The following is a 144179-nucleotide window of genomic DNA, read 5'->3' as shown; positions in this document are numbered from 1 at the left end:
GGAAAGCACCATTTTCCTCCCTCCATTTACGCAGAAATAGCCTCAGTCTGGGGGATGCTGGAATGCTCCTCATACTGGCTATTTTGTTCTGCTCCAGTATATCCTATGTTAATGGCAGCCTCTCTGTTCTATTTTCATACCTCTTTTATGTATCTGTTATTATTGAGTCAGCTTTTTACCAGAAGATAATTTGAACTGAGGCTGAGAATATTCCCAGCAATGAAGTAGGAAGCAGGCCCTCCTCAATTTACCTGAAGAACATGTAATGAATACAGTTAGGTTACAAGATGAAATAATGCAGTCAAGGTCATGCTGCCCAATTCCTCTTTCCTTCACCTGTAACTCTTTCTTAGGAGATTGATTTGGAAGAGAGAGTCCACTGTAGCTGGAGCCATTCTGTCACCCGCCCCCTGCCCTGGGCAACCCTGTGCTGACTGGATGTGCTTGATTTTTATTTTATTTTATTATTTTATTTCATTTCATTATTTTATTTTATTTTATTTTATTTTATTTTATTTTATTTTTATTTTATTTTATTTATGTTGAGACAGAGTCTCGCTCTGTCGCCCAGGCTGGAGTGCAGTGGCTCAATCTTGGCTCACTGCAAGCTCTGCCTCCCAGGTTCACGCCATTCTGCCTCAGCCTCCCAAGTAGCTGGGACTACAGGCGCCTGCCATCACGCCTGGCTAATTTTTTGTATTTTTAGTAGAGACGGGGTTTCACCGTGTTAGCCAGGATGGTCTCGATCTCCTGACCTCATGATCCGCCCACTTTGGCCTCCCAAAGTGCTGGAATTACAGGCGTGAGCCACCGCGCCCGGCCTGGATGTGCTTGATTCTACTCCCAGACCTGAGCCTCTTGTTTAAACTCATCCAGTTTCTTTTCCCTCTTTCCTCTGGTCTATCCCTATGTTTGATATTTGAAGCTTCATATATAAAACTCAAGAATCCACCTTATGGTTTTATGTAGTATTATATGGTATGTATTGTAACTGAATCACAAATTTTAACTCACGCTGCAACTCAGATGTGTAAAGAAAATGAGTTTCTTTCTTTTTTTAATAGGGAGTCTGATTTTTTCCCAAATCTCTTTGTCACTAGTTGGGATGTGGGTCTGTGTAAAATGAATCAAATGTTCAATGTGGTTCAACTTGGTCCCATTAAATCACGTTCACTCTGTCCTGGTTTAAAGGGCTGTCCTCTCAGTCATCTTGCTTCTTCTTGTGCCCTTTTTTTTTTTTTGAGACAGGGTCTCACTCTATCATCCAGGCTGTAGTGCAGTGGCACGATCTCAGCTCACTGCAACCTCTGCCTCCTAGGTTCAAGCAATTCTCTTGCCTCAGCCTCCTGAGTAGCTGGAATTACAGGCACCTGCCACCATGTCTGGCTAACTTTTGTAATTTTTGTGGAGATGGGGTTTCACCATGTTGGCCAGGCTGGTCTCAAACTCCTGACCTCGGGTGATCCGCCTGCCTTAGCATCCCAAAGTGTTAGGATTACAGGTGTGAGCCACTGCTTCCAGCCTACTTAAGATGTTCCTGTTGTAGCTGAGTGCAGTGGCTCACACCTGTAGTCCCAGCTACTAGGGGATGCTGAGTGGGAAGATCACTTGAGCCCAGGAGTTTGAGACTACAGTGAGCTATGATGGTGTCACTGCACTCCAGCCTGGGTGATAGAGCAAGACCATCTCTAAAAAAAGAACCCAGATGTAGGAGGTTGAAGAGTCCTGGCATCCATGTAGACTCAGTATGGTGTCCCTGGATTAGGCAGACCAGAGATGGGAAGAGTCCAAATAGAGGAACAAAGAGTGCTGAAGAGGTCCCTCTCTTAATGGCTACCTGATCATACCATGTTACCAAATTTGCTTTGGTATAGGAGACTCTTTGGGATGACCTCCTCTCAGATGAGGCCTCAAAAGGGAAGCATGACAAGGCTGGGGCAGAGCAGGAGAATCCCCTCCTGCCTTCAACACTATCCTCATTTATCTAATGCACCTTCTTTCACCAGAGTAAAGATCACAGAGATGAAAAACTAACGTTTCACTCAAGTCTTTCCTCTTTATTTCTATTTACCACTATCCTTATGGGACAGAAAGGGGAAGGTTACCACCCTCACTCTATAAAATCTATAATTTATGGACTAGCCCTAATCTTTCATATTCTTAAGGGAGAGATATAGGTCTGACTTGCAGGCATATTGCCTTATTCCATAATCCTATTTTGAATGTTAGAAATTGAATATTTAGGCTGGACACGGTGGCTCACGCCTGTAATCCGAGCACTTTGGAAGGTCAAGGCAGGCGAATCACTTGAGTCGGGAGTTTGAGACTAGCCTGGCCAACGTGGTGAAACCACGTCTCTACTAAATTACAAAAATTAGCTGGGTGTGGTGCTGCATGCCTGTAATCCCAGCCACTGCGGAGGCTGAGGCATGAGAATCACTTGAACCCAGGAGGCGGAGGCTGCAGTGAGCTGAGATTGCGCCACTGCAGTCCAGCCTGGGGGACAAAGCAAGACTCCATCTCAACAAAAAAAAAAAAAAAGAAAAAGAAAAATCGAATATTACATTGGTCTATCTCTTTGCATTCCTTCTGCAACAAACACTAATTATTTGGCCCTGCAAAATAAATGTATTAGTCTTATGTCAGCCTGTGGTAAATTAAAGACAATATTTTTTTTTTATTATACTTTAGGGTTTTAGGGTACATGTGCACAATGTGCAGGTTTGTTACATATGTATCCATGTGCCATGTTGATTTCCTGCACCCATTAACTCCTCATTTAGCATTAGGTGTATCTCCTAATGCTGTCCCTCCCCCCTCCCCCCACCCCACAACAGTCCCCGGAGTGTGATGTTCCCCTTCCTGGGTCCATGAGTTCTCATTGTTCAATTCCCACCTATGAGTGAGAACATGCGGTGTTTGGTTTTTTGTCCTTGTGATAGTTTACTGAGAATGATGTTTTCCAGTTTCATCCATGTCCCTACAAAGGACACGAACTCATCATTTTTTATGGCTGCATAGTATTCCATGGTGTATATGTGCCACATTTTCTTAATCCAGTCTATTGTTGTTGGACATTTGGGTTGGTTCCAACTCTTTGCTATTGTGAATAGTGCCGCAATAAACATACGTGTGCATGTGTCTTTATAGCAGCATGATTTATAGTCCTTTGGGTATATACCCAGTAATGGGATGGTTGGGTCAAATGGTATTTCTAGTTCTAGATCCCTGAGGAATCGCCACACTGACTTCCACAATGGTTGAACTAGTTTACAGTCCCACCAACAGTGTAAAAGTGTTCCTATTTCTTCACATCCTCTCCAGCACCTGTTGTTTCCCGATTTTTTAATGATGGCCATTCTAACTGGTGTGAGATGGTATCTCATTGTGGTTTTGATTTGCATTTCTCTGATGGCCAGTGATGATGAGCATTTCTTCATGTGTTTTTTGGCTGCATAAATGTCTTCTTTTAAGAAGTGTCTGTTCATGTCCTTTGCCCACTTTTTGATGGGGTTGTTTGTTTTTTTCTTGTAAATTTGTTTGAGTTCATTGTAGATTCTGGATATTAGCCCTTTGTCAGATGAGTAGGTTGCAAAAATTTTCTCCCATTCTGTAGGTTGTCTGTTCACTCTGATGGTAGTTTCTTTTGCTGTGCAGAAGCTCTTTAGTTTAATGAGATCCCATTTGTCAATTTTGCCTTTTGTTGCTATTGCTTTTGGTGTTTTAGACATGAAGTCCTTGCCCACGCCTATGTCCTGAATGGTATTGCCTAGGTTTTCTTGTAGGATTTTAATGGTTTTAGGTCTAACATATAAGTCTTTAATCCATCTTGAATTAATTTTTGTATAAGGTGTAAGGAAGGGATCCAGTTGCAGCTTTCTACATATGGCTAGCCAGTTTTCCCAGCACCATTTATTAAATAGGGAATCCTTTCCCCATTTCTTGTTTTTGTCAGGTTTGTCAAAGATCAGATAGTTGTAGCTATGCGGCATCATTTCTGAGGGCTCTGTTCTGTTCCATTGATCTATGTCTCTGTTGTGGTACCAGTACCATGCTGTTTTGGTTACTGTAGCCTTGTAGTATAGTTTGAAGTCAGGTAGCGTGATGCCTCCAGCTTTGTTCTTTTGGCTTAGGATTGACTTGGCGATGCAGGCTCTTTTTTGGTTCCATATGAACTTTAAAGTAGTTTTTTCCAATTCTGTGAAGAAAGTCATTGGTAGCTTGATGGGGATGGCATTGAATCTATAAATTACTTTGGGCAGTATGGCCATTTTCACGATATTGATTCTTCCAACCCATGAGCATGGAATGTTCTTCCATTTGTTTGTATCCTCTTTTATTTCATTGAGCAGTGGTTTGTAGTTCTCCTTGAAGAGGTCCTTCACATCCCTTGTAAGTTGGATTCCTAGGTATTTTATTCTCTTTGAAGCAATTGTGAATGGGAGTTCACTCATGATTTGGCTCTCTGTTTGTCTGTTATTGGTGTACAAGAATGCTTGTGATTTTTGTACATTAATTTTGTATCCTGAGACTTTGCTGAAGTTGCTAATCAGCTTAAGGAGGTTTTGGGCTGAGACAATGGGGTTTTCTAGATATACAATCATGTCATCTGCAAACAGGGACAATTTGACTTCCTCTTTTCCTAATTGAATACCCTTTATTTCCTTCTCCTGCCTGATTGCTCTGGCCAGAACTTCCAGCACTATGTTGAATAGGAGCGGTGAGAGAGGGTATCCCAGTCTTGTGCCAGTTTTCAGAGGGAATGCTTCCAGTTTTTGCCCACTCAGTATGATATTGGCTGTGGGTTTGTCATAGATAGCTCTTATTATTTTGAGATACGTCCCATCAATACCTAATTTATTGAGAGTTTTTAGCATGAAGGGTTGTTGAATTTTGTCAAAGGCCTTTTCTGCATCTATTGAGATAATCATGTGGTTTTTGTCTTTGGTTCTGTTTATGTGCTGGATTACATTTATTGATTTGCGTATGTTGAACCAGCCTTGCATCCCAGGGATGAAGCCCACTTGATCATGGTGTATAAGCTTTTTGATGTGCTGCTGGATTCCGTTTGCCAGTATTTTACTGAGGATTTTTGCATCAATGTTCATCAAGGATATTGGTCTGAAATTCTCTTTTTTGGTTATGTCTCTGCCAGGTTTTGGTATCAGGACGATGCTGGCTTCGTAAAATGTGTTAGGGAGGATTCCCTCTTTTTCTACTGATTGGAATAGTTTCAGAAGGAATGGTACCAGTTCCTCCTTGTACCTCTGGTAGAATTCAGCTGTGAATCCATCAGGTCCTGGACTCTTTTTGGTTGGTAAGCTATTGATTGTTGCCACAATTTCAGAACTTGTTATTGGTCTATTCAGAGATTCAACTTCTTCCTGGTTTAGTCTTGGGAGGATGTATTTGTCAAGGAATTTATCCATTTCTTCTAGATTTTCTAGTTTATTTGCATAGAGGTGTTTGTAGTATTCTCTGATGGTAGATTGTATTTCTGTGGGATCGGTGGTGATATCCCCTTTTTCGTTTTTTATTGCATCTATTTGATTCTTCTCTCTTTTCTTCTTTATTAGTCTTGCTAGCGGTCCATCAATTTTGTTGATCTTTTCAAAAAACCAGCTCCGGGATTCATTAATTTTTTGAAGGGTTTTTTGTGTCTCTATTTCCTTCAGTTCTGCTCTGATTTTAGTTATTTCTAGCCTTCTGCTAGCTTTTGAATGTGTTTGCTCTTGCTTTTCTAGTTCTTTTAATTGTGATGTTAGGGTGTCAATTTTGGATCTTTCCTGCTTTCTCTTGTGGGCATTTAGTGCTATAAATTTCCCTCTACACACTGCTTTGAACGTGTCCCAGAGATTCTGGTATGTTGTGTCTTTGTTCTCATTAGTTTCAAAGAACATCTTTATTTCTACCTTCATTTCATTATGTACCCAATAGTCATTCAGGAGCAGGTTGTTCAGTTTCCATGTAGTTGAGCGGTTTTGAGAGAGTTTCTTAATCCTGAGTTCTAGTTTGATTGCACTGTGGTCTGAAAGACAGTTTGTTATAATTTCTGTTCTTTTACATTTGCTGAGGAGAGCTTTACTTCCAACTATGTGGTCAATTTTGGAATAGGTGTGGTGTGGTGCTGAAAAAAATGTATATTCTGTTGACCTGGGGTGGAGAGTTCTGTAGATGTCTATTAGGTCCACTTTATGTAGAGCTGAGTTCAATTCCTGGATATCCTTGTTAACTTTCTGTCTTGTTGATCTGTCTAATGTTGACAGTGGGGTGTTAAAATCTCCCATTATTATTGTGTGGGAGTTTAAGTCCCTTTGTAGGTCACTGAGGACTTGCTTTATGAATCTGGGTGCTCCTGTGTTGGGTGCATATATATTTAGGATAGTTAGCTCTTCTTGTTGAATTGATCCCTTTACCATTATGTAATGGCCTTCTTTGTCTCTTTTGATCTTTGTTGGTTTAAAGTCTATTTTATCAGAGACTAGGATTGCAACCCCTGCCTTTTTTTGTTTTCCAGTTGCTTGATAGATCTTCCTCCATCCCTTTATTTTGAGTCTATGTGTGTCTCTGCACGTGAGATGAGTTTCCTGAATACAGCACACTGATGGGTCCTGACTCCTTATCCAGTTTGCCAGTCTGTGTCTTTCGATTGGAGCATTTAGCCCATTTACATTAAACGTTAATATTGTTATGTGTGAATCTGAGCCTGTCATTATGATGTTAGTTGGTTATTTTGCTCGTTAGTTGCTATAGTTTCTTCCTAGCCTCGATGGTCTTTACAATTTGGCGTGTTTTTGCAGTGGCTGGTACCGGTTGTTCCTTTCCATGTTTAGTGCTTCCTTCAGGAGCTCTCTTAGGGCAGGCCTGGTGGTGACAAAATCACTCAGCATTTGCTTGTCTGTAAAGTATTTTATTTCTCCTTCACTTATGAAGCTTAGTTTGGCGGGATAGGAAATTCTGGGTTGAAAATTCTTTTCTTTAAGAATGGTGAATATCGGCCCCCACTCTCTTCTGGCTTGTAGAGTTTCTGCTGAGAGATCAGCTGTTAGTCTGATGGGCTTCCCTTTGTGGGTAACCCGACCTTTCTCTCTGGCTGCCCTTAACATTTTTTCCTTCATTTCAACTTTGGTGAATCTGACAATTATGTGTCTTGGAGTTGCTCTTCTCGAGGAGTATCTTTGTGGCGTTCTCTGTATTTCCTGAATCTGAATGCTGGCCTGCTTTGCTAGATTGGGGAAGTTCTCCTGGATAATATCTTGCAGAGTGTTTTCCAACTTGGTTCCATTCTCCCCATCATTTTCAGGTACACCAATCCGACATAGGTTTGGTCTTTTCATATAGTCCCAAATTTCTTGGAGGCTTTGTTCATTTCTTTTTATTCTTTTTTCTCTAAACTTCCCTTCTCTCTTCATTTCATTCATTTCATCTTCCATCAGCGATACCCTTTCTTCCAGTTGATCGCATCTGCTACTGAGGCTTCTGCAGTCTTCGCGTAGTTCTCGAAACTTGGCTTTCAGCTCCATCAGCTCCTTTAAGCCCTTCTCTCCATTGGTTATTCTAGTTATCCATTCTTCTAATTTTTTTTCAAAGTTTTTAACTTCTTTGCTATTGTTTTGAATTTCCTCCCGTAGCTCAGAGTAGTTTGATCGTCTGAAGCCTTCTTCTCTCAACTCGTCAAAGTCATCCTCCATCCAGCTTTGTTCCGTTGCTGGTGAGGAACTGCGTTCCTTTGGAGGAGGAGAGGTGCTCTGTTTTTTAGAGTTTCCAGTTTTTGTGTTCTGTTTTTTCGCCATCTTTGTGGTTTTATCTACTTTTTGTCTTTGATGACGGTGATGTACAGATGGGTTTTTGGTGTGGATGTCCTTTCTGTTTGTTAGTTTTCCTTCTACCAGACAGGACCCTCAGCTGCAGGTCTGTTGGAGTTTACTAGAGGTCCACTCCAAACCCTGTTTGGCTGGGTGTCAGCAGCGGTGGCTGCAGAACAGCGGATTTTCGTGAGACCACAAATTCAGCTGTCTGATAGTTCCTCTGAAAGTTTTGTCTCAGAGGAGTACCCGGCTGAATTAGGTGTCAGTCTGTCCCTACTGGGGCGGTGCCTCCCAGTTAGGCTGCTCAGGGGTGAGGGACCCACTTTAGGAGGCAGTCTGTCCGTTCTCAGATCTCCAGCTGCGTGCTGGGAGAACCACTACTCTCTTCAAAGCTGTCAGTCAGACAGGGACATTTAAGTCTGTGGAGTTTCTTGCTGAGTTTTTGTTTGTCTGTGCCCTGCCCCCAGAGGTGGAGCCTACAGAGGCAGGCAGGCCTCCTTGAGCTGTGGTGGGCTCCACCCAGTTCGAGCTTCCTGGCTGCTTTGTTTACCTAAGCAAGCCTGGGCAATGGCGGGCGCCCCTCCCCCAGCCTCGCTGCCGCCTTGCAGCTTGATCTCAGACTGCTGTGCTAGCAATCAGCAAGACTCCGTGGGCATAGGACCCTCCGAGCCAGGTGCGGGACACAATCTCCTAGTGTGCCATTTTCCAGGCCCGTTGGAAAAGCGCAGTATTAGGATGGGACTGACCCGATATTCCAGGTGCCGTCTGTTTCCCCTTTCTTTGACTAGGAAAGGGAACTCCCTGACCCCTTGCGCTTCCCAAGTGAGGCAATGCCTCACCCTGCTTTGGCTCTCGCACAGTGCGCTTCACCGACTGACCTGTACCCACTCTTAGTCACTCCCTAGTGAGATGATACCGGTACCTCAAGCAGAAATGCAGAAATCATCCGTCTTCTGTGTCGCTGGAGCTGGGAGCTGGAGACCGGAGCTGTTCCTATTCGGCCATCTTGGCAGGAAATCTTCAATTAAAGACAATATTAGCCAAATTCTTTGCTACTTCTTCCATTGAGAAGTGGAGTTTATTTTCTCTTCCTTTGGATCTGGGCTGCCAATAGTGACTTTCTTACGATCCTTCTATCAAATACTTGTTTTGCAAATATTTTATCTCAGTGCACAGTTTGCTTTTATATATATATATGAATTTATTTGGAATAATTAAGTAACATGATTACAAGGCGAAGTCCCACCATAGGCCACCTGCAAACTGGGGAAAGAGAGAAGCCAGTAGTATCTCAGTCCAAGTCTGAAAGCCTCAAAACCAGGGAAGCTGGCAGTGCAGCTCTCAATCTGAGGCCAAAGGCCCAAGAGCCCATGGGGGGCTGCTGGTGCAAGTCCCAGAGTCCGAAGGCTGAAGAACTGGGAGCTTGATGTCCAAAGAGGACAAGAGGAAAAGCTGAGCTTCCAGCACCACACAGGAAGAGAGAGAGAGAGAAATCTGACTCAGAAAGCACGCTGCTTATCCCCCTTCTTCCACCTGCTTTGTTCTAGCTGCCCTGGCAGCTGATTGGATGGTGCCCACCTGCACTGAGGGTGGGTCTTCCTCTCCTAGTCTACTGACTCAAATATCCATCTCTTCTGGCAACACCCTCACATACCCACCCAGAAACAATTCTTCATCAGCCATCTAGGCATCCCTCAATCCAGTCAAGTTGATGCCTAATATTAATCATCACAGCATGGAAGTAAGAGTTCATAATTCATTACTCTAGTGTTTGCTACAAGGAGAGTACACCTTAATATTAAACCTTATTTGTATCCCAGGTACAGAATCCCAAAAGGTGGAGCATATCGTTTTTCATTAAGTAACGCTTGATGGCCACCATTGGCTCTCTAAGTTTCAGGACTTGGTAAGCATCTTCCAGACCGAGCCATCAGGCTTTTAACTCTGTTCTTCTGAAGCAAGTAGTATTGTCCTTTTGATTGACGGAAATGTAACCACACCACACAGATCTCTGGTTTCTGAAAATTTTTTCTATTGGCCCAGATTTACTTGATGTTTGAATATATTAGCTTGATTTCCTAAGAAGCTCTCTACTACTACTGTAAATGGTTCCCTCTCCCCAGTGCTGCACCCGTTTATTTTTTTTTAATTATACTTTAAGTTCTGGGGTACAAGTGCAGAACGTGCAGGTTTGTTACATAGTTATACATGTGCTGTGGTGGTTTGCTGCACCCATCAACCCACCATCTACATTAGGTATTTCTCCAAATGCTATCCCTCCCCCAGCCCCCAGCCCCTGACAGGCCCTGGTGTGGGATGCCCCCCGACCTGTGTTCGTGTGTTTTCATTGTTCAACTCCCATTTACGAGTGAGAACATGCGGTGTTTGGTTTTCTGTTCCTATGTTAGTTTGCTGAGAATGATGGTTTTCAGCTTCATCCATGTCCCTGCAAAGAACATGAACTCATCCCTTTTTATGGCTACATAGTATTCCATTGTGTATATGTGCCACATTTTCTTTATCCAGTCTATCATTGGTGGGCATTTGAGTTGGTTCCAAGTCTTTGATATTGTAAACAGTGCTGCAATAAACATACATGTGCGTGTGTCTTTATAGTAGAATGATTTATAATCCTTTGGGTATATACCCAGTAATGGAATTGCTGGTCAAATGACATTTCTAGTTCTTGGTCCTGGAGGAATTACCACACTGTCTTCCACAATGGTTGAACTAATTTACATTCCCACCAACAGTGTAAAAGTGTTCCTATTTCTCCACATTCTCTCCAGCATCTGTTGTTTCCTTTTTAATGTTAGCCATTCTAACTGGCATGAGATGCTATCTCATTGTGATTTTGATTTGCATTTCTCTAATGACCAGTGATGATGAGCTTCTTTTCATATGTTTGTTGGCCATGTAAATGTTTTCTTTCGAGAAGTGTCTATTCATATCTTTTGCCCACTTTTTGATGGAGTTGTTTGTTTTTTTTCTTGTACATTTGTTTATGTTCTTTGTAGATTCTGGATATTAGCCCTTTGTCAGATGTATAGATTGCAAAAATTTTCTCCCATTCTGTAGGTTGCCTGTTCACTCTGATGATAGTTTCTTTTGCTGTGCAGCTCTTTAGTTTCATTAGATCCCATTTGTCTATTTTGGCTTTTGTTGCTGTTGCTTTTGGTGTTTTAGTCACAAAATCTTTGCCCATGCCTATGTCCTGAATGGTATCACCTAGGTTTTCTTCTAGGGTTTTTATAGTTTTAGATCTTATGTTTAAGTCTTTAATCCATCTTAAGTTTATTTTTTGTATAAAGTGTAAGGAAGGGATCCAGTTTCAGCTTTCTGAATATGGCTAACCAGTTTTCCCAACACCATTTATTAAATAGGGAATCCTTTCTTATTGCTTCTTTTTGTCAGATTTGTCAAAGATCAGATGGTTGTAGATGTGTGGTGTTATTTCTGAGGCCTCTGTTCTGTTCCATTGGTCTATTTATCTGTTTTGGTACCAGTACCATGCTGTTTTGGTTACTGTAGCCTTGTAGTATAGTTTGAAGTCAGGTAACGTGATGCCTCCAGCTTTGTTCTATTTGCTTAGGATTGTCTTGGCTGTGCGGGCTCTTTTTGGGTTCCATATGAAATTTAAAGTAGTTTCTTCCAATTCTGTGAAGAAAGTCATTGGTAGCTTGATGGGGATGGCATTGAATCTATAAAATACTTTGGGCAGTATGGCCATTTTCATGATATTGATTCTTCCTATCCATGAACATGGAATGTTTTTCCATTTGTTTGTGTCCTGTCATTTCCTTGAGCAATGGTTTGTAGTTCTCCTTGAAGAGGTCCTTCACATCCCTTGTAAGTTGAATTCCTAGGTATTTTATTCTCTTTGTAGTAATTGTGAATGGGAGTTCACTCATGATTTGGCTCTCGGTTTGTCTGTTATTGGTGTATAGGAATGCTTGTGATTTTTGCACATTGATTTTTATCCTGAAACTTTGCTGAAGTTGCTCATCAGCTTAAGGAGATTTGGGGATGAGATGATGGGGTTTTCTAAATATACAATCATGTCATCTGCAAACAGGGACAATTTGACTTCCTCTTTTCTAATTGAATTCCCTTTATTTCTTTCTCTTGCCTGATTGCCCTGGCCAGAACTTCCAATACTATGTTGAATAGGAGTGGTGAGAGAGGGCATCCTTGTCTTGTGCTGGTTTTCAAAGGGAATGCTTCCAGTTTTTGCCCATTCAGTATAATATTGGCTGTGGGTTTGTCATATATAGTTCTTATTATTTTGAGATAACGTTTCATCAATACCTAGTTTATTGAGAATTTTTAGCATGAAGGGCTGTTGAATTTTGTCAAAGGCCTTTCTGCATCTATTGAGATAATCGTGTGGTTTTTGTCATTGGTTGTGTTTATGGGATGGATTAGGTTTATTGATTTGTGTATGTTGAACCAGCCTTGCATCCCAGGGATGAAGCCGACTTGATCATGGTGGATAAGCTTTTTGATGTGCTTCTGGATTTCATTTGCCAGTATTTTGTTGCCAACTTTTGCATCTATGTTCAACAGGGATATTGGCCTGAAATTTTCTTTTTTTTGTTGTGTCTCTGCCAGGTTTTGGTATCAGGATGATGCTGGCCTCGTAAAATGAGTTAGGGTGGATTCCTTCTTTTTCTATTGTTTGGAGTAGTTTCAGAAGGAATGGTACCAGCTCCTGTTTGTGCCTATGGTAGAATTTGGCTATGAATCCATCTGGTCCTGGACTGTTTTTATTTGGTAGGCTATTAATTACTGCCTCTATTTCAGAACTTGTTATTGGTCTACTCAGGAATTTGACTTCTTCCTCGTTTAGTCTTGGGAATGTGTGTGTTTGCAGGAATTTATCCATTTCTTCAAGATTTTCTAGTTTATATGTGTAGAGGTGTTTATAGTAGTCTGATGGTAGTTTGTATTTCTGTGGGATTGGTGGTGATATCCCCTTTTTTTTATTGCATCTATTTGATTCTTCTCTCTTTTCTTCTGTATTAGTCTGGCTAGCGGTCTATCTATTTTGTTGATCTTTTCAAAAAGCAGCTCCTGGATTCATTGATTTTTTGAAGGGTTTTTCGTGTCTCTATGTCCTTCAGTTCTGCTCTGATCTTAGTTATTTCTTGTCTTCTGCTAGCTTTTGAATTTGTTTGCTCTTGTTTCTCTAGTTCTTTTAATTGTGATGTTAGGGTGTCAATTTTAGATCTTTCCTGCTTTCTCTTGTGGGCATTTAGTGCTATAAATTTCCCTCTACACACTGCTTTGAATGTGTCCCAGAGATTCTGGTACATTGTATCTTTGTTCTCATTGGTTTCAAAGAACATCTTTATTTCTGCCTTAATTTCGTTATTTACCCAGTAGTAATTCAGGAGCAGGTTGTTCAGTTTCCATGTAGTAGTGCAGTTTTGAATGAGTTTCTTTTTTTTTTTTTTGAGACGGAGTTTCACTCTTTTTGCCCAGGCTGGAGTGCAATGGCACCATCTTGGCTGACTGCAATCTCCACCTCCCAGGTTCAAGTGATTCTCCTGCCTCAGCCTCCCGAGTAGCTTGGATTACAGGCATGCACCACCACCCTGGCTAGTTTTGTATTTTTAGTAGAGATGGGGTTTCTCCATGTTGGTGAGGCTGGTCTTGAACTCCCAACCTTAGGTGATCCTCCCGCCTCGGCCTCCCAAAGTGCTGGGATTACAGGCATGAGCCACTGTGCCCGGCCTTGAATGAGTTTCTTAATCCTGAGTTCTAATATGATTGCACTGTGATCTGAGAGACTGTTTGTTATGATTTCCATTCTTTTGCATTTGCTTAAACTCCCACACAATAATAGTGGGAGACTTTAACACCCCATTGTCAATATTAGACAGATCAATGTGACAAAAAATTAACAAGGATATTTAGGACTTGAACTCAGCTCTGGACCAAGGAGGCTAGTAGACATCTACAGCACTCCTCACCCCAAATCAACAGCATATACATTCTTCTCAGCACATCGCACTTATTCTAAAATTGACCACATAATTGGAAGCTTTTTAATTTTTTATAGTGCCTCTTGAAAAGCAGAAGGACCAGATAGTACAAGCAGGCTGATGACCAACAGGATGTGACATAAATTATGCTATATGTTTTGCCAGGCTAGGTCATAAGAATCCTTGCAGTTTTTTCTCAGGCTCTTAGACTACTCACTCTAGAGGAAAACCAGCACCATGTAAAAAGTATGATTGCCATACAACTGCCATGTTTTAAAGAAGCCAGTGCTAGCCACATAGGGAGGCCATGTAGAGAAAGGGACAAAGCTTTGCAGGAGCCGCCCTGGGCAGAGCTGGACTTAGATCTTTGGTGGCCTCATGTAAACCTGGCAGCCAGCCTCTTCTAGAATCCTAGCCCAGGGACTGGAGCAGGAAATGGACCTTCAAAGTGAAGACTGCCTTGTTCCGCCCCTCCTTCTGGCTTAGATTGAAAAATGGGCTTCCTAATGGGTTAAATCCTTTAAAACAAGGAGCGGGGGTGGGGGGGGGGGAAGAGTGTCGTGTACTCCTAGAGAAAGGTACACAGTTGTCCAGCTGGGAACGTGCTTGGCCCAACCCTGCGGGCATCTGACTGGTCTTCCAGCTCAGGAAAAAGAATTTGAAAGAGGCTTAGCATGAAGGGGAATCAAAGAGGAGGTTGTGATTTGGCCAAAGGTGCCTGGTTTAGTGCTGTAATTGTCTTATTATTTTTATATATATATATATATATTTCTTGGAGTAAACATTTTAAATAAATGACATCATTGTCTAAAAAAAAAAAAAAAAGCAATGGTCTGAAACTCCTGGCCTCAAGTAATCCTCCTGCCTTGGCCTCCCAAAGTGCTAGGGTTACAGGCATGAGCCACGGTGTGAGGAGTGACCATTGCTTTTGATCATCAATGAAAATATCAACATGGGGTAAAGATAAAACAAAACAAAATTACAAAAAATAGTTTTTGCCTTGCTAACCACACTTTGAGAACCACTAAACCCTACTGAGACAAAGAAATTAGTCAAGTCATAGATAACTATTGATAACAACCAAAAATAAAGGATTGTGTTTTTATATAGCAACTTACAACGTAATTTCTCATGCATTATCTTACTTGATGCTCATAACACTCTTGATATGGTAGGTAAAGCTGGTATTATTTTTCACACATATAAGAAACATCCTTTGGGCTAACTGAAGTAACTTGTTCATTGTCTTAGCTGATAGGTGACGGAGCTGGCCTTCTAAACCAGACTTGGTGACTCTAGCTGCAGAATTTTCCTCACAATACCACATTTCCTCTCTGCCCTGCCAATGTAGCTGGGATTACAGGTGCATGCCACCACGCCCAGCCAATATTTGTATTTTTAGTAGAGTTGCAGTTTTACCATGTTGATCAGGCTGGTCTTGAACTCCTGACCTCATGATCCACCCACCTCAGCCTCCCAAAGTGCTGGAATTACAGGCATGAGCCACCATGCTCGGCCTTTCCCCCCATTTTAATAAATTTAATTTTTAAATTATCAGCCCATGAATTTTTATTTGATTAATGACTTGTTATATAATACGTTCTTTTTTAATGTTTACATTGAACTTTTGAGATAATTATAGGTTCACATGCAGTTGTAGGAAATAATACAGAGTGATCCCTTGGACCCTTTACTTAGTTTCCAACAATAGTAACATCATAACTAAGATATTGATACAGTCTAGATACAGAGCATTTCCACCACTAATAAGGATCCCTCTTGTTGTCCTTTTATAGCCATACTCCTCTCCCATACCTCTCCCTCACTCTGGCACCTACTAATTTGTTCTCCATTTTGTCATTTTGAGAATGTTATTTAAATGGAATCATATAGGCCAGGTGTGGTGGCTCACATCTGTAATCCCAGCACTTTGGGAGGCTGAGGCGGGTGGATCATGATGTCAGGAGTTCAAGACCAGTCTGACCAACATGGTGAAACCAAGTCTCTACTAAAAATACAAAAATTAGCCAGGCATGGTGGCGTGTGCTTGTAATCTCAGCTACTCAGGAGGCTGAGGTAGGAGAATCGCTTGAAGCTGGGAGGCAGAGGTTGCGATGAGCCGAGATCGCGCCGTGGCATTGCAGCCTGGTCGACAGAGGGAGACTCCATCTACAAAAAAAAAAAAAAAATGGAATCATATTATGTGTAACCTTTTGGGATTGGCTTTTTTTTTTTCTTCTGAGACTAAATCTCACTGTCGCCCAGGCTGGAGTGCAATGGCCGGATCTTGGCTCACTGCAACCTTTGTCTCCACAGTTCAAGCAATTCTCCTACCTCAGCCTCCCTAGTAGCTGGGACTACAGACATGTGCCACTATGCCTGGCTTATTTTTGTATTTTTATGGAGACGTGGTTTCACCATGTTGACCAGGCTGGTCTTGAACTCCTTCCTGACCTCAAATGCTCTGCCCGACTTGGCCTCCCAAAGTCCTGGGATTACAGGCGTAAGTCACCATGCCCAGCTGGGATTGGCTTTTTAAACTCAGTAGAATTCTGAATGTATTAATCGTTTGTTCCTTTTTATTTCTTAATATTCTATGGTATGAATTTATCACAATTTGTTTAGCTATTCATTAATCAGAGGAATTGTTTCTAATTTTTGGCTACTATAATAATGCTGCTGTAAACATTAGTGTACAGGTTTTTGTGTGAACACAAGTCTTCCTTTCACTGGGATAAATGCCCAGGAGTGCACTTCCTGGGTTGTATGGTAGTTGCATGTTTAGTTTTTTAAAGAAACTGACAAACTGTTTCCCATTTTACATTCCCACCAGCAATGTATGAATGATTCATGCCCATGTCAACATTTTTATTGCACTATTTTTTATTTTAGCTAATCTGACAGGTGTGTAGTAATATCACATTGCTGTTTTAATTTTTATTTCCCCCAATGTCTAAAGATGTTGAACATCTTTTCATGTGCTTATTTTCTATTTATATGTCCTCCTTGGGAAAATATATGTTCATGTTTTTTGCCTATTTTATAATTGGATTATTTGCTTTTATATGTTGTGTTTGAAAGTAATTCATATATTCTATGTATTAGCTTTGTTGGATGTGGTTTGCAAATATTTTTCCTCTCTGTGTAGCTTGACTTTTTATCCTTTTTTTTTTTTTTTTTTCTGAGATGGAGTCTCTCCCAGGCTGGAGTGCAGTGGCACGTTCTTGGCTCACTGCAACCTCTACCTCCCAAGTTCAAGCAATTCTCCTCCCTCAGCCTCCCAAGTAGCTGGGACTACAGGTCTGCACCAACACACCCAGCTAATTTTTATATTTTTTTATTAGAGATGAGGTTTCGCCACACTGGCCAGGCTGGTCTTGAACTCCTGACCTCAGGTGATCCACCCCGCCCCCGCCTCAGCCTCCCAAAGTGCTGGGATTACAGGTGTGAGCCACCACACCTGACTGACTTTTTACTTTAACATGGCCTTTTGCAAAGCCAAAGCTTTTATATTGATGGGGCACAATTTATCAATTTTTGTTTTATGGATCATGCTTTTGGTGTTGTCTAAGAATTCTTTACCTAGTTTTAGATCTTGAAATTTTCTCCTTTTTTTTCTAAATGTCTTATAGTTTTGTGTTTTACAGTTAAGGTAATTTTGAGTTAAGTTTTGTATAATATAGGAGATTTTGGTCAGGGCTCTTTTTGATTGTTTGCTTGCCTATGGATGTCCAATTCCTCCAGCACCATTTGTTTAAAAGACCATATTTCCTCTGTTGAATTACTTTTGCACCTTTGTCAAAAATCAGTTGGGCATATTTGTGTGAGCCTATTTTTAGGTTTCTTATTAAGTTTCATCAATCTATGTGTCTCTCTCTCTCCAGCAATACCACACAGTCTTGATTATTGTAGCTATTATAGTAAATGTTGAACTCAGACTGTTTCTTCCCAGTTTGTTCTTTTCAAAATTGTTTTAGCTATTCTAGTTTTTCTTTGTCTTTTCACATAAAGTTTATAATACTACATCTGTATGTATAAAAAGTTTTGCTTGAATTTTGATAGAAATACATTAAACATATATGTCAATTTGGGGAAGAACTGACACATTTACTGTGTTGGGTCTTCCAATCCATTAACATGGTACATCTCTCCACCTAATGATCTTCTTTGATTTATGTCATCAGTATTGTGTAGTTTTCAGCAGATAAGTCCTGTTCATGTTTTATTAGATTTACATGCATTTCATTTTTAAAAAGAATTTTAGGTGGTGTTGTATTTTCGATTTGGGTCCATATGTTTATTGCTTGTACCTAGAAATACAATTGATTTTTGTATATTTTTCTTGTTTCCTGAGATCTTGCAGGGCTCACTTATCAATTCAAATACTTTTTTTTTTTTTTTTTTGGTAAAATGTTTGGGATTTTATACATAGACAATCATATTATTCTTGTCAGGCCTCTGAGCCCAAGCCTGCAGGTATTCATCCAGGTGGCCTGAAGTAACTGAAGATTCACAAAATAAGTGAAAATGGCCTGTTCCTGCCTTAACTGATGACATTCTACAATTGTGATTTGTTTCTGCCCCACCTTAACTGAATAATTAACCTTGTGAAATTCCTTCGCCTGGCTCAGAACCTCCCCCACTGAGCACCTTGTGAACCCTGCCCCTGCCCGCCAGAGAACACCCCCTTTAACTAATTTTCCTTTACCTACCCAAATCCTATAAAATGGCCCCACCCCTATCTCCCTTCGCTGACTCTCTTTCTGGACTCAGCCCGCCTGCACCCAGGTGATTAAAAAGCTTTATTGCTCACAAAAAGCGTGTTTGGTGGTCTCTTCACACGGATGCGCATGAAAATTCTGTTTGTGTTGCTGTAAAGGAATACCTGAGAGTTGGTAATTTATAAAGAAAAAAAGGTTTATTTGGCTCATGGTTCTGCAGGCTAAACAAGAAGCCTAGAGGCAGCATCTGCTTCTGGTGAGGGACTCAGGAAACTTCTCCAAATGGCAGAGGGTGAATGGGAGCTGGCATGTGCAGAGATCACACCGGAAGAGAGCAGAAGTGAGAGAGAGAAAGAGGGAAGGTGCTAGGCTGTTTTTAACAATGAGATCTTGGGAGAACTCTCACAGGAGCTATACAGTGATAACTTTCTCATTACCCAGATGACAGCACCAAGCCCTTCATGAAGGATCGGCCTCCATGACCCAAACACCTTCCACCAGACCTCACCTCTAACACTGGAAAATCAGATTTCACTATGAGGTTTGGATGGTCAAATATCCAAACTATAGCAACAGTCATGTTATCTGTAAATAGAGTTTTCTTTCTTTTCACTCCATATGCTTGTAATTGCTTTTCTTGTCTATTGCACTGACAAGAACTTCCAGCACTATATTGAATAAAAGTGGTGAGAGCAAACACCCTTGCCTTGCTCCCAATCTTATGAGAAGAGCATTCAGTCTTCTCACACCATTAAGTATAATATTAGCTGTAGGTTTTTTGTAATCTGGTTTATCAAGATAAGGAAGTTCCCCTCTATTCCTGTTTATCTGAGAGTTTTTAATCATGAATGAATGTTGGAATTTGTAAGATGCTTTTTCTGTTTTTTTCTTTTTTTTTTTTGAGATGGAGTTTCACTCCTGTTGCCCAGGCGGAGTGCAATGGCACCATCTCGGCTCACTGCAACCTCTGCCTCCCAGGTTCAAGGATTCTCCTGCCTCAGCCTCCTGAATAGCTGGAATTACAGGCACATGCCACCACATCCAGCTAATTGTGTATTTTTAGTAGAGACGGGGTTTCTCCGTGTTGGTCAGGCTAGTCTCAAACTTCTGACCTCAGGTGATCTGCCTGCCTCGGCCTCGCAAAGTGCTGGGATTACAGGTGTGAGCTACCACGCCTGGCCTGTTTTTTTTTTTTGTAATGGGGTCTCATTATGTCACCCAGACTGGAGTGCAGTGGCATGATGACAGCTCACTGCAGCCTTGACCTCCTGGGCTCAAGTGATTCCCCCCCATCTCAGTCTCTGGAGTAGCTAGGACCACAGGTGTGCTCCACCATGACTGGCTAATTTTAAAATTATTTATAGAAATGAAGTCTTGCTGAGAGGTGACAGTGTGCTGGCAGTCCTCACAGCCCTCGCTTGCTCTTGGTGCCTCCTCTGCCTGGGCTCCCACTTTGGTGGCACTTTAGGAGCCCTTCAGCCCACCACTGCACTGTGGGAGCCCCTTTCTGGGCTGGCCAAGACCGGAGCCGGCTCCCTCAGCTTGCAGGGAGGTGTGGAGGGAGAGACACGAGCGGGAAATGGGGCTGCACATGGTGCTTGTGGGCCAGCTGGAGTTCCGGGTGGGCGTGGGCTTGGCGGCCCCACACTCAGAGCAGCCAGCCGGCCCTGCAGGTCCCGGGCAATGAGGGGCTTAGCACCCAGGCCAGCAGCTGCGGAGGGTGTACTGGGTCCCCCAGCAGTGCCAGCCCACCCGCGCTGCACTCAATTTCTCGCCAGGCCTTAGCTGCCTTCCTGGGGGGCAGGGCTCGGGACCTGCAGCCTGCCATGCCTGAGCCTCCCACCCCCTCCGTGGGCTCCTGTGCCGCTAAGCCTCACCGATGAGTGCCGCCCCCTGCTCCACGGCACCCAGTCCCATCGACCACCCAAGGGCTGAGGAGTGCAGGTGCATGGCGCGGGACTGGCAGGCAGCTCCACCTGCAGCCCCCGTGTGGGATCCACTGGGTGAAGCCGGCTGGGCTCCTGAGTCTGGTGGGGACGTGGAGAACGTTTATGTCTAGCTCAGGGATTGTAAATACACCAGTCAGCACTCTGTATCTAGCTCAAGGTTTGTAAACACACCAATCAGCACCCTGTGTTTAGCTCAGGGTTTGTGACTGCACCAGTGGACACTCTGTATCTAGTTACTCTGGTGGGGCCTTGGAGAAGCTTTATGTCTAGCTCAGGGATTGTAAATACACCAATCGGCACTCTGTATCTAGCTCAAGGTTTGTAAACATGCCAATCAGCACCCTGTGTCTAGCTCAGGGTTTGTGAATGCACCAATCGACACTCTGTATCTAGCTACTCTGGTGGGGCCTTGGAAAACCTTTGTGTGGACACTCTGTATCTAGCTACTCTGGTGGGGACATGGAGAACCTTTGTGTTTAGCTCAGGGATTGTAAACGCACCAATCAGCACCCTGTCAAAACAGACCACTCGGCTCTACCAATCAGCAGGATATGGGTGGGGCCAGATAACAGAATAAAAGCTGGCTGCCCGAGCCAGCAGTGGCAACCTGCTCAGGTCCCCTTCCACACTGTGGAAGCTTTGTTCTTTTGTTCTTTGCAATTAATCTTGCTACTGCTCACTGTTTGGGTCCACACTGCTTTTATGAGCTGTAACACTCACCGCGAGGGTCCAGGGCTTCATTCTTGAAGTCAGTGAGACCAAGAACCCACCAATTCCAGACACATTGCTATGTGGCCCAACCAGTTTAGTCTCGAACTCCTGGGCTCAAGCAGTCCTCCCACCTCGGCCTCCCAAAGTGTTTCTATTACAGGCATGAACCATTGTGCCCAGCTACTTTTTTTGTTTTAATTGAAATTATCGTGATTTTTCTAACTTATTCTGTTAATATAGTGCATTACACATATTTTCAAATATTAAAACAAACTTACATCTCTGGAATAAATCCCACTTGGTCACATTGTACAATTCTTTTTATATATTTCTGAATTATATTTGCTAATATTTTGCTATGGATTTTTCCATCAATATTCATGAGAAATGTCGGTATTTTTCTTTTTGTACGGTCTTTTCCTGGTTTTGGTAGTGGGGTAATTCTAACTTCATACAATACATTGGGAACTGTTCCTTCCTCTTCTAGAAGAGGTTGTATGTAATTGGTGTTAATTCTTGTGTAAACATTTGATAGAATTCATCAGTGAAAGCTTTTGGGCCTGGAGATCGCAGGTTTTTTTTTTTTTTGAGTTTAAAAATTACAATTACAATTTTCTCTAGTTAGAGGACTATTTTCTCTAGTTAGAGGGCTATTTAAATTATCCTTTTCATATTAGGTTATTTGTAGTAATTTGTGCCTTCTGAGGAATTCGCTCATTTTGTCAAAGTTGTCAAATTTATGTTGTGTGGTGTTATTTATGGCATTCCTTTTTGGTGTCTGAAGGTTCTGTAATTATAACCCCTGGTACGTCCCTCACATTGGCAATTTGTGTCTTCTCTTTTTCTGTTTTCTTTGCAGTCTTGCTGCAGGTTTGTTAAATTTATTAATCTTTTCAAAACCCAGATCCTTGGTTGGGTGTGGTCACCCACACCTGTCATCCCAGCACTTTGGGAGGCTGAGGCAGGAGGATCGCTTGAACCCACGAGTTGCAGACCAGCCTGGGCAACATAGAGAGATTCTGTCCCTAAAGAAATAAAAAAGTCAACCAAGCCTGGTGGCACACATCTGTGGTCCCAAACTACTTGAGAGGCTGAGGTGGGAGGATCCCTTAAGCATGGGAGGTTGAGGCTGCACTGAGCCGTGATGGCGTCACTGCACTCCAGCCTGGGTGACAGACAAAGACCCCGTCAATCAGTCAATCAATAGGTTCCCTGAAGACTCCAGCCTGCCGCCAGCTTTGGTAACTAGTGGCCGACTGTCAGGCCTCTGAGCCCAAGCCTGCACGTGTACATCCGGATGGCCTGAAGCAAGTGAAGAATCACAAAAGAAGTGAAATTGGCCAGTTCCCGCCTTAACTGATGACATTCCACCATTGTGATTTGTTCCTGCCCCACCTTAACTGAGCGATTAACCTTGTGAAATTCCTTCTCCTGGCTCAGAACCTCCCCCACTGAGCACCTTGTGACCCCCGCCCCTGCCCATAAGAGAAAAACCCCCTTTGACTGTAATTTTCCACTACCCATCCAAATCCTATAAAACAGCCCCACCCCTATCTCCCTTTGCTGACTCTCTTTTCAGACTCAGCCCGCCTGCACCCAGTTAAAATAAACAGCCTTATTGCTCACACAAAGCCTGTTTGGTGGTCTCTTCACACGAATGTGCGTGACACCGATCATCTCTTTGAGCATCACAAGCGCGTGACACCGACCATCTTCTCTTTGGGCATTACAAGTGGTTTTATTCATTGCTGTAGCCCAAGGGCTTAAGGCTGTTTAGCATGAAGTAGACACTGGGTAATCATTTCTTGAATGAAACCCATTTTACAGATGAGGCAACTGAGGCTGAGAGAAGTTAAGATCACACAAGTGGCGGCGCTGGCCACCTTTACATTGCAATTCACTAGGAAGTGTTCAGGTTGCTTTCTGACCGCAGGGCAGATATTGGGGCTGCGGTGCCCAGTTGCAAAGGTCAAAGCTTGCTCCGCGCCCGCCAGGGAGCTGGTCTAGCAGCTGCAGTGTTAACCCGAGGCCCCGCCCCCAAAGGGTGGGGCGAAGCGGGGCGTAGGTGAACGCTGCAGAGAGGCTGCGCCTTGGGCGGCCTATCGCCTGTGCGCCTGCGCGCGGCGCCCAGGGGACGGGGTCCGACTCAGAAATGGCGGCTTCCATATTCTACGGCCGGCTGGTGGCCGTCGCCACCCTTCGGAACCACCGGCCTCGGACAGCCCAGCGGGCCGCTGCTCAGGTAATGCCTTCCAGCCCGCTGTCATCTCGAGGGTCGGCAGGAGAAAGGGTGAGGTGTGAGGGGTCCCGTGGCCTGACTCGGGGTCACTTCGCCGGCAGTGACATTTTCTGGGTGCCCTGCAAGGCCCTCGGGCGACTTGCCCGGGAGTGCTGCTCGCCAGGACTACGAGCGAGCCCATGTTTGCGCCGCTCTGCCTCAGCCCTTAGTCCGTGAGGATCCCCGGCGGCCCGGCCGTGGCTGCTCCTGCAGTTTCTGAGGGATGGGCGGGAGCAGGTGGGCTCTGAGTGGAGGTGAGGGGGTCAGGACAGTTTCTGCTGCCATTCCGGTGTCTGGCACGGTGGGCTGAGACTTGCGCGGCCCCTCTTTGGGCAGGGGGGAATGCCCTTCAAATATACTTTTGTGTTTCTTGAGAGCTGTCATAGGTGGGAATGTCAGAGGACCAGCGGTGCTTGCTGACTTGCCTTTTGTGGGGCAAGGTAGGGAAGTTTCCCCTCTCCTCCAAGTAGTTGTATGCTCTTCTACTTGTTAATAGCAGTAATAAGATTATGTTTTCTACCTAACCAGTTGGAGAGGTAAGAAAATAATCTTTTGTATAGCCTTATTTCTGGATAGGCTATAGCGTAATAGTTACTGGCTTTGTTTTGAATATTTGATGTGTGCCAGGTAATGTGCTAAGCGCTTTACGTGTAGTCTCTCAGGTTTTTCAGCAACTGTGAGGAAGTCATTCAATACCTGCATCATTGTTGAACATATTATGATTAAGAGAAGAAGTAATTTGGACTAGGTCATATAGAAGGTAAGATCAAAGCTCAGATTTAATCCCAGAGCTGTCTGGTTCTAAAGCCGTGTACTTGAGTAGGCTCCACAACTTCGAAAACGAACATCTTCCTTCCAACTTTGACAACAAAAAACTGTGGAAGGGCATTATTGATGTCCTAAGTCAATTCCAGAGTTTTGGGTTTTTATCTGAAGTAACTCTTCATACATGTCATAGTATGAATTGATTAGGCCCTCCCGCCCCTTCCTTTTTTTTTTTTTTTTTTTTAATTTTAATTGAAGTTGGTCATACTTTCAGCCTATGGGTAGTGAGTTCTGTGAGTTTGCTTCCCAATAGAAGAAATGACTTTTTGGCCTTGAACTTCCTTCTTATGAATCTTACAAGAGTGCTGTTTAGTTTTTAGAAAATGGGGAATTTAGTGACAAATACGTTTTCATTCTAGTCAAAATCTTTATCTTTTTGGAAGTTCATTTAAAAGCTTTCATTTCTCCATATGGAAATTTCCAATATTATTTTCTTTATAACAGTTGCTCTCTTCTACCCTGGTATTAAGAAATGCAGCTCTAGAGTTTGGAAGAACCTTAGTCTAACCCTTTGCTTTTGTAGATGAGGACATAGAAGTACGGAGTCTTAAGAAACTTGTTCAAGGTCACACATTTAATTTAGCAATTTGTTTTCCGCATTTTTTTTTTTTTCCTTGAGACGGAGTCTTGCTCTGTCGCCCAGGCTGGGGTGCAGTGGCGTGATCTTGGCTCACTGCAAGCTCCGCCTCCCGGGTTCATGCCATTCTCCTGCCTCAGCCTCCCTAGTAGCTGGGACTACAGGCGCCTGCCAGCACGTCTGGCTAATTTTTTGTATTTTTAGTAAAGACAGGGTTTCACCGTGTTAGCCAGGACGGTCTCGATCTCCTGACCTCGTGATCCGCCCGCCTCGGCCTCCCAAAGTGCTGGGATTACAAGCTTAAGCCATCGCGCCTGGCCTGTTTTAAACATTTTTTTAAGTTCTCTGACCCTCCTCCAATTTCTTGGTATCTTTAGCCTAGTGTATCTTCGTTGAAAATAGATATTTCAGCATATGTCTTTAAGAATAAGGACATTCTTCCAAATAACAATGATCATACTTAGAAATTCAACATTGCTGTAACATGAGTATATATAGTTTAGATTCAGATTTTTCTAGTTGTCCCCAAAGTGTTCTTTATAGACATTAGATTTTTTTAAAATTTAAACTGGGATCAGACCTTAATGACATTTTCTCTAATCCAACTAACCAATTAGGTGCCACCTAGTGACATATGCTAGTGACCTAGTGCTCTTATATGTATTGCAGTTGTTTATTTACATGCCTGTGAATTCTGTGGCTGGGACCCAGGTGTCTTTATTCTTTTAGCGTCCCTAGCCCACTGTCTAGTTCATAGTCATCAAAAAGAATATTTGAGTGTATGACTATTTTTGCCAGGCTAATGCTAGTTACTCCCCTACCCACTTATTTTTATTATTATTTTGAGGTACAATTTATGTACAGTAAGATGTACAGCTTAAGTGGATAGCTAGATTAATTTTTATGTATGTATTCACCTGTGTAACCATTGTCTGCATCAAGATATACAATGTTTCCAGCTCTCAGAAGGCTCTCGTGTCTTCTGTCTTATCAATACTCCCTGACAGAAGGTACAACCAATTATGACTTCTGTCACCATAGGCTAATTTTGACTGGTTTTGAACGCTATAAAAATAAATCATGTAAGTATATATTCTTGTTTCTGGCTTCTTTCCCTCTACATTATGTTTGTGAGATTAATCCATTGATGTGTGAACCATAGCACTTTTTTTCTTTTTATTTCTCTGTAGTATACTATTATATACATATACCACAGTTTATCCATTCTCCTGTTGATGGGCAATCAGCTAATTTCTGTTTTCTGTCTGTTATAAATAAGCCTGCTCTAGACACTCTAGACATTTTTATGTGTGCCTTTTGATAGATGTAAGGACTAATTTCTATTGATATATACCCAGGAATGGGATTTCTGAGTCAGAAGGTGGAGGTATACTAAACAGTAGTTTGAGAGGTTGCTGGCCTTTTTTCTTTTCTTCCTTTTTTTTTTTTTTTTAAACTTATTTGTTTTTTTAGACAGGGTCTTGCTCTATTGACCAAGCTGGAGCACAATGGTGAAATCACGGCTCACTGCAGTCTCAAACTCCTGAGCTGAAGCGATCCTCCTGCCTCAGTCTCAGGAGTAGCTGGGATTATAGGTGTGAGCCACTGTGCCTAGCTTGGTTGCTGACTTTTAATATTGAAGTGACACTAAATCAAGGAATTGAGCTACCTAGATCAAATGTTACCAAGGATTTTAGCTTGCTAAATGGATCAGAAATAAGTTGCTATTATATATGATTGATTTGTAAGACTAGTAGTTCTCGTAACTGTAGGGTTCTTAACAATCAACTGAGTGACTTGTTATGAATGCAGATTTCCTTGGGCCCAGTCCAGAGATTCTAATTTCGCAGTTGAGAATGGGTCTCAGGAATCTGCAGATTACAAGCAACCCAGTTAATTTTGAGGCAAAAGCTCATGAATCTACTTTAAGAAACAGATTGTTTATATGACCTCTTTAAATTTAATTCTTATGACATTGTGTGTTTCATATGAACCATGTTTCAGTATACTGCATTCTGTATTGAGATTATGGAAATGTGTGGATAACACTTAAATGTATGATTCCATTGACCAGTCATTGGGTACAGGCTGCCAGTGGGAAGGAGGTGTGACTTTGGGCAAGTAGGCTCCAGTGAGAGGACTTGGCTGAGAGCCGTCAGCAACCAGCACTCCCAGCAGCAGCAGCTGGGGCTATGAATGCCTTGGTCCTGAATGGGGAGTGCCGGGGGGATCTGGGAGCATACTACAACATCCACTACAGATGAAGCCATGGTTTTGAGTATCGAGTGTATGAAAGAGTAATGGTATCAAATCATTTTATTATTACATATCTAGTGCCAGGTGACTTGTTAGGTGCTGGAGGAATGGTAGAGAGAAGAAAATTGGGAAGGATTTTTGGTTTGGTGGAAAAGATAAGATTGGTTTTAGATCCGCTGAATTTGGCATTGAGGTAGAACTGCCCTGTAGATCATTGGAGATATGGTAGTAAAGCCGAAATCTAAAATAAGGAATAGAGACGATGAGGAAATAATGAAAATGACAGTGGTAACAGTGATATTTAGCTGATAGGCTAGCTTTTAGTTTTATGCTGTAATTCAGGTACTCTGAATATTGTACTTTGCTAATGTAATATAACAGTTTTGTTATAGTTATGAAGAACCAAGTAGTTAACAAGACTGACTGCCAAATCACTGTCATATATAAATATGTCCCCAATCTTTCTAGGTTCTGGGAAGTTCTGGATTGTTTAATAACCATGGACTCCAAGTACAGCAGCAACAGCAAAGGAATCTCTCACTACATGAATACATGAGTATGGAATTATTGCAAGAAGCTGGTGTCTCCGTTCCCAAAGGATATGTGGCAAAGTCACCAGATGAAGCTTATGCAATTGCCAAAAAATTAGGTACTAAATTAAGAAAAACTTTTGCCACCTTGACATGAGAGCTCTGAGAAGATTTGAAGTTTATTTTTGGTTTGATAACAACTTTTAGCTTTTTTTTTTTTAATACATCTTCTTTTCTTAAAATAGAAGGTAGAACTTTATTATTATTGAAATTCTAAAATTATTATTATTATTATGAGCTCCCATAGTGCCAGTGACGTGGGAGTCACTTACATTGGCATTAGGAAGCTGAAGTCCTGTTTTTAGTTGGAATATAATTATGGGAAAGGGAATTCTACTACTACTACTCTAACTACTCTGGAGCTTAAAGGATGGCAGTTGTGATGATTCTACAGGGAAATGGTGAAGGAAAATCTTAGCTGTTTATGTGCTTATAAGGAGAGGTCCGTGCTTCCCCCTCCATTTTTTTGTCATGAAAAATATGGAACCAAAGGGGAACAAAAAGTAGATTGCTAGAATGTAAACTCCACGAGAGCAGAGTTTCTTTTTCTTTTTCTTTTCTTTTTTTTTTTTTTTTTTTTTGAGAAGGAGTTTCATTCTTATCGCCCAGGTTGGAGTACAATGGTGCAATCCTGGCTCACTGCAATCTCCGCTTCCCGGGTTCAAGGGATTCTCCTGCCTCAGCCTCCCGAGTACCTGGTATTACAGGCACCCACCACCATGTCTGGGTAATTTTTTTGAATTTTTAGTAGAGACGGGTTTTCACTATGTTGGCCAGGCTGGTCTCGAACTCCTGACCTTGTGATCTGCCCACTTCAGCCTCCCAAAGTGCTGGGATTACAGGTGTGAGCCGCCACGCCCAATCCGAGTTTCTTTTTCTTATTTGTTCACTGATATATCCCAAAATCTTAGAAGAATGCCTGACACTTAGGTAATCAATAAATACTAAATTAATAAATATTAAATGAATTTAATAGTTGCCCATGTTTATTAGCAGATTCCTTTATTGATAACAGAAGCCTTAATAGCTTTTGTCAATTTGAATTAATCTCTTAATCAAAAAATAATTTTTGATTTCAGAAAATAAGCTTACATTTTTAAAGATTTAGCATGAAAACATAATGAGCTGATGTACTAGCTATACACTGCAGTTTCTTTTTGGCAGTATTTTAAATCCCACCAATTTTACGTAGATTAGCATAAATAATCTCTCTTCTATGTACATTTAATTAATATGGCTTTAAATATGATTTGGTGAATACTTTTATATTTTTTAAGAAAGATAAGGAACATTTTCGAAGTGTTTGAAATTTTAAAAGTATTCATCTTGGGTAGTACTTATTTGTCTCTAGAATGGATTTTTCTTTCAAAATTAAGGATATATACAAGTTCAGAAAACTGTCATATAAGCTATGTTTTTGAATGAGATGGCCATGATTTCCTTGACTTGGAAGCATGATTTTTCATTTATAGTTTTGTTGTTTTTATTGTTGTTAATCAGAAAAAATTATTTTAAATCATATTACAAGCAAACTTTTTATTAAGCAAAAGCTTTGTGTAAGTTCATACTAATTGTGGTGAAATTTTTGTTAATTAATGGTGACCTATAATTGGAACTTCTGCATGGTTAATGTTAATGGGCCCTGATATATATATAATTACATCAGTAAAACTGGTTTTCCCCTTGTTTCCAGATTTCAAAATTCCAAAAAAAAATTTTTTTAGAGATAGAGTCACTGTGTTGCCCAGGCTAGTCTGAAACTCTTGGGCTCAAGTGATCCTCCTACTTAGGCCTCTGAGTAGCTGGAACTACAGGCACATGCCACTGTATCTGTCTATTTTTGATTATTATAATTGGTTTCTTTAACTAGTTTTCCATATATTTTCTCATTAGTGAAATTCCATTGTTTTGTCAGAAAAAATAATTTGCATAGAAACCTTTTCATAAAATGAATAGGATTAATTCAGATGCCAATCTGTTTTGATTATGCCTTATAAAAACTTAATGGTTCTTAGGTACAGAAGAAAGAAATAATATGTGCAGGATAAACTGTAACTATGAGTATTTCTGGCAAGTTCTCTGGGACCAGAACTCACAAGTAATAAGAAGCAGGTAGGCAGCTCTGATTTTGAGCCCCTTGGAACAGATACCTTGTTCATTTAGAAAGTGTGTTTTTTGTCAAAGAATATTGCAAATGATGATGATAGTGTGGGAGGGAGACTAATAATTAACAAGGAAATTTAAATCTAGAGGAGCAGAAATGCTAGTTTTTAAAAGATAAATTTAGAAATTTCTATGAAAATATGGAGGACAATTTTGTGGGTTTTTTTTTTTGAGACGGAGTCTTGCTCTGTCGCCCAGGCTGGAGCGCAGTGGCGCAATCTCAGCTCACTGCAACCTCCTTCTCCCGGGTTCAAGCAATTCTCCTGCCTCAGCCTCCTGAGTAGCTGGGATTACAGGTGCCCGCCACCATGCCCAGCTAATTTTTGTATTTTTAGTAGAGACGGGGTTTCACCATGTTGGTCAGGCTAGTCTCGAACCCCTGACCTTGTGATCCACCCGCCTCGGTCTCCCAAAGTGCTGGGATTACAGGCGTGAGCCACCACGCCCGGCCTAATTTTGTGTTTTTAGTGAGTCATTGATAACAAAAGATAACGATCATGGGATCTAGTTGCACAAGGTGTAGAATGAGGGGCCTTAGAAATACACCTGGTTTTGTTCATCTAGCTAGCAATTCCCAGTGCTGATTTTTCATTACTTCAGGGTGATTTTTGCTTTTTGAATTTCTGTAAAATTCATAAAATGCTAATTTTCATTTCATAAAAACTCTTTTTTTTTTCGAGATGGAGTTTCGCTCTTGTTGCCCAGGCTGGAGTGCAATGGCGCCATCTCGGCTCAACGCAACTTCCGCCTTCTGAGTTCAAGTAACCTCCGCCTCCTGGGTTCAAGCGATTCTCCTGCCTCAGCCTCCCGAGTAGCTTGGATTATAGGCATGTGCCACCACCCCGGCTAATTTTGTATTTTTAGTAGAGACAGGGTTTCTCCATGTTGGTCAGGCTGGTCTTGAACTCCCGACCTCAGGTGATCCACCTGCCTCAGCCTCCCAAAGTGCTGGGATGACAGATGTGAGCCACCATGCCCGGCCTTCATAAAGACTCTTAACTCAGCTCTTTACTCAACAAGTAATATAATAGAGCATAAATGCTTTACAGGTGTGCCAAACTATTGTTTCTTCCCAGTCCTGTGGTGGCAGGAGAAGTTGAGTTAGCATGGGGTTTGGGGCCACTGAGCCTCTTTACCCAGTATTTCCTACCATGTCCATGATTTTCTGTTTGTGTGATGATGTGAAAAAAGTTGTGAGGCACTGTCCTGGAGGCAAGTTTTGCCTGTTGTGAATAATTGAGGTTAGGAATGGAGGAATGGTTAGAAAGAAATCTAATTTTAATATTTTAAAAGACTATATGAGTCCCCAAAATGAAGGTTGGTGAGCTTGAAGATCATGAAGTTTCTGGAATAGATTATCAAAGGGATGGTTGTTAGCACAGATAAATGTAGTAGATATTATTTGGGGTCAGTTCTGAGAGCAAATTATCTCTAACAGTTCATAGTTCAAGGAAATATGATTTTAGTAAGGATTTGGCAGAATGTTTGTTGTTTTGTTTCTGAGACAGTGTCTTGTTCTGTCACCTAGGCTGGAGTGCAGTGGTGTGATCATGACTCATTGCAGCTTCGACCTCCTAGGCTCAAGTGACTTCTCCCATCTCAGCCTGCTGAGTAGCTGGGACTATAGGTGTGCTCCACCATGCCTGGCTAATTTTTATAGTTTTTCTTGAGATGGGGTTTCACCATGTTGCCCAGGCAGGTCTCAAACTCTGGGGCTCAAGCCATCCACCCACCCTTGGCTTCCCAAAGTGCTGGGACTACAGGCGTGAGCTACTGCGCCTGGGCACAGATTTGGCAGAATTTTTATAATTTCCCTATTGACTATAGAAAGATAGTTTGGCTTCTAGTATATTTAAGGTGGAATCCCTATCTGGTTGAATAGATACACGTAAAGGGTGCTGATTAATGAATGTCAGCCTGGAGGGAGATTTCTAATGGCATATAATAGGACTTTACCTTCTTTCTTTCTTTTAAATATTTATTAGTTGGATACCTGTATACAAGGAATGCTTAAAATGTTTGTGAGTGACTAAAGGTAGGTGGGATAGTGATTGTGTTTTAGAGAGACAGTCTTGGGATCCAAAAAAGATCTTGTCTGACTAGAGCAAAGTGCCAAATGTAGTAAGACTGCAGGCTCTATGAGGGCAGGAGAGGTCTCACTCACTGTTGTATCTACAATGCTAGCACAGTGTCTGGTATGTAGATGAACCTGTTGAGTGAATTAATGGAATTGAATAAAATGTTTGTTTCGACCAGTTGTCCTCAGACTTCTCTTCTTATCCTTCTTCCGTTCTTGATAGTTGATGAGACTTTATTTCATGAATTTTTTTTTTTTTTTGCTTTCGTTGTGAAGGGCTTTTTTTTTTAGAAGGAACTTTTGAAGAATCATCTTTTGCCCTTAAAGACTTTATATTCCTAAAGAAAGGAAATTGACACTTTGCGGGGAAGAGAAGAACCTTCTGTCTTGCAAAGTGTTTTTGAAAAAATAGAGCTTCATTACTCTTACTTAATAGGTCAGTGTGTTAAGTTCCCAGTTTAATGAATAGGAATGATTGAATTTAGCTCAGTAAAGCACAGTGTACTATGACCATTTTTTATATTACATTTGCACGGTTTGCATTGTAGTTCTCTTCTTTGGATATAAACAAATATTTTTTCTTTGGATATAAACAAATATTTAAAGTGCTAGAAAACCAGGAATTGACAGGTAAACAGAAACAGGTGGAATAAATAGTGGCTGCTCCCTTCCGTTTGGGCACAAACTCTCTAATTTGCCACGGTTCAGAGACTACCTGTAGTATTCTCAATAAGAACGTTATTGTTGGTTTTAAGGAAATTTCTAAGTTGTTTCTATTCGTTACCTAATAGTAGTTGTGATACACTTGTGAGTAGTAGAGACAGGCTAATTGAAAAGGGTTTGTCTTATCTAAACAAGATACTTTTTCTAATCATCTCTAGTTGTAGTACTGTGCACCCAGTTTTTCCTGTTCAGAGTTTTTGTAAGAGCAGTGAAAAGTCTAGATTTATAAGAATTCTGTTCACATTTTTAAATGTTCCTTTTTTTCAACATTCAGCAAAATATTATGTGCTAGGAACTCTCCCAGACGTTTGTTAACATCTATGAATACAACAAAAATACTCTGCCCTCCTGGGCCTCTTTTCTGGTGGGGAAGCAAAACAACAAATGATATATGTAAGAGAATTACGTATGTACGAAGATGATGAATTCTATGGCGGAAAGAAGTAGTGGGTAAGGGGGACTGGTCACAGGTGGGCAGGTTAGTGGGGTAAGCTTCATGGGCAACATGAGATTTAAAGAGAAACTTGAAGGATCGGGGGCTTTTCCCACATGGATACCTGGAAGTATTCTAGGCAGAGGGTGCGTTAGAGCCAAGTCCTGAAGGCAGGAACATGCCCAGGAATGGTGAGGGGATTAGTGCAGTTGGAACAGAGTAAGCAACAAGGAGGGCCTAGGAGATGAAAAGGGTAGAGAGTATTATAGGGTATAGAGGGTATTATAGGGTCTTCTAGGCCATTGTAAGCACTTTGGCATTTAACTGAGACTGGCATTCAGTGCGAGGTTTTAAGTAGAGGAATGGTGTGCCTGCTTTGGCTGCTGCCTTGAGAATATTCTGTGGGGGACAAAGGTCATATAGTTAAGAGATAGTGATGGTTGGGATCAGAGTCTAAACTGCAGGTGATGAGGAATGGTGAAGATTCTGGATAAATTTGAAGATGGAACCAGTGTGATTTCCTGGCTGAATGGAAGTGGGGTTTGAGAAAGACAAGTTTTTTAAACACTGTCTTGGCTGACTATGCATAGGGTCATCATCTGGTTTAAATAGCATGCATTTCTGATGAAGGCTTACATCAGTAATTTTCTAAATGTTCTTTTAAAATAATTGTTAATGTGTAAACTCTAGGTTATTTTTGTTTGGTTTCAAACTCCATTTCTTACCTCATTGATTTGGTTGGTTCATCTGATTAGGTGGGAGCTTCCTGTCATTCTGCTTGATAAATGCATCGTGGAGTGACATCCTAGTTGTAGAGGACCCTACTTCAGTCTGTTCAAATCCATGTTTATGGAGTAGTTGTTATATCTCAGAGACTGCCTTGTGCCTTTAGCCCTGATCTCAAAGGTTAATTATTTTGCCATAATATATAGTTGGTGCCACCCTGCCAGTATGGGCAAAATGCTATGAGAGGCAAAATGAGGAGGCTCTGAAATTCTGCCTGTCTGGTACACAGAGAATGCCTTTCTAAGAGGTATTACTCTTATTTTTTAACTGATACATAACATTTTTGGGGTACATGTTATGTTTTGTTACATGCATAGAGTGTGTAGTGATCAATTCAGGGCATTTAGGATACCCATCACCCAGAGCATTTACTCTTTTGAGACAGCCTTGCTCTGTCCTCCAGGCTGGAGTGCAATGGCACAATCTTGGCCCACTGCAACCTCCGCCTCCCGGGTTCAGATGATTCTTGTGCCTCAGCCTCCCAAGTAGCTGGTTTTACAGATGTGTACCACCATGCCTGGCTAATTTTTGTATTTTTAATAGAGATGAGATTTCGCCATGTTGGCTAGTCTGGTCTCGAACTCCTGGCCTCATGTGACCTGCCTGCTTCAGCCTCTCAAAGTGCTGGGATTACAGGAGTGAGTCACCGCACCCGGCCCATTTACTCTTGATCATGAATGATGAGTACTATCTAGGCTAAACAGCTAGTTTGCTGGTTTTCCACAGCAAATTAGAAAGCAAAGGAAAAGGGATAAATAGTAATCAGTCTACCTGATAAAGAAGAAAAATTCAGTCCATTTATTTAAAAATATGCATAAGCTTTGCAAGCATAGAATTCTGAAATCTTTTGATACAGATACCTTAATAACTCCTGATAGTACAACTCATGCAGTACTGCTCAATAATGTATTTTAATAGAACTTTCTGTTAGTGGGACAGTATAAATCAGTATCAATACTGGTAATGGTGATATCCCCCAAATCATGACATATTCCTGCTATAGCATATATAACTCAAATGTTCTCAGGACAGCAAGTTTACTTGTGAATAGAGAGGGAGGGAAGGGTTAGGAAGACATGAAATTCAATTTTGTACTTTTGATATTTTCCAAAGTTCTAGATGACACTTTCCAAAGTGTCAAGGAATGGTTAAATTATTTTCAGTTTACTTTAAGAAATGGTTTAATGTGGCCAGGCACGGTGGCTCACACCTGTAATCCCAGCACTTGCTCACACCTGTAATCCTAGCACTTTGGGAGGCCGAGGCAGGCAGATCACGAGGTCAGGAGATCAAGAACATCTTAGCTAACATGGTGAAACCCCGTCTCTACTAAAAATACAAAAAAATTAGCTGGGCATGGTGGCGGGTGCCTGTAGTCCCAGCTACTTGGGAGGCTGAGGCAGGAGAATGGCATGAACCTGGGAGGCGGAGCTTACAGTGAGCCGAGATCACGCCACTGCACTCCAGCCTGGGCAACAGAGTGAGACTCTGTTTCAAAAAAAAAAAAAAAAATGGTTTAATGTAAGTGACTAATTTTGAAAACTGTGGGTCTTTTAGACAGTGATTATTTTAGTGTTCTAATCTAGAAAATCTACATAAATAGAATGCCTCATTTTTGGACATTGTGAATAAATTAGGCTTGATTTAATAACACCTGTCAATATGTATGTTAAATAACAAAATACTGTGTCTGGCATGCTGCTCCATGCTTCATATTTAATAGAAGTGTTTTTCTTCTAGGTTCAAAAGATGTTGTGATAAAGGCACAGGTTTTAGCTGGTGGTAGAGGAAAAGGAACATTTGAAAGTGGCCTCAAAGGAGGAGTGAAGATAGTTTTCTCGTAAGTCGTATTTTTTAAGGAAAAATCATCCTTGTTAAAGATTAAAGATTACTTATTGAATTGATGAAAATACTGAAATTTAAATATTAGATGAGATAACATTTTGGCTATTATGTGGATTTGCTTTTTCTCAACTGTAGGAAAGAAAAATTTGAGTTCTTTTTCTTATTTTAGTCCAGAAGAAGCAAAAGCTGTTTCTTCACAAATGATTGGGAAAAAATTGTTTACCAAGCAAACGGGAGAAAAGGGCAGAATATGCAATCAAGTATTGGTCTGTGAGCGAAAATATCCCAGGAGAGAATACTACTTTGCAATAGCAATGGAAAGGTCATTTCAAGTGAGTAATTGTAGACATGATACATACAGGATAAATTTATGACATTTAATTTCAAAAGTTCATTATTGTTTCTATTTATGTGGGAAAGATTTTAAAAGTGCAAACTATGTTTGTATGTCATGAGCATGATATTTATGTCATTTAAAAAACAGCTTCGTTAATGCCATAAAATTTGATACATAATATCATGATCTTAAAATTATAGGAAAAATTCTGCTGTAATAAATTTCATGGGATTCTCAAATTGTTAATTCACTGAAAGCAGCTTAAATCATCTCTGGATCATCTCCAGATTGAGAAAATAATATCTAGCATAGTAAAATATTCTAATGAAAGAGAAAGTTGCTGAACCCACTAGAAGAATGTGTATCCGTTGCCTCATCTTCTGTTTTCTCAACTTCTTGGGTTTTTTGTTTTTTTTTAATAGTTTCTGGTTTGTTTCACTATATGATTCAATATTTGGTAAATTGAGGGATGACATTAAGTAGCAAACAATATGGTTTTAAGGAGTATTACATTAGCACAGCTCTCCTCTCTTTATGGAACCTAAAATGTTGAACATAAAGCTTCTGGTGAAGAGAAAATGCCTTTATAGACCTGGGTGCTTGGAAGAGAGCATTGATAATCATTTTATACTAGAATTATCTGTTTTTCGAGGGTATTAGGTTTTACAAGCTGAATCCGTGTGTTAACTAGCTTGTTTTTTGAAGCAACTGTGTATATTTGAAAGTCCCAGTATAGATTTGATGTAGAACATTAATTGTGTAGAATTTAGAGTAACAAAAATTTTAAGAGTCATGAAAATAATTTTCTTATGTAGAACAACTTTTTAAAAAACAGCAACTTTCTGTATTGTGATTTTTCTTACTTACAAGTAAATCTATTAATATTTGAATGATATAAGATGTCTTTTGCAACTTTTAATTTTTATAAGGAAGTATTTCTAAAGATATAACACTAGATGGTAGTAAAAATCCACTCAGAATATAAAATTAAGAAGCATTGTTTTATTCTTAAGTGATAGTCTATGTGATAGAATTTAGTTTGTAAGTTATTTTAAAAATCCCATGACAGTAACCTCATATGTTACCCAAAATTTACATAAATTATATTTTTACACATTCACTTATTTTCACTACATTTTATTTTTCTTTTCCTTGACATTACATATCAGCATCTGTCATTTTGTTAGTTATGTTTTTACTTTTTGTTATAGTAGCCAGAAACAAGGTATAAATATCTGGACGAATTGAGATAGGAGTTCTATCCATAGTAATTCATCTTTATTGTAGTAAAGGTAGGATACTGAATATGTATTATTAAAGATATGTTAAGGCATTTGGGAAAAGGATCAAATTTGAGTTCATCTTAAGAACTTGAATTTCCTGACAACTATTTAAGTCTTGTTGAGGATAAAATGTTTTTATTTTAATACATGATTAATAATAATACATGGTTATAATTCAGGTTAAAAATACCGTAGTACCAGTAAAACTATTTGACCGAAGACATTATAAATTATTTGATATTATCACATTAGACCAATGTGGAGTTGGTTGGTGTTACTTTTTGGGGTATAGCCATGTTTTTGGGAATCCCTGTGGACAGATAAAATTAGTCAGCTATTTAAACTACAGAGAGCACCTGTGATTGAGTTAATGTCCCATGCATGGGAATTAACTAATCATTAGAAATTGCTTTTGTTAAAATGGGGAAAGGATTTCCTATTTAATAAATGGTGCTGGGAGAACAGGCTAGCCATGCAGAAAATTGAAACTGAACCCCTTCCTGACACCATATACAAAAGTTAACTCAAGGTGGATTAAAGACTTAAATGTAAAACTCAAAACTATAAAAACTCTAGAAGGAAATCTAGGTAATACCATTCATTCAGGACATAGGTGCGGGCAAAGATTTCATGATGAAAACGCCAAAAGCAATTGCAGCAAAAGCAAAAATTGACAAATGGGATCTAATTAAGCTAAAGAGCTTCTGCACAGCAAAGGAAACTATCATCATAGTGAACACACAACCTGCAGAATGGGAGTAGATTTTTGCAATCTGTCCTTCTGACAAAGGTCTAATATCCAAAGTTTATGAGAAACTTAAAACAAATTTTCAAGAAAAAAAGCAAACAACCCCATTAAAAAGAGGGCAAAGTACATGAACAGACACTTCTCAAAAGAAGACACAGGCTGGGTATGGTGGCTCACGCCTGTAATCCCAGCACTTTGGGAGGCCAAAGTGGACGAATTACCTGAGGTGAGGAGTTTGAGACCAGCATGGCCAACATGGTGAAACCCTGTCTGTACTAAAAATAAAAAAATTAGTTGGGCATGGTGGTGGGTGCCTGTAATCCCAGCTACTTGGGAGGCTGAGGCAGGAGAATGGCTTGAATCTGGGAGGTGGAGGTTGCAGTGAGCCGAGGTTGTGCTACTGCACTCCAGTCTGGGTGACAGAGCAAGAATCTGTTTCAAAAAAAAAAAAAAAACCATACATATGGCCAACACACATATGATTAAAAAGCTCTTCACTGATCTTTAGAGAAAAGCAAATCAAAACCACAATGAGATACCATCTCGTGCCACTCAGGTGGCTATCATTAAAAAGTCAAAAAACAGATGCTGGTGAGGTTTTGCAGAAAAAGGAATACCTTTACAGTGTTGACGGGAGTGTAAATTAGTTCAACCATTGTGGAAGACAGTGTGGCAATTCCTCAAAGACCTAGAGGCAGAAATACTATTTGACCCCGCAATCCCACTATTGGGTATATACCCAAAAGAATATAAATCATTCTATTATAAAGATACATGCATCAGTATGTTCACTGCAGCACTGTTCACAATAGCAAAGACATGGAATCAACCTAAACATCCATTGATGATAGACTGGATACAGAAAACGTGGTACATATACACCATGGAATACTCTGCAGCCATAAAAAAGGAACGAGATTATGTCCTTTGCAGGGATATGGATGGAGTTGGAAGCCATTATCCTCAGCAAACTAATGCAGGAGCAGAAAACCAAACACTGTGTGTTTTCACTTATAAGTGGGAACTGAATGATGAGAACACATGGACACAGGGTGGGGATCAACACACACTGGGGCCTGTTGGGGTGGGGGTGGAGGGAGGGAGAGCATCAGAAAGAATAGCTAGTGAATGTTGGGCTTAATACCTGGGTGATGGGATGATCTGTACAGCACACCACTATGGCACATGTTTACCGATGTAACAAACCTACACATCCTGGACATGTACCCCTGAACTTAAAAGTTGAAGAAAAAAAAAAAAGAATAAGCAAAGCAAAACTAAAACAAAATAGAAAGCAATTACTTTTATTACTGACTTGCTTTTAGGAGATGTATCATAGGTTCTACTGGTCTTTAGTACCTTTCACATCCTGATTCCGGGAGGTATCTTCTATGGGGTTGGCGTGCCAGAAAATGAATTCAAGTACGTACTCTCTGTGTAATACCTTTGTTAAATTAGATTTCTTAACATTTGCCTAGTGCCTGTTGGGTACTTTTGGTCTGAGTCAGTTCTATTTAATAAATCACATTTACTACTTTATTTTTCTGGTAAAACAACTGCAGTCTGCTGCAAATGAGTGGGACATTTTCCTGTGTCAATTTTTGACTTTACCTGAAATAGTTACAAAATGTGCTTAAGAATTCTAATTTTACTTTGTTTGATTTTTTTTTAAATACACATCTTTATTTTTAATTTTAATTTTTAATTTTTTTGAGAGTCTTGCTCTGTCACCCAGGCTGGAGTGCAGTGGCACCATCTCTGCTCACTGCAACCTCCACCTCCCAAGTTCAAGTGATTCCCCTGCCTCAGCCTCCCGAGTAGCTGGGATTACAGGTGCACGCCACGATGCCCCACTACAGATCTTTATTATATCATATGGCTGCTTTGTCATTTAAGCCTTTTACATTTAAGCCTATTTTAAGGCAAATTTTAAAAAATACCAACAAGAGAAGAAGAATTTAGGTTAAGAAAGTGAAAAGTAGGGCTGGGCACGGTGGCTGACACCTGTAATCCCAGCACTTTGGGAGGCTGAGGCGGGCGGATCATGATGTCAGGAGATCGAGACCATCCTGGCTAACACGGTGAAACACCATCTCTACTAAAAATAGAAAAAAACAAAAAATTAGCCGGGCGTGGTGGGGGGGCCGCCTGTAGTCCCAGCTACTCGGGAGGCTGAGGCAGGAGAATGGCGTGAACTCAGGAGGCATAGCTTGCAGTGAGCCGAGATTGCACCACTGCACTCCAGCCTGTGCGACAGAGTGAGGCTGTCAAAATGAAAAAAAAAAAAAAAAAAGAAAGTGAAAAGTGGAATTATTAATATATTTGAAATTTCAGCTACTTGCTTGAAATGAAATTGTTTTGAAAGTTTATTACTAAGATTTAAAAGTGAAGCCGAGTCATTTGAACATGAAATAGCTATTCATTCTGCAGTGTTGACTAAATGTGGAACTATAGTCATTGTTTAACGTTTACCCATGCAAGTTGGTTCCTTTCTAATTGGTTGTGGAATTAAGACAGAGACTCCACTTTCTTCTGTGTATTATTATTTCCTTTTTTTTTTCTAACTTATAACCAATTGTTGACTTAATTTTTACTTTAGTGAGAATTTAATATTAACTTTTCTCCTCAACTAGTGTTGCCTTCTCTGTGGCTTTTCATTTCTTTTACCAGTTGGTATAAAAAGAGAGTAAAACTAAAATGAAAAGAGGCTGGGTGTGGTTGCTCACATGTGTAATCCCAGCACTTTGGGAGGCCGAGGCGGGCAGATCATAAGGTCAGGAGATCGAGACCATCCTGGCCAACACGGTGAAACCCTGTCTCTACTAAAAATACAAAAAATTAGCCGGGTATGGCGGCAGGCGCCTGTAGTCCCATCTCCTCCGGAGGCTGAGGCAGGAGAATGGTGTGAATCCAGGAGGCGGAGCTTGCAGTGAGCCCAGATCGCACCACTGCACTCCAGCCTGGGTGACAGAGCGAGACTCTGTCTCAAAAAAAAAAAAAAGGAAAAAAAAACTAAACTAAAATGTTAGAATATTTTAAAGATTTGTTGGTCTGTACCTCTCCTGTTGAATAAAATTGTATTTTATGGTTATCTATAGATTTAATTTGTCTATATTCTATTTCAGTGTCATGACTAAAACTGAACCGCCTCTTCTTCAATCAGAATTTTTTCCTGCTCTTTAGGTCTTTGTAAAAGCTAATAATTATGAACTGCCTTGCTAGAGAGAAAACGAAGAATACCCTTTCATTTGAAATTTATAGAGGAAGTGAAAATTAGACCATCATTTCAAACATTTCTCTTTACTTAGACTTGCTAATGTTCTCTTCTTTAGCCTCAGAAGGCTCTGAATTCTTTTATTTAAAAAAAATTTTTTTTATATTGAAAGGAATTCTAATACTAAGTGCCCATAGTTTAGCCAAACTTCAGAGGCTAAGAGCATAGTCCTGCACATGATTGCCCTTACTTTAGACACCAGCCTCAATTTTGGTGGTCCCCAGGTTACCCTCATTTCTGACTAGCTAGCTACAAATTTGAGGGTTAATTCCTTAGAACGACTCACAAAGCTCAGGAAAATGTTAAACTTAGGATTACAGTTTTATTATAGCCAAAGGATATAAAAATCATAACCAGCCAACAAGGTCTGGGAGGGTTCCCAAACACGAAGTTTCCACTGTTCTCAGGAATGTTTTGTCTTGCTAGTATCTTAATGTGTGGCAGCATGCAGAGTATTGCCAACCCAAAGCTCCCCAAGCTTTTGGTGTTCAGAGTTTTTTTTTTTTGATTGTCAAAAATATAACAAAAAATTTACCTTACCCATTTTGAGTATGCAGTATAATAGTGCATTCTCAGAAAGAAAGAAGGAAGGAGGGAGGGAGGAAGGAAGGAGAATGTTAATTTCCCTTTTGGTAAAAGGAACAGAGTAAAACAGTTTGTGCACATTTTGTGCAACTTCTCCAGAACAGATCTCCAAATCTTTTTTCTTTTCTTTAATTTTTCCAGAACTTTTTTGTCTTGCAAAATTAAAACTATTCATTGAACAACTCCCTTTTCCTTCTCCCCCGTCCCTCCAGCCCCTGGTAATCACCATTCCACTTTGTGTTTCTAGAAGTTTGAGTATTTTAGATACCTGAAGTAGTTGTCTTTTTGTGACTGGTTTATCTCAGCATAATGTCCTCAAGGTTTATTCATGATGTAGCGTACGACAAAGTTTCCTTATTTATGGCTGAGTACTATTCCATTTTATGTATATACTGCATTTTCTTTATCCATTCATCTTTTTTTTTTTTTTGAGACGGAGTCTCGCTTTTTCACCCAGGCTGGAGTGCAGTGGCTCAATCTCGGCTCACTACAAGCTCCGCCTCCCGGGTTCATGCCATTCTCCTGCCTCAGCCTCTCCGAGTAGCTGGGACTACAGGTGCCCGCCACCATGCCCGACTAATTTTTTGTATTTTTAGTAGAGATGGGGTTTCACCGTGATCTCGATCTCCTGACCTCGTGATCCGCCCGCCTCGGCCTCCCAAAGTGCTGGGATTACAAGCGTGAGCCACCGTGCCCGGCCTATCCATTCATCTTTTGATGGACATTCAGATTGCTTTCATCTCTTGGCTATTGTCAGTAATGCTACAGTGAACATGGATGTTCAAATATTTCTTTGAGATCCTGTTTTCATTTCTTTTGGATGTATACCTGGAAATGGGATTACTGGATCATATGGTAATTCTATTTTTAATTTTTTTGAGAAGCTTCTATAGTGTATTCCATAGCAGCTGTACCATTTTATTTAATTAATTAATTTATTTTTTTGAGACAGAGTCTCGCTGTCTCCCAGGCTGGAGTGCAGTAGTGCAGTCTCAGCTCACTGCAACCCCAGTCTCCCAGGATCAAGTGATTCACCTCCCTCAGCCTCCTGAGTAGCTGGAATTACAGGCACCCACCACCACACCCTGCTAATTTTTTTATTTTTGTATTTTTTTGAGACGGAGTCTTGTTCTGTTGCCCAGGCTGGAGTGCAGTGGTGTGATCTTGGCTCACCACAACCTCCGCCTCCCGGGTTCAAGTGATTCTTCTGCCTCAGCCTTCCGAGTAGCTGGGACTACAGGCGTGCACCACCATGCCTGGCTAGTTTTTGTATTTTTAATAGAGAGAGGGTTTCACCATGTTGGCCAGCTGGTCTTGAACTCCTGACTTCAGGTGTTCTGCCTGCTTTGGCCTCCCAAAGTGCTGGGAATATAGGCATGAGCCACCACGCCTAGCTGAGCTGTACCATTTTATATTCCAACTAATAGCAGACAAAGCTTCCAATTTTTCTGCATCCTCGCCAACATTCATTTTCTGTTTTTTTGGTAGTGGCCATCCTAAAGGGTGTGAGATTATATTTCACTGTGGTTTTTATTTGCATTTTCCCAGTGACTAGTGATATTGAGTATCTTTTCACATGCTTATAGGCCATTTGCAGATCTGCTTTGGAGAAATGTCTATTTAAGTCCTTTGCCCATCTTTAAATTTTTTTGTTTGGGTTTTTTATTTTTTATTTTTTTGGTTATTGAGTTGTAGCAGATCTTACATATTCTGAATTTCGGCTGTTAACCAGATATATGGATTGCAAATATTTTCTCTCATTTTGTAGACTGCCTTTTTACTTTGTTGATTATTTCCTTTGCTGTGAAGTTTTTAAGTTTGATATAGTTCCTTCCATTTGTCAATTTTTGCTTTTTTTCTGCCTGTGCCTTTGGTATCATATTTAAGAAATCATTGCTAAATCGAATGTCATAAACTTTTTTCTCTCTGTTTTCTTCTATGAGTTTTATAGTTTCAGGTTTTATGTTTAGGTCTTTAATCTATTTTGAGTAAATTTTTGCATATAGTAGTATATGGTAAGGGTTTAACTTCATTCTTTTGGATATCCAGTTTTTCCAGCACCGTTTGTTGAAGAGACTGTTCTTTTTGCCCTCTTGTGTAGCTTTCACACCATTGTTGAAGATCATTTAATCATATACTTGAGGGATTATTTCTGGGTTTTCTGTTCTATTCCATTGGTCTATATGTCTGTTTTTTTATGCATTATCATGCTGTTTTGATAACTGTAACCTTGTAATATATTTTAAAAGAAGTGTGAGGCCTCTAGTTTCTTTTTTTTTCTCTCAAGATTGTTTTGACTGTTCGGGGTCCTTTGAGATTCAGTATACATTTTAGTGTATTTTTCTATTTTTATAAAAAAAAACCATTGGGATTTTGATAGAGATTACATTGAATCTGTAGATTGCTTAGGGTAGTATGCACATTTTAACAATATTAAGTCTTCCGATCTGTGATCACAAGATGTCTTTCCATTTGTTTGTGTCTTTTTATTTTTTTATTTATTTTTTATTGTTTTTGAGATGGAGTCTCGCTCTGTCGCCCAGGCTGGAGTGCAGTGGCATGATCTCAGCTCACTGCAACCTCCACCTCCAGGGTTCACACCATTCTCCTGCCTCAGACTCCCGAGTAGCTGGAACTACAGGCGCCCACGACCACACCCAGCTAACTTTTGTATTTTTAGTGGAGACAGGGCTTCACCGTGTTAGCCAGGATGGTCTTGATCTCCTGACCTCATGATCCGCCCGCCTCAGCCTCCCAAAGTGCTGGGATTACAGGCGTGAGCCACCGTGCCCAGCCTGTTTGTGTCTTCTTTAATTCCCTTCAGCAGTGTTTTGTAGTTTTTGGTCCATAAGTCTTATGCCTCCTCGATTAGGCTATCCTTAAGTATTTTATTCTTTTTGATTTTAACTGGAATTATTTCCATAATTTCCTTTTCACATTGTTCACTGTTATTGTATTAAAATGCAACTTATTTTTGTTTGTTGATTTGTATTCTGCAACTTTGCTGAACTGATTTATTCTAAAATGTTTTTTTTTGTGTGTGTGTGCAGAATCTTTAGGGATTTCTACATATGACAACATCTCATCTGCAAACATAGAATTTTACCTTTCCTTTTCTCTTTGGATGCTTTTTATTTTTACCTGATTTCTCTGTCTAGGACATCTAGTGCTATGTTGAATAGAAGTGGCCAGAGTGGGCATCCTTGCTTTTTTTCTGATGTTAGAGGAAAAAAAAGCTTTCAGCTTCTCATTTTTGTGTATGATGTTGGCTGTAAGTTTTCTTTTTTATTTTTATTATTATTATACTCCTAAGTTCTGGGATACATGTGCAGAATGTGCAGGTTTGTTACATAGGTATACATGTGCCATGGTGGTTTGCTGCACCCATCAACCTGTCATCTACATTAGGTATTTCTCCTAATGCTATCTCTGCCCTAGCCCCCCACCCCCCGACAGGCCCCAGTGTGTGATGTTCCCCTCCCTGTGTCCATGCGTTCTCATTGTTCAACTCCCACTTAATGATGAGGACATGCGGTGTTTGGTTTTCTGTTCCTATGTTAGCTTGCTGAGAATGATGGTTTCCAGCTTCATCCGTATCCCTGCAAAGGACATGAACTCATCCTTTTTATGGCTGCATAGTATTCCATGGTGTGTATGTGCCACATTTTCTTTATCCAGTCTATCATTGATGGGCATTTGGGTTGATTCCAAGTCTTTGCTATTGTGAATCATGCCACAGTAAACATACATGTGCATGTGTCTTTATAGTAGAATGATTTATAATCTTTGGGTATATACTCAGTAATGGGATTGCTGGATCAAATGGTATTTCTGGTTCTAGATCCTTGAGGAATCACCACACTGTCCTCCACAATGGTGGAACTAATTTACACTCCCACCAAAAGTGTGAAAGTATTCCTTTTTCTCCACATTCTCTCCAGCATCTGTTGTTTCCTGACTTTTTAATGATCACCATTCTAACTGGCATGAGATGCTATCACACTGTGCTTTTGATTTGCATTTCTCTAATGACCAGTGATGATAAGCTTTTTTTCATATGTTTTTTGGCCGCATAAATGTCTTCTTTTGAAAAGTGTCTGTTTTTCATATGTTTTTTGGCTACATAAATGTCTTCTTTTGAAAAGTGCCCGTTCATATCCTTCTCCCACTTTTTGATGGGGTTGTTTGTTTTTTTCTTGTAAATTTGTTTAAGTTCCTTGTAGATTCTGGATTATTAGCCCTTTGTCAGATGTATAGATTGCAAAAATTTTCTCCCATTCTGTAGGTTGCCTGTTCACTCTGATGATAGTTTCTTTTGCTGTCCAGAAGCTCTTTAGTTTAATTAGATCCCATTTGTCAATTTTGTCTTTTGTTGCCATTGCTTTTGGTGTTTTAGTCATGAAGTCTTTGCCCATGCCTATGTCCTGAATGGTATTGCCTAGGTTTTCTTCTAGGGTTTTTATGGTTTTGGGTCTTACATTTAAGTCTTTAATCCATCTTGAGTTAATTTTTGTATAAAGTGTTAGGAAGGGATCCAGTTTCAGTTTTCTGCATATGGCTAGCCAGTTTTCCCAACACCATTTATTAAATAGGGAATCCTTTCTTATTGCTTGTTTTTGTCAGGTTTGTCAAAGATCAGATGGTTGTAGATGTGTGGCGTTATTTCTAAGGTCTCTGTTCTGTTCCATTGATCTATATATCTGTTTTGGTACCAGTGCCATCCTGTTTTGTTTACTGTAGCCTTGTAGTATAGTTTGAAGTCAGGTAGTGTGATGCCTCCAGCTTTGTTCTGTTTGCTTAGGAGTGTCTTGGCTTTATGGGCCCTTTTTTGGTACCGTATGAAATTTAAAGTAGTTTTTCTAATTCTGTGAAGAAAGTCAGTGGTAGCTTGATGGGGATAGCATTGAATCTATAAATTACTTTGGGCAGTACGGCCATTTTCATGATATTGATTCTTCCTATCTATGAGCATGGAATGTTTTTCCCTTTGTGTCCTTTCTTATTTTCTTGAGCGTGGTTTGTAGTTCTCTTTGAAGAGGTCCTTCACATCTCTTGTAAGTTGTATTTCTAGGTATTTTATCCTCTTTGTAGCAATTGTGAATGGGAGTTCACTCATGATTTGGCTCTTGTTTGTCTATTCGTGTATAGGAATGCTTGTGATTTTTGCACATCGATTTTCAGTTTCTCATTATTGTGTATGACATTGGCTATGAGTTTTCTTATATGGCCTTTATTATATTGAGGTTGTTTCCTTCAGTCTTTGTTGAATATTTTTATCGTGAAAGGGTATTCAATTTTGTTAAATGCCTTTTATGTATCAATTGAGATTATTGTGGTTTTTGTCCTTCATTCTGTTAATAGGATGTATTACACTGAATTTCTGTATGTTGAACCATCCTTGTATTCTAGGAGTTAAGTCCCACTTGATCATGATGTAAAGTCCCTTTAATGTGTTGTTGAATTCAGTTTGCTAGTATTTGGTTGAGTTTTTTTCATCATTATTAATCAGAGCTATTAGCTTGTAGTTTTCTTTTAATACCTTCTGATTTTGGTATCATGGTGACGCTGGCTTCGTAGAGTGAGTATGGAAATTTTCTGTCCTTTTCAATTTTTTAAAAAGAGCTTGGGAAAGATTGTTTCAGTTCTTTAAATGTTTGGTAGAATTTTCCAGTGAAGCCATTTGGTCCGGGGCTTTCTGTTGCTTGGAAGTTTTTGATTGCTGATTCAGTATCATTACTAGTTATAGAGCTGTTCATATTTTTTATTTCTTTATGATTTTGAAGATTTTTTCTAGCAAGTTATCAATGTCTTCTAGGTTATTCAATTTGTTGATACATAATTTTTCATAGCAGTCTCAGACTCTTTCTGTGACAGTTGTAATGTCTCCTTTCACTTCTGATTTTTGTTATTTCAGTCTTTTTTTTTTATGGTTAAAGGGTTGTCAATTTTATTCACTTTTTCAATGAGCCAATTTGCAGTTTTGTTGATTTTTTTTCTATTCCTTGTTTCTTTTATTTCTGCTCTAATCTTTATGATTTTCTTCCTTTTGCCAACTTTGAGTTTATTCTTTTTCTAGTTTCTTGTGGTATAAATATAGGTTGAGCATCCCAAATCTGAAATTCTGAAATCCAAAATGCTATAAAATCCTAAGCTTTTTGAGCACTGACATGACACTTAAAGGAAATGCTCATTGGAGCATTTTGGAATTCAGATTTTTAGATTTGGGATGTGCAAATGGTAAGTATAATGCAAATATTTCAAAATTCAAAGAAATTCAAAATCTTCTGGTCCTAAGCATTTCAGATGAGGAATACTCAACCTGTAAAAAAAATCAGGAGCTGGGTGTGTTTTCTCAGTTCTGGCAAGCTGTGTCAACTTCTCTCTGGGATGTTACTCCGCATTTTCTGGTACTGCCATGAGCCTGTGCACTCTCCTTTGTTCTCGGTGCCTCACAGGCATCCATAGTGTACTGGTTCCCCATCAGCACCCATGTCAGTTGAGACTGGAAACAGTCCCTTGGACAGCCCTCCAAGAAGCTGGAATGTTGAACATGTGTTCTACACTTCTCTTTCTCTCCCAATGGAGAAGCTTCTTAATCCCAAACTATGTTAGTTTGGAGTGGTAGGGGGAAGGATGCTGATGTGGATGAAATGAAATGGCTTTTCTTACCAATTTCAATGCAGATGTTCTTGGCTTTGAGCTTACCTGGGGTACTGTGACTTCCTAATTGTCATTGTCATAAAAGCTTTTTGGATCATATATTGTTGCTAAAGTCAGTGTTTTTGTTAGGGAGCAAGGTCTTGGGCTTCCTATTTTGTCATCTTGCTGACCTTGGTGTCCAGAGTTTTCATTGGGGTTCTATGGTGTAGGCATTAAACAAAATTTTTTTTTTAATTTTAAATTTTTGTAGAGGCAAGTTCTCACTATGTTGCCCAGGCTGGTCTCGAACTCCCGGACTCAAGCAGTCCTCCTGCCTTGGCTTCCCAAAGTGCTAGGATTACAGATGTGAGCCATCACACCCAGCCTGGGTATCATTGATTGAATCATTGTCTGTGCAGTTGACTTAGCCCATTTCTTCTATGCAGAGTGGGTTGATATAATTTGGCTGAAAGCCCCAAACCTCTAATCACATTATCAATCTTTCTGGCATGGCTATTGCCCACCTGAGTCATCTCCTTAGTGTAAACTGTCTAGGGGCCCACCATGAGGCTGCTTGGTAGCATCAACTATCGGATGTGGTTGGAGGGTTTAGAAGTTACTTCCAAGACCCTGGGGACAAAAGTCATCCAAATTCCTTGTTACAAATGTATACAGAAATCGAATACATGGTACAAAATCATTTTTTCCTAAATAAAAGTTTAACACTCTTAAAAAAGTGATAGATTTTTCTTTTTAATTTTTGTTATTGCCCTATTTTAAGTATTTGAAGGACTGTTTCATTCTCTAAACAGTAATGAATGCAATACTATTCCTTTAATTTATACCTTAAATGAGTATGTTACTAAAACACTAAATGCTAGGATAGAAAAGTGGAATTAGGCTGGGCGCAGTGGGTCACGCCTATAATCCCAGCACTTTGGGAGGTGAATCACCTGAGGTCAGGAGTTCGAGACCAGCTTGGCCAAGATGGTGAAACCCTGTCTCTACTAAAAATACAAAAATTAGCTGGGCATGGTGGCACATGCCTGTAATCCCAACTACTTGGGAGGCTGAGACAGGAGAATCCCTTGAACCTTGGGAGTGGAGGTTGCAGTGAGCTGAGATCGCACCATTTCACTCCAGCCTGGGTGACAGAAAGACACTCCATATAAAAAAAGAAAAAAGAAAAGTGGAATTAGTCTTTTGATTAAAAAAAAAAGTTGTCATGCCTGTTTTGTTTTCTGGATGTAAGAGTAGTATGTTCATGGTAAAAAAAATTTTATTTGGAAAATAGTTGCATTTAAAATAGCAAAAGTCTTTTAATGTTTTATTTCCCACTCTTTTATTGTTTCTGTCAATATGGAGCACATTGAAACGCACTTTATGTTAAAAAAATAATACAATTGAGAAAACGACCTAGGGCTTTGTATCATTTTTTTCATACATAACACTACATGTAAACATACACTACATTACCCACTACAGATCAGTATTTTCCTGTCAGTAAATAATCTTTAAATACAGTTTTACTGTTTCTCTTTTTTTCATGTTAACATTATTTCTAGTTTAATGCATAAATTAATAGATCTATTAGATAATTTATGATTTTTTCTTGATTGATGTTCAAGGACTTAAAGGTTAATAATTATTAGTATTGATACCTTACCTTCTCATATTGTTCATGATAATAGCCAGAGCGATTCTTTCAAACTAGTTAGCTTTCTCTTTTATTTATTTTATTTTACTTTTTTTTTGAGACACGGTCTTGCTCTGTCCCCATGCTGGAGTGTCATGGTGTGATCACAGCTCACTGTAGCCTTGATCTCCCAGTCTCAAGCCATCGTCCCATTTCAGCCTGCCGTGTAGCTGGGACTAAAGGGGCATGCCACCATGCCTGGCTAATTTCTTTGTATTTTTTGTAGAAATGGAGTCTTACAATGTTGCCCAGGCTGGTCTTGACTCCTGAACTCAAGCAGTCCTCCTGCCTTGGCCTCCCAAAGTGCTGTGATTACAGGTGTGAGCCACTGTGCCTGGCCAGCTTTCTTTTTTATTGTCTTGCAGGAGGGCTAGAGCTTAGACTTTCTCTTTTCTTAGGCTTTTTCTTTCAAATATCTGTTTTCAGGATTTTCTAGTGTTTATGCTTTAAGCAATACTTTTAATGTCCCCTCAGTTTTTATGAAAAATGTGTAGGTTATATTTCACATACATATGTTTACATATTTGGTGTTAAGTTTTTTTTTCTTTTCTTTTTTTTTTTTTTTTTAATTATACTTTAAGTTCTGGGATACACGTGCAGAAAGTGCTGGTTTGTTACATAGGTGTACATGTGCCATGGTGGTTTGCTCCACCCATCAACCTGTCATCTACATTAGGTATTTCTCCTAATGCTATCCCTCCCCTTGCCCCAACCCCCTGACAGGCCCTGGTATGTGATGTTCCCCTCCCTGTGTCCATGTGTTCTCATTTTTCAGTTCCCACTTATGAGTGAGAACATGTGGTGTTTGGTTTTCTGTTCCTGTGTTAGTTTGTCGAGAATGATAGTTTCCAGCTTCATCCATGTCCCTGCAAAGGACATTAACACATTCTTTTTTTATGGCTGCATAGTATTCCATGGTATATGTGCCACATTTTCTTTATCCAGTGTATCATTGGTGGGCATTTGGGTTGGTTCCAAGTTGTTGCTATTGTGGTGTAAGTTTTTGTGTATATTTTAAGTATATTTTTCTTGCAGGCAAGCCATTATTTTCTTCTTTTTTAACTTTTTTTTTCCATTGCTTTAATTGAATATTTATAAGAGGGCAGTATGCTGGAGATGTGAGGATAAATTCTCAAGAAAATTTTAAAATGTGGGTAGAGAGTAATAGATGCTTACATCTGATATTATGCACAGGTAGGTTTTAAAGTTTCATTGATGAGTCTAAAATAAATCTAGAGTTTTGGTTGTTTCCTTCCCTTGCCAGGGTCCTGTATTAATAGGAAGTTCACATGGTGGTGTCAACATTGAAGATGTTGCTGCGGAGACTCCTGAAGCAATAATTAAAGAACCTATTGATATTGAAGAAGGCATCAAAAAGGAACAAGCTCTCCAGGTATGTTGTATTCCTGAAAAATTTCTAGCTTATGATTAGAGAATTATGATACTTAAAGATAACTGTACAACTGAAGTAATTGTCAAAATTATTTAAACATTTTGAGTGTCAGGCAAGTTAATAGCTTGTTTGAAATAGCTCATTTGGAATTATTTACAATTTTTTCATATCTCTATAAATATTTCAATGTGGATTCTTTTAAAAGAGTCACTGGCCAGGCACGGTGGCTCACGCCTGTAATCCCAGCACTTTGGGAGGCCAAGGTGGGCGGATCACAAGGTCAGGAGTTTGATACCAGCCTGGCCAATATGGTGAAACCCCCATCTCTACTAAAAATACAAAAAAAAATTAATCGGGCATGGTGGTTCGTGCCTGTAGTCCTAGCTACTTGGGAGGCTCAGGTGAGAATCGCTTGAACCCAGGAGGCGGAGGTTGCAGTGAGCCGAGATTGTGCCACTGCACTCCAGCCTGGGCAACAGAGTGAGACTCCGTCTCAAAAAAAAAAAAAAAAAGTCACTATACCATTACCCCATCTAGTAAAATTAACAATAATTTCTTTTCTTTTCTTTTTTTCTCTTCTTTTTTATTTTTTTTAAGACGGAGTCTTGCTCTGCCGCCCAAGCTGGAGTGTAGTGGTGCCATCTTGGCTCACCACAACCTCCACCTCCCAGGATCAAGCAATTCTCCTGTTTCAGCCTCCCAAGTAGCTGGGACTACAGGCACCTGCCACCACACCCAGCTAATTTTTTTGTTTTTAGTAGAGATGGGGTTTCACCCTGTTGGTCTTGTTGGTCTCGAACTGCTGACCTCAGGTTATCCACCCGCCTTGGCCTCCCAAAGTGCTAGGATTATAGGCATGAGCCAGCGTGCCCAGCCAACAATAATTTCTTAGTATCATCACTTAGTCATCCAAATTTCTCTAGTTGTTTCAAATCAATTTTTCATCTACAATTTGTTTGACTCAGGATCCAAATAAGGTCCTTCATTGTTATTTTATTTATTTTCTTTGAGATGGAGTCTTGCTCTGTTACCTAGGCTGGAGTGCAGTGTCGCCACCTTGGCTCACCACAACCTCTGTCTTCTGAGTTCAAGCTATTCTCCTGCCTCAGCTTACCGACTAGCTGGGACTGCAGGCATGCGTCACCATGCCCAGCTAATTTTTGTATTTTGTTTTAGTAGAGATGGGGTTTTGCTGTGTTGGCCATGCTGGTCTTGAACTCCTGACATCAGGTGATCCACCCTCACTGGCCTCCCAAAGTGCTAGGATTACAGGTGTGAGCCACCGCGTCCGGTCCCTTCATTGTTGTTGACTGATAAGTCTCACAGGTCTTTTATAACTTGCAGGTTTCTCTTTTTTGCTGTCATCTTTTTTCTTTCAGTTTAGTTGAAGAAACTGAGGTGATTATCATTCATTGTTTTTCGTAGTCTGGATTTTATATCTCCATGGTTTAAGTGGTTAAACATTTAAAATATTCCTGTGTCCCCTTTATTTTCTATAAATTGTATAGAATGGATGGGACACTGTCTTATATATCTCCATAATAGAGCTGTGGTTTATGAATGATTTTAAGAATTCGATGAATGCTGTGGTCCTTCTTTCAATTCTTTCAATTTGTATATGTTCACAATAAAATTTTGCCTACAGTTTTACTGGTTTGCTCTATTGTCCTTGTGTGCTGCTTCCCCTCCATTCTTCCCCCCACTAAAAAAAAGCCCCCATTGAGTTTAGTATTAAGGCCTGTGGGAGTTGCTTGGTAATATTTGTAATGCTGCTATTGAATTAAATTGTTTGCTTTGGATATAAAAATAAGTGACTCATCTTTTCGTTCATTTGTTTGTTTTTGAGATGGAGATTCTTGCTCTGTTGCCCAGGGTGGAGTGTGCAGTGGCGCAATCTTGGCTCACTGCAACCTCCGCCTCCTGGGTTCAAGCAATCCTCCCACCTCAGTCTCCTGAGTAGCTAGGATTACAGGCATGCACCACCATGCCCAGCTAACTTTTTTTTGTATTTTTAGTGGAGACAGGGTTTCACCATATTGGCAGGCTGCTCCAGAACTCCTGACCTCAAGTGATCTGCCTGCCTGGGCCTCGCGAAGTGCTGGGATTACAGGTGTGAGCCGCCGCGCCTGGCCTAATGACTCATCTTAAAAGAAGAATTCCTATATTGGACTTTGAAGTTAAACATTTCTTTTTTTTATTATTTACTTTTATTTATTTATTGATTTATTTATTTTGAGATGGAGTCTCGCTCTGTCGCCCAGGCTGGAGTGCAGTGGTGCAATCCTGGCTCACTGCAAGCTCTGCCTCCCGGTTTCACACCATTCTCCTTAAACATTTCTTAATGAGAAAACTATGTCAGAATAAGTTTATGGTATTGAAGTACAGCAACTGCAAGAATTTTTTTTTTTTTGAGACGGAGTCTTGCTCTGTTGCCCAGACTGGAGTGCAGTGGCATGATCTTGGCTCACTGAAACCTCTGCCTCCCGGGTTCAAGCGATTCCCCTGCCTCAGCTTCCCAGGTAGCTGGGATTACAGGCGCCTGCCACCATGCCTAGCTAATTTTTGTATTTTTAATAGAGATGGGGTTTCACCATGTTGGCCAGGCTGGTCTTGAACTCCTAACTTCATGATCCGCCCACCTCGGCCTTCCAAAGTGCTGGGATTACAGGCGTGAGTCACTGTGCCCAGCCAAGTGCAAGAATTTTGACCGGTGCAAAGTTTTAAGGAGATAGATAAATGTTTCTGATGGAGAGTAAAGCAAATTAATTTTGGCAAATGAATGATATAAATGTTTAAAAGGCACGGATTTGATTTATTAGGTAGTTACGTGAAGATGATGACTGGAGAGTGAAATTTAGATGAGGAAGAAAATACTTGATTTACAAGAATACATGGAGGAATAATCTAAGATTATAGCATTTTGCATGATGGTGATGAGTGGAAATAGAGCCTAGCATTAGAAAATTGATGTCATAATGGATTGATCAGAATTACTTTGTAGTTTTCAAATGTTTAAGCCTAAACATTTGGTTTTAGTTTTTGTTTTTTTAGGTGAGTTGTGACATAGTGAAAAACTTTCATAATAAAATGGTACTTTCATATTATTATTATTATTATATATATATATATATATATATTTTTTTTTTGAGACAGAGTCTTGCCTGTTGCCCAGGCTGGAGGGCAGTGGCACGAGCTTGGCTCACTGCAACCTTCGACTCCTGGGTTCAAGCAATTCTCCTGTCTCAGCCTCCCGAGTAGCTGGGATTACAGACATGAGCCACCACACCTGGCTAATTTTTTGTATTTTTAGTAGAGATGGAGTTTCACCATGTTGGTCAAGCTGGTCTCGAACTCCTAACCGCAGGTGATCCACACACCTCAGCCTCCCAAAGTGCTGGGATTACAGGCGTGAGCCACCGCGCCTGGCCTCATATTATTCTTTATTTGAAATAGGTCAAAACAAAAGATTACATTCCGTAGTGCTTTTTTTTTTTTTTTTTTGGGAGACAGAGTTTCCACTCTGTCGCCCAGGCAGGAGTGCAGTGGTGTGATCTTGGCTCATTGCAACCTCCATCTCCTGAGTTCAAGCAATTTTTGTGTCTCAGCCTCTCGAGTAGCTGGGATTACAGGCGTGTGCCACCACACCTGGCTAATTTTTGTATGTTTAGTAGAGACAGTGTTTCACCATGTTGCCCAGGCTGGTCTCAAACTCCTGGCTTCAAGTGATCCGCCCTCTTTGTCCTCCCAAAGTGCTGGTATTACAGACATGAGCCACTGCGCCCAGCCTACATTGTTTAGCTTGATCATTCACTTTATTTATTGCATTTGACTCTTTGCAAATATCTTCATCTTCAAAGAATTTAAGATTTTTTGTTATTGAAAATCAAAAGAATGTGTTACAACCTTAGATAGCAACTGAAAAAGAGGAAAGAATTCTCTATAGTGTTCCTGAGCAGTGGCAGCACTGTTAGAATAAACATATAGACATGTATCCTCTGTACCAGTGGTTCAGAATTCCTCATGGAACTTGAAACATGATAGATGCTTGATCCAGTATAGAACTTGTCAACCAGAACTTCTGAGTTGGGACCTTGATATTGTATTGTTTAAAAGCTCTATGGGTATCTCTATTTGGGAATCCCTCAAGACTGTAAACTCTTTTATTAAATTATAAAGTTAAACATCTTTATCTTTTGGGCCTAGCACAGTGCCTGGAATGTATTAGGTGCTTGGTAGATTTTTGAATGAATGGGATAACACTCATTTGACTGTATGACATATATTCTTATTGCTTGGTAGACACTCTTTATAAATTACACGAAAGGTAAAATAGGGCCTTCTAATATTTTGGCTTTTCTTTGGACCATAAGGGTTGTCAGTCCACATTTTATATTTTTAGTAGAGACGGGGTTTCACTGTGATGGCCAGGCTAGTCCCTAACTCCTGGCATCAAGTGATCCGGTCCCCTCAGCCTTTCAAATTGCAGGCATTACAGGCGTGAGCCACTGTGCCTGGTTCACATTTTATATGTAGTTTTAATGAAATATAAACCTCTTCTTTCAGCTTACGTTGGCAATAAAGCTTAGGCAGTATGGAAACTATGGAACTGGAATCTAGGCCAATGAATGGCAAGTTACTTGATCTCTCTGAACCTCTTTCTTATCTATAGAATGGGAAGAATATCTACCTTTTGAAGATTTTGAATAAAGTTTTGTTTAACCATTTAGTAATGGTAGCTGCTATTTCAGTAATTAATGTTTGACTATAAATGACTCATGTTTATCATTTAAGTGATAAACTACAAGGCTTTTTATTTACAGTAATGTTGATTAGACATATGCAAACTACCTATAATAAAAAGACATATTGATTTCAGCTTGCACAGAAGATGGGATTTCCACCTAATATTGTGGAATCAGCAGCAGAAAACATGGTCAAGCTTTACAGCCTTTTTCTGAAATATGATGCAACCATGATAGAAATAAATCCAATGGTGGAAGATTCAGATGGAGCTGGTAAAGTATCTTCTTTTGTCTAACATGATTATGCATTTATTTCTCTAATATGCGTCCCTAAGGAAGTTAAACTCATAGAAGTTTAAGAAGTTAAACTTCTACCTATGTAGAAGCTTTTTTTTTTTTTTGAGATGGAGTCTCGCTCTTTCACCCAGGCTGGAGTGCAGTGGTGCAATCTTGGCTCACTGCAGGCTCCGCCCCCCGGGGTTCACGCCATTCACCTGCCTCAGCCTCCTGTGTAGCTGGGACTACAGGCGCCCGCCACCTCGCCCGGCTAATTTTTTGTATTTTTTAAAATAGAGATGGGGTTTCACCGTGTTAGCCAGGATGGTCTTGATCTCCTGACCTCGTGATCCGCCTGCCTTGGCCTCCCAAAGTGCTGGGATTACAGGCGTGAACCACTGCGCCCGGCCCTGTAGAAGCTTTTTTAAAAAAATAACAAACAGAATGAATATGAACAAATATTAAACCCATTAAAACAAAACACGCTATTAAACCCATTAAAACAAACAAAAATAAAACAAACACCTTATAGAGACGTGCACAGAGGGGTAGGAACTGCACTGTCCAATACAGTGACTATCAGCCACACGTAGTTATTAAAATTAATTAAAGTTACATAAGATTTAAAAATTCATTTACTTAGTTGCACTAGTCATGGTTCAAATACTCAATAGCCAAATGTGGTTACCATATTAAGAGAGCACACACACAAAACATTCTCATCATTGCAGAAGGTTTTATTGAGCAATGCTGGGATAGTGTATGCAGTGTGGTGGTGATTGAGCTGTAATTTTATGGAATTAGCTATCTGGATATATAGATTGCATACTATATACATTTTGCATCTTTCTTTATTCACTTAATAACATATCCTGGGGAACTCTATGTATATGGGGTCTTTATATATTAGGGATGTCAATCTTTTTTCTGACATTTGGCGTGAATCTTTTTCTGAGATTGTCCTTTATTGTTTGATGTTATTTGATTTTTGGGGAAATATTTTTGTTTTTGCATGTACTCAAATCTCATTACATTTTTTTTTTTTTTTTTTTTTGATACTGAGTCTTGCTTTGCTTTGTCGCCCACACTGGAGTACAATGGGCGTGATCTGGGTACACGGCCATCTCCACCTCTTGGGTTCAAGTAATTCTTCTGCCTCAGCCTCCCAAGTAGCTTGGACTACAGGCATGCACCACCGCGCCTGGATAATTTTTTTGTGTTTTTAGTAGAGATGAGGTTTCACCATGTTGGCCACGCTGATCTTGACCTCCTGACCTTAGGTAATCTGCCTGCCTCTGCCTCCCAAAGTGCTGGGATTACAGGCGTGAGTCACTGCGCCCAGCTGAGTTCCATTACTTTCAGGCTGAGAGATTTTTTTATTCTCCATCTTAAGATCAGTAAATGTTCATCCTCAGTGTGTTCTGTTTTTTCTTTTGGGTCAGGTTAGTCAGAGATGTTCTATTTTTTAAATTGTTTCATTTTTTACTTTTAAGTCTTTAATCAATTAATATTTTACTTCAGCTTTACTTTTGGTTTTTTAGAGTATCTTATTCTACTTTTAGTAATGCTAAAGTAAAGGTTCTGCAGTGAGAACTTTATTTTCTTTTTTTCAGCTTTCTAGTAAAGCTAAAGTTAGATTAAATTGCCTTCACTAGGTGTTCCTTATGCCCCCTGCCCCCTGCTTTTTTTTAATTTACTGGGCTACCCAACATTTAGAAAAACACTTTTTTAATCCAAATACTGATTAAAAAAACCTTAATACTGAGTCACAAATTAAAAACTTTCAGCAGATATCCAAGAATTCATAACACAGATAATGATCTGTAACACAAAGCAATAACATTGGAAATTAATATAAAATATATTTTTAAATTTTTTGAGACACAGTCTTGCTTTGTTGCCCAGGCTGGAGTACACTGACACAATCACAGCTGACTGTAGCCTTAAACTTCTGGGCTCAAGCGATCCTCCCTCTTCAGCCTCTTGAGTAGCTGGGACTACAGGCCCATGCCACCACCATGCCTGGCTAATTCTTTTTAAAATTTTTTGTAGAGACGGGCCGTCAATATGTTGCCTAGGCTCATCCAACTCGTGTGCTCGAGCCATCCTCTTACCTCAGCCTCCTGAAGTGCTGGAATTAAAGGTGTGAGCCATCACACCCAGCTTATTTTTTTTTATTTAAAGAAAATACTTTAAAATAATTTATGAATTAATGAAGAAATAATAATGGAAATGAGAAAATATTTCAAACTGAGCAACAGCAAGGAATGTAGGAATTGTGAGGAATACTCATTATCAAAGGGGTCAGTTTCTTAATATTTAGGTTGGTGCAAAAGTAATTGCAGTTTTTGCCATTTTTTTTTTTTTTTTTAAAAAAACGGCAATTACTTTTGCACCAGCCTATATAACTTAAATTATCTAAGGATAAACTAAAAACTGTCCAAGAACCATCCAAGAGTGGATCCTTATGCAATTTATATGGAAAGTAAAAGGATAAGAATTGCCAATTTTTTTCCTGTTCAACAGCAGTAATTTAATTTAATGGGTGATGTTTTGCTGAACTAAATCATTCCTTACTATGAATATGGTACCCTGTGTGCTTTTTACTTTTAAATTTTGATACAGAAATAAATAGTATAAGGAACTCCCAAATACACTTTACTCAGCATTGCCAGTTGTTTACATTTCACCGTGTTTTATTCTCTTTCTGCTGTCTGCGTACACATGCATTTGTGTGTATAAAAATATAAATATATTTGGAACCATTAAGAGTAAGTTGGAGACATTGTTCTTCTAGTGTCTAAAAACAAGAATATTCTTTTCTTTTTTGAGACAGAGTCTTGCTCTGTCGCCCAGGCTGGAGTGCAGTGGTGCAATCTCGCCTGACTGCAAGCTCCGCCTCCTGGGTTCTCACCATTCTTCTGCCTCAGCCTCCCGAGTAGCTGGGACTACATGTGCTCGCCACCGTGTCCAGCTAATTGTTTGTATTTTTAGTAGAGATGGGGTTTCACCATGTTAGCCAGGATGGTCTTGATCTCCTGACTTCGTGATCTGCCTGCCTTGGCCTCTGAAAGTCCTGGGATTACAGGCATAAGCCAAGAACATTCTCTTATATAACCTGACTACATTTATTAAAACCAAGAAATTTAATACTGAAAAAATATTATCTAATTCATAATACATATTCAGATGTAGCCAGCTGTCCTAGTGATGTCCTTTATACTATTTTCCCCCAGGACCAGGATCACACATTGAACTGAGTTGTCACATCTATTTGACCTGGAACAGATCTGGAAGTTTGATTTATTTCTTGACCTTATTTTTTGTTGTTCCTGTTTTTTTGTTTGTTTGTTTTTTAAAGAAGGGGTCATTTATTTCATAGAATGCCCTTCAGTTTGTGTTTCTCTGTTTGATGTTCCCTCATGGTGTTTTTTTGCTTCATAGTGCACGATGTCAGGAGGTACATTATGTTGGTTTTTTTCCAGTATTGATAATGTTAACTTGGCTCACTTGTTTAAGATAGTTTCCAGAAGGTTTTTTCATTATAGAATCATTTTTTTTTCCCATTGTAATTACTATGAAATTTGTGGGAAAATATTATATTCGTTGTCAAACTTTTACCCATTAGTTTTGGCATCTGCTGATGATTTTCTAACTACATCATTCCCTCTATATTTACTAGTTGGCTTTGTATTATACAGAAGAGCTTTCTCTTCTGCCCCATTCGTTTGTATCAGGATGGGCTCATCCATTCTTTAATCAATGAGTTATCCATTTTAATCCTTATTTTGTTACGCAGACTGTCCTAGATTTGGCCAGCAAAGGCCACTTTCAGGCTTGCTCCTGTGGCCTCTTTTTTTTTTTTAAATAAATGAAAAATTATAAATAAAATTATAATTTAACTTACAATATTGAAACAAATACAGACTTTCAGGAAGTTGTTAAAATAATAGTCTTGCATGCCTTTCACCCAATGATGACATCTTATTTAGCTGTATATACCCAAACAGTTAGTTGACATTGGTTCATTGCTGTTAGCTAGACTAAATATTTTACTTAGTTTTCACCATTTTTTTAACATTTTAAACCTGCAGTTGTTTGTGTGTATATGTATAATTTTATTTAATTTATTCCATGCATAGATTTGAGTAGCCACTACCACAATCAAGATACAGACTGTTCCGTCAGCACAGGAGACCTCTTTGCATTCACATCCTCTACCAGTTCTTTACTACCCCGTCCCTGTGCCCTGGAAATCACTAGTCTATTCTTCATCCTGTATAGTTTTTTTTAATTTTGAGAATGTTATATAAGTGCAGTCATATAATATATAACCTTTTGAGGTTGACCTTTTTACTATACATAATGCCTTTGAGGTCTGTCCAGGTTGTTGCATCTACCAATAGTTTCTTTTTCATTGCTGAGTAGCATTCCACTGTATAGAAGTACCTGATTTCATTCAACCATTTACACTTTGAAGGATATTTGGGTTATTTGCAGTAGTTTGCTATTACCAACAAGCTGCTACAAACATTTGCAAGGTTTGTGTGACTATAAGTCCTCCCTTTGTCCTTTTGATATGCCCATATTATTATTTGAGCAAGCCTTTACATTTTGTGGAACAAGATATTCCAGGATTATCTTCTGTTTTCCTTGTCACAGTTCGGCAATCCACCTTTTCTCCAAAGGACCCTGGCTTCTTTTTGTGGAAAACGATATTTATTAATAGGTACCAAGATAGACATACTACTTAATACATATTGCTAATATTGTGTCATTGCTTCTAGGCCTTTTCAGCAGACAGAGCCAAGAAGTATGTGTGCGTGTATGTGTATGTATATGTTTGTACACATACATAAAAACACACCTATGTTTATGTCTGTTTTTTTTGTTTGTTTTATTGTTTTGGGACGGAGTCTCATTCTGTTGCCCAGGCTGGAGTGCAGTGGCGTGATCTCAGCTCACTGCAACCTCCGCCTCCCGGGTTCAGGTGATTCTTGTCTCAGCCCCCCGAGTAGCTGGGATTACAGGCACGTGCCACCATGCCTGGCAACTTTTTTGTATTTTTAGTAGAGATGGAGTTTCTCCATGTTAGCCAGGCTGGTCTCAAACTCGTGACCTCAGGTGATCCACCCTCTTCAGCCTCCTGAAGTGCTGGGATTACAGGCGAGAGCCACCGTGCCCAGCCTTCTATCTGTATTTTTAAAAATCTCCAAATTTATTCTGATGACTCTAATTCCACTTGAGTTCTTCAAGGTTCATTATTTTCTTATTCAACATTTACATAAATGGCTTTTATTAGCTTCAGTATAGTTATTCATTTTGTTACCAAAACACCAGGGGTTTGGTCTAGGTCCTGCTGCACAGAAAGCCAATCACTGAGAAGTATTGCCAAAGAAGAGGGGTTTAATTGGGTGCTGCAGCTGAGGAGATAGGATCTCAGTCTCAAATCTATCTCCCTGACTGACTAAAACCAGGAGTTTATGTAGCAGGGAAGAAATGTAACAATGTGTAAGACAACAAGAACTAGGGAGGGGCAAGGAAGCAGTCATCATGAATAAGTGGTAAGAGTCTCATTGTCTGGATGTGGTGATCTGATGAGTTTCAGTTCTCTGATACATTTTTTTGAGAGGTCCTAAGGTCCCTTCCTGAGGAAAAACTCGTAAGTTTTAAGCTTTAAGACCAGAAAGGTCAATTTCCGTGTTTATCCAGAAGAACAGTCTATGGGACTGTTGTGTCAGTTTCAGTCTTCCCTTTCTATTTATCAGTTCCTCAATCATGAGGAATCCAGTCATTGGTCTTTCTGGCTGCTTCATGCTGAGGAAGGGTGTCATAGGCAGCTCCATACCGTAGGTGACCATGTAGCCACCCAGGAATCAAAGGTTCATCTAATAGAGAGTTTCTTCTGACACATAATATTTCTCTCTCTGGCGTACCACATCCACCAAAGACAAATCACAGCAGGATCTACCTGCAAAATAAGCTTCTACCAGTCTACCTGCAAAATAAGCTTCAGTCCCATATACTTGGCCTGATTACCCACACACAGTGCGACAAGAATCATTGCCCATAGATTCTTCCAAATTGGCTTTGCAGGAACATCTCACAAGGTCATTTCAGTCAAAGTCCTAGGAAAATAGCCAGTTCCTCCAGCTGTGTCCCATTACAAAAGAAAACAGGTTTTTTGTTGTTTTTTTTTTTAATTTTTTTTTTAATTATACTTTAGGTTTTAGGGTACATGTGCACAATGTGCAGGTTTGTTACATATGTATCCATGTGCCATGTTGATTTCCTGCACCCATTAACTCGTCATTTAGCATTAGGTATATCTCCTAATGCTGTCCCTCCCCCCTCCCCCCACCCCACAACAGTCCCTGGAATGTGATGTTCCCCTTCCTGTGTCCATGAGTTCTCATTGTTCAATTACCACCTATGAGTGAGAACATGCGGTGTTTGGTTTTTTGTCCTTGCGATAGTTTACTGAGAATGATGTAGAAAACAGGTTTTTATTAAATGTATGCAAACAAACACATTTTCCATGAATTAAGAATATTCACAGATAGTTTCCAAATTCTGGAGAAATTAGGCAGAGAGAGAAATATGCCTCAAATTCTACTTACAAAAGTATTTTCTACTCAGTACACTTAAAGTATATATCAAGGCTATATATAGCTCAAAAGGAACATATTTTCCAGACTCTGAAAAACAAAAAACAGACAAAAGAATCATCAATATTTCAAACAAAGCCATAAAAATTACTTCAGTCTTCATTATTTCAGTCCATGCAATGAACTCCTGCTCTGCTTCATATTGGGTTAGCAATCTTTATAAACATATCAGCTCTTTAATTAGAGTCCTGGAAGGTGTCTCTAATCCAGGGGCACAAACTCCAAAGTTTTTAGAAACCTGCATTAAAGAGTCCTTTTCATGAACTCCTCCAAAGAAGCAAGCCCTGGACCATAGGTGATTATAAGTCACTTTTTGAGGAGATTCAAAGCAATATATCAATTGTGGATGTCAAAAGTCATAAGACAGTCATAAAGACACAGTTGATAAGGAAATTTGGTTACTTGTGTGGCATACAACAATTTAACATAATCTTAATTACTACTGACAACATATATTAAGACACATCAGAATTTCAGGAATGTCATACAATCCTTGAACGCATATTAACAACATATCTATATAAATATAACCCAAAGACACTTAAATACTACCTCACATTTGATAATGCTTCCTGTATAATTCTAACATAACAAGCCTAATAAGCCTAATATATCTCCTTTGGATGTCAGGGAACCTAATACACAAAAAAAATAGTTTGAAGTCAAAAAGACTGAATTTAGATCTTGAAATTTTGCTTATAAAAAGTTTGCCAAATGTCAAAGTTTTAAGACACTTGTTATCACAAAATAGAATCACAAAGTCACGGTAAAATGTCATTCATTTAGCCAAAATTATACAAAAACTTTTACTCTTTGATAGAGAGGAGACTCATTTTCCTAAGCAATAAGATGTAATAAAGATAGCATGCCAGCTAAACTTGTCTGGCCCCCCCTCCATTTTCTCCCTGCAACTTACTCAGAAGGTAAACAAAATCTTTTATCTCTTAATATTACACAAACATTTTGTTCAAAAGCAAAAACCAAAATTTTCCTTTATATGATATATTATTGTTAAAGTTAATAAAACTGTATAAACAAATCTATCCAATTTTAATCAATTTGACCATAAGGTAAGATTTCCATAAACTTTTAATAACTGGTCCCAATTTTCTTTTTAAAGAGTGTATCAGTGCTCTAAGAAAACCATATTCTTCTAACACATAGACCCAGATGCTGGCCTTGCATCAGTGTGCTTTTGGTATTAATGTTTAATTTATAGAAAAACTCTGATCTTATCCCTCAAAATCGGCCTTTACAATCTTACACGGCTGCCTCTTCCGCTGTGATCCCTGGGCCTAGAGGGATTGAATAGTTTTAACTTCTGGCCCTGTGTCTCATAAAAGCAGTTCATTATGAGTGTTAATCTTCAAACCAGTGTAACACCTGCACATATTCTGTTTACAAGTACACATGAAAGCACATCATTGATAAACATCTTGGGATCAAAAGTCACTAGAAAGTCTCTTTTTTTTTTTTAACTACTTAATTCAAATGAATGTCACTTAATTTTAATAATGGTCAACACAACTAAATTAGTTTGAGGAGAAATCCTAATCAATATAATTTTCTTAATGACAGGGCCAGTCTTTTCTGAACATTAAAACTTTGTACCCACATCACAGTTTTTCTTCATTAAATTATTGATTGAATTGAATTATTTGGATATAAACATTTAAACATTTTTATTCTCACCTACTTTTTCCAAATAACAGAATATATAATGTACTGTTCAGAATTTGTCTTTTATTATTATTTTTGTGTGTGTGCCAGAAACCTTAAAACTCTTGTAGTTCTTTAGATCATTAGAGGTAAGCAAAACCCACCAAATTTTAAATGGCTGGTGTCCTCTATCAGTTTTTAAAGGCTTGACCAAAGTAGCTTAGGAACTTTAGATAAATAGGGCAAATTGTAGAACCAAATAAAAGCTTTCCATTACAGACTTAAAAAGTTTATGGTTTTATATATATGCATACACAAGCAAAACCCACAGGAGAACAACAGCAAACAAATGAAAATCAGAAGCAAAAACAAACAGGAAACCCAGCCCTCAATCTTTCCCCTATTCAGTCTACCCTGGAGGCTACAGTGTTACCCAGAACCTCCCAAAAAACCACATGATGAATATTTTATTCCTGGTACACAATTCAATAACCTTAAGTCCACCAATATCACCATACATCTTGTGCAATCAAGAAACTCACTCTAGGCACATGACCAGTACATACTCCAGTGCCAGCAGTATCCATGCAAAACAACTAACATAGTGTGAAGCAATGCAAGCATGTATGTGAAATATGGGTCCATACTAGATCTGGCTTCATGCTTAACTATTAAGAATTGCTAAATTGCCAATGCATTTCTTTACAATATTTCTTATTTTACCTTCATCAAGACTAAACTATGAAATGTTAATTAGCCAAATTTCTCTCGTTCTCAGGTTTTAAAGAATCTATTATCTAAACTCTTCTGTGTTCTGTTTTCTCTTTATGTGCATGAAGATAGACACACCGGAAAACCAGAAAAGCTACATATGACTTACACAGACCACCCATGACATGCCTGGGCTTTCCAATCAGTCCCAGATTTTTTTCCTCTTCCTCCTCCTCCTCCTTCTCCTGGGCTTTCCGATCAGTCCCAGATTTTCCTCCTCCTCCTCCCCCCCTCCCGCCTCCCCCGCTCCTCCCCCCCCTCCGCCCTTCCTCCTCCTCCCCCTCCTCCTCCTTCTCCCTCTCCCTTCTTCTTTCTTTTTTCTTTAAATAACGTTGTTTTACTCCAGGACAGCAATTTACCATACAAGATCCTTTCACATACAAAATTATTATCTTTATAACCTTCCTTACCAAAAATACGTGATCTTCATATACATAATTTTTTTCACACCTTTCTCCCCCACTTGTTTCCTTACTACCTTGTTTCATAAAAAACTTTTTCAAGCCCATAATTTGAATTAACTTTTAGATAACTTCTGAATTAAACAAAATTATTATTTTTCTTAGAACACATTTTTTGGGGCACATTTTTTAAACAGAATTATATATTATTTCTTGTCCTTAGTAACCTTAAATGTTAGTGAAACCCTAGGAAGCAATCCTGAACTATATTAGCATTTTATAGATGAGAACAGTTCCACAATTTTTAGAAACGTATTTCCTATATCACAACCCTTTCTTGACTGGAAATGACCCAGATATCCAATGAGCATCAAAAATAATTTCAAAATTTTAAATTACACAAGAAGTTCACCTAAAACATTTATCCCAATTACATGTATTCAGTTCTTTCATTTTAAAGTTTATCTAGATTACTTCTGAAAACATATATTAGATGCCATCATTTAAAGTTACTTCCTTATTAACCATTTTATAATCTATGAATATCAGTCATTCACTGAAATAAGAACTCTAAAGTTAACTACATAGGCATTTTCACCAATAACTATTTTCATTAAACCAATAACTTAATTAGTCTTATCAAAAAATTTGCACAAAGATCATTTTGTTTTGGCTGGGTTTATAGTTTTATAACCTTCTATGCCAAACCCTGACACCTCAAAATATCTACCAGAGACAAATATAAAATGCAGGCAAAAATGTATGCTGACAATTCTGAAGACATCGCTATTTTCATTTTACTAACAATTTTAAAGCTAGCTTGTTTAGTAAAGATTTACTTAACTCACATGAACTTAAAAATTGCTTGGACTTAATTTATGAGCGCTCTTTTACTTATAAGCCAGTTTGGTAGACACAACATATAACAAGTGTACATACAAATAAACACATCTAGACATGTATGTACGTGAAAGAGTGACTCTACAGACTCAGGCTAAGACCACGCTACACTGGTTACGGTCAAGAGATCTTTATTGGAGGTGTCAGGTAGGGAGCCGAAGAGGAAGCAGAGAGAGAGGGCTTCGGGGCTTTGGCTTTTTATACTCTGAGACGTTACGTGGAGGTCAATGGTTGGCTGGGGGGCTGGGCTCAGACCAAGGCGGGAAGGCATCTCTTTCTGATTGGTTTTTCTTTGGCGGGTCTGTATCAAGGAGGAAGAAGAACCCGGAACCAGTGCCATTAAGGTACACCTGTTACCTAACAGTATGCACACATACAAATGAAAATCCAGTAATGTTTACCTTGGAACTCTAGCCATGAGATAGCAATACAAACTCACTGATTTTACATGGTTACACTTTGTTTACTCCAATAGGTAATCCACTGAAAGCTGTGAACCAAAACTTTGGGTAAAGCAGTTTTCATGGCAGTTTGATTTTTTAAAGGCCAAACCTCCCCAGACTCCAAAGAACACTGGGGCCAAACATCAGCAAAGGAGAACATCACATAGTAATCAGGCTCAACCCTGCTTAGGATAGCAGCACAAAAGTCTGGGTAACACACAACTCCATCCCACTTTTTCATTCAGCAGCAAACTCCAGATTCCAAACAACACTGGGACCAAACAGTATTGCAAAAGTGTATCATTTTACCAAATTCTAATTTCTCATGACTATATAAAACACACACAATCACCCAAACACAATCCAACTGCTACAGCAACAAACAAGCCCCAAGAGTGTCCAAACTGAAACACTTGAGGTGCTTCCTCTCTCTATTAGTTGGGCTTGGTCAACTGCAAACAAAAATTCCTTAGGAATTACCCAAATTGAGAGGAGCTGATCCAACTGTCCAGTACCCACAAAGGACACTCACCTGCCTGGACACAACACACAATTACAGAAAAAACTCCAAGAATGTTCTTACTGAAACAGGGTGCTTCTCTCTCTCAGTCATTTGGGCTTGTTCAACCTACAAATGAAAATTCTTTTAAAGATTTCCCAAATTGAGAAGAGCAAATCCTTATGTCTAGGCCCATGAAGGACACTTACCTATATCTATGCAATGTCAAGTTTCAAAGGCAGTTCTAATGAGGCAATCAGGAACGTGGTTGGGGCTGGCCGTGGTGGGGCCAGAGAGAGACTGACACTCACCTTCAGCCAAAATTGGGTGGGCAGCTGCTTAGGATGGCTTCTGAGACTCCCCGTCCACATAAGCTGAGTCACAAGCAACATGTTCCCTGTCAACTAACCAAAATCTGTTACGGAATCACTAGGGGTTTGTTCTAGGTCCTGCTGCTCGCCACACAGAAAGCCAATTACTGAGACAAGTATTGCCAAGGAAGAAGGCTTTAATCGGGTGTTGCAGCTGAGGAGATCGGAGCTCAGTCTCAAATCCATCTCCCTGACTGGCTAAAACTAGGGTTTATATAGCAGGGAAAAAAATGTAACAATGTGTAAGAAAATAGGAACTAGGGAGGGTCAAGGAAGCAATCATGATGAATGAGGGGTCCAGAGTCTAGTCTCATTGTCTGGATGTGGTGATCTGGTGAGTTTCAGTTCTTTGATACATTTTTTTGAGAGCCCTGAAGGTCCCTTCCTGAGGAAGGAACTCAGATAAAACAAATGTAAGCTTCAAGCTTTAAGACCAGAAAGATCAATTTCACTGTTTATCCAAAAGAACAGTCTGTGGGACTATTGGGTTGGTTTCAATTTGCTCATATATTTTTGTTGTTCTTTCCTACCCATAGATGAAGATTTACCAACATTGGCACTATTGACATTTTAGGGTAGGTTGATTTTTTTGTTGTTGTTATGGGAGGCTGTCCTGTGCTTGGTCGGGTGTTTAACAGGATGTTTATCCAGTAGCATTCAGGTGCCAGTAGCAGCCTCCATTTGTGACAAACAAAAATGCCCCCAGACATTTCCTGATGTCCCCTGTGGGACAAAACTGCCCCTTCTTGACATTTACTACTTTAGATTCAGATTTCCACGTTACATCCCTTGAGCCTGAAGAACTTTCTGTAGCATTTCTCTTAGCACAGGTCTGCTAGTGATGAATATTGTTGCCGTTATTCTATAAATGTCTTTATTCTGTCCTTCTTTTGAAGTATATTTTCACTGGTTATAGAATCTTGGCTTGATATATTTTTCTTTCATCACTTTTTTCCTGTCCCATTCTCCTCTCAGTTTCACATTAGACTTCTTGATATTGTCCAAGAGGTCACTGAGGTGCAGTTTCTTTTTTTCTTTTTTTTCTTCTGCAGATTGGATAGTTTCTCTTTGTCTTCAGGTTCACTGACCCATCACCAGTCTGCTGTTAAGTTCATCCAGTGAATTTTTTATTTCAGATATTATACTTTTTAGTTCTAGATTTTCCATTTTGTTCTCTTGTTTTATTCTCTGCTTAGATTACCTGTGTGTTCATTTATTATGACCATATTTTCTCTTAAATCCTTAAACATGTTTTAAAAAGTTTATAATAGTCTTCTGATTAGTCTAAATTTGGGTTACTGTGGGTTTGGTTTCAGTTGACTGTTTTTTCTCTTTACTAGTGGTCACATTTCCCTGTTTCATTATGGATCTAGTAAGTTTGACTCATATACTATACATTTTGGGAGCTATGGTGTAAAGACCGAATTCTATTATCTTCCTCTGAAAGAATATTGACTTTTGGTATTAATGGTACTTACTGGGCTCCAAACTTTTTCTCCTGTGTTGGGCAGCAGCTGAAATTGCTCACTTCTTTCAACCCTGTATCTTTTCAGGAGCTGCAAGGAGAATGTTATGGTTAGATTGGAGTGAGGAAGGGGTAGAGTACTTAAAGGTGAAGTCAGAGAGGTGACCTTTGTTAAGAGCCATTTTGGTAGAGTGCTGGAAGTAAAAGCCTGATTAGAGTGGGTGTAAGAGAGAATGGCAGGAAAAAAATTTGGTACAAGGAGTTTAAGCACAGGGCTTGGCAGTTAATAAGTATTTTAGGCTTTATGGATCACATACAGTTTTCGGTGCTGCTGTTTTGCTTCTTCTTCTCTTTCTTTTCTCCTTTTGTCTTCATAATCCTTTAAAAGTGTAAAATCCATTCTTAGCTTACAGGCCATTTGAAAACAGGCACAGGTTGGGCTCAGTTGCTCACACTTTTAATCTCAGCATTTTGAGAAGCTGAGGCGGGTGGATTACTTGAGGTCAGCAGTTCAAGACCAGCCTGGCCAACATGGCAAAACCCTATCTCTACTAAAACTACAAAAATTAGCTGGGTGTTGTGGTGCATACCTGTATTCCCAGCTACTCGGAAGGCTGAGGCATGAGAATTGCTTGAACCTGGGAGGTGGAGGTTGAAGTGAGCTGAGATCATGCCACTGCACTTTAGTCTGGGTGTGAGAACAAGACCCTGTCTCAAAAAAATAAAAATAAAAACAGGCACAGGCCAAATCTGGCCATAGTTTGCTCACCCTTCTATTTCTTTTTTTTCCCCAGAAACCCTTGTTCTGAGACCTCTCTTTTAATTAGACAAATCTTCAAGGAGTTGCTGTGTAGTAAAGACTAAGGGGGAGATAGGAGTTAAAAGATGTTTTTTTCTTTTTATTAAGGTGAGGAAATAAAACTGTTTTAGTAAGTCGGCAAGATTTAGCCAATAGAAAGGTAAGGGGAGGAGAGGCAGATTTATAATGTAGGGGAGACAGAATTGCTGGAACATTATTTTTGAGTAGATGAGAGGGGATGGGATATGGGGCCCATGTGATGGGGCTAGCCAGGAACAAGGATAGTTAATTTTTGACAATTTTTAAATAATTTAAAATATTTTTGAGGTTTTCTTTTTCTTTATGTAGTGCATAGCATGGATGTAGAACCAATAACTTTGATGGGGCATTTTTAATTCCCAAATACTCTGTTTTAAAGAACAGTTTGAATTCATGGTGAACATAAATTGAAATGTTTTCATTAAATAACAAAATTAAAATGTGTCTTTTCCCTAAATGAAAGACCATTTGATTATTTGATACTTTATTGTATCTGTCTTGAAATTAAGGTCACTTTTCTCTTTTTCCCTTCAAAGTATTGTGTATGGATGCAAAGATCAATTTTGACTCTAATTCAGCCTATCGCCAAAAGAAAATCTTTGATCTACAGGACTGGACCCAGGAAGATGAAAGGGACAAAGATGCTGCTAAGGCAAATCTCAACTACATTGGCCTCGATGGAAATATAGGCTGCCTAGGTACCATGTGTTTTTATGTTAGAATTGGATTCACTAAGTTTAATTTGGATTTACTAAGTTTAATTTATTTTCTCTATGTTTGTTGCTTATACAAATCATTTTCCCCTATGTAGTAAATGGTGCTGGTTTGGCTATGGCCACAATGGATATAATAAAACTTCATGGAGGGACTCCAGCCAACTTCCTTGATGTTGGTGGTGGTGCTACAGTCCATCAAGTAACAGAAGCGTTTAAGCTTATCACTTCAGATAAAAAGGTAAGGGCAGGGCTTGATACATTTTTATATCATGTAAATACATAAAATAAACACATATAAAAATGTATATTTTTATATTTTAGAATTCATATATGTGTCTTTTAATATATATTTTGAGTCTTTTTTTGCTATCATATCTTGAAGATTTTTGCAATTCACCAAGAGACTCTTCTGAAACACTCATTTTAATGTTTGTGTAATCTGTCATGATAGATGTGCCATAATTTAGAATTATGTGTTTATTAATGATTATCAAAGTATAAGGGATGTGAAGTATCATAATTCAAAAGACATATATATTATTAATCACTAGGTATTTGTTAAGGAGTGTATCTATTGTGTGGCCAATGTAGATTTTGTAAGGCTTACAGAAAAGATAATAATCTCTGTGGAACTATTCTAACTGGATTTAGACTGAGAATTCTTCATTGATAGGGATCATATTTTACTAATTGTTGCTTCTCCTAGTGTCTGGTATAATGCCCAGTACATACGTAGCTCATTAATCAATATTTATTATTGATGATGCTGCTGACAATGTATATTTTTATTTGTGGTGTTAGACTGTAGAATTGTTTAAAATATAAATTTATTTCAATGCCTTTTTCTTTGAGCCTACAGCCTTATTTTCCATATTTATTAATTTTGCAAAGAGGATTAAACTAAAATGAGATGTAAAATGTGCGTTATTTCCCTTGTTTAGTAATTACTAAAACAAGTAAACATTTTATTGGAATTATATTTCTATAGCTTCTTTTGACTTAAACTCGAGAAGCAGGGTATTAAAGACAATCTGATTATCTAACTGCCAAGTACTTACTACTAGAATTGAGTTGAGTACTTACAACTAGAATTAGAATTCTAGTTGTTTATTTTTCTAAGCATGGCTTTTAGGGCCCAGGTGCAAGAATGGAGAAAAGTATATGAAGAGTTACAGTGTAGGGGACTGACATGATGGGCATCAGAGTTGGAAACAGAACGGGAACCCAGGGTGTCAATGTGGATAGCATTGAAGGGCCATATATTTTATGATGGTCACTATGCTTGGACTTGAAAATACATGGGCCCTTCTCTTAAGTTACTTACAGTTTTACTGGGGTGATTGACAGAAAGTAGTGCTGTGGAAGAACATAAGACAGAGGCAAAAACTGGGAGAATCAGGGTGGCCTTCACTGAATGGATGATACCTTGAGCTGTCTTGAAGATTAAATGAGGGAAGATGAAGACAATGTACAAAGACATAGAATCTAGAGAGGGCCATTATGTTCATGGGGTGGTAAGATGCTTATGTGTAAGAATATGGCATTATTGGGATAAATGATAAGAGATAATGTTGGCAAATTGTGACCACATTGTGAATATCCCTATTACCTGTAGTTAAGGAGTTTGGATTTTAACTCCCTACCTCAGCACATACACAAATGCATATATCTATCCCCTGCCTTTTTGTTTTTTATTTTAAAGAAAATTTTAAAAGAAGATTAGTAGAGAGTGAAATGAAGAGTAGGGAGACACTGACTGACAGGAGAGATCAATTTCAAAGAGAATTCATTCATTATGAATTCTCTTGTCATGGAAGAGATCCCTGACAAAGGCAATATCAGCAATATCAGTAAGAATAAATTAGAGGCATTTCTGAGATAGGGTCATTAAATTCATTTTTTTTTCTTCTTTTGTGGGAGCCTCGTGGAAGGGTTGGTTAAGTTAACATTAGGACTTTGGGCTGGGGAGAATCATTGGGTGGTGATGCCTTTCATGCTGTCAGAGGCAAAGTCGAGGAATACGTATTTCAGAATGAGTGTCAAGTTTGGACTGTGGTGACTATATCTAGTAGACAGTTGGTTGAAAAGATACTGTACTTCCTATAGTGGAGAAAAGTTGAAGTCTTAGGAGTTGGTGAGGTGATCCGTACAAGTGAGATGAGGAACCAAGAATGGAACCTGGCCCCTCTATTTTTGTTGAAGAGTTGAATAGAGAAGGAAAACCCAAATGAAAAACAGAGAACAAATGACAGAGATAGGAACAGATTGGGAGAGAGTGGTGACATCGAAGGACCAAGGTGAAGAGTTTTGAGAAGTAAGGCATTAGGAAACAATGTCAAATGTTGTAGGACTATTCAGAGTAAGAACTGAAAAAGGTGAGTGGGAACCTTAGTAAGAATAGTAGAAGAGATGGGGGCATAGGCCAGATTGTAATGGATTGATTTGACGAGGAATTGAGGGAATAGAGATATCCAGGAGAGATTACTCTTCCAGGACTTTTTTTTTTTTTTTTTTTTTTTTTAACAAAGGCATGGAAGGGATGCAGTGCTCTCAGTCAAAGGCAGTAGGACTGAGGAGAGTTTTGTGGTGTATGTTTTCTTGCTTGTTTAGAAGATCAAGAAGATGAGCTGTTTCTAGTTGGAGGAAGAGAAGAGATTTGAAAATAAAGAGAGTGAATGTAGCTAGAGGGGTGAAGACCTGGAGGAAATACAATATAGTAAATAGATGGAGATAATTATCTGGCCAGGTTAGCTTTGGAAAGGTGGTTACTCCTTTCCTGAGGTGCTACTAGAGAAAGGAAGGTTGTATGCTAAAAGTTAGAGAGCTTGCATGGGATAGAAGGCTTATGAAGAGAGTTAAAGATATGAGGCAGACTACTAAGTTGAGGATTGCTGATGAGTCATTATCTAATTGCTCTTCAGGTTATGCTAGTGTTTCCAGTTTTGTTTTCAGTTTTTACTTTTTTACTTTTCCCTGAATAAGCTATGGCTGGAATCATCCAAAGATGCATTGTTTGAAGTAGGATGGCAGAGGAATAGGTATGACAGAATTGAGCATGCAGGTGGCAGTGACACTGAATTGCTTAGCCATATGTCCCACGTTCTATAGTGAAGAAAGTCAGATCCATTGAGAGCTAATAGAGTAGAAGATTAGAGAGGGACTGAGGGACTATAGGCTTTTTTGGGGGGTGGGAGGGGGACTAGAGGCTTTTAAGAGGAAAATATTGTGTTTGGTAGAGCTAGAGGAAAAAGGCGTTAAAGTGAAAGGGGAAGGAAGTTGAGCAGAGAATGAGATTTATACATTTCATATTCTAGAGACACTCATTCTGGCCTATTCCAGGATTTATCCATGGTATTAATTCGTTTAAATTGACTACAGGTGAAAGTGGCTTGGTAGAGTAAAGATCCAAGGACTTTAAGGCTGGAATGTTAGATGGTGCCTGGTGGTGAATATGGAAACTATCCAGAATGAGGTGAGAGGGAGAGAGATGAGAGATGCCAAAGGCTACTATGAGTTCTAGTCTATTATGAATTCCAAAGCTTCATTTCTTAAAGGTCTGGGAAAAATAGTGGTAAGGTAAAGAATGTATAGTATAGCTCAGTGTGTCTCACCCCTTTTCATGTCCTGGCATTCACAGAAGATATTTCAATGGGGCCTTGGAGGTAGATGGAGAAGATTGCTTGTAGTCAGAGTCCACTGGCCCTGAGGCTCCTGCTGCCCCAGAACATTCCTAGCTCCCCCAAGAATTGAGGGGAACGATATATTGGTGTATCTACAACCCATTTTTAATCTCACTGTTTGAGAAACCCTGGTGTAGCTGAGTGAACTAAACCTCTTTTTTTTAAAAAAGAGTGATTATTTGGAAAGGATAGGAGAACACTGATTCAGAACTATCATTGTGATGCTGAAAGAATGCTGACCCAAACAGGTTCTGAGATTTGGATGTGAAATGTAGCCAAGAGAGGGCCATACAGGAGAAGTTGGGTGATTCTTAGGGCCTAGTTTGTGTAAAAAGTTGATTACAGTGATGGGGATTATTTTGCAGTGAGCAGGTCTATGCACATGTACCCCCAGAGGCCAAGGGATCTGAGAGGCCAAAGAAAGAGGCTGGCAAATCCAGTTCTCAGAAAGAAACTAAATTTATATAGGGACTTACAAACAGAAGCTGTGGCTTGGGTGGCTGCAGGATGGTGGATCCCCACACTCGCCCTCCAGAAATTATCCTTTATATAGTGAGCTTTTTTCCTTGGTAACACTTGTGCAGCTAGTCACGTCTCAGACCCTCTTGTCAAACTTGTGACCATTGAGGAAGTTAGGTAAACATCTTTATGAGTTGTCATTTATGCTACAGGCATTGTTTCTTTATAAGGGTTATCTATGTTACAGGCAGTGTTTCTTGACCTTGCTGCAGAAGGCCTTGCTCTGCAGGAGTCAGACATTGGTCATTATGACAGTTTTGCTTCAAGATGGTGTTACTCTTGCCACACAACATGCCCTTTTCCTACAGGGATAGATGAGGAAATGATAGGTGACAAACACTAAATTGGAGATCTTGCACATGAGACTATCTTACAGTATGATCTGTGGGTAGTCATGTTGGTGAATGGCCAAGTTTAACAGGAGAAAGTAAATGGAATTAGATGGTCTTGTTCATATGGGATATAGTAGAGAAGGAAATGTGAACCAGGTGTTGAAATTACCCAAGGAGATGGAAGTAAGTTCTGGTGGGCAGTGGACTACATAGACTTCAATAAAGAGAGCTAGAGGAGGGTATGGTGGTTTGGTCTGAAAATCTTTCTATCAAATTAATGTTTGTCATGAAGCACATATACTAGTATTTTTTGGGGAAAAGAACTTAAATTTCTTTTAAATTTTAATCTATCAGAACACTTTATTCATAGGTACTGGCTATTCTGGTCAACATTTTTGGAGGAATCATGCGCTGTGATGTTATTGCACAAGGTATAGTCATGGCAGTAAAAGACTTGGAAATTAAAATACCTGTTGTGGTACGGTTACAAGGTGAGTGTAAAAGGTATCTTGCAATTGTTTTTAATTCTTTAAAAGTTCACATTTCCATGGAGTTCAGTTCATTAGAACATAGTTTTTAAATAGCTGTGTCTTTGAAAGCATTATACAATATGAAATTAAAACTATAGTTTTTAAAAAATTTTAACATTGGGGCAAAATGTTTATACTTTTGCTTGGTATAATTTGATACACTTTTTATTTGTTGTGATTTGTCTTGAATTCTGACTTGCCTGAATTACTAAGCAAGTCAGAATTATTTAAGGCAAAATATTTTGTAAGATAACCTGGGCTTTTACAGTGTTTTCCTTGGTTTAGAAGCGTTTATACTAAATGATGGAAGTCTCCTCTGTTGAGGTTTCATTCTCGTACTGTGTTTTGGCAAACATTTTAAAATGCTTTTGCATGTGTATTTAAAACATTTATATTTGCATAAATCATTTACAGGTACACGAGTCGATGATGCTAAGGCACTGATAGCGGACAGTGGACTTAAAATACTTGCTTGTGATGACTTGGATGAAGCTGCTAGAATGGTAAATTGGCCATGTTAATCTAAGGAGGATTTATAAACACAGATCCTAAAATGAACCTAATTATTAATACAGCTAATAATTTGTGTTTCAGCTAAATATTATGAGTGTAATGAATGGTTAGAGAAAACGATTATTCATGACTCTTGCTGAAAGATGTTAAGGCAGACTTTATTCAGAGGGACTGTTGGAATAAGCATAGAGACTACTGCAGTGGAATTTTGCAGTAGGGGAGAAAGATTGGGCCCAACTCCAAATACAGCAAGGAAAAGTGGGAATTTATAACCAAGGAAGAGGGTGGGGGCAGTGGATGAAAAATTACTAAAAGGATACATTATGGGTAAGGGAGGATCCTGGCTAAACTGACTTAAGCAAGATTCTTGCTAAAATTGGACTATGCAGGGACAAATACAGAAGTCCAAAAGTTAGAGCCAAGTTGAGAAGAGAGTTCAGAGTAGCCTTTGGGAGGCTGAGGCAGGAGGATTGCTTCAGTCCAGGAGTTTGAGACTAGCCTGGGCAACATAGGGAGACCCTATCTTCACACACACACACGCATATATATATATGTATGTGTGTGTGTGTATCTATCTATCTATATATTCGATAAATATATATTGAAAAAACAAAAGAGAGTTTGGTCAAGGAGAGAATCTTTGTCAGAACATCTTATACCTGTGATCATCTTAAACAACGGTCAGCTCCTGCCCAATCTTGTTTCTTGTTTTATCTGTATTCTTACTTCCTCCCACAAGTGTGATTATTTTCAAGCAAATCCCAGACATTATATCATTTCATACATTTCATCATGCATCTGTAAAAGAGAAAGGTATTGATAATGGTATAAAAGAATTACTGTTACTTGTTTTAGGTGGGGTAATGGTATTATGGTTATGTTTTATAAAAAATAATATAGTCATTGTTGAAATTTCTGAGTCTCTCATATCTTTTGTTTAAGTTCTTTGTTAGGATCAGAATAAGTCTCTGCATTGTAGTTGGTTAATATGTTATTAATTTTCTTAATCTGTTGGTTTCCCCTTTTAAAAAGAAAAGTACTTTCTGTGATTTATTTGTTGAAAAATCCAGGTTGATGGTCCTGTTAAGTTTCTCATAGTCTGGATTTTAATGGTTGCATCTTTAGGGTGTCGTTCATTTACTGTGTTCTCTGCCGTCTCTATGTTCTCTGCCCTGTGTATTTCCTGTAAACTGGGAGTTCAATCTATAGGCTTGACCATGTTCATATTTGATTTTGGGGAGCAAGGAACAAGAATATTTCATAGTAGGTGTTGTTTAATTTCATCAAAACATATACGATGTTAATCTTTTTGTGGTATTACTAGCCATTGACGTCATAGCTTAGATCCAGTATTTTGTTTGTGTTGCAAAGTGGTGCTATTGTAATTTTGTCACTTTTCACTTATTATATGTAATGCTTCTAAAAAGTAAAACTTCCACGTGTCAACCATTTGTTACCACGGAGTACATTTTGCATAGGAAAAGTAGGATAATTACCTGATTGTTTGCCTTTATTGACCAATTTTCAAAATAATGTTTGTTCTATTATGTCCAATAAAGGTGACCTAGGCTTTTTTTTTTTTTTTTTTGTATTTTGTTTACTTTTTGTTTTCAGGGGTGTGTGTGGTGTGGTGTGTGTGTGTGTGTGTGTATGCATACACATGTATACATGTGTGTTCCACTGGCGTACTGTTTTGAACTTATGACTTAAACATTTGATGTAGTTTAGTTCATATAAGTTGTGATTGAAATTGTCCAACCTTTGGTCTTTCGGAACCTCTCTTCAGGTTAACTGTTGCATCCTTCTGAGAAGCCCTCTATCTGGTATGATAAAATGTTTCAGGCTCATCTTTACGTTTCTTGAATCAGAACTTGAATGGGCCAAATGGTATTTAGAGAGCACAATTTGGGCCTTATGAGTATTCATAGATAGTGGGTTGATTATTGTTTCTGAGCTTTTTAAGTTGCAAGTCTGAGAAAACATGTATTTTTTAAAGAGGTAATACTTGAGTTCATACTGATATTTTCAATGCAAGTCCAGGAGTATAGACTTTTTTTCTTATCTGACATCTGTTTGTGCCTTCGTTCATGCCATACTATCATAATTATTCATTTGCTTTGTCCCTTAGTACAGATAAGACAATTTTATAATAAGAATACCAACAGTCTGATTACTGAAAGCAATTATATCTGCATTTCTTTCTGTCCTTTAGGGTATGTCCCACAACTTAGTGGATTTTAAAATTCATGTGAAATAATTCTCTGTGTGTTTTGTCTGAGCTTAATATAGTTGCATTGTTTTTAAAGGGATTGCTTTTAAAAAAAAAAACAAAAACGCAACCTTTTGTTTTTTATTTTATATTTACATGATTCCAAAGTGGAAAGTATAGAACAAGGTATTATCAGGGAATCTAGCTTGTATATATTTCCCTCTTTCCTTCTTCCCCAACAGGCAACCTTTTTACTTTTTTTTTGTTTTTTAAGAAAGTTTTGATTTATCTTTCCACTTCTTAAAAACATAAGCTAATTGTATGTATATAACTATATGTATGTGTACAGTAGTCCCCCCTTATCTGCAGGGAATGTGTTGCAAGACCCCCAGTGGGTGCCTGAATCACAGATAGTTCCAAACCTGTATATACTATGCTTCTTCCTATACATATATACCTTTGATAAAGTTTATGTATTAGACATAGTAACAGATTAACAACATCTAATAATAAAGTAGAACAATTATAACAATATACCATGATAAATGTGAATGTGGTCTCTCAAAATATCTTATTGTTGTATACTCACTTTTGGTGGTGATAATGAGATGGTAAAATGCTTACTTGGTGAGATGAAGTGAGGTGAATGATGAAGGCATTGTGACATAGTGTTAGGCTACTACTGATCTAATGATGTAACAGAAGGAGAATCATCTGCTTTGGTTCATCCTGGATCATTGAGCCATGATGTTGATGGTTGGATGTCAAGAGCAGATAATGTTGATGACTAATGGAAGAGTAGTTTATACAGTGTGGATACGCTGGGCAAAGAGATGGTTCACGTTCCACTTGGAGCAGGATGGTGCAAGATTTCATCACACTTCTCAGAACAACACACAGTTTAAAACTTAACGACTTTTTTATTTCTGGAATTTCTCATTTAAAATTTTTGGACCACAGTTGACTGCAGGTAACTGAAACTGTAGAAAGTGAAATTGGATAAGGGGGGGACCGTGTGTGTGTGTGTGTGTGTGTGTGTGTGTGTGTGTGTGTGTGTGTCTGTCTCCCTTTTCCCACTTTAGATTAATGGTAATCTATACTTTGTTTCTTTTACTTAACAATAATGTGTATCAGAGAACACTTCATAGTAGATACAGAGAGATGAGAATTTTTTGTCTTCCCTTCCATTATGTTTATAGACATTTCATTGAACACTTGAACACTCTTTGGGCTCTATAGCTTAATCAATAGTAGACTCTTGATTTTTTTTTTTTTTTTTTTTTTTTTTTTTTTTTTTTTTTGAGACTGAGTTGCTCTGTCACCTAGGCTGGAGTACAGTGGCGTGATCTCAGCTCACTGTAACCTTTGCCTCCTGGGTTTAAGCAGTTCTTGTGTCTCAGCCTCCTGAGTAGCTGAGACTGTTACAGGTGTGTACCACCACGCCCAGCTAATTTTTTTTTTTTTTAGACAGAGTTTTGGTCTTGTTGCCCTGGCTGGAGTGCAGTGGTGTGATCTCGGCTCACTGCAACCTCTATCTCCCAGGTTCAAGCGATTCTCCTGCCTCAGCCTCCCAAGTAGCTGGGATTACAGGCATGTACCACCATGCCTGGCTAATTATGTATTTTTAGTAGAGATGTGGTTTCACCATGTTGGTCAGGCTGGTCTTGAACTCCTGATTTTGTGATCCACCTGCCTTGGCCTCCCAAAGTGCTGGGATTCAGGTGTGAGCCACTGCACCCGGCCTTGTATTTTTAGTAGAGATGGGGTTTTGCCATGTTGACCAGGCTGGTCTTGAACTCCTGACCTCATATGATCTGCCCACCTCGGCCTTCCAAAGTGCTGGGATTACAAGCATGAGCCCCCACACTTGGCCAGACTCTTGAATTTGCTGAGTTAATGTGATGTCATTTCACAAAAATAATAACAGTCTTATGTCCTCCTTGGGGAAGTACTTACTAATAAATAAAATTTAACTCTAGTTTAGAGACAGAAGAATTTAAACTTAAACCTGAGTTAAAATTAAAGATTTTGAGCAAGGGAATAGTAGGAGAAAGTATTTCAGAAAGCCTGTTTTGACTTTGAGATGTGGGATATATTGAAGGGAAAAGAGGAGAGATAGTAGGAGTCCATCTAGTGCAATACTTAGATATGAGAAAAGGTGAAGGTAATAAATAGCTTATAACTTGTCTCTGAAAGTGCACTTTTTTGGAATGAAAGCTTGAATTAAGAAAAGCTTGGAGGACACGAAAAGAAGAAGAACCAGTAGGACCTTGATCACATAGATCATGAGAGGTAAAAGTGAACAGTTGATTTAAGTTGTGACTACAGTGTTTTTATTGACTGGGAGATTATAGAAGTCATAACAATAATAATATTCAATGAGATGATGATATTAGCAGTTACTGCCGTTTATTGAGTATTTACTGTGCATGCAATGCTAGGCTGTTTTCTTCAAGGATTATCTCATTTAATATGAGTTTGGTGATAAAATTTCCATTTTTATAGATGAAGAAACAGGCTAGATAAGTTAACTTATTCAAGATTATATGTCATAAGCATCAGAGGGGAGATTTGAATCCAAGATATCTAACTTCAAAGCCTTTTCTTAACTAATTTACTGAGGAAGAGAGAAGCTGAGTTTGTTTTTTTGGTCTTAGACATGTCTAAATTTGTATGATGTTTTGTATGGTAGCAGGTGGATATTTTTAGACAGATTGTAGAGGGAATTGGAACTCAGATTAGCAATTGTTAACTTACTGACAAAAAGTAAAATACTAACTACTAGACCCAAACTTCTATCCCAATATTTTAAGTCAAGATTGCATACTTATTTCAAAACAAATTTTTATTTAGATGTGCTTTGAGTTGCAGAGTATCCAACAAAGACACTCACTGTTTCTGTCTTTAAGATAAAATTTAGAATATTTTATATATATATATATATATATATATATATATATATACACACACACACATTTTATACACACATATATAATCTTATATAATATGTATAATCCTAGCAGGTGGTATACCAACATCTTAATCAGAAAGTATTTAATTGAAGTTTGGGCTATGAAGAGTGTCAGACTTGATTACCCTTTGAGAGTGCCATTTGCTTATAAGAACGTAGTGTGATTTATAGCGATGTCAGAATAGCCCAGATGTTTTAAATGGAAAAAATTGAGTGTACATTAATTTTGCACTGACCTGTAGTTCTGAATTTACCTTTTTGTGAAAATTCTTCGTTCTTTCCTTTTAGGTTGTAAAGCTGTCTGAAATAGTGACCTTAGCGAAGCAAGCACATGTGGATGTGAAATTTCAGTTGCCAATATGATCTGAAAACCCAGTGGATGGCTGAAGGTGTTAAATGTGCTATAATCATTAAGAATACTGTGTTCTGTGTTATTGTTCTTTTTCTTTTTAGTGTGTACAGATTGTAATTGCCATCTAGGCACACAAACATTTAAAAGGATTTGGTCTGCATTTAATTGTACCATTCAGAATGGACTGTTTGTACGAAGCATGTATAATGCAGTTATCTTCTTTCTTTTGTTGCAGCCAGTCTTTTTTGCTTCTCCTACAAAACGTAACTTGCAATTTGCCAGTTTATTGTTGTTGGATACAAGGTTCTTCATTGATAAGAGTCCTATAAATAAGATAAATATGAAGATAAAGCTTTATTCTTTAGTGTTAAAATACAGTATATCTAATAACTATCCTCATTAGTAGAGCAGTATATTAAAACAATGTTTTATGTAAAAAGTGTTTATCTACAGCACCAAATACAAAATAAATGTATCAATCACTATTTATAAACAGAGCTTTCAAACACTCCTCAGAATATTCTTCTAAGTATTTTGATGAAGTAACTTTGTAATTATTTGAACATTGTTTTAATCATTAGGAAACACTGATTAACTGCAAGTCTTCATGATTCTGTCATATTAAGAAGCACCTGTAGGCTTGTTTCAAATAAAGGCATATTTACCAAGGACTTGTAGACAAAATTAAGAATGTCAATTTAAGTTAATAAAAATCTCCCAATATGATTTGGGTTCATGGCTTTTGTTTGCTTGTTTTGAAGTAAACACAGTAGAAGTTGATATGTTCATTATTGCAGTATAGAGGTCTAAGCACCAATTCGTAGATCATATACTTGCCATGACAGTGGTTTGTTTGTTTTTGTTTTTCAGTCAGCGTCTCACTCTGTCACCCAAGCTGGAGTGCAGTGGTATGATCATGCTCACTGCAGCCTCTGCCTCTTGGGCTCAAGTGATCCTCACACCTGAGCCTCCTAAGTAGCAGGGACTACAGGCACGCACCACCATACGTGTTTTTTTTTGTTTTGTTTTGTTTTGGTAGAGACGGTATCACTATGTTGCTTAGGCTGGTTTCTTACTCCTGGGCTCAAGCAGTCCTCTTGCCTTTGCCTCCCAAAATGTTGAGATTACATGTATGAACTACTGCACCCAGCCAACCATACATATTATACAGCTACTTATAGATAGATAGTTCACTGGAAGTCTGCTATTTATGTGTATGCCATCTAGTATATTCTCTAAAGGAAACAGAGGGGAGAATTGAATCCAAGATGCCTAACTTCAAAGCCTTTTCTTAACTATTTTACTGGGGAAGACAGAAGCTGATTTATTTTTTGGTCTTGGACATGTCTAAATTTGTATGATGTTTTTGTTTTTGTTTTGAGACGGAGTCTCACTGTGTTGCCCAGGCTGGAGTGCCGTTGCATGATCTCAGCTTACTGCAAGCTCCGCCTCCCGGGTTCACACCATTCTCCTGCCTCAGCCTCCCGAGTAGCTGGGACTACAGGTGCCTGCCACCACGCCTGGCTCATTTTTTGTCGTTTTAGTAGAGGTGGGGTTTCACCTAGTTAGCTAGGATGGTCTCGATCTCCTGACCTCGTGATCTGCCCACCTTGGCCTCCCAAAGTCTGTATGATGTTTTATATAGTAACAGGTGGATATTTTTAGACAGATTGTAGTCACATTATTCTTTTTGTCCATATATGTATATATATGTGTGTGTATGTATATATACATATTGACCTTTTGCTCACTGCATAAAACTGTGGGAGGAAATATTGATCAAGCAGTAGACTATTTAACCATACTGATGGATTTGAGAACTTCTACCTATTGTGATGTTCTTAAAGTGTGATCAGATGTATATACTATGAGAGGCAGCATAACGTAGTGATGATGAACACAGACTTTGAAAGTAGACTGTCTGCTTTGAATCTGGATCCACTACTTACTAGCTATATGAGGGCTTCTTTTGTTTTTTGTTTTTTTGAGACAGGATCTCTGTCAACCAGGCTGGAGTGCAGTGGCACAATCGTGACTCACTGCAGCTTCAATCTCCTGGGTTCAAGTGATCGTCCTGCCTCAGCCTCCTTTTGTAGCTGGGACTACATGTGCCTGCCAACATGCCCAGCTAATTTATTTTTTATAGAGATGGGGTCCTGCTACATTGCCCAGGCTGGCATCAAGCAGTCTTTCTGCCTTAGAATAAGTTTTAATGGTAGTGTCCCTCAGTTTACTTATTTCTTTTCTTATCAGTGAAGTTTAGTAAGGGAAGAGAACAAAAATATGTGAGAGACTATATGTAGAAAACACAATATGTATTTTTAGCCAAATATATATTTGGTAGTTTACATATATATGACACACAGTATCAGAGCCATAAACCATTTAAAATTGTAGCCGGGCACGGTGGCTCACATCTGTAATCCCGGCACCTTGGGAGGCTGAGGTGGGTGGATCACCTGAAGTCAGGAGTTGAGACCAGCCTGGCCAACATGGTTAAACCCCGTCTCTACTAAAAATACAAAAATTAGCCAGACCTGGTGGTGGGCGCCTGTAATCCCAGCTACTCGGGAGGCTGAGAGAGGAGAATCGCTTGAACCTGGGAGGCAGGCAGAGGTTGAAGTGAGCCGAGATCATGCCACTGCACTCCAGCCTGGGCAACAAAGAGCGAAACTCCATCTTAAAAAAAAAAAACAACAAAAAACTGTGATAATTAAAAGTCCAGTCATTTAGTTTTTACTTTTTAAAGATTCATTCCAAAGAATACCAGCCAGTGATTAACTAAGATTGGCATTACTTGTATTATTCAAGGTCTACTTAGGAGTTTAAAACAATGCTTGGTATATCAGAGAGGATATAATACAGATTATTGGTAATACTAGTGTTTTAGTTATCTATTCTTGCATAACAGATTACCCCAAACACTTAGTGAGTTTCAAACAACATTTACTATCTCATTTATATCTCATATCTGTGGGTTTGGGATCAGTTTAGCTGGGATTAGTTCTGGTGCTGCAGTTATTCAAAGGTGTTTCTGAGCCTGGACGACCTACTTCCAAGGTGGCTAACTTGTATGGCTGTTGGCCAGAGGCCTCAGTTTCTTACCATGTGGACCTATCCACAGGGCTACTTGTGTCCTTGTGGCATGGCAGCTGGCTCTTTGCTGCCCGCCCCCCAAGCCACAGTGCCTTTGTGTTCTAGTCTCATTGTCACTTCTGCTGCACTGTTTATTAGAAAATCCAGCCCGCAAAGGGGAGGGAAATTAAGCTCCACTTTTTGAAGGGAGAAGCATCAAAGATTTTGTTAACATTTTTCAAAACCATCACAATTCATGCTTGGAGACTGAAAGAACAAACAGTGGATGTTGAGTTAACTCAGAGTTCAGTAGCTGCTAGGACAGAGGTGGTACTTCGAATCTGCTAGGAGTTTGGAAGACTTCTGATGCTTGGAATGCAAAAAGAAGAGTGCATGGCTTCAAAGTGTTTCTTAAGTGGCTGAAGGGGAAAACTAACAAAGTATTAGGGAAGGCAAGGGAAAAATATTTCAAGGACAGAGTCATCAATGGTGTCTAATGCAGCTCAGAAGTCAAGTATAGTAAGGACTAAAAAGTAACCAGTGGAATTGAAACTGTAACTAGTCTTCACAAGAATGATTATGTAGAATGATTGTGGAGAATGGAGACTTGAAACAACCAGCTGGTAGCTACTTATACACCTTCACACCTCATTTCCTAAAACACATACAACCTTGAGTATTCTTTATGCAGTGCTGATACTTGCTTCCTTGTGGCCTTACTGGCTTCATATGAAAAAAACCTATTTTAACATTTGGGTTCTTTAAGGTATAGTTGAGTAGATACTAGACTACTATGGTTTGTAGCAAGAGTATAACCAGTTTTGACTATTAACCTTGCAGTTGCAAAGCCTAGACTAAGCCAGCTTGATTCTGGCACTTGGTAGCAGATGCCCATGAAGGGGGAAAATAAGCAGGTAAAAACCAAAAAACAGAAACCAACTCTCAAAACTCCAGCAGAGGGCAATGAAGCTGTTAATATTTTGGTGAGTTGTTTCCATCTGGCAAAGAATTCTATTTAAAGAGGTTGCAAGGCCAGGCGCGGTGGCTCACGCTTGTAATCCCAACATTTTGGGAAGCCGGGGTGGGCAGATCATGAGGTCAGGAGATCGAGACCATCCTGGCCTAACACGGTGAAACCCGTGTTAAGTTTCTAAAAATACAAAAGATTAGCCAAGCATGGTGGCGGGCACCTGTAGTCCCAGCTACTTGTGAGGCTGAGGCAGGAGATGGCATGAACCCAGAAGGTGGAGGTTGCAGTGAGCCGAGATCGTGCCACTGTACTCCAGCCTGGGCGACAGAACAAGACTCTTGTCTCAAAAAAATAAAGAAGTTGCAAAATGGTGGATGTAAATGTTGGATGGTGGGTCAAGGGTAGAGGTCTGTAGTTAGTCATGCTCTTTTGTCCTGTCAAAATATAAAGGGTGAGGAAAGTCCTGTGGGTTTTAGATTTCTATAATTTAACGTGTAGTGGTAAAAAAGATTTAGAGGTTTGCAGTATAAAATGAGGAAAAAAGTAGGCTGGGTGCAGTGGAGCACACCTGTAATCCCAGCACTTTGGGAGGCTGAGGCGGGTGGATCACCTGAGGTCAGGAGTTCAAGACCAGCCTGGCCAACATGGTGAAACCCCATCTCTACTAAAAATACAAAAACCCAGGCGTGGTGGCGTAAAATAGGGGAGATTATGCTGGATTTCCCTGCAGGCCCAATCTAATCACATGAACCCTTAAAAGCAAAGAATAATCCACAGCTGGAGGCAACAATTCAATGCCCCATTGCTGCCTCTGAGATGTAGGGTTTGTGTGCAAGGACTGGAGAGAGACCTTTAGCTCAGTGTGGCTGTTAGCTGACAGCGAGCAAGGATGTGGGGGTCTCAGTCCTACAAGTGCAAGGAGCTGGATTTTGCTAGCCATCTGAATGCATTCTGAGGTAGGTTCTTCTCAGCCTCCTGATGAGAGCACAGCTCACTGACTTCATGATTTTGGGTTTGTGAAATTAAGCAGAGAAACCAGCCAAATCCATCCAGATGCTTGACCTACAGAACTGTGAGATAATACGTTTGTGTTTTAGGCTGTGAAATTGCTGCTAATTTTTGATGACAGAGATAGGAAATTTAATACACTATCATATTTATGCTTCTGTGCATAAGTTATAATAAGCCAGCTCTTAAACTGAAAGATGAGTTTTTAAAAATAAGGGCCATTTTTTTAAAATTGGAAATTAAAATTCTGTAATGGACTGATTCTTTTATAAAAAACAATTACTAGAAAAGTGAAATTTTCAAAAAGCACAGAAAAGCCTCAATTCTTTTATTCATTTATTTTTGATTCTACAGGATAAAATTGCTCTTTCAAACTTCTATAAAAGTTTCTAAATATTTTAAAATATCTGTTTATCGCTTGCAGATTTGTGATCTGTTTGTGGACTGGCGTCAGTCCACAGATAATATTTTGAGTAGGACTGAAAAAAGCTCCATCACATCCAATTTGTGAAGATATAAACACAAATTGGAAGTAGGCTATAAACAAATGTCTAGGGATAAGAGACTCAGCATTGAGTAGTTGTGGTTAACATTATGGTACTCATAGCTATGTAAATCTGCGAAAACAATTGCCATTAACTAAAGAAGTCATGACTGCTGGGTGCCCTAGAGTCTAGTCAGCACTAATACAGTAACACAGAAATCACTAAGTTTAGCAAGTTGGGAGAGGTATTGAAAGGGCCAGGAGTGGCCTAAGCTTCCTGGTTCATTTGTTGCTAATTGTATTAGTCCATTTTCACACTGCTAATAAAGACATACCTGAGACTGGGTAATTTATAAAGGAAAGAGTTTTAATGGACTCACGGTTCCACATGGCTGGGGAGACCTCACAATCATGGTGGAAGGCAAGAAGGAGCAAGTCATGTCTTACCTGGATGGCAGCAAGCAAAGCGAGAGCTTGTGCAGGGAAACTCCCCCTTATAAAACCAGTGGCTCATGAGCTGTAATCCTAGCACTTTGGGAGGCTGATGTGGGCAGATCACCTGATGTCAGGAGCTCAAGACCAGCCTGGCCAACATGGTGAAACCCTGTTTCTACTGAAAAAAAAAATACAAAAATTAGCCAGGCATGGTGGTGTGTGCCTGTAATCCCAGCTACTCAGGAAGCTGAGGTAGGAGAATTGCTTGAACCCGGGAGGTGGAAGTTGCGCTGAGCCGAGATTGTGCCATTGCACTCCAGCCTGGTGACAGAGCAAGACTGCATCTCAAAAAAAAAAAAAAAAAAAAAACCCAAAAACCAAAAAACCATCAGCTCTCACAAGACTTATTCACTGTCACGAGAACAGCACAGGGAAGACCCACCTCTGTGATTCAATTACCTCCCACCAGGCTCCTCCCACAACACATGGGAATTGTGGGAACTATAATTCAAGATGAGATTTGGGTGGGAACACAGTCAAACCATATCACCAACAAAACACTAACATCTATTAATGTCTTCAGTAGGAGTTGATTGACCACCAGTTGAGACCCTGCAGTTCATCAGCTGAGAGTGACAATTCCAGTGACCAGCTGAGCATGTAATAAGAAGGAAACTGGAGAAAAGCCTCAACTACTTTATGATTATTCCTATGATTTGTTCTTAAAGCAGAGAAGCATCTTTTTATTTGTTTTTGATATCCTTGTTTGATGAAACTAGCATCGTTTTAGAAAAAAGATCTTTGTTTTAGTAAAAATGACACATACTCATTGAAAAAATAAACCCCTTCAAAACTGGAAATGATACAAGAAAGTGCAGACAAGTAAAAATCACCTGCAGTGCCAGAACCCAGAAATAACTAATGTTAACAGTTTTGTAAACAATCTTCTGGTCGTCTCTACATATGAGCATATGTGGATAGATATGAATACACTTTTATATAAATAGGATCATATACATAATGTTCTATAGTCTGCATTTCTTCAGCCAAATAAGGATCTTTCCATGGCATCAAATATAGGACTACATAATTTTTAATAGCTGCACATACAAGAGAATATATATATCATGGCTTATTTAACCTAGTCTTGCATTTATTGACATTTGGTTTATATGTCTTTAACATTATAAATAACAGGTGAACACTCTGGTGCATATGTCTTTCAGCACATGGGTAATTTCTTCTTAGGGTAAAAACCTGTAAGTGGAATAGCTGTGTAAAAGCATGAACCGCTTTCCAGAAAGTCTCTTTTGGTTACTCTTCCATTCATAATGCACAATAATATTTCCATACTTGATAACACTGTATTGCTAATTCCAATGGGCAAAAACCATGTCCTGTTTAATGTTGATTGAGCTTTCATCTGTTGACTGGGCATTTGTGGAAGTGTATGTGTGTGTCAGTGTGTGACTTCCTTTTCATGGTTTTTTTTTTTTTTTGAGACGGAGTCTCACTCTGTCACCCAGGCTGGAGTGCAGCGGCGTGATCTTGGCTCACTGCAAGCTCCGCCTCCCGGGTTCACACCATTCTCCTGCCTCAGCCTCCCGAGTAGCTGGGACTACAGGCGCCCACCACTATGCCCGGCTACTTGTTTGTATTTTTAGTAGAGACAGGGTTTCACCGTGTTAGCCAGGATGGTCTCGATCTCCTGACCTCATGATCCGCCCGCCTCAGCCTCCCAAAGTGCTGGGATTACAGGTGTGAGCCACCACGCCCGGCCCTTTTCATGTTCTTTGACTGTTTTTCTATTGAGTGTTCATTCTTCCTAGTATTAATAACTTTTTGTATATTTGAGATTAACCATTTTTACCTATTATGTATTTTATATATATGTCATATGTCATTTTAAATATAATGAAATGTACTAGTCTTTGTGGTTTCCAGTTTTCATGATATGTTTTGGAAGGCTTAATTGTTTTGTTATAAAGTCTGAACTTGAGTTATGAATGCAAATTTCCCCTCTCAAATGGCTAATCTGTTTCCCAAACACCAGTTACTTATCCCTTAAGGGATTTACTTTTCCCTATTTGATCTATTTCCCATCAATTTTAAAATGTCATCTTTATCATATACTAACTTCCTGTATGTTCTTGCATGTATATGAAACTGGCACGTACAGGGAGACTCTTTATTTAACTTTTACTTAAAGTAGGAGGTAGGAAAGAGATCCGTTGAAACCATGACAGAGAGTGCTGCAGATAAAGCATTGTCTTCTCCTTCAGTCATTCACCGGTCAAAGTTATCCTTGCTTATTTGTAGAAAAATTGAACTTTCCATTTTCCTAACTCTCAACTTCCAATTGAATGACTCTGATTCTACTAGGAAAAAAATAAAAGCTATACTATTTGATGCCAGATGTATGACTGTGGGCTGATGAGGAAGAACTGGGAACAAATGACAGTGATTCACTGCTTTGTGTCTGGTGTGCCATGACTCTCTTGAAGGGTGGCGGTGTTGATCTGAACCTTTTTGTCTAATGCTTTTTCTTCCTCTGGGAGGGATGCTGAAGAGGGGCAGCTGAAGGAGTAGTCTTAAGCAAATTGGTCATGGCTTTCTTAAATATTGTGAATCGATTGATATGGACCATTTTTTCAGTCTGTGAGAGACTTTTCATTATGGGCTAACTCATAAAAAACCATAGACTTCATTTGCCCAGGCTGTTGGTTCTCTTGTATTTGGTATCGTAAGTCAGTGTGAAACCTTTGGCCTTTGTGGAAGCCTTGTGGAGACCACTGAACAGACTTGGAGCCATATCTGACTCGCCTGCCAGCATTCCTGATGTTCAGTGCCTGTTATTGCCCCTCTCCATGGCATTCTCCTCTGTGGTTATGTGAAAGGAAAATAAATCACTAAGCCAAGGGAAAAGTCGAACTGGGAGCTATGTCAGGCAAACCTGACTCCCATTTTATTCCTAAATAACATAGCTACATACCCTCCCTCACAATTTGCCACAGATCCTCGTCCACAAGGAAATTCCCTGTGGACAAAGGACAGACAGAACTCAAAGTCATCCCTCTGAGACTCACCTGAGAGAAATGCATATCTGATTGCCTCCTTTGCCCTATTGTTTATGTAAAAATGCAGATTCACTGAGTCAGACTAAGTTGTGTGTTGAGTGGAAGGCTGATCAGGACTCAAAAGAATGCACCCTTATGTCTTTTATCTACTTCTAACCTGGAAGCCCCCACGTTGAGTTGTCCCGCCTTATCAGACTGAACCAATGTACATCTTACACATGTTGATTAATGTCTCATGTCTCCCTAACATGTATAAAAGCAAGCTGTACCCCAGCCACCTTGGGCACATGTTGTCAGGGCCTCCTGAGGCTGTGTCATGGGTGCCTCCTTAATCTTGGCAAAAAAAAAAAACAACTTTCTAAATTGACTGAGACCTGTCTCAGATACTTTGGGTTAACAGTTAGGTTCTACCCTTTGATGCCTGTTCTGGTGTACTTGACTGTGTACTGAGACCAGTTGCTTCACTGAGCATTAATACCACAACAGGCAATGAACGATTTTGTTTTGTGGTAGGGTACTTGGCCTAGTGCCCATTTTGTAGATGTGTCATTGCTGAGAAGGCAGAACAGTAAGGGGATTTAAAAAATTTATACACTGTTACACATTGTCACTGAAATGCCAAATGATCTAGCTTTTGTTATTGTCACTCAGCCTGCTTACTTGAGCAAGGTTTGGCAAGCCAGTAATTTAGGGGACTTGTGAGTGAAATACCATGCGAATAAAGTCCATTGTTTGCTTAGTTAGAAAAAGGCTAATTGGCTTACAGGCTGTTTCTGAGGTGAGGAAGTTCCATTAACAAAGCCAAACCAAGCCAAAGAATCCAGTGTTTCTGAATTTAACCTAGTCAAATATCTGATATCTCTTTGAGAAATGGATACCCAGTGTCAATAATCCTATGAGGTTAATGGTAGTTAAACAATGGTTTGCTTAAACAGTAACTGGCAAATGCTATAGGGCAAAGCCTATTTATGGTGTAGGGGGTGCTTTCATCGGTTGATTGGCTATGCTGTATTCATGTACTTTCTGAAATATATGTGGCAGGGACAAAAAAGTTCCTATTTGGTGCTCACTTTGGACTTTTAGTTTTGTTTCCTTTACAGTTGCAAAGATCTTTTCTGTAGCCTCAGCTGATCTAATCCAGTGGTTCCCAGATTTCAGTGCACATAAATCTTTTGGATGCCTGTTAAGCATACAGATTCCTAGGCCCATACCCAGCTATTCTAATTCAGCTGGCCTGGCAACAGGCATGTTTAATAAATTTCTTAGGTGATTCTAATGCATGTGTTCCTTTGAAAAAAAAAAATTGGATTGGGTCAGGATGTAGGAGAAAAGGAATTGATACCGTTTTATGCATGTGTTATGTACTAGATCTGGTTATGGCAGGATGCCTCATTTCAGTGATTCCCTTCTAAACCCCAAATACCATGTCCACCTGTTCGAGACATAATATCCCTATGTTTGTGAGAACCTGTGCTTAGGGAATGATTCCTTCGGTTTGAAGCTTCTTATTGTCCTTTAAAATGCAGATACCCAGGAGGAGATATCTTTTTATGGCTTAGCACAATGCTGCTCAAAGCGCCAGTCTCTGAAGCTATTTGTTCCTGACTTGCAACCAGGTAAGGATCTTTTGCCAGGATTTAAGTCAATTATGTCATGAAGCACACTATTTAGTTCATCCGAAATATATTTTTATCTTGGTAGCAAGGTAGCAAGACTTTTCCAATGCAGGAAGCTTCAGTGCTTTCATTTATATTCTGATGTAAGTTATCTTATTGCAGACTGGTAACAAACACTGTCTTCACAGACATTTGAGCCTTATGTATGAATGGAGCAGCTTTGGGTGGAGGGATATCTCCATGACTGGGTGGAAAAAGGTCCAGAAAGACAACATTGGAGTCACCAAATACTAACTGTTCACTACCCAGTTATATAGCCCGAAGAAGAGGATTAAGTTAGTTATCTGCAGCCTCTGGATTGACTATGAAGTCTGTTTGAAAATGGGGGTGTTGGCCAGTAAAATATTTCCCTAAAAAACTTGAAGCTGAGGCCGGGCACGGTGGCTCACGCCTGTAATCCCAGCACTTTGGGAGGCGGAAGCGGGTGGGTCACGAGGTCAGGAGATCGAGACCATCCTGGCTAACACGGTGAAACCCCGTCCCTACTAAAAATACAAAAAATTAGCCGAGCGTGGTGGCAGGCGCCTGTAGTTCCAGATACTCGGGAGGCTGAGGCAGGAGAATGGCGTGAACCCGGGAGGTGGAGCTTGCAGTGAGCCAAGATCGCGCCACTGCACTCCAGCCTGGGTGATAGAGCGAGACTCCGTGTCAAAAAAAAAGAAAAAAAAAAAAAAAACTTGAAGCTGAGTCTTTCTGGGGACTTTCATGAGCATTTTTGACCATCAATTTAGAAGAAATATTCTGATAATACTATTGCATTACCATTACTTTATCTAGATTAAATTGCTTCATTTCTTAAATGGTTCAGTCTAAATGGGAAGACTTGATAATAAACAAATAATAACTAAAAGGATTAGAAAGATTCTATGATTCTAGAATTCTTTCAAGTACACAGTTATTTTAGAGATCCGCTTCCAGTATTTATTCACTTCATTCAACAAATATTAAGTGCACACCTCCTATGTGCCACATAATGTACCAGGGCTACATGGTATACAATGATCAATAGGAGACATGGTCCCTTATGGTGTTTGTAATGTAGTGGGGGAGATATAAGCAATTAAATCCAAGTCAATGTATGAATAAATATGTAACAATGAATTGTGAACCTCATACGAAATGAAAAGGCAAATAGTTAATAATTGTCAGACATAAATTTCAGTTCAATTGAATTTAGCAAAGCGTTTTTGAGCATCTATTTTGTGCCAAGCACTGTGCTCAGTATTAGGGATACAGAGATGCATAGGAGAACATTCTTGTCCTCAGATCCACTTGGCACTATACCTGAGTAACACCTACCCCTCTCCTCAACTCCCATTTGATTTTGTTGGTTGATTTGTGTAGGTTTGGCTATTTCACTTGCTGTTCATTCCACAATCTTAGTGTGTAACAGTGAGGTAGGGCTGTCTGGTACCTGTTTGTCTGCAAATGTAGAATCAACTCTTGTGTTTGTGAATTTGACTCAGAGAAAATATTTAAATGGTTTCGCCTTTGAGATGCCCAGCTGAGCTGCTGAGCTGACACAGACTCAGCAGAACTAAGAATTGTTGAAAATCTATCATAAAATTATAGTCTTAGATTCAAAGTGATCACAGGATATGCTCATTTCTTCCTTTCTGTTCCCCTCCCTCCCTCCCTCCCTTCCTTTCTTCCTTCCTTCCTTCCTTCCTTCCTTCCTTCCTTCCTTCCTTCCTTCCCTTTCTTCCTTCCCTCTTTTCTCTTTTTCTCTCTCTCTTTCCTTTTCTTTTTTTTTTGCTTTGCTTTGCTTTCTTCTTTCTCAGGGTCTCCCTATGTTGCCCAGGCTAGACTCAAACCTCTGGGCTCAAGCAATGCCCCTGTCTCAGCCTCTTAAGTAGCTGGGACTACAGGCATGCACCACCATGCCCAGTTTGCTCATTTATTTATCGTATCTGGGTGTCTTCCACATGCTGGGCACTGTTCTAGGCACAGGGTGATAGCAGTGAACAAAACAGACACACCACCCCTGCCCTCATGCAACTTGCACCTCACCCAACGTTTAACATATCCTGACAGTCGGTCATTCCTTTCAACTTAAACATCTTCACTATCAGGGAGCTCATTTCCTTATGGGAAGTTGTCTCATTTTTAAACAGTTTGAAATATTGGAAAGCTCTTTATTATACTGATCCCAAATCCTTTTCCCTGTAGCATTTACCTGCCAGTCTGACTAAGGTTCTGTATTTGAACCAGTTTGGAAATAGCTAATCCTTCTTTCTGAGAACCCTTCAAATAATTGAAAAAAATACTTGTGTTTCTTTTAAGGCTCCCCATTTTGTTAGCTGATATAGAGAAATACCTGTAGATACACGAGTACTTGGATATCATCTAATAAAGCAATTGCACCTCAAATTTTGCTTGTTGGGTATATTTGTCCTTTAGTTCTCAGAATCTGTGAAGTGCAGGCATGTTAACCATCTCTCCATCACGGTTGAAACAGAAACTTACCCTTTCATGTGCAGTCATTTGATGCTCACAACAATCCTGTATGCCAGGTGTTATTATCACCATTTAACAGATAAGGACGCTGAGATGAAAAGGTTAAGAAGTGGCTTACCCTGTGTGTCATAGCCTATGACCTGAACCAGGCCTTCTGCCTTCAAATTTTATGTTTTTCGTTTCTTTCTTTTTTTTTTTTTTTTGTATTTTTTTGTAGAGATAGGATCTTGCTATATTGCCCAGGCTGGTCTAGAACTCCTGAGTTCAAGCCGTCCTCCTGTCTCAGCATCCCAAAGTGCTGGGATTACAGGTGTGAGCCACAGTGCCCAGCCTCATGTTCTTCACACTCTATTACTACCCAGCTCTTCCACACCTTGCTGGTCTTAAAGTGGAAGTGATGTTAGGCTTTAGAATTTCTGTCATCTGATAGTTGTCGCTGGAAGAATAGTGAACTCAATCTACAAAGGATCCTTTTCTGCATGTTAGGAGAACTAGATCAGAGGGCAGTTCTGGTGGCGCCCACTGTGCCTTACCACTCCTGGGATTCGTTTCACTTATTTCTCTTCCCTGCTTCCCTTCATTTCCCTGCCTTTCTTTTCTATTCTTTGTTTTTCTTTTTGCTTTTCTGCTGATACATAGGTTTTACTCTCATGGTCTGAGCTCTGACTTCAGAGCTAAAGCATTCTTTGTCATTGGCATGAGCAGTGGCCAGACTCCAAGTACCTCTGAGTCTGCAGAGGAGGTGCAATAAGCATAGCCGTTAAGCCACCAAACTGAAAAGTATTTGGAGGAAATTGCTCCAGCAATAGATTCTATGCTCCATGTTAGGGGGCAGTGAGAAAATCCCACACAAAGTATAATATACAACTTAGTAAACTACAGCAAAGCCAGAGGGAGCTTTGGTTAAGGACATAGATACCAAATGTATAATGGGATGGTGCTGCTATAGCTTGGATATCTGACCCTCTAAACCTCAAGTTGAAATTTGATCTTCAGGGTTGGAGGTGGGGCCTAGTGGGAAGTATTTGGGTCTTGGAGGAATCTCTCATGAATGACTTGGTACTATCCTTGAGGTAATAAATGAGTTCCCACTCTATTAGTTCCTGTGAGAGCGTGAGAGTTTGTTGTTAAAAAATGTCTGGCACCTCCCTTCTCTCTTTTGGCTTCATTCTTGCCATGTGCTTTCTGCATATGCAGCCCCTATTCACCTTCCAGCATGAGTGGAAGCAGCCTGAGGACCTCACCAAAAGCAGATGCTGGCTCCATGCTTCTTGTATAGCCTGCAAAACCATGAGCCAGATAAACCTCTTTTCTTTATAAATCACCCAGTCTCAGGTATTCCTTTATAGCGACACAAATGGACTAAGATAGTGCTGTTATAACCATATCCCAGAAAAGCTGTTAATGTTGCATGGGAGTAGAAAGAATACCAGACCTTATGAGAAGGAATGAGACATGAACTTCCTAGAGGCAGCATAGTGTAAGGAACATCTTGCCCCTTAATTTTCAAGGATTAAAAAATCTCTTCTGTCTCTGGCTAAAAATAACTCCAGTAGTTCACTGATGCTGTACCTTTAATCAGCAAAGAATACATATCTGCATAGTAAATAACTTATGCAGAGTAAGATTTGTGCTTACAGTTTGCTTTCATTTTACTATAAGCTGTCACCTTGGGTCAGCATTGCCCAGGATACTGCTTTTGCCGTTTTTAGACATGATAGTGCTATCATTAAGTGCCCAGGAATTAGCTGTTTTTTCTCATACGGAAATCTCTATCACCCTGAAAGACAGCATTACAGATATTTATTTTCCTCAACTTAAACCAAATAGTTCTTTATGAGTTAAAGATTCTTTCCTTATTTTCTATGGTGACACACCTAAGATCCAGCAAAAGGGCGTTTGCAGGAGGGATCGTTTCTTGAGAGGTAGAGCTACTGCTTTCCTCTGTAACTCACTCTATTTCATATTTCAGTTTTATTTATATTCTTCTTTCAACAAAAGGACTTTTGGTGGCTACAGCAAAATACTTGCAGTTCCATTTGGTTAAACAAAGTAGACACTTAGTTGGAAATGGGGAGTGCAAAGATGACTGAGGCATGATCTCTGCCCTTTAAGGAGCTTCGAGGGAAATACAGGAAAAACATGCTGCCCTTTTACTAGACTGTAGCTTTCACAATGGTATGTTCATGGTGCTGAGGGAGAAGAGATGGTGTGGAGAGAGGGAAGGCTTTCAAAGCCAGATCTTGAAGCAGGAGTGGGAATCTACCAGGTGGGGACAGGTAGGCTGGAGGGACTGAGCACACGTGGAGAGGTGAGATACTGTGGCTTGTGAGCAGGTACCATGTGCCCAGGGACACTAGCCTAGAAATGGAACATTAGGATAGAAGCAGGGAGGAGGACTAGGTGATGAAATATGAAGGTAATGGTGTTCCTCCATTCATTTCTGAGCTTCCAGGCAGCCAGTAGGGCCCAGGGCTCAAAGGATCTTTATGAGTAGTTATTCTTGAATGACAGCATGATAGAGAAAGGACACTTACTTCTACACTTCACACCTGTAAGGTGAATTTAAATTTGTTTTGTAACTACTTGTTGTGGGACTTGGAGTCTTAATCATTTCTTCTGAGCTTCAGCCTTGTGTTTCAAAGGTACTTTAGATTTTCTACATCTAATGGTGGCAAATAAATCCACTAGCTGCCAAATACATGGGAAATGACCTATGAAAACCACAAGTGGCCCAACAAACTGTACGTTTTCAATTTGACAGCACAATGGAATTATTGGTTAGTATTTCATTGGTTGAATCTTTTGTTTAATCTGGCCTGGAATATTAGTATTAAAAGACTTAAAAATTTATTTGGAAATAATTCCAAACTTACTAGAAGTTGCTAAAGTAAAAATAGTACAAGGAATAGTCATGTATCCTTTACCCAAATTTGCCTATTCTTAACATTTCACTCCATTTGCTTAATCTTTTGCTCTCTCTTTTTCTTTCTTCGTGATGTTTTTTGAACCAATTGAGAGTAAGCTACATATATCATGGCTCTTTCTCCCTAAATGCTTTAAGTATTTCTTAAGGATAAGAATATTCTCTTCTGTTGTTTTGTCCACAGAACAGAAGCTGAAAAAGCATACTGCTTGCATTTCAGGTGGATAATTTATGATTTATTCTTCAGCTTTAAATTAAACTGATTAATTCACCTCAAGGCCTTAAATTATCTTCAATGTCTTCTCTCCTTCATATAATACCTTAATTTTTTAATTGTATTTTGTCTTTTTGACCAAGCTATCAGGATTGCATTAGCTCTATAATGTGGTAATATTGATGAGATATTAGGTTTTAAAAGGCTCTTCCATTATTTTGAGAAAAGAAAAATGAATTTTATAGGGTTCGTCCTATGCTACCTCAAAGCTTAAAATTAGATTATCTTTAAAAGCACTTGTATTGGAGATTACCAGTCATGTCTCCAGTCTTAGTCTGTAAATATAGGAGAATCTCCTTACCCTTACAGTCAGTTATGGCAATATACTGCTTCAATTCTAGTGTATTTTTCATTTCAGGGGGCAAATGTACAATGAGTTGGCCCAAATTTTTAGTAAAATTTGTGATGCTTGTATGTTAGCTGTCCAACAAACTGTGGGTTTATCCAAGTTTACAATATTGAGAACTGAGGTTAGGATTTCACGAAGGAAGCATGTACTGTATGGAAGTAATTTTTTTTTTTTTAAATGTATGGTCACCTACATTTACATGAAGAATTCTGTACATGTTAAAAGTAAGGATGGCCAAATGTAAATAACGTGAATTTCATGACTGGGCCAATTAAGAAAGAGATATATATGTATATATATGCACGTTTAATGTGTAACTTTTGTGTGCTGAGTGGTACACACATTTTTTTATTTGCTTTTGAGGAAATTAATAAGGTATAATTAATTGTGTCTTTACTTTTGAAAAACTCTTTTAAGACAGATGGAGGCAACAGGGATGTTTGGGATAATAGATAAGAAAGATATCCTTGATTATAGCTAAACTGGTTTGGATTGCAGATATTCATTATTGAACTTACTCCTGTTTTATCATACTTTGGAAAAGACACCTGAACAATAAATGAATCCTGCATAGCCTACTCTCCTTCAAACAATGAACAACTGATATTATTTGCCTGTAGGAGATGCATACTAAAGGAGAGAACTCTTGGGCCTTGTCAGGCCACGCGTTGAAGCTTACCCTGACCCCACTGCCTTGCTTTCTCCTTTGTGTTTCAGTTACTGTACTCACATTGTGGATGATACTGAAATTCTGCATAATGTGAATAGAACAAACTATTTATAAACTGCTCAAATAATAGAATATTCATTTATATAACATTAGTACTGTTGTCAGTGTGATACATACACATTGATAGAATTCTTTACCATCTATATTCCAATTTTGTCAGTTGACCTCATAATGTCTTTTGTGGCATTTCCCCCTCCAGTGCAGGATTCAGTTTAGGATTAGATATTGCATGTAGTTGTCATGTCTCAGCCTTTTTTTAACCTGAAACATTTCCACAGCCTTTAACAAAATTTAATATTTTAAATTTTGTATTGATCAAGTTTTTTCTTATGATTAGATGCAGATTCTGCATTCTTGGCTTGAAAGAACACTGTGTCATTGATTTTGTGCTCTCAGTGTATTGACAAGTGCATGGTGTCCGTCTGGCCCTCACTGGTGATCATTTCAATTACTTTGTCAGAGTTTTCCTCCGTTTCTCTACTGTAATACTTTTACACTTACAATTACACATTACAATTACCACTCTTCTTTTTTCCTTGTAATTAATATGCATTCTGCAGGGAGACACTTTTAAGACCAGCCAAATATTGTGCTCTTCATTAAAAATTCCCCCTTGGTTTTGCATCCATTGATGTTTCTTGCTTTATCCAGACATCACAGTGATAGCTCCCAAATGATGATTTTTTCCAATTTGTGCTGCATTGACTAGTCACCCCTCAGCATTCTATTAGGTTGGTGCAAAAGTAATTGCCATTGAAAGTAATGGTAAAAACCACAATTACTATTTTTTTTTTTTTTTTTTTTTTTGAGATGGAGTCTCTCTCCATCGCCCAGGCTGGAGTGCAGTGGCACAATCTGGGCTCACTGCTGGCTCCACCTCCCGGGTTCACGCCATTCTCCTGCCTCAGCCTCCTGAGTAGCTGGGACTACAGGCACCTGCCACCGAGAGGTGACAGCGTGCTGGCAGTCCTCACAGCCCTCGCTTGCTCTCGGCGCCTCCTCTGCCTGGGCTCCCACTTTGGCGGCACTTGAGGAGCCCTTCAGCCCACCGCTGCACTGTGGGAGCCCCTTTCGGGGCTGGCCAAGGCCGGAGCCCACTCCCTCAGCTTGCAGGGAGCTGTGGAGGGAGAGGTGCGAGCAGGAACCGGGGCTGTGTGCTGCGCTTGCGGGCCGGCTGGAGTTCCGAGTGGGGGTGGGCTTGGCGGCCCCACACTTGGAGCAGCCGGCTGGCCCTGTCGGTCCCGGGCAATGAGGGAGTTAGCACCCGGGCCAGCGGCTGCAGAGGGTGTACTGGGTCCCCCAGCAGTGCCAGCCCACGGGCGCTGCGCTTGATTTCCCACCCGGCCTTAGCTGCCTTCCCACGGAGCAGGCCTCGGGACTGCAGCCCGCCATGCCTGAGCCTTCCCCTGCCTCGGTGGGCTCCTGTGCAGCCCGAGCCTCCCCGACGAGCGCCAGCCCCTGCTCCATGGCGCCCAGTTCCATCGATCACCCAAGGGCTGAGGAGTGCCAGCGCATGGCGTGGGACTGGCAGGTAGCTCCACCTGCAGCCAGTGCGGGATCCACTGGGCGAAGCCAGCTGGGCTCCTGTGTCTGGTGGAGATGTGGAGAGCTTTTATGTCTAGCTCAGGGATTGTAAATACACCAATTGGCACTCTGTATCTAGCTCAAGGTTTGTAAACACACCAATCAGCACCGTGTGTCTAGCTCAGGGTTTGTGAGTGCACCAAGGGACACTCTGTATCTAGCTACTCTGGTGGGGACTTGGAGAACCTTTTTGTCTAGCTCAGGGATTGTAAATACACCAATCGGCACTCTGTATCTAGCTCAAGGTTTGTAAACACACCAATCAGCACCCTGTGTCTAGCTCAGGGTTTGTGAATGTGCCAATCAACACTCTGTATCTAGTTGCTCTGGTGGGGCCTTGGAGAACCTTTGTGTCCATACTCTGTATCTAACTTATCTGATGGGGACGTGGAGAACCTTTATGTCTAGCTCAGGGATTGTAAACGCACTAATCAGCACCCTGTCAAAACAGACCACTCGGCTCTACCAATCAGCAGGACATGGGTGGGGCCAGATAAGAGAATAAAAGCAGGCTGCCCCGAGCCAGCAGTGGCAACCTGCTAGGATCCCCTTCCACACTGTGGAAGCTTTGTTCTTTTGCTCTTTGCAATAAATCTTGCTACTGCTCACTCTTTGGGTCCACACTGCTTTTATGAGCTGTAACACTCACCGCGAAGGTCTGCAGCTTCACTCCTGAAGCCAGCGAGACCACAAGCCCACCTGGAGGAACGAACAACTCTAGACGCACTGCCTTAAGAGCTGTAACACTCACCGCGAAGGTTGGCAGCTTTACTCCTGAAGCCAGCGAGACCACGAGCCCACCAGAAGGAAGAAACTCCGAACACATCTGAACATCAAAAGGAACAAACTCCAGACGTGCCACCTTAAGAGCTGTAACCTCGCCGTGAGGGTCCGCGGCTTCATTCTTGAAGTCAGTGAGACCAAGAACCCACCAATTCCGGACACACCACCATGCCCAGCTAATTTTTTGTATTTTTAGTAGAGACGGGGTTTCACCATGTTAGCCAGGATGATCTCGATCTCCTGACCTCATGATCTGCCCGCCTCAGCCTCCCAGAGTGCTGGGATTACAGGCGTGAACCACCACGCCTGGCCAACTGCAATTAGTTTTGCATCTATCTAATACTACAAGCAGGAGCCATCTCTTGCTTGGACTCATGAATTCCTGTTTTTCAGTGGTTTACAATTCACTACTATTTTATTTTTTACTTTTTTTGTTTTTTCCCATCTGTCTCAAATTTTTTTTTTAATTTTAATGTTTTTTTTTTTTGGTTGGGGGAACAGGTGGTGTTTGGTTACATGGGTAAGTTCTTTAGTGGTGATTTCTGAGATTTTGGTGCACCCATAACCCAAGCAGTGTACACTGTAGCCAATATGTAGTCCTTTATCCCTCACTCCCCTCGCAACCATTCCGTGTCCCCAAAGTCCATTGGATCTATCCCTCGCTCCCCTCCCAACCTTTCCGCCAAGTCCCCAAAGTCCATTGGATCTATCCCTCGCTCCCCTCCCAACCTTTCCGCCAAGTCCCCAAAGTCCATTGTATCATTCTTAGGTCTTTGTGTCCTCATAGCTTAGCTCCCACATATGAGTCAGAACATACGATGTTTCGGTTCCCATTCCTGAGTTACTTCACTTAGAATAACAGTCTCCAATTCCATCCAGGTTACTGCGAATGCCATTATTTCATTCCTTTATGGCTGAGTAGTGTTCCGTGGTATATTTGTACCACACTTTCTTTATCTACTCATTGATTGATGGGCATTTGGGCTGGTTCTGTGTTTTTGCAAGTGCAAATTGTGAGTGTAAAACATGGGTGTGCAAGTATCTTTTTCATATAACGATTTCTTTTCCTCTGGGTAGGCACCCGGGAGTGGGACTGCTGCATCAAATGGTAGATCTACTTTTAGTTCTTTAAGGAATCTCCAAACTGTTTTCCACAGTGGTTGTACTAGTTTACATTCCCACCAACAATGTAAAAGTATTCCCCTTTCACCAGATCCACCCCACCATCTATTATTTTTGGATTTTTAAATTAAGGCCTTTCTTGCAGGAGTAAGGTGGTATCACATTGTGGTTTTGATTTGAATTTCCCTGATTATTAGTGATGTTAGCATTTTTTCATATGTTTGTTGGCCATTTGTATATCCTCTGTTGAGAATTGTCTGCTCATGTCCTTAGCCCAGTTTTTGATGGAACTGTTCTTTTTTCTTGCTGATTTGAGTTCCTTGTAGATTCTGGATATGATTCTTTGTTTTTTTGAGTCTCACTCTGTCACCCAGGCTGGAGTGCAGTGGTGTGATCTTGGCTCACTGCAACCTCCGCCTCCTGAGTTCAGGTGATTCTCCTGCTTCAGCGTCCCCAGTAGCTGGGATTACAGGCATGCGCCACTATGCCTGGCTGATTTTTTATTTTTTTAATTTTTTTTATTTTCAGTAGAGACCAGGTTTCGCCATGTTGGCCAGTCTAGTCCTTTGTTGGATGCATACTTTGTGAATATTTTCTCCCACTCTGTGGGTTGTCTGTTTAGTCTGTTGATTATTTCTATTGTTGTGCAGAAGCTTTTTAGTTTAATTAAGTCCCACCTATTTATCCTTGTTTTTGTTGCATTTGCTTTTGGGTTCTTGGTCATGAAGTCTTTGCCTAAGCCAATGTCTAGAAGGATTTTTCCAATGTTATCTTCTAGAATTTTTATGGTTTCAGGCCTTACATTTAAGCCTTTCATGTATCTTGAGTTGATTTTTGTATAAGGTGAGAGATGGGGATCCAGTTTTATTCTTCTATATGTGGCTGGCCAATTATCCCACCACCATTTGTTGAATACTTTATGTTTTTGTTTGCTTTGTCAAAGATGAGTTGTCTGTAAGTATTTGGCTTTATTTCTGGGTACTCTATTCTGTTTTATTGGTCTATGTGCCTATTTTTATACCAGTACCACGCTCTTTTGGTGACTATAGCCTTATAGTCTAGTTTGAAGTTGGGCAATGTGATGTCTGCCTCCAGATTTGTTCTTTAGTTGTTGGCAATTTTAAAATTACCATTTCAATCTTGCTGCTTGTTCTTGGTCTGTTCAGAGTTTCTATTTCTTCATAGTTTAATCGAAGAGGGTTGTATATTTTGCTTTGGCTACACAAGGTTTTTTTTTTTTTTTTGGTTCCATATGAATTTTAGGATTGTTTTGTCTAGTTTTGTGAAGAATAATGGTGGTATTTTGATGGGAATTGTATTGAATTTATAGACTGCTTTTGGCAGTATGGTCATTTTCAAAGTGTTGAATCTACCCATCCATGAGCATGGGATGTGTTTCCATTTGTTTTTGTCATTTATAATTTCTTTCAGCAGTGTTTTGTAGTTTTCCTTGTAGAGGTCTTTCACCTCCTTGGTTAGGTATATTTCTAAGTATTTTATTTTTCTTTGCAGCTATAGTAAAAGGGGTTGAGTTCTTGATTTGATTGTCAGCTTGGTTGCTGTTGGTGTATAGCAGTGCTACTGATTTGTATATTAATTTTGTATGCTGAATTCATTTATCAGTTTTAGGAGTTTTTTTGTTTTTTGTTTTTTCTTTTCATTTTTTTTTTTTTTTTTGAGATGGAGTCTTGCTCTGTCGCCCAGGCTGGAGTGCAGTGGTACAATCCTGGCTCACTGCAACCTCCATCTCCTGGGTTCCAGTGATTCTCCTCCCTCAGCCTTCCAATTAGCCTGGATTGCAGGCATGTGCCACCACACCTGGCTAATTTTTGAATTTTTAGTAGAGACAGGGTATTGCTGTGTTGGCAAGGCTGGTCTTGAACTCCTGATCTCTAGTGATCTGCCTGCCTTAGCCTTCCAAAGTGTTAGGATTACAGGCATGAGCCACTGTGCCCAGCCCAGTTCTAGAAGCTTTTTGGATGAGTCTTTAGGGTTTTCTAGGTATACAATCATACTGGCAAACAGTGACAGTTTGACTTCCTCTTTTCTAATTCGAATGCCCTTTATTTCTTTCTCTTGTCTGGTTGCTGTGACTAGGACTTCCAGTATTATGTTGAATAGAAGTGGTGAAAGTGGGCATCCTTATCTTGTTCCAGTTCTCGAGGGCAATGCTTTCAACTTTTCCCCATTCAGTATTATGTTGGCTGTGGGTTTGTCATAAATGTCTTTTATTACATTTAGGAGTGTCCCTTCTATACCCATTTTGCTGAGGGTTTAAATGTTAAAGGGATGGTGGATTTTGTTAAGTGATTTTCTGTGTCTGTTGAGTTGATCATGTGATTTTTGTTTTAAATTCTGTTTATGTAGTGTATCACATTTATTGACTTGCGTATGTTAAACCATTCCTGCATCCCTAGTATGAAACCCACTTGATTGTGGTGGATTACCTTTTTGATATGCTGTTGGGTTCAGTTAGCTAGTATTTTGTTGAGGATTTTTGCATCTGTATTCATCAGGGATATTGGTTTGTAGTTTTCTTTTACTGTTATATCCTTTCCTCATTTTGGTATTAGGGTGACACTGGCTTCATAGAATGATTTCGGGAGGATTCCCTCTTTCTGTATCTTTTGGAATAGTATCAATAGGATTGGTATTGATTTGTCTTTGAATGTCTGATAGAATTCAGCTATGAATCTGTCTGGTCCTGGACTTTTTTTGTTGTTGGCAATTTTAAAATTACCATTTCAATCTTGCTGCTTGTTCTTGGTCTGTTCAGAGTTTCATGGTTTAATTGAAGAGGGTTGTATATTTCCAGGAATTTATCCATCTCCTTTAGGTTTTCTAGTTTCTTTTCAAAGAACAAGCTTTTTGTTTCATTTGTCTTTGGCATTGTTTTTTGTTTGTTTGTTTCCATTTAATTTAGTTATGCTTTGATCTTTGTTATTTCTTTTCTTCTGCTGGGTTTGAGTTTGTTTTTTTCTCGTTTCTCTAGTTCCTTGAGGTGTGACCTTTGATTATCTGTTTGTGCTCTTTCAGATTGTTTTGTGTAGGTATTTAATGCTACGAACTTTCCTCTTAGCACTGCTTTTCTGTATCCCAGAGGTTTTGACAGGTTGTATCACTATTATTGTCCAGTTCAAAGAATTTTTAAATTTCCTTCTTGATTTCATTGTTAACCCAATGATCATTCAGGAGCAGGTTGTTTAATTTCCATGGATTTGCATGGTTTTGAGGGTTCCTTCTGGAGTTGATTTTCAATTTTATTCCACTGTGGTCTGAGAGAGTACTTGATATAATTTTGATTTTCTTTTTTTTTTTTTTTAATTATACTTTAGGGTTTTAGGGTACATGTGCACAATGTGCAGGTTTGTTACATATGTATTCATGTGCCATGTTGATTTCCTGCACCCATTAACTCCTCATTTAGCATTAGGTGTATCTCCTAATGCTGTCCCTCCCCCCTCCCCCCACCCCACAACAGTCCCCGGAGTGTGATGTTCCCCTTCCTGTGTCCATGAGTTCTCATTGTTCAATTCCCACCTATGAGTGAGAACATGCGGTGTTTGGTTTTTTGTCCTTGCGATAGTTTACTGAGAATGATGTTTTCCAGTTTCATCCATGTCCCTACAAAGGACACGAACTCATCATTTTTTATGGCTGCATAGTATTCCATGGTGTATATGTGCCACATTTTCTTAATCCAGTCTATCATTGTTGGACATTTGGGTTGGTTCCAACTCTTTGCTATTGTGAATAGTGCCGCAATAAACATACGTGTGCATGTGTCTTTATAGCAGCATGATTTATAGTCCTTTGGGTATATACCCAGTAATGGGATGGCTGGGTCAAATGGTATTTCTAGTTCGAGATCCCTGAGGAATCGCCACACTGACTTCCACAATGGTTGAACTAGTTTACAGTCCCACCAACAGTGTAAAAGTGTTCCTATTTCTTCACATCCTCTCCAGCACCTGTTGTTTCCTGATTTTTTAATGATGGCCATTCTAACTGGTGTGAGATGGTATCTCACTGTGGTTTTGATTTGCATTTCTCTGATGGCCAGTGATGATGAGCATTTCTTCATGTGTTTTTTGGCTGCATAAATGTCTTCTTTTGAGAAGTGTCTGTTCATGTCCTCTGCCCACTTTTTGATGGGGTTGTTTGTTTTTTTCTTGTAAATTTGTTTGAGTTCATTGTAGATTCTGGATATTAGCCCTTTGTCAGATGAGTAGGTTGCAAAAATTTTCTCCCATTCTGTAGGTTGCCTGTTCACTCTGATGGTAGTTTCTTTTGCTGTGCAGAAGCTCTTTAGTTTAATGAGATCCCATTTGTCGATTTTGGCTTTTGTTGCCATGGCTTTTGGTGTTTTAGACATGAAGTCCTTGCCCATGCCTATGTCCTGAATGGTATTGCCTAGGTTTTCTTGTAGGATTTTAATGGTTTTAGGTCTAACATATAAGTCTTTAATCCATCTTGAATTAATTTTTGTATAAGGTGTAAGGAAGAGATCCAGTTTCAGCTTTCTACATATGGCTAGCCAGTTTTCCCAGCACCATTTATTAAATAGGGAATCCTTTCCCCATTTCTTGTTTTTGTCAGGTTTGTCAAAGATCAGATAGTTGTAGATATGCGGCATCATTTCTGAGGGCTCTGTTCTGTTCCATTGATCTATGTCTCTGTTGTGGTACCAGTACCATGCTGTTTTGGTTACTGTAGCCTTGTAGTATAGTTTGAAGTCAGGTAGCGTGATGCCTCCAGCTTTGTTCTTTTGGCTTAGGATTGACTTGGCGATGCGGGCTCTTTTTTGGTTCCATATGAACTTTAAAGTAGTTTTTTCCAATTCTGTGAAGAAAGTCATTGGTAGCTTGATGGGGATGGCATTGAATCTATAAATTACCTTGGGCAGTATGGCCATTTTCACGATATTGATTCTTCCAACCCATGAGCATGGAATGTTCTTCCATTTGTTTGCATCCTCTTTTATTTCATTGAGCAGTGGTTTGTAGTTCTCCTTGAAGAGGTCCTTCACATCCCTTGTAAGTTGGATTCCTAGGTATTTTATTCTCTTTGAAGCAATTGTGAATGGGAGTTCACTCATGATTTGGCTCTCTGTTTGTCTGTTATTGGTGTACAAGAATGCTTGTGATTTTTGTACATTAATTTTGTATCCTGAGACTTTGCTGAAGTTGCTAATCAGCTTAAGGACATTTTGGGCTGAGACAATGGGGTTTTCTAGATATACAATCATGTCATCTGCAAACAGGGACAATTTGACTTCCTCTTTTCCTAATTGAATACCCTTTATTTCCTTCTCCTGCCTGATTGCTCTGGCCAGAACTTCCAGCACTATGTTGAATAGGAGCGGCGAGAGAGGGCATCCCTGTCTTGTGCCAGTTTTCAGAGGGAATGCTTCCAGTTTTTGCCCATTCAGTATGATATTGGCTGTGGGTTTGTCATAGATAGCTCTTATTATTTTGAGATACGTCCCATCAATACCTAATTTATTGAGAGTTTTTAGCATGAAGGGTTGTTGAATTTTGTCAAAGGCCTTTTCTGCATCTATTGAGATAATCATGTGGTTTTTGTCTTTGGTTCTCTTTATATGCTGGATTACATTTATTGATTTGCGTATGTTGAACCAGCCTTGCATCCCAGGGATGAAGCCCACTTGATTATGGTGGATAAGCTTTTTGATGTGCTGCTGGATTCGGTTTGCCAGTATTTTATTGAGGATTTTTGCATCAATGTTCATCAAGGATATTGGTCTGAAATTCTCTTTTTTGGTTATGATTTTCTTAAATTTATTGAGACTTGAAAAGTGGACTATCATATGGTCTATCTCGGAGAATGTTCCGTGTGCTGAGGAATAGAATATATATTCTGCTGTTGTTGGGTAGAATGTATTGTAAATATCTGTTAAGTCCATTTGTTCTAGGGTATAGTTAAGTTCATGTTTCTTTGTTGACTTTCTGTCTTGATGACGTGTCTAGTGCTGTTAGTGAAGTATTGAAGACCCACACTATTATTGTGTTGCCACCTATCTCATTTCTTAGGTCTCATAGTAACTTATTATAAATTTGGGAGCTTCAGTGCTCCAGGTTAGGCCTAATCCTTCTCCCGTGATCTGGACTTTCAGGTTCTCCAGTGAGGATATGTGTTCAGGGGTGGACATTCTCCCTTCACACTTTGAGGACTCACAGTTTTTTGGCTGTCTCATAGAGCCTGCAGAAGCAAGCCACTTCCTTCAAAGGGTCTGTGGATTCTCTTGGTTTTCCTGGTATATTTCTGCAGTATTTCTTGCAGTAAAAATTCACAATGTGAGTCTCCACATGCTGCTGTTTTCATCTAAGTGGGAGCTGCAAATTAGTCCTGCCTCCTATCCACCATTTTTCCCTACCTCCTTACTATTTTAAACTATTTTGGTGCTAATTTACACCAGATTTGGCCAATGGAAACCCCTTCAAGCTGGCTTCTGTGTCTTCATGATATGCCTCATCTTTTTTTTTAAAGCACTTTCTTCTTAGGCTTACTTTGTCCTATCCATGGAATCAGAAGTTTCTTCCAGGATTCCTGATTCCTTTAGTGGAAAGTAGTACTACAGACCAAGATCTGGGCTGTAAGTGTACTCATTTCTACTGGGATGTCACTGCTTCTTGGCCCTTTAGCAGACAGAACTAGTAAATTAATGCATGTATAATATTCACACACGTGTATGTATGTGTATGCACATGCAGATGTATATACACCCTGTGTGTGTGTATACTTATTTTAGAAATCATGAACTCACACTAATACTCTAATTTCAATCTGTATCAACAGGGATTTTTCTTGCTGTCTCCCATTTGATATTTATTCCATGATGAAATCTATATATATACAGTATCAACATAGTGACTCATTTGCTCAGTTCAATAATACATCCACAGTAGTTTCAGAACCGTTTTGCCATATCAGTATAAAACAAAGCCTATTAAGAAGCGTTTAGGATTTGTTTTTGCTTCTTTCCTTTGTCCCATATTCTACACTCCCCAGACTGAGAATATATGGTCAAATACTTTGCTACATTGTATTCATAAGTTACTTGCACTAGTTTTTTCTTTTTATTGTTTTTCCCTTTGGTGTGGTTATGTTATTTATTTGAAATACAATTAGGCTCATTTGTTTGAAATTGCTTTCAATTTGGGTTTATTCCCCCCCACTTTCTAATCTTATTGATTCAACTTTATCATTTTGAACAGGTAAGATATAAATATGCTTTCAAAAGTCAAAACTATACAAAAAGATATATTCAGAGAAGCATCACTTTCCCATTTTTCCCTCCCTCCTCATCCTTTGTAGGTAATGAATTACATTGTTTACCAGTTTGTTATTATGGGTTTTTTTTTGGAATAATAAGAAAGTATGATTTTTTTTCTTATTTTTAATAAATTTACCTAAAAGCTATCTTTTTTCTTTTTTTTTACTGGGCAGTATCTCCTGGAAATCTATTATTAGTTCATAGAGATTTTCCTCATTCTTTTTAGCTGCGTGGTACTCTTGTGTGTGTATTTTCCATATTTTATGCAACCAATCCCCTTTGCTTGGACATACAGGTGGTTTCCAATATTTTTCAGTTATAATTAATGCTTTAATGTATGTGGTCATGTATTTTGATGTTATTGAAGATGTATCTTTTTTAGGGTGAATTCCTAGATGTGGGTTTACTGATTTGAAGAGTAAATGTACGTGTAGTTTTTTTAGATATTGCCAAATTGTCCTCCATAGGGGCTATTCCATTTTGCAGTTCCTTCCAACAATGTATGAGTGTGCCCATTTGCCCACAGTGTTGCCAACGAAGTGTATTGAAACTTTTTGAGTTTTTTGGTCTGACTTGTTGTTTTTTCTGATAAGTGATGAATGCTCAGTAAAGTTTTAATTTGCATTTATTATAAGTGAAATTAAATATCTTTTCATTTGCTTAAAATCCATTTGTGTACTGTATCCTTTTTGTGAATTATCTGTTGATGTCTACTGCCTATTTAACATATGATTTTTGATCGTTTTCCCTCAATTTTAAAGTTTAAAAAGTGAATTGGGATATTAGCCCATTAGCTATTATATATGATGCAAATATTTATTCCCAGTTTTTTGTCTTTCAGCTTTGCTTATGGTATTTTTAATCCTGCAAAAGTTTGAGACAGTGTCTCATTCTGTTGCTCAGGCTGGAATACAGTGGTATGATCTTGGCTCACTGCAGCCTCTACTTCCCAGAATCAAGCTATCCTCCCACCTCAGCCTCTTGAGTAGCTTGGACTACATGCGTGCACCACCACACCTGGCTAATTCCATTTGTTTTTGTAGAGATGGCGTCTCACTATGTTGTCCAGGCTGGTCTTCAGCTTCTGGGCTCAAGTGATCCTCTTGCCTTGGCCTCCCAAAATGCTGGGATTACAAGAGTGAGCCATCATGCCCAGCCAAAAGTTTTAATCTTTTTAAATGTTTTCAAATTTATCAGTCTTTTCTTTTATTGCCTCTGAATTTTGAGTCATGATTAGAAAGCCTTTTTCTACTCCAGAGTTAAAGGAGAATACACTCATGTTTTCCTCATGTACTTGTTTATTTTCCTTTTCTGCATTTGGACCTCTGATCCATTTGAGATTTTTTCTTTTCTCTGCTTTAAGGAATGAATCTAATTTTGTATTTTTTCTAGATGGCTGTCTAGTTGTACCAACACCATTTACTGCACATGACTACATTTGTTCCAGTGTTTTGATATATCACCTTTATTATATGCTTGATCTTTATAAATAGTTGAGTCTGTTTCTGAACTTCCTATTTCTTTGATCTATTTGCCCAGTCATATGACCATACTATACTGTTTTAACTATGGAGGCTGTGTAGTGTATTTTTATTTTTATTTATTTATTTTATTGTACTTTACGTTCTAGGGTACATGTGCACAACGTGTAGGTTTGTTACATAGGTATACATGTGCCATGTTGGTTTGCTGTACCCATCAACTCACCATTTACATTAGGTATTTCTCCTAATGCTATCCCTCCCCCAGCCCCCAGCCCCCCAACAGATCCTGGTGTGTGATATTCCCCTCCCTGTGTCCATGTGTTCTCATTGTTCAGCTCCCACTTATGAGTAAGAACCTGCAGTATTTGGTTTTCTGTCCTTGTGATAGTTTGCTGAGAATGATGGTTTCCAGCTTCATCCATGTCCCCACAAACGACATGAACTCATCCCTTTTCATGGCCACATAGTATTTATTTGCAACATTCTCTTAATCAGTCTATTGTTGATCAACATTTGGGTTGATTCCAAGTCTTTGCTATTGTGAATAGTGCTGCAGTAAACATACGTGTGCATGTGTCTTTATAATAGCATGATTTATAATCCTTTGGGTATATACCCAGCAATGGGATTGCTGGGTCAAATGGTATTACTACTTCTAGATCCTTGAGGAATCGCCACACTGTCTTCCACAGTAGTTGAACTAATTTACACTCCTACCAACAGTGTAAAAGCATTCCTATTTCTCCCCATGCTCTCCAGCATCTATTGTTTCCTGACTTTTTAATGATCACCATTCTAACTGGTATGAGATGGTATCTCATTGTGGTTTTGATTTGAATTTCTCTGATGACCAGTGATGATGAGCATTTTTTCATATGCCTGTTGGCTGCATAAATGTCTTCTTTTGAGAAGTGTCTGTTCATATCTTTTGCCCACTTTTTGATGGAGTTGTTTGTTTTTTTCTTGTAAATTTGTTTGAGTTCTTTGTAGATTCTGGATATTAGCCCTTTGTCAGATGGGTAGATTGCAAACATTTTCTCCCATTGTATAGGTTGCCTGTTCACTGTGATGATAGTTTCTTTTGCTGTGCAGAAGCTCTTTAGTTTAATTGATCCCGTTTGTCTATTTTGGCTTTTGCTGCCATTGCTTTTGATGTTTTATTCATGAAGTCTTTGCCCATGCCTATGTCCTGAATGGTATTGCCTAGGTTTTCTTCTAGGGTTTTTATGGTTTTAGGTCTTACATTTAAGTCTTTAATCCATCTTGAGTTAATTTTTGTATAAGGTGTAAGGAAGGGATCCAGTTTCAGCTTTCTACATGTGGCTAGCCAGTTTTCCCAGCACCATTTATTAAATAGGGAATCCTTTCCTCATTGCTAGTTTTTGTCAGATTTGTCAAAGATCAGATGGCTGTAGATGTGTGGTGTTATTTCTGAGGCCTCTGTTCTGTTCCATTGGTCTATATATCTATTTTGGTACCAGTTCCATGCTGTTTTGGTTACTGTAGCCTTGTAGTATAGTTTGAAGTCAGGTAGTGTGATGCCTTCAGCTTTGTTCAGTTTGCTTAGGATTGTCTTGGCTATGCGGGCCCTTTTTTGGTTCCATATTAACTTTAAAGTAGTTTTTTCCAATTCTGTGAAGAAAGTCCATGGTAGCTTGATGGGGATGGCATTGAATCTATAAATTACCTTGGGCAGTATGGCCATTCTCACGATATCAATTCTTCCTATCCATGAGCATGGAATGTTCTTCCATTTATTTGTGTCCTCTCTTATGTCATTGAGCAGTGGTTTGTAGTTCTCCTTGAGGAGGTCCTTCACATCCCTCGTAAGTTGGATTCCTAGGTATTTTATTCTCTTTGTAGCAATTGTGAATGGGGGCTCACTCATGATTTGCCCTCTCTTTGTCTGTTATTGGTGTATAGGAATGCTTGTGATTTTCGTACATTGATTTTGTATCCTGAGACTGCTGAAGTTGCTCATCAGCTTAAGGAGATTTTGGGCTGAGATGATGGGGCTTTCTAAATATACAATCATGTCATCTGCAAACACAGACAATTTGACTTCCTCTTTTCCTAATTGAGTGCTCTTTATTTCTTTCTCTTGTCTGATTGCCCTGGCCAGAACTTCCAACACTATGTTGAATAGGAGTGGTGAGAGAGGGCATCCTTGTCTTGTGCCGGTTTTCAAAGGGAATGCTTCCAGTTTTTGCCCATTCAGTATAATGTTGGCTGTGGGTTTGTCATAAATAGCCTTTATTAGTTTGAGATATGTTCCATCAATACCTAATTTATTGAGAGTTTTTAGCATGAGGTGCTGTTGAATATTGTCAAAGGCCTTTTCTGCATCTATTGAGATAATCATGTGGCTTTTGTCATTGTTTCTATTTATGTGATGGATTACGTTTATTGATTTGCATATGTTGAATGAGCCTTGCATCCCAGGGATGAAGCTGACTTGATTGTGGTGGATAAGCTTTTTGATGTGCTGCTGGATTCAATTTGCCAGTATTTTATTGAGGATTTTTGCATCGATGTTCATCAGGGATATTGGCCTAAAATTCTCTTTTTTTGTTGTGTCTCTGCCAGGCTTTGGTATCAGGATGATGCTGGCCTCATAAAATGAGTTAGGGAGGATTCCCTGTTTTTCTGTTGATTGGAATAGTTTCAGAAGGAATGGTACCAGCTCCTGTTTGTACCTCTGTTAGAATTCGGGTGTGAGTCTATCTGGTACTAGAATTTTTTTGGTTGGTAGGCTATTAATTATTGCCTCAATTTCAGAGCCTGTTATTGGTCTATTCAGAGATTCAACTTCTTCCTGGTTTAGTCTTGGGAGGGTGTGTGTGTCCAGGAATTTATCTGTTTCTTCTAGATTTTCTAGTTTATTTTTGTAGAGGAGTTTAGAGTATTCTCTGATGGTAGTTTGTATTTCTGTGGGATCAGTGGTGACATCCCCTTTATTATTTTTTATTGCATCTATTTGATTCTTCTCTTGTTTCTTCTTTATTAGTCTTGCTAGAGGTCTATTTGTTGATTTTTTCAAAAAACCAGCTCCTGGATTCATTGATTTTTTGAAGGGTTTTTTGTGTCTCTATCTCCTTCAGTTCTACTCTGATCTTAGTTATTTCTTGTCTTCTGCTAGCTTTTGAATTTGTTTGCACTTGCTTCTCTAGTTTTGTTTATTGTGATGTTAGGGTGTCAATTTTGGATCTTTCCTACTTCCTCTTGTGGGCATTTAGTGCTATAAATTTCCCTCTACACACTGCTTTAAATGGGCCCCAGAGATTCTGGTACATTGTGTCTTTGTTCTCATTGGTTTCAAAGAACATATTTATTTCTTCCTTCATTTTGTTATTCAACCAGTAGTCATTCAGGCCCAGGATATTCAGTTACCATGTAGTTATGTGGTTTTCAGTGAGTTTCTTAATCCTGAGTTCTAGTTTGATTGCACTGTGGTCTGAGAGACAGTTTGTTGTGATTTCTCTTCTTTTGCATTTGCTGAGGAGTGTTTTACTTCCAATTATGTGGTCAATTTTAGAATAAGTGCAATATGGTGCTGAGAAGAATGCATATTCTGTTGTTTTGGGGTGGAGAGTTCTGTAGATGTCTATTAGGTCTGCTTGGTCCAGAGCTAAGTTCAAGTCCTAGATATCCTTTTTAACCTTCTGTCTCATTGATCTGTCTAATATTGACAGTGGGGTGTTAAAATCTTCTGTTATTATTGTGTGGGAGTCTAAGTCTCTTTGTAGGTCTCTAAGGACTTGCCTTATGAATCTGGGTGCTCCTGTATTGGGTGCATGTATATTTAGGATAGTTAGCTCTTCTTGTTGAATTGGTCCTTTTACCATATGTAATGCCCTTCTTTGTCCTTTTTGATCTTTGTTGGTTTAAAGTCTGTTTTATCAGAGACTAGGATTGCAACCCCTGTTTTTTTTTGCTTTCCATTTGCTTGGTGTATCTTCCTCCATCCCTTTATTTTGAGCCTATGTGTGTCTTTGCACATGAGATGGGTCTCCTGAATACAGCACACTGAGGAGTTTTGTCTCTTTATCCAATTTGCCAGTCTGTGTCTTTTAATTGGGGCATTTAGCCCATTTACATTTAAGGTTAATATTGTTATGTGTGAATTTGATCCTGTCATTATGATGTTAGCTGGTTATTTTGTCTATTAATTGATGCAGTTTCTTCCTAGCATTGATGGTCTTTACAATTTTGCATGTTTTTGCAGTGGCTGGTCCCAGTTTTTCCTTTCCATGTTTAGTGCTTCCTTCAGGAGCTCTTGTAAGGCAGGCCTAGTGGTGACAAAATCTCTCAGCATTTTCTTGTCTGTAAAGGATTTTATTTCTCCTTTGCGTATGAAGCTTAGTTTGGCTGGATATGAAATTCTGGGTTGAAAATTCTTTTCTTTATGAATGTTGAATATTGGCCCCCACTCTCTTCTGGCTTGTAGGGTTTCTGCCAAGAGATTTGCTGTTAGTCTAATGGGCTTCCCTTTGTGGGTGACCTGACCTTTCTCTCTGGCTGCCCTTAACATTTTTTCCTTCATTTCAACCTTGGAGAATCTGACAACTATGTGTCTTGGAGTTGCTCTTCTCCAGGAGTATCTTTGTGGTGTTCTCTGCATTTTCTGAATTTGAATGTTGGCCTGCCTTGCGAGGTTGGGGAAGTTCTCCTAGTTAATATCCTGGAGTGTTTTCTAACTTGGTTCCATTCTCCCTATCACATTCAGGAGCACCTATCACACATAGATTTGGTCTTTTCACATACTGCCATATTTCTTGGAGGCTTTGTTCATTTCTTTTCACTCTTTTTTCTCTAATTTTGTCTTCTCACTTTATGTCATTCATTTGGTCTTCAATCACTGATATCCTTTCTTCCACTTGATCAAACTGGCTCTTGAAGCTTGTGCATGCATCACGAAGTTCTCGTGCTGTGTTTTTCTGCTCTATCAGGTCATTTAAGGTTTTCTCTACACTGTTTATTCTAGTTAGCCATTCATCTAACCTTTTTTCAAGGTTTATAGCTTCCTTGAGATGGGTTCGAACATCCTCCTTCAGCTTGGAGAAGTTTGTTATTACTGACCTTCTGAAGCCTACTTCTGTCAACTCGTCAAACTCATTCTCCATCCAGTTTTGTTCCTTTGCTGGTGAGGAGCTGCGATCTTTTGGAGGAGAATAGGCACTCTGGTTTTTAGAATTTTCAGCTTTTCTCCTCTGGTTTCTCCCCATCTTTGTGGTTTTATCTACCTTTGGTCTTTGATGATGCTGACCTACAGATGGGGTTTTGGTGTGGATGTGCTTTTTGTTGATGTTGATGATATTCCTTCCTGTTAGTTTTCCTTCTAACAGTTGGGACCCTCAGCTGCAGGTCTGTTGGAGTTTGCCAAAGGTCCACTGCAGAGCTGTTTGCCTGGGTATCACCAGCAGAGGCTGCAGAGCAGCAAATATTGCTGCCTGATCCTTCCTCTGGAAGCTTCATCCCAGAGGGGCATCTGCCTGTATGAGGTATCTGTTGGACCCTACTGGGAGGTGTCTCCCATCAGGCTACACAGGGTTCAGGGATCCATTTGAGGAGGCCGTCTATCCGTTCTCAGAGTTCGAACACCAGGCTGGGAGAACCACTGCTCTATTCAGAGCTGTCTGATAGGGACATTTAGTTCTGCTGAAACTGTCTGCTGCCTTTTGTTCTGATATGCTCTGCCTACAGAGGTGGAATCTATAGTAAGGCAGTAGACCTTGCTGAGCTGTGGTGGGCTCCACCCAGTTTAAGCTTCCTGGCCTCTTTGTTTATAGTGTGAGCACAAAACTATCTACTCAAGCCTGAGCAATGTTGGACTCCCCTCCCCCTGCCAAGCTGCAGCATCACAGGTCAATCTCAGGCTGCTGCGCTAGCAGTGAGGAAGGTTCTGTGGGTGTGGGACCTGCTGAGTCAGGCACATGAGGGAATTTTCTGGTCTGCCAGTTGCGAAGACTATGGGAAAAAAACAGTATTTTGGCAGGAGTGTACTGTTCCTCTAGGTACAGACTGCCTCAGCTTCCCTTGGCTAGGAAAGGGAATCTCTCGACCCCTTGTGCTTCCGGGGTGAGGCGACACCCTGCCCTTCTTCGGCTTGCCCTCTGTGAGCTGCACCCACTGTCCAACCAGTCCCAATGAGATGAACCAGGTACCTCAGTTGGAAATGCAGAAATCACCTGTCTTCTGCATTGATCTCACTGGGAGCTGCAGACTGGAGCTGTTCCTATTCAGCCATCTTGGAAGCCTCAAGAGCTGTGTAGTGTAGTATTTTTAATATCTGATTGGACTTACTTTCTTCAGAGCCCTTCCTTGTCATCAGTGTTTTCTTTTTTTTTTTTTTTTTTGAGATGGAATCTTGCTCTGTCACCCAGGCTAGAGTGCAATGGCACAATCTTGGCTCACTGCAACCTCCACCTCCTGGGTTCAAGTGATTTTCCTGCCTCAGCCTCCCAAGTAGCTCGGACTACAGGCATATGCCACCATGCCTGGCTAGTTTTTGTACTTTTAGTAGAGATGGGGTTTCACCACATTGGCCAGGCTGGTCTCGAACTCCTGACCTCAAGCAATCCACCCGCCTTGACCTCCTGAAGTGCTGGGATTACAGGCATGAGCCACTGTGCCCAGCTCCTTTTCAGTGTTTTCTTAACTCTCCAGTGTGTTTATTTTTCCATGTGAACTTAAGCATTATCTCTTATATGATATTTAATTCTTTTCTTGTTATTATTTATTTATTTATTTATTTTTTGATACAAAGTCTCACTCCATCACCCAGGCTGGAGTGCAGTGGTGTAATCTCAGCTCACTGCAACCTCTGCTTCCCAGGCTCTGCTTCCCAGGCTCAAATGATCCTCCCTCCTCAGCCTCCTGAATAGTTGGGACCACAGGTGCATGCAACAACACCTGGCTATTTTTTTGTATTTTTGGTAGAGACAGGGTTTCGTCATGTTTCCCAGGCTGGTCTTGAATTCCTGAGCTCAGGAGATTCACCCACCTTAGCCTCCCGAAGTGTTGGGATTACAGGTGTGAGCCACTGTGCCCAGCGTTGACATTTAATTCTTGATTGTATTCATTCCTGCGGGTGTTCTGGGACTCAGTGTTAGAAGCTGTCTGTCTATAGGAATCTTTCTGTCTCTGCCTCATGAAAACAGTTGCAGTGACGAGAACCAGTTACTAATGGCATACATCACACATTTCAGGTATTTTGGGTATTAGCACACTAAATCTTAATGTTGGCTGTAGATTAGAATCACCTGAAAAGCTTTTAAGATTTATCAATGCTGGCCAGGCATGGTGGCTCATGCCTGTAATCCCAGCACTTTGGGAGGCCCAAGGTGGGTGGATTGCTTGAGCCCAGGACTTCAAGACCAGCCTGGGCAACATGGCAAAACCCTGTCTCTAAAAAAAAAAAGAAAGAAAAGAAAAAAAGAGAATTAGTGCTGGGCATCCCTGAATTAAATTAGAATCTCTGAGGGTGAGGCCTTGGCAATGACATTTTTAAAAAGCTCTACAAGTGATTCTAATGTGCAGCTGGGATTAAAATTTGTAGCTTCAGAGATGTAACCAGGAAAATCCTTGTTTAACTTTAATGAAGTTTGCCAGGACACAGGAAATTTTATGTAATGAGTTGTGGTACAGGCATACAGCCAGAAATACTAGTCTAGAAGAGAGTGAAGGTGACTGAGAGCTAGTGGAAAGTGACAGAATGGTGATACTTGGAATGGAAAATTGTGAGAAAGAGAAGATGCTGACTACCAGGATGGCCTAGGAATTCTCAGAGTGGACATAGAGCATAAACTTCATGTTACTATCTATGTCAAATAGCGTGCTCTATTAATTACAGTTGAAATCACTGAGGGTACAGATGTTTTTGTCAAAGTTCAGAGATACCCAGGAGTGCTAAAAAGTGGTTTTGCATGTATGCGGGGAGAGGGCAAGGATATTTCCTCAAATAGTAACTTAAGAGAATTCAACTGAAGTTACATTAACCAGGAGCTACTCTCTGGATAGAAGAAACTATTTGTTTGTGAGGGGTGTGGGTGTGGTGTCTTCCAGTTCTCTTCTGGAACATTTTCACAGCACACTAGGTTATCATCATTGGAAAGTCCACACTATTTGACCAAGTAACAGCAATCATTCTGCACTTGGTTTTAGCTGAAAGACCAAGAACTGATACAATAATCATTCTAATTTTCATGCTGCACACTTGTGTTTTGTCAGTTACCTATCTTTGAAGAGTAGCTTTTGTACTTTTACCTACAGTTTCACCAGTTGTAGCTGAGATATATTCAAGAACTAGAAGGAAGGAATGAGAATGTTTTAATTTTTTTGGGGGGTGGGGGTCAGTTTGTCACTTTTTCACCCAGGCTGGAGTGAAGTCGCATGGTCATAGTTCACTGTAACCTTGATCTCTTGAGCTCGTGATCCTCCCACCTCAGTCTCCCGAGTAGATGGGAATGCAGGCATGCCCCACTGTGCCTAGATTTTTTTTTTGTAAAGATGAGGTCTCACTATTTTGCCCAAGCTGGTCTCTAACTCCTGGCCTCACATGATCCTCCTGCCTTGGCCTCCCAAATTGCTGGGATTACAGGCATGAGCCATGGCACCTGGCCTGAATTAAAATATATTGTGTGTGTGTGTGTGTGTGTGTGGTGTGTGTGTGTGTATAGTTCCTGGGAGCTGGTCTGCTCTCTCTCTCTATAGAGCAGACCAGCTCCCAGGAACATGCTTCTCATTATAAGTCTTTTGCAGGTTATGTCAACCGCATTGTCCAAAGATTAATTATAAAACCAATCTCTCTAACTGCATCTTTCTTTGAAGCCCATCTTCTGGGTGAGCAGGTGGTTGAGCTGTCCCTCGCCTTTGAATCAGGAAGTTAGCATCAGAAATGGTATGTTGCTTTTCCTTCCTTTTATTTTATTCAGTCTTTGGCATGGTGTGTCACCTAATTAACACAACAAATGTAATTTTATGTGACTTTACCTCTTTTCATGGCTCATTATTTTCCTCCAATGTAAGAAATTGATGTTCACATCATTTCTTATCCTCCCTTCATCTAAAAGGAAATGTCCAATTTGGAAGACATTTTCTTTAGTCTTCTATGAAAACCCTCTCATGACCTTTCTGCTTGCAAACAAAAGAATCATTTCCTGATCAGCACCAGCAGTCAGCTCCTTTACAATGGAACCCATTTAAGGTCAGTGCTGGCCTATAATAGAACTACTTAAATAAGTGTAACTTCAAAGAAAAATGGAAATAATGTGTAATATTGAGATGTGATAACATCTTGGAGAAAATAGTTCGTTTTTCTGCTATTTTTAAAGTAGTAGCCAATGGTGTGAAGTGGTTTCTAAAGAAAGCTCAAACCACATCCCACCACCAGAAAGCTCCTCCACAACGTGGGCTGGATCCAGTTCAGTTCCCAATATGGCGTTTCAGGAGAGATTGTCATGGATTAGAGGAAGGTATTCAAGATGATAAAGGGCCTAGAAAAAATATCTTGTTGGGAGTGTTTAAAAAAAAAAAAACTTTAGACACATTATATTGAACAGATTTTAACTGAGTAAAGAACGATTTGTGAATTGAGTAGCTACCCCCCACCTCCCAACCTGAATAGGTTCGGAGTTACTCAGGCACTGCCAGGAGTTCAAAAGGATATATGGACAGATAAAGGAAAATGATGTACAGAAAATCGAAATGAGGTACAGAAAACGGAAGTGAGGTACAGAAGACGGAAGTGAGGTACAGAAGACGGAAGTGAGGTACAGAAGACGGAAGTGAGGTACAGAAGACGGAAGTGAGGTACAGAAAACGGAAGTGAGGTACGGAAACTGTTGGGTTGCTTACAGCTCCCGTTTGCCTTCATAGCATGGTTTGAGAGGTTGGCTGCCTGTGAGTGGTCCAAGTCTGGCTGCTGGGATTAGCTGAGACTTAGCTACTTGTTCCAAGAGCAGATTCTGGTCTGTTTCCACATCCAGTCAGGTTTCAGTTCACTATGTACCCAGAAACCTTGAGGCTGAACTTAAAATACGCGAGGAGGCAGCTTTAGGTGAAACAACGTAGCAGGAGTATAGCAAAAGTTCAGTTTGATATAAAGGAGATAGGACAGATGGATGCCTGTGGCCATTGTCACATCTTTGAGAGGGTATTTAAAGGCTGGCTTGTTCTGTTTTGCTTCCGAGACATACTAAGTACTGATCGGTAGAAAGTGAAAGCAAATGATGGCAAGGACACCTCATAAATTAGTGAGTCACTCCCCATCATTTGAGAGTATTAAGCAAGAAAGTCAACGACTATTTGTAGGACTATTTTAAAGGGATTTCCTGTGCTGGGTGGATTTCTATGATTCTCATATGAGCATGCTCTGTTTTTCATGACGCTAAAGAGGAAATACTTGCTTTGTTAATTTAAAATGGATTAATTTAAAGAATTCTGGGCCGGGCGCAGTGGCTTACGCCTGTAATCCCAGGACTTTGGGAGGTCGAGGCGGGCGGATCACAAGGTCAGGAGATTGAGACCATCCTGGCTAACATGGTGAAACCCCGTCTCTACTAAAAATACGAAAAATTAGCCAGGTGTGGTGGCAGGCGCCTGTAGTCCCAGCTATTCGGGGGACTGAGGCAGGAGAATGGCGGGAACCTGGGAGGCGGAGCTTGCAGTGAGCAGAGATCATGCCACTGCACTCTAGCCTGGGTGACAGAGGGAGACTCTGCCTCAAAAAAAAAAAAGAATCCTTGAGTCTTTTCACATCATAAAATGTACGCTAAAATTTTAGGTTGCGGATAAATTTTTTCTACTTGAGAAACAATTTTTCAATATAAAATGTTAATTATATGTAGGTTGTCGCTTATAAATATTCACAAACAAAATGCTGCTCTACTCTGAATATTAGACACACATGCACTAATTTCCAGCAAGCACTGTAGATGGAGCAATTTCTCTGGCCTTCTTCATTCAGCTTCAGAGAATGGGAGTTATAACAGATCCTGTTGTAAGTGAGAAGTCCTGGGAATCCTAAGCCAAGATATGTCAAACTGATAAACTTCAAGAGTCTGCCGCTTTCTCTTAACAAGGCACTTTCTCAACATTTCAACATGCTGTGTTCAAAGTCAGTATCTGTTGTCTTTGTTTTCTGAAATGCCATCTTGATATGGGTGACATGAAGCCAACTTATTCAAGGTGTTAAATCAGACCTAGAAAGAAGTGTCTGAGATAGTCCAGGATTTCCTAAAATAAAAAATTGTTCTCTTTACTCTATAAAAAGAGAGAAAAAGGAAAACTTCCGCCTGTCTTTTTGACAACTAGAACTCTCCTCCCGATGTAGTCTGATAAGCTTTTCAGCATCTTCAGAACTTTCTTATTTATAACTTATCACTGATAAATGTCCACACTTACTGCTTATCATTCAACAAATCCAAACATCCCAAGGACAAAGTTTACTGTTATCTGCTTCACAGGGAGGATTTAGTTTGGTTACCTGCAGTATGTTACCCTCTTGGCCTCTCACGTTTCTTGTGACAAACACTAAAGATAATTTATATCCATTTTTTTTTAAAACACGTTTTTGAAAGCATGTGATGCCCTGGTGAAATGCCATAAGTTGGCAGGCTTCATAGCATAAGAAAACCTCCTCTTCAGCAAAACAATTCATTATACTCAAAGCACCCTCAGTCCTCCTATGACTGTTTTGATGTTCAAAATAAGGTTAGGACTATTTAGCATTTAGGTGTGTCAGGCACTGTACTAGGTGCTGCACAGATTCTTTCTTGCTTAATCTTCCCAGTGACACCAAGAAGTAGGTGTTACTGTCCTTACTTTGCAGATGAGGGAACAAAGGCTTGGGAAAGTCAAGCAGCTTTCCCATGATCACACAACTGATAAATGATAGAGCTAGTCCTTGTTTCTTCAAGGCTGATATTTTCCCCACTGTCAAAAGATTTGTTAAGGTAGGCCATGTGATGGATGCCCATAAGATTGTTGTCTGCCCTCCCTTTCCTACTGGTTCCTTCTTCCCCCATCCATTCCCACAATTGTGGTAGGAGTTGCCGTGTTTCTACAGGACCTTGACTTTCTGCCACATTTGTCTGGTCTGGGGCATTTGATCCAACTGCCAATCAGTCACTTCCCTGTGATTGTAGGTTGGGGAATAAGAGCTGGAGATAGGCTTCTTGTTGGGTGCATGACTGAGAGTGCAGAAATCCTGGGAGCAGTGGTGGCCAGGTCCCACCACGTAGATGGAGAAGCAGAGGAGGCTGGTTTGTAGTAACAGGGAAGAATAGAGCAGACATAGAGGGAGAAACAGATGGGGTGTTGCAGAGAGATGCCTCCAGGTTCTCTACAGGGCTCCAGCCATGGTTCCATTCCTGAGGCTGGCTGCATCCCTGTCTTTGAAGTTTGTGAGATACCCTGGATGTTTCCAGTGAATTCCTCTGTTCAGTTAACCTGGTTCAAATTAGGTTTTCACTGTAACCAAGAGCCCTAACTATGAGTAACACAGGATTTATTGAAAAGACTCTGGGGGAAATTCACAAAAGGGAAATAAAAGTGCCACAAGTGTGGGAAAGGCTGTGGGCAGGTGGCCTGGAGGCCAGAGCTACATGAGCTTCTGGCCCTTGTGCCCTGACTTGGTTCTGGCCCCTTCCACATATGTGAGTCAGCACTGGAGCTTTACACTCTCAAGGAAGAGAATGATAAGCCTCTGCTGGGGCACTGTTGATTCCTGTGGTGATTTCTTTACAAGGGAGAAAATCTACTGGCTGACAAAGTCAGAAGCCATTTCACTCCTGGACCTGATTTGCTCCCTTCTGATTTCCCTCACATCAGTGTATTGATGGCTTGGTTGCCTAGGGAAAGAGAGGAATTTCTGTTTCTGAAGTTTTGATTAAACTCTCTTTTTTTTTTTTATTATACTTTAAGTTCTGGGGTACATGTGCAGAACGTGCAGGTTTGTTAAATAGGTATACATGTGCCATGGTGGTTTGCTGCACCCATCAACCCATCACCTACATTAGGTATTTCTCCTAATGTTATTCCTCCCCTAGCCCTGCATCCCCAAACAGGCCCTGGTGTGTGATGTTTCCCTCCCTGTGTCCATATGTTCTTGTTATTCAGCTACCACTTATGAGTGAGAACATGCGGTGTTTGGTTTTCTGTCCTTGTGATGTTTGCTGAGAATGATGGTTTCCAGCTTCATCCATGTCCCTGCAAAGGACAAGAACTCATCCTTTTTTATGGCTGCATAGTGTTCCATGGTGTATACGTGCCACATTTTCTTTAGTCTATTATTGTGGACATTTGGGTTGGTTGCAAGTCTTTGCTATTGTGAATAGTGCTGCAATAAACATGCGTGTGCATGTCTCTTTATAATTGAATGATTTATAATCCTTTGGGTATATACCCAGTAATGAGATTGCTAGGTCAAATGGTATTTCTAGTTCTAGATCCTTGAGGAATTGCCACACTGTCTTCCACAATGGTTGAACTAATTTACACTCCCACCAACAATGTAAAAGCATTCCTATTTCTCCACATCCTCTCCAGCATCTATTGTTTCCTGACTTTTTAATGATCGCCATTCTAACTGGCATGAGATGGTGTCTCATTGTGGTTTTGATTTGCGTTTCTCTAATGACCAGTAATGATGAGCTTTTTTTTTCATATGTCTATTGGCTGCATAAATGTCTTCTTTTGGGAAGTGTCTGTTCATATCCTTTGCCCACTTTTTGAGGAGTTGTTTGTTTTTTTCTTGTAAATTTGTTTAAGTTCTTTGTAGATTCTGGATTTTAGCCCTTTGTCAGATGGGTAGATTGCAAAAGTTTTCTCCCATTCTGTAGGTTGCCTGTTCACTCTGATAATAGTTTCTTTTGCTGTGCAGAAGCTCTTTAGTTTAATTAGATCCCATTTGTCTATTTTGGCTTTTGTTGCCATTGCTTTTGTTGTTTTAGACGTGAAGTCTTTGCCCATGCCTACACCCTGAGTGGTATTGCCCAGGTTTTCTTCTAGGATTTTTATGGTCCTGGGTCTTATGTTTAAGTCTTTGATCCATCTTGAGTTGATTTTTGTATAAGGTTTAAGGAAGGGGTCCAGTTTCAGTTTTCCGCATATGGCTAGCCAGTTTTCCCAACACCATTTATTAAATAGGGAATCTTTTCCCCATTGCTTGTTTTTGTCAGGTTTGTCAAAGATCAGATGGTTGTAGATGTGTGGTGTTATTTCTGAGGTCTCTGTTCTGTTCCATTGGTCTATATATCTATTTTGGTACCAGTACCATTCTGTTTTGGTTACTGTAGCCTTGTAGTATAGTTTCAAGTCAGGTAGCGTGATGCCTTCAGCTTTGTTCTTCTTGCCCAGGATTGTCTTGGCTATGTGGGCTCTTTTTTGGTTCCATATGAACTTTAAAGTAGTTTTTTTCCAATTTTGTGAAGACAGTCATTGGTAGCTTGATGGGGGATAGCATTGAATCTATAAATTACTTTGGGCAGTATGGCCATTTTCATGATATTGATTCTTCCTACCCATGAGCATGGAATGTTTTTCCATTTGTTTGTGTCCTCTCTTATTTCTTTGAGCAGTGGTTTGTAATTCTCTTTGAAGAGGTCTTTCACTTCCCTTGTAAGTTGTATTCCTAGGTATTTTATTCTCTTTGTAGCAATTGTGAATGGGAGTTCACTCATGATTTGGCTCTCCATTTTTCTGTTATTGGTGTGTAGGAATGCTTGTGATTTTTGCACATTCGTTTTGTATCCTGAGACTTTGCTGAAGTTGCTCATCAGCTTAAGGAGATTTTGGGCTGAGACGATGGGGTTTTCTAAATATACAATCATGTCATCTGCAGAGACAATTTGACTTCCTCTCTTCCTATTTGAATATCCTTTATTTCTTTCTCTTGTCTGATTGCCCTGGCCAGAACTTCCAACACTATGTTGAATAGAAGTGGTGAGAGAGGGCATCCTTGTCTTGCTGATTAATCTCTTACTAAGAAATAAAGTGTCCAGAGCAGAGGAACCTGGAAAATTTGCTCCCCCACACCCCTTGATGCCATTCAATCCCTCTGTCCTGGATAGATCCTCTTTAGCTTCCTGACTGCCACTTACCAGCAGCATGACCTTGAGCAAGGCATGTCATTATTCTGTAAAATGGAAATATTACCAGCACCTGCCTTATAAAGTTGTTGCAGGCACAAAATGAGGTCGTGTTCGTAAAATGCGTCGTCTAGAGCCTGGCACCTAGAAAGTGATTAACAGATGGTAGCAATTATTATTGTTTCATTGCAGATATTTTGATTATGAGCTCTGAATTCTGAGCTATCTTGATACTGAGCACTGAAGCCTGATAGCTCTGACCTGAGCAACCTAATTGGAATCTCCCTTACTCATCACTAGTTTAACACTGACGTCCTGAGCTCCCATGGCCCATGCTTTCAAATTTTTTAAAAGAATGTAGGCCAGACACAGTGGCTCACGCCTGTAATCCCAGCACTTTGGGAGGCCGAGACGGGCGGATCACGAGGTCAGGAAATTGAGACCATCCTGGCTAACATGGTGAAACACCATCTCTACTAAAAATACAAAAAATTAGCTGGGCGTGGTGGTGGGCGCCTATAGTCCCAGCTACTTGGGAGGCTGAGGCAGGAGAATGTTGTGAACCTGGGAGGCAGAGCTTGCAGTGAGCCGAGATTGCACCATGGCACTCCAGCCTGGGCAACAGAGCGAGACTCCATTTCAACAACAACAACAACAACAACAACAAAAGAATGTAATATACCTGCAGAAAAACACCATCTTTTTTTATTTTTTATTTTTTTATTTATTTTATTTTATTATTATACTTTAGGTTTTAGGGTACATGTGCACAATGTGCAGGTTTGTTACATATGTATCCATGTGCCATGTTGGTTTGCTGCACCCATTAACTCGTCATTTAGCATTAGGTATATCTCCTAATGCTGTCCCTCCCCCCTCCCCCCACCCCACAACAGACCCCGGAGTGTGATGTTCCCCTTCCTGTGTCCATGAGTTCTCATTGTTCAATTCCCACCTATGAGTGAGAACATGCGGAAGACACCGTCTTTTTTTTTCCCAACTTTTATTTTAAGTTCCGGGGTACGGGAACTTAATGTGCAGGTTTGTTACATAGGTAAATTAACACACATCTTTTAAAATTTTACCTGTGTATATATCCCTGTAATCACCATTAGGACAAATATCTAGGATACTTCCAGCATCCCAGAAAGTTCTTTTATGTCCCTTCCCAGTCAATACTCACCCTCTTCCCCAGAGGTAACCCCTAGTCTGACCTCTTTCACCACAGATTTGTGTTTCTGGTTCTTGAACTTAATGGAATTATACAGTAGGTACTTTTGGTGTCTAGCTTCTTTCACTCAGTGTTATGTCTATCCATATTGTTGAATATAAAAGGGGTTTATTCTTTTTGTTGTTATATAATAAAATATGAACATGCCACAGTTTGTTTGCCCATTGTACTGTGGATGTACATTTGGATAGTGTCTAGTTTTTGTCTATGATGAGCACATGTCTTCTGAAAGAGGCATACACAGTTTCTTGGGCATATGCTCTGTAGTAGAATTGCTGGGTCATGGGGTAGGCACATATTTAGTTTTAGTAGATTTGATCAGATAGTTTCCCTGAGCCTCATTTGAACCTTGAACTTGAAGCCTTTGCCTTGGTGAGCCCCCCAGCTTCCTCATAATGCAGTATTTCTGATCACAGAGATTGGGGACAGGATATGTGGGAAATAACTGGGAGCTAAGTGGCAGCTTAGCTGGAAGGTCTCTAGTACCTTGCAGAAATTTCAGGTGCAACCCCAGCCTCCACTATCAGGCATCAAAGGTCAGACAGGATAAGGCATGTGGCCCCTTCACTTCGTGAGAAAGCCAGAGCCCAGAGAAGCCACGAATTCCATTTAGGACAGGCCAGGAAAGAGGTGGAATGGCTGCATTCCAGGCTCAGCGTGGGAAGCAATGAATCAACAGAACTTGCTATGATTCTGGATCCACATGCAGGGAAGTAAGTACCTGCTTTCAGCAGTAAGTTCTACAAGAGAAGATTCCTACCTGAGACTGGGAAGGCAGGTCCCAGCTGACCTGATTCATCCTCACCTTAGAAACTGCAACAGAAAATTTGTTACTGTCACCTACATGATGGGCTTCTTTCCAACATTTTTCCAAAAATGATGCTTTGATTCTGAGGGTGACATCTCTGCCTAACTTGAGAATGGACATTTGTTCTGATACTTAGTTTTCACAGTTATCATAATTTCTTTTTTGAACAAGATATTTTAACTCTTTTCACTGCACATGTTTATTTTCCCAACTGTTCTCATTTGCCAAACCGAAGCTTTAAAAAGTATCTCAGAATTTGTAATGGCTAACACTTTTAAAAATGAATTTGGTTTTATAAGTCAAGCTGACACAACACAATTTGTCGGACAAATTAAGTCCCCAACTTTGCTGTTGCCTGAATAATTTGTGCCCCAAGTTACAAGAGCTATTGACATCATTCTCCTTTGGACCATCACCCAAAAAACAGAGTGTTTCTATTCTAGTTCTCTTCCTTCAGGTCAAGACACATGTCACTTTTTCCAGACAAATTGACACCCAGGCAAATTTCAAATATTGTTGTATAACTAGTTCAGAATCAGAGACTTTGAACCTTTGACTAGTAATATGTAAAAAAAAAAAATTTCAGTACTATTACAGAGAGCTCTGTTCACATTTACTATGGCAGAATGCCTCGGTTCAAACCCTGTATTTGCCATCTGCTAGCTCTGGACCTTGGGCAAGTCTCCAAACAGGGATTTCCCCATCTGTGAAAGTCAGGATACTAGAAAGGTCTTCCCAAGGTGCTGTTGTGAGGTAACAAGTAACTGTTGTTGTTGTTTTTTTTTTTTTTGATATTTACAAAAATTATATGTGTATTAAGTTGAAATTATTTTAGAAAGTTATGTGATTTATATAATACCACTTATGTCAGTTTAGGGTTTATTAGACACTGACAAATACTAAGGACCCACTGTGTCAGGAACTGTTCTAGGCAAGCAATAGAAGCCTTCCCTGTTAAAGCAGAAAGGAAATTGATGAGAAAGTATGGAGTAACTTATGGAATCTCCAGAAGGACCAGGCTCAGAGGCTGCAGAACGAGTCCTGCGGAGATGAGTCGCCCTTGCCATCAGGAGCAGGTCCTGCTGGCACCACACACACTGTGGATGGGTCACGCTGGCTGTTGCTGCAGGGGCTTCTGTTGCAGCCACCTCCTGGCGCTGCATGGGGTGGCTGCTGCTCTGCCGCATGCCATCTGAAGAGAAGTCCCTGCTTCTCTGCTTCAGAGCTGTGGCAGGTATGTCTGATGGGCAGATCCCAGGCCACATATCCTGGCTGCAACCACAGGGAATGCTGAGAAAGTGAGGAGCTACCTTTCTTGCTTTATAGTGAGAGGTAGGTTTAACCTTCTGTACGAGTTTGCTAAGGCTGTAGCAAAGCACCACACGCTGAGTGGCTTAACTAGCAGAACTTCCTGCCTCACGGGTCTGGAAAGTCCAAGTCCAAGATCAATGTGTCGGCAGGGCTGTTCTTCCTCTGAAGGAACTGGAAAAGGATCTGTGCCAGGCCTCTCTCCAGTTTTTGGTAGTTCCCTGGCTTGAGGCAGCACAACGCCAGCCTTCATGTATTCTCCCTGTGGATATGATTGTCTCCAATTTCCTTTTTATAAGGACACCAGTCTCATGGGATTAGGGGCCCATCCTACTCCACTACAACCTTATCTTGACTAATTAGTCACCCTATTTCCAGATCAGGTCACATTCTGAGATATGGGCAGTTAGACATTAATATATGATTTTTGAGGGGACATAATTCAACTCATAATACCTCCTATGGGTGGGAGACTTTTTTTTTAATGTTTTTATTTTTTCTTGAGAATGAGTCTCGCTCTTTCACCCAGGCTGGAGTGCAGTGGCACGATCTTCTCTCACTGCAACCGTTGCCTCCCAGATTCAAGTGATTCTCCTGCCTCAGCCTCCTGAGTAGCTGGGATTACAGGTGAGCACCACTACGCCTGGCTAATTTTTGTATTTTTTAGTAGAGATGGCCAGGTTGGTCTCAAACACCTGACCTCATGTGATCCACCCACCTTGGCCTCCCAAAGTGTTGGAATTACAGGCACCGTACACGCCCAGGAGACTCTTTAAATGCAGAGAAAAGTAAAAAAGAATGAGAAATATCAAGTATAAATTCAGAAAATAGTATTTCCAATCTGTGATGCTTTAACAGCTTATTGTTGATAATACTCACAGTCTTATGTGACTATTAAAATTATTTTAAATAATTTAAAAATTATTTTCTATTAATTATTTTCTAAAAATTATTTTATATGAATATTAACCAGAATGAATTGAAGAAACTGAAGCCATGACACTTTTACAGCTGGAAAGAACCTTAGCAATTCACCTGATATTTGCTTTCTTCCAGTGAAAAAACACAGTGGTCCAGAGGAGTTATGTGACTTGCTTAAAGTCACACAGCAAAGATAGAGCCAGATCTTGGACTCTGTCCAGAGGTTTTCCTGCTCATGGTTCCTTTCAGAATTGGGTTTCTTTTAGGTCCAAACACCAGCATCACATTAATGCAAATCTCAGGCTCTGATTCTCTGTGAGGATTGTCGTTAGAGACTCAACACCCACCTGCTGTACCCTTAGCTGACGGGCTGCAATTTGGTCTTGGGTTGCTCTGATTCAACACAGTCCTGGCCCTGATTGTGGGGCAAGAATGACTTATGGGAGGTGCAGAGCCCATTCCTGGAAGCAACTGCTAGCTTTTTTTAAGAAAGAAGAGGAGAGGGCCCTGGAAGGATAAACCCACTGGCTTTCTCTGCTGGGAAAGGATATAGAAAGTTTCAAAAGGCATATTAAGAAAATAAAATCTTTGTGCTATGCTATCCTGCTAGGACCATGCTCTAGAATCAAGTTTAGATCTTTGCCACTTGAAAAATAAGGACTCTGGGCTCTCCTGATGGAAGGTTTTCTTCCTGAGATGTCTGGGAATGCTTAGCTTCCCAGTGGGTGGATTTGTGGGACTTTGATTTTTAAGGCGTTAAGGTAGAATATTTAGTCTCTGCTTTTCTATTTTAACATTGTTGATGTCTTAAAGATTCGTGATAGTGGAATGGCTTCTAAAGATGTTCATCCCTGGGTATTAATGATAAAAATATACCAATTGCCAGACCCTTCTTTCCTTTTTGCCATTTCCCTGTTTTCCCTATCCCCTTTTTTTGGTTATATTTTTATCCAAAGACAGAGCTTAGGTTTGAGTTTTCCCATCTCCCTACTTTTCTGGGTGTATTCAAGAATATTATCTAAGTGTTGTGCAACTGTTCTTTTCCATTCTGCTGATTATGGCCCTGGTGAAGGAGGTTGTTCTGATGACAAACTCTGGAAAGTTTTTATGGTTCTTGTTCCTTTCTCAATTGTCTCCTTTTGAGTTGGAGAATTTCTCGCAGGGCACAGCCACAGCTTCTCCTCTGTAAGAATGGCCAGTCCACACATGTGGATTTCTATACTTTACTTTTCTTCCTTGTCACGCTTGATTGTCTCACCTCTGGGAGAGACTGAGGCAGTCCTGATGGGGGTGAATCCATCAGTTGAGACTCAGGTCACATGGAAAAGAGGGAGAGGTTTTGTTTATTTGGCTAAAGTGAGATTTTTGAAGAATCTGTTCTTTCTTCCCCCTGTCTGAATTCTCATGACCTTGGAGAATTAGATGTGTTTGCCAGTGCCTCTCATTGTGACTGGCATACAGTCAATGTTTGTTATATTAAATTGCATCTTATTAGTCATGGCACAGAGCTTCGGGTGAATTGGCTGAACATCAAAATAACCAAAGAGCATTTTGTGGCTTCCTGTTGAGGAAGTCCTTTTCCTAGACACTTTAAGTTTTTAACAATTGATCAGTTACCATGTAGTCTGCTAGGGCTGCTGTCACAGACTAGGTAGCTTAAAAAACAGAAATTAATTTTTTCCCAGTTCTGGAGGCTGGAACTTTAAGATCAAGGTGTGAGCAGAGTTGTTTCTCCTGAGGCCCCTCTCCTTGGCCTGCAGATGGCTGCTGCCTCACGTGTCCTCACACGGTCTTTCCTCTGTGTGCACGCATCACTGGTGTTTCTGTTTTTGTATACAGATTTCTTCTTCTTAAAAGGATACTGGTCAAACTGGATTAGAGCCCACCCACATGACCTCATGCTGGTAATGCTCATATCCAAATAAGATCACACCTTGAGGTACTGGTGGCAAGGGCTTTAACAAATTAATTTTAGAGTGACATGATTCAGCCTGTAACACTGTATTATTCTGTGTACCTGGAATAGATACCAAGTCAAGGACTGGAGTGGACTTCAGATGCCTGGTCCTCCTCACTCACTTTACAGATGAGGAAGCTGAATTTAAGAGAGAGAATGGAAACTCTTTTTTTTTTTTTTGAGATGGAGTCTCGCTCTGTTGCCCATGCTGGAGTGCAATGGCACGATCTTGGCTCACTGCAACCTCCGCCTCCCAGGTTCAAGCGATTCTCCGTACCTCAGCCTCCCAAGTAGCTGGGATTACAGGTGCCCACCACCACACCCTGCTAATTTTTATAATTTTAGTAGAGACGGGGTTCCGTCATTTGGCCAGGCTAGTCTTGAACTCCTGACCTCAGGTGATCCACCCGCCTCAGCTTCCCAAAGTGCTGGGATTACAGATGTGAGCCACTGCGCCTGGCCAGAAACTCTTTAATGTTCATATTTTAAATATCTGGGCTAAAAGAAAATAGAGAATCCCAACTTTCTTCCACCACAAGGCCAACGTCTTTTAACTCTGGTCCAGGCTGAAGTTACTACCTACCCTCCTCTGTGCGGCTACAGAAGACAGTCAGCCAGAACCTTCCACAGGTTAGCAGCCGTGTCCCAGAGGCAGGAGGGCAGTGGTGCCCATCTCCTTTCTTTGTAAAGAGGGCTTGTCCCAGCTCCAGGTGAAGCCTTTCCAACCCTCAGCCTTTTCTCATGTTTACATTCTCTGCCTTATCAACAAACCAACCAACCCCAGCTCGTTTTAGGGTTCTTGCTGGAATCTCCAGCAGTGCCTACATCAGCTACTACCCACCCCCCTGCACCCCCACAGCCCTCTGCTCATGTCTCCTTTGTAGAACTTCTCATCCAGCCCTGTAATTGTAGGGAGATATGTTGGTCTCCCCTCCTAGACTGTAAGCAACTCTTTTTAAATGTGGGTTTTATTATTATCCAGGTATGGTGAGGCCAACAGATTAAGAGATGATTGCCACTGAAAAGATAGTTTGTTGCTCACAGTTCCCAAGAGGAGGGGCATGCCACACCATGCTGGGCCACCTGCGGAGGCACCAGGGTCAGTCAGGAGGCAGGGGAGGGAGAGGGAAATGTGGGCAGGAGCCTTTATCATGGTTTCTGTGGGAAAGAGCTGGGGAGGAAGGGTAAGCATCTTAGGATTGGCTAGTTCAAATGATTTCAGTGGGTTTTGGGACATAGGGATTGTCCTGAGTTGTCTGGTACCTGCCTGGGGGTGATTAGGGCAGGGAAATAAAAGCCTTGCGTGTCAGAGTCTGATAGAGGAGGTGGTGGGGGCATGGGCTCTGGATTGCTTGGAAGGTGCACTTGCAGGCAGTTTATTTACTATCTCTAGGTATTGGCTAGCCCTGGGAAGGGCAGTCTTTCCAAGGTCAGCAAAGCCCCAGATGCCAGAGCATCATATATATATATAAAACAAAAAGCTATGATTAATACAGCAGTAAAAGAGCAGGGACAGCATTCCCTTGTCCTCTGCACCCTGCATTTATTTGGAGCATAGTAGACATTCAATATATGCTTATGGAATGAATGTTATTCCTAATTTCCTGGCCACCACTCAGCATGGTCACAGCTTGGTTTGGGATGATTAACAGCTTGTGTTCACTCTGAGTGTTGAAGAAGAGGTCACTGATTATTGCTATGCAAACTGATGGGGTAGGTGCTCCATATCTCCACTTGATTTTTTTTTTTTTTTTTTTGAGACAGAGTCTTGCTCTGTTGCCCAGGCTGGAATGCAGTGGCGTGATTCAGCTCACTGCAACCTCTGCCTCCTGGGTTTAAGCAATTCTCCTGCCTCAGCCTCCTGAGTAGCTGGGATTACAGGCATGTGCCACCAAGCCTGGCTAATTTTTGTATTCTTAGTAGAGACAGGGTTTCACCATGTTGGCCAGGCTTGTCTCGAACTCCTGACCTCAGGTAATCCTCTCACCTCGGCCTCCCAAAGTGTTGGGATTATAGGTGTGAGCCACTGCGCATAGCCATCCACTTCATTTTGTTACTCATTCATTACTTCAAACATCTTTTTTTCTTTTATTTGTAAAATTGACATATAGTAATTGTATGTATTTATGGATTACAGAGTGATGTTTCGATATATAATGTATAGTGGTCAGATCAGGATAATTAGCTTATCCATCAAATTGAACATTTATTATTTCTTTGTGTTGGGAACATTCATTATCCTCCTTCTAGGTATTTGAATCCATATATTATTGTTTACTGTAGTCATCCTGCAGTGCTGTGGAACATTAGAACTTCATGCATCTTGTAAGCACCTACTCTGTGTTGCGCAGCAGACAGGAACAAAGCATGTTCCCTCCTCTCAAAGAGTTCTGCTTGGGACACTGCAGAGCTGGAAAATTTGTCTTTTCCACTTGACATGGATTTGGTAGAATAGAGACTTGAAGTTACAGTGCTGGGCCTACGGTAGCCTCTGAAAAGTTCTTAAATAAGTTAACTTGGCTTGTATACTTCTAATACCTTTTGTTAACACCGTGGTATCACAGTGCAAAGTGTCACCTGAGAAATAAAGGCTGACTTACCTGTTCTGTTGTGGTTTGCCTTAATGTTACTGGCAACTCATTTTGGTTGTCTGCACTCTTCAGGCTACTCACAGCTTCCATATCTACCACTGTTCTCAATTCCAGAAAGAAAAAAAAAAGACTGAAAATCTTTTCATGACAGTCCTGCAATTATTGCTTACATTCTTGCATTAATATGCCAGGTATTAAAATATAATTTTCTTTCCCTGCCGCCGCTGAGTCGCACAGAGGCGGAGGCTTGGGTGCATTCAAGATTCAGCTTCACCCGTAACCCACCGCCATGGCCCAGGAAGGCATTGCTGCTGGAGGTGTAATGGATGTTAATACTGCTTTACAAGAGGTGCTGAAGACCGCCCTCATCCACGATGGCCTAGCACATGGAATTCGCGAAGCTGCCAAAACCTTAGAAAAGCACCAAGCCCATCTTTGTGTGCTTGCATCCAACTGTGATGAGCCTATGTATGTCAAGTTGGTGGAGGCCCTTTGTGCTGAACACCAAATCAACCTAATTAAGGTTGATGACAACAAGAAACTAGGAGAATGGGTAGGCCTCTGTAAAATTGACCGAGAGGGGAAACCCCGTAAAGTGGTTGGTTGCAGTTGTGTAGTAGTTAAGGACTATGGCAAGGAGTCTCAGGTCAAGGATGTCATCGAAGAGTATTTCAAATGCAAGAAATGAAGACATAAATCTTTGGCTCACACACACAAATATATATATATATATATATATATATATAAAATTTTTCATGATAATTTTGGGGACTGATAAATCTTGTGCCAGGGACCTTTTTTGGATATGAGGTTGCTAGAATGATGAAATTCTCAGTGTGCATGACAGGAAGCTGGGGTGGGGCTATGAGGAGAGGAAGAAAGGAGGAGGCTGTACATTCTTTCTGTGGAGGGACAGCAGCAATTGATGAATTTACTTACCTTAGATGCAGTTTTAACCCTTTGCAGTTTTTTTCAATAATTTTTCATTTCCAGGATACAGTAGAGCCACTTTTATGCAGTTGAAAGAATATCCTATAAATGTATAAAGTTAAATCTTTTGGTTAAAAACATCTGCTTTAAATAGGTAATACAAGCCCGTGATATAAATATTCAAAGAGTATACAGTGGAAAATGAGTGGAGGGGGGCATTGGTAATTCTTCTTAGTATTGCGGTAAAATATACATAACATAGTATTTATCATTTTAACCATCCTTAAATGTATAATTCAATGGCATTAAGATTGTATTAATATAATCATCACCACTTTTTTTTTTTTTTTTTTGAGATGGAGTCTCACTCTGTCACCTAGGCTGGAGTGCAGTGGTGCAGTCTCCACTTACTGCAACCTCTGCCTCCTGGGTTCAAGTGATTCTCATGCCTCAGTCTCTCGAGTAGCTGGGATTACAGGCGTGCGTCACCGTTTCCAGCTAACTTTTGTATTTTTAGTAGGGACGGGGTTTCACCATGTTGGCCAGGCTGTCTTGAACTCCTAACCTCAAGTGATCAGCCCACTTTGGCTTCCCAAAGTGCTGGGATTATAGGCTTGAGCCAATGCACCTGGCCTTCTCCATGTTTTTGTGGTTCGATAGCTCATTTCTTTTCTTTCTTTTTTTCTTTTTTGGGATAGAGTCTCACTCTGTTGCCCAGGATGGAGTGCAGTGGCACGATCTCAGCTCACTGCAACCTCTGCCTCCCGGGTTCAAGTGATTCTCCTGCCTCAGCCTCCCGAGTAGCTGGGACTACAGGTGCCCACCACCATGCCCAACTAGTTTTTGTATTTTTAGTAGAGATGAGGTTTCACCATATTGGCCAGGCTGGTCTTGAACTCCTGACCTTGTGATCCACCCGCCTCAGCCTCCCAAAATGCTGGGATTACGGGCGTGATCCACCGTGCCTGGCTGATAGCTCATTTCTTTTTGGCACTGAATTAATATTCCATTGTATGGATATACCACAGTTTATCCATTCACCTACTGAAGGACATCTTAGTCACTTCTAAGTTTTGGCATTTATGAATAGAGCTGGTGTAAGTATCCATGTGCAGATTTTTGTGTGGACATAACTTTTCAGCTCCTTTGACTACCAAGGATCGTGACTGCTGGGCCATATGGTAAGAGTATGTTTAGTTTTATGAGAAACTGCCAAATTCTTTTCCAAAGTAGCTGTGCCATTTTGCATTCCCATGAGGAATAAATGAGAGCTCCTGTTGATTCACATTATTACTGGCATTTGCGTGGTCAGCATTCTGGATTTTGGCCATTCCAATAGGTGTGTAGTAGTATTCTTTAATTTTTGAAAATATAAAACAGTGTATTATTGCCTCATTCACTAGCCCTCACTTAAGACTTGAGAATGTAAACTGTGGGCTGCAATTGTTAATTAATAATTGAATAATTTTCCAATATCTGTGCTTGGGGCTGGGCAGGGAACAGGTGCTGCGGCCACTGTGAAGCTCTGTCTATTTCCTGATGAATTAAAAGGCAATGGCGAGGGTCTGTGTAAAAAGCTCAATAGGAAGGGGAAAGGAGTGAAAAAACAAGATGGGATCTCCATGTACATCAGAGTCAAGAGGCTGAGAAAACTGTTATCTGGATAGATTTTGCATTGTTGCTGTGTTCTGTGGTCTCTTCTCCCACTTCAGCCTTGTCACCAGATACTGTTACTCCTGGAATCCTTGATATTTGGCCCCCAATCCCAGAGTAGGGTTGATTTGGGTCCTATATACCTACATTAGGGTGCGTAGTATCCTGGAGGGTTCTTTTAAGGCAACTTCTTACATCTCAGGCTGGAATGCCTGCCTTGCTTTGTCCTACCTAGTGGCTTTGGGTCTGAATTGTTCAGGAAGGAAAGGAAAAGAAAAAATAGAAAGAGGGGATTTGTCTTTTGAAAAGGCTACTCTTGCTATAGTGTGGGAAGCAGATTTGAGGGAGCTCAGAATTGATATGTGGACCCAGTCAGGAGGTGGCCACGGTCATCAGGTGAGAGATGATGGCAATTTGGATGAGGGTAGTGGTGGTGGAGGCAGAGATCTATGGATGGATTCAGGAGAATTCTAGGTGGCAAAGCTGTCAGGACTGGATGATAAATTCTCTAAGCGTGTGTCAGAGAGGGAGGTATGAAGGAGACAGGTTTCTGGCTTGTGCAAATGGTTGCAAGGTGGGCAGTTCATAGAGACAGGGAACCTTGGAAGAGGAACAGGCTTGGTGGGGGAACTTATCAAGAGGATGCCTGAAGAAAGAACATCCCCCGTAAAAGAATAAATGCATTAGGGTTGTTAATTCATTCCTTCATCAGTTATTTATTGAGAACCTAGTGAATGAAACTTTTTGAAAATGGCTGTAACTACATTGTCTACCCCATGTAGCCATGGTGAAGAGTAAATGAGTGCTCGTGTCGAGTGCACAAAGCACTCAACCTGAAGCCTCATCATTCTCCTTAACTATTCGGAAATGGTTTCTGTTTCCTTATCTATAAAAATGAGGGCCTTCATATGGGTACTTTCTAATGTTCTCAGTAGTTGTTGTATTGTGAAAAGTGACATTTCTGCTTCCTGCCTCTGTCCTACTAGTCTTAGACTATAACTTCCCTTGGGGTGGGGTTCATACTACCCCTTTGCCAACCCTACCCCATAGGGGATGGACATAATTCAGCTCAACATTCATTATAAAAAAACCAATCTTCTTGTTTTGCTTTCTGACATTAAATAGCCTACCTTTTCTGTAGGATATTCCAAGTCCTAATCTCTTGAATATATTTTTATCTGCATCCATTTCCTGCAGTAAACTTGTTTCCGAGTCGAGAGAGAGAAAAAAAAAAAGCTGCCAAAGAACCAAAAACAAAGCAAGCTTATATGATTCTTTTCTATGTCTCTTAGTAGCCAGGAGGACTAGATCCAGTTGAACTATTCTGAGCTCCTTCTCCAAACATCCCCTGGGGAAAGCCTTATGGGATCCAGTCAAAACAACTCAGGCAACAAGAAGGACATTCAGGCTCAGAAGCCATTTTGTGGGACAAAGAGCAAAAACCAATACCAAACCAAAAAATCTGCTCCAAATCATAAGCAACTGATATGGTTTTGCTGTGTCCCTACCCAAATCTCAAATTGTAGCTCCCATAATTCCCACGTGTCATGGGAGGGACCCGGTCGGAGGTAACTGAATCATGAGGGTAGGTCTTTCCCATGCTGTTCTTGTGACAGTGAATAAGTCTCATGAAATCTGATAGTTTTATAAAGGGGAGTTCCCCTGCTCATGCTCTCTTTCTTGCCTCTGCCATGCAAGACGGGACTTTGCTTCTCTTTTGCCTGCCACCGTGATTGTGAGGCCTCCCCAACCAGCCCCCTCCCCTGCTACACACACACACACACACACACACACACACACACACCTGGTGCTCTTCTCCGAGGCAGTGAGCATACAGTGGGACTCTGACTTGGCCCCTTCCAGTGAGAGTCTGGGGCTATCGTTTGCTCATCAGCACCTTCTCCTCTCTGTTCTGCTGTCAGTGACTTCTGAGGACTCTTAGCAGTGGACACAGCAGCAAGCAGGTTAGACTCTGGTTGGTGCCCCATCTCCTCCATGCCATTGCAGCCCTCACCTGTGCTGAGCCAGAGCTGAGCAGTTTGCCATCATTGGCTCTGAGATCATCGCAGCCACCGCCCCTGTGACCTGAATGTCTTGGTCTTTGTTTAAAAGTCTCTAGGGCCGAGACTTAGGGGAATCTTGCTAGAGGCAGAGCCACGAGGTAGCGGGTCATATTTCTAGGAGCTTCTCAACAGTTAACAGAAGTCTTGGCCAGTTTCCTGTTTGTTTCTTAGCACATCTTTAAAAGTGAAGAAATGCCAAGACAGGATATTAAAACTTGTGTGGCTTACATGTTTAAATTTAATAAGGAAATATCTTAACACATGTAAATATAGTTGTTTTAGTCCTGAAATATAAAATTAACAAAACATTATTTCTTTTTATAGTAGGAAAATGTTGTGTTTCTAATCAGTGGAGAAAAGATGAATCAGTCAACAAATGGTGTTGGGACGCACCATTACACCAAAAATAAATTCACGATGGAGCAAATATTGAAAAACAAAACAGATTCTCCCCACCCTTACAGAGGAAGATGTGCATATTCCTAACTACATTTTTTTTTTAAAAGAAATGTGTGCCAAAATGCTTCCATTGACTCCACTTCCCCAGGATCAAACAAAAAAATAAAACAAAAAAGTCAATATGTCCTTCAATAGAAAAGAACCTGAAGCTTAATTTATCCAGTTTGCACTATTTTGTTATATCCAATGTTTAAATTGACTTTCAAGTAACTGCTAGGCCTTTTATTATATATGGCAATGGTTCAAGTATATAAATTCAGTCTCTTTGAAGAGACTGTTATTCCCCTTACCATAAACTCATCTTTTCCTAACTTAAGAAATATGCCATTTTAATTACAGAGGAAGTGACTGTGAAAAGTCAAGCTTTGCCTATTTTTGTAAACTGAAACCTCCCAGGACACAAATTACCCATGCAGCCCACATGTGCCATGCCAACAATAGACCAGGCTTAGCAGCAAGAAGGGAACATCACTGAGACACAAATATAGAGCAAAGATGTTAGTGGTAACTAAGAAAGAAAGCAAAATGCATCTGGCCTTTTTTTCCCCTTACAACTCCCACTACTGTGATAGTTACGAGAGATGCACTCATTTCTTTTATTAGCATTTAAAATGGGTGGGTGACACATTATGGAATTTACTTGCTGAATATAAGAGGCATCATTACATAAGATGCCAAAATAGGCCGGGCGCGGTGGCTCACGCCTGTAATCCCAGGACTTTGGGAGGCTGAGACGGGCGGATCACGAGGTCAGCAGATTGAGACCATCCTGGCTAACACGGTGAAACCCCATCTCAACTAAAAATACAAAAAATTAGCTGGGAGTGTTGGCGGGCACCTGTAGTCCCAGCTACTCGGGAGGCTGAGGCAGGAGAATTGCATGAACCCTGGAGGCGGAGATTGCAGTGAGCCGAGATCGCGCCGCTGCACTCCAGCCTGGGGGACAGAGCAAGACTCCGTCTCAAAAAAAAAAAAAAAAAAAAAAGATGCCGAAATTTTGCTCTACTGGCAAATGGATACCCTGGCTCTTTTAAGCCACACTTTATATGCTAGCCATTACAGCACTAATAGAATATATAGGTGCTGGTGCTGGGAGGCTGAGATCAGATATGAATAGAATTTCAAGGTCTGGGAGATAAAGCAAGAGTGAAGCAAGGGTGGTATTAGATAAGATATGCACTTAATAGTAGTAGCTGCCAAGGATGGGAAGGGCCGATGGTCTGGGCTGGGCCAGACCTGCTGAATTGGCAAGGTGGAAGGAAAGGACAGTGGGACTAGAGAACATATCTGAGATCAGGTAAATTCACACTGGTAACCATTCTTGGTGTGGCCAGACCTCTTTTCAACCCAGCCCTGACAGCCTTGGAGAAGCTGTATTCTGTGCCGGGGCATCTGAGAATACCCATCTTTGTGCATCTAAACTCTCACACCTGCTTCACCATGCTGCCGCTGTAAAGGTTTCCAGTGGGGGCCATACAAAATTGCTGTCCCCAGAGGTCATTGAGAATGAGAAAAATACCCATCAGTCAAAGAGGAGTAGAAATGACAAGATGAACTTGCAGAGCCCTCCAAGTTTCTGCTTTCCAATAGCCTTCACATGGAATTACCCCCGACCCCAAACCACCACATCTGCTTTGTAATCCAAAAGCCTTCCCAACTGCAATAAAGCTGCTGTATGGATTTCATCCAAGTGCAAAGTAAAGTAACCAGAGGGCATCAGAGAGAAGGAAAGCACAAAGAATTAGAACTAGCAGCTTCCAAAGTAAAGTGATGAGGGTTCAGGGAGTCTTAGAGGGTCAGTATGAGACTGTCAGGGATTCATTCATTCCTTGCTCACTGGCCATATTCCAGGAACCTTGTTGGGTATGAGAAGATGAAGATGAAATTCATTTGTAATCTCAAGCACCATCACGTCATTGCACAGCACAGGATGTTACTACAACAATGAATAAATGCTGAAGATGTGTGGAAGGGAGGACAAATAACTGTTGAAGGGTTGATGGACTTCATGGAGGAGGTGGCCACTGAACTAGATCTTAACTATGGAATAGAGATTCCAATGAGGCCTGAATGGACAATCCAGGAAGAAGAGCTGGCATGCAGGACCTCTGATGGATCTGTAAATAAAAAGCAACAGGAAACATAGAATCCCTGTGTAAGATCACATAATTCTTTTCTTTGCTGTCATAATTTTCTGGTATGAACAGAAACATGCATCTTGAATTTGAGTAGAAACTGGGCCCCAAAATGTTGCCATTTTTTTCTTTAAAACATTATCTGTCATGAATGCACACTTTACTATATGATCTTAGATCCTGAGCCGGAAAAAAATGATATAATAGATATTGGAACAATTAGAGAATTGGAGAAATTTAATTAAGGTATAGACAAGTCATTCAGGGTAAAAGGTCCCTAATTAAGATCTTCTGTCTTTCTGCAAAGGAGTGGGAGTCAAGCAAGATCACTTACCTTTCTGAAAGTGATCTGATTTAAAATAACAGCAAAACCTGGGACTCTCAAATACTAAAAGTGTCAGGATCATGCCAAAGGAACAAAAGAGATGGCCTCTTTTCTCCCTTAGCATCTCCAGCTGGTAATGTTTGGGGTGATTTGCCTTTCAAATCATGAAAGCCTAAAATTAGTATTTATACGTAAGTCAAAAGTGTAATATTTTATATTTCTGTAATCCATAAGACATGGATAATTGTGTTAATTTAGAATCTTGAAATAAATATGATTAATAATTAACATTAGTAATTTTGCTTCACAAAAAACACTTCAGAGTGATTGTTTCCTGCCATGTTGAGTCTAACAGGAGTCCACTTCCTTGCCAATCTCTGGGAAATGTGAGAAGTTGCAAGCAGACAGGCATCATCTCATTCCCTGGAAGCCTTTTTCA

At 40.0% G+C, this 144179-nt stretch overlaps 1 protein-coding gene and 1 pseudogene across 3 annotated transcripts; both read left to right on the top strand.

Annotated features, from left to right (window-relative positions):
- Window positions 1-23248: 23248 nt before the first annotated feature.
- Window positions 23249-83265, top strand: SUCLA2 (succinate-CoA ligase ADP-forming beta subunit). Of its 2 annotated transcripts, none has more exons than XM_030813375.1 (11): window positions 23249-23418; window positions 27581-27761; window positions 35625-35724; window positions 35899-36061; window positions 51556-51684; window positions 56561-56699; window positions 71254-71415; window positions 71529-71671; window positions 76335-76455; window positions 76909-76997; window positions 82476-83265. In XM_030813375.1, exons 1-11 carry the CDS (start codon window positions 23329-23331, stop codon window positions 82548-82550), a joined length of 1392 nt encoding a protein of 463 aa, XP_030669235.1. In that variant the 5' UTR covers window positions 23249-23328; the 3' UTR covers window positions 82551-83265. The 2 variants fall into 2 exon arrangements, with proteins under 2 accessions (XP_030669235.1, XP_030669236.1); XM_030813376.1 differs by lacking the exon at window positions 23249-23418 and adding an exon at window positions 23577-23708.
- Window positions 83266-136377: 53112 nt separating this feature from the next.
- Window positions 136378-136885, top strand: LOC100585627 (annotated as a pseudogene). Its single transcript, XR_001115824.2, has one exon. The product of XR_001115824.2 is annotated as a 40S ribosomal protein S12 pseudogene (transcript).
- Window positions 136886-144179: the final 7294 nt, after the last annotated feature.

Source organism: Nomascus leucogenys, chromosome 5 (assembly GCF_006542625.1).
Source record: "Nomascus leucogenys isolate Asia chromosome 5, Asia_NLE_v1, whole genome shotgun sequence".
Classification (NCBI taxonomy): Eukaryota; Metazoa; Chordata; class Mammalia; order Primates; family Hylobatidae; genus Nomascus; species Nomascus leucogenys.
The sequence above is the reverse complement of the archived record's forward strand: the minus strand, read 5'-3'. Positions and strand labels throughout refer to the sequence as shown.

Excerpts from the sequence above, each read along its gene's own strand:
- SUCLA2 (XM_030813375.1), top strand. The coding sequence starts at position 23,329 with ATGGCGGCTTCCATATTCTACGGCCGGCTGGTGGCCGTCGCCACCCTT. Across the intron at positions 23,419-27,580 it reads CCCAGCGGGCCGCTGCTCAG|GTTCTGGGAAGTTCTGGATT; the intron begins GTAATGCCTTCC and ends CAATCTTTCTAG. Across the intron at positions 56,700-71,253 it reads GGAAGATTCAGATGGAGCTG|TATTGTGTATGGATGCAAAG; the intron begins GTAAAGTATCTT and ends TTCCCTTCAAAG.